At 35.9% G+C, this 122,546-nt stretch overlaps 4 protein-coding genes, 1 long non-coding RNA gene, 1 other non-coding gene and 2 pseudogenes across 7 annotated transcripts; 3 read left to right on the forward strand and 5 right to left on the reverse strand.

Moving 5' to 3' along the window:
* Positions 1-9,187: 9,187 nt before the first annotated feature.
* Positions 9,188-57,061, forward strand: LOC122308514 (annotated as a pseudogene).
* Positions 57,062-57,869: 808 nt separating this feature from the next.
* Positions 57,870-57,943, reverse strand: TRNAI-AAU. The gene has a single exon. It is a non-coding gene; the product is annotated as a tRNA-Ile (tRNA).
* Positions 57,944-58,183: 240 nt separating this feature from the next.
* LOC122308516 (egg cell-secreted protein 1.4-like) lies at positions 58,184-58,817 on the reverse strand. Its single transcript, XM_043121882.1, has one exon. It carries the CDS (start codon positions 58,780-58,782, stop codon positions 58,339-58,341), a length of 444 nt encoding a protein of 147 aa, XP_042977816.1. The 5' UTR covers positions 58,783-58,817; the 3' UTR covers positions 58,184-58,338.
* Positions 58,818-66,455: 7,638 nt separating this feature from the next.
* On the reverse strand, positions 66,456-67,179 carry LOC122306807 (egg cell-secreted protein 1.4-like). Its single transcript, XM_043119324.1, has one exon. The coding sequence runs from the start codon at positions 67,114-67,116 to the stop codon at positions 66,739-66,741; it is 378 nt and encodes a 125-aa protein (XP_042975258.1). The 5' UTR covers positions 67,117-67,179; the 3' UTR covers positions 66,456-66,738.
* Positions 67,180-78,986: 11,807 nt separating this feature from the next.
* On the reverse strand, positions 78,987-80,199 carry LOC122307167. Its single transcript, XR_006241638.1, has 3 exons — positions 80,101-80,199; positions 79,892-79,984; positions 78,987-79,035 (listed from the first exon to the last, which is right to left on the reverse strand). It is a non-coding gene; the product is annotated as an uncharacterized LOC122307167 (long non-coding RNA).
* Positions 80,200-85,264: 5,065 nt separating this feature from the next.
* On the reverse strand, positions 85,265-88,877 carry LOC122306228. Its single transcript, XM_043118663.1, has 5 exons — positions 88,867-88,877; positions 87,975-88,765; positions 86,790-87,782; positions 86,399-86,735; positions 85,265-85,946 (listed from the first exon to the last, which is right to left on the reverse strand). The coding sequence occupies exons 1-5, from the start codon at positions 88,875-88,877 to the stop codon at positions 85,265-85,267; spliced, it is 2,814 nt and encodes a 937-aa protein (XP_042974597.1).
* Positions 88,878-97,418: 8,541 nt separating this feature from the next.
* On the forward strand, positions 97,419-108,544 carry LOC122307168 (cellulose synthase A catalytic subunit 2 [UDP-forming]-like). Of its 2 annotated transcripts, none has more exons than XM_043119851.1 (14): positions 97,419-98,452; positions 99,419-99,614; positions 99,700-99,935; positions 100,065-100,167; positions 100,274-100,463; positions 103,126-103,392; positions 103,472-103,817; positions 104,045-104,182; positions 104,522-104,647; positions 104,777-104,989; positions 105,111-105,381; positions 105,460-105,677; positions 105,780-106,130; positions 107,577-108,544. In XM_043119851.1, the coding sequence occupies exons 1-14, from the start codon at positions 98,372-98,374 to the stop codon at positions 108,159-108,161; spliced, it is 3,321 nt and encodes a 1,106-aa protein (XP_042975785.1). In that variant the 5' UTR covers positions 97,419-98,371; the 3' UTR covers positions 108,162-108,544. The 2 variants fall into 2 exon arrangements, with proteins under 2 accessions (XP_042975785.1, XP_042975786.1); XM_043119852.1 differs by having other exon boundaries at positions 105,475-105,677.
* LOC122307169 lies at positions 100,473-102,385 on the forward strand (annotated as a pseudogene).
* Positions 108,545-122,546: the final 14,002 nt, after the last annotated feature.

Below are 122,546 nucleotides of genomic sequence, written 5' to 3' on the forward strand. Positions count from 1 at the left end.
CTATTGGCTTCATTGCCAAATAGTTGGGAAGCCATGAGAATGGCTGTTAGTAATTCTGCTGGTAAAAATAAACTGAAGTATGATGATATTCGTGATTTGATTTTGGCTGAGGAGGTGCGCAGGAAAGATTCAGGCGAGACCTCGGGTTTGAGTTCAGCCCTGAATGTTGAATCTCGAGGGAGATCACATGACAGGAATTCAAACAGAGGAAGATCAAAATCAAAGTATAGGGGCAAGAGCAAGTCGAGGCCTGGTCAGCAGGCAACTTGCTGGAATTGTGGCAAAGCTGGTCACATAAAGAAAAACTGCAAAAACCCCAAGAAGACGGAGAATGATAGTGCTAATGTGGTAACTGAAGAAGTACAGGATGCACTATTGCTTGCAGTTCATAGTCCAGTTGATGACTGGATACTGGATTCAGGGGCTTCCTTCCATACATCTTCCCACCGGGAACTAATGAGGAATTATGTTGCAGATGATTTTGGGAAGGTATATTTGGCTGATGGTGAGGCTTTGAACGTAGTGGGGATGAGAGACATTGACATTGCACTCCCTGGCAAGAACAAATGGACCTTGCAAAAGGTCAGGCACATTCCTGAGTTGAAGAAGAACCTCATTTCTGTTGGGCAGCTTGATGAGTGTGGTCATTCAGTGGTGTTCTCAGATAGCACCTGGAAGGTCACAAAAGGGGCATTGGTACTAGCTCGGGGTAAGAAAACTGGTACACTTTATATGACTACTGGTTTAATTGACACTATTGCTACTACTGTTGCAGAGAGCACAGCAGATTTGTGGCATTGTAGGCTTGGCCATATGAGTCAGAAGGGCATGACGGAACTTCTGTCTAGAGGCAAGCTACCAGAACTGAAGACAGTTGATCTCGGTATGTGTGAGAGTTGTGTTATGGGGAAGCAAAAGAAGGTCAGCTTCTTGAAAAGTGGCAGGACGCCAAAGACAGGAAGACTTGATCTTGTGCACACAGATGTGTGGGGTCCTTCTCCAGTTGCATCTCTTGGAGGTTCTCGCTACTATGTTACGTTCATTGATGACCATAGTAGAAAGGTATGGATTTATTTTTTGAAACATAAATCTGAAGTATTTAATGTTTTCAAAATTTGGAAAGCCATGGTTGAGACAGAGACAGGCTTGAAACTGAAGTGTTTGAGGTCTGACAATGGTGGTGAGTATGTTGATGGCGGGTTCAAGGAGTACTGTGCAGCTCAGGGTATCAGAATGGAGAAGACCATTCCTGGGACACCACAGCAAAATGGAGTTGCTGAGCGTATGAACAGGACCATTAATGAGCGTGCTAGAAGCATGAGGTTGCACGCTGGACTACCACCCACTTTCTGGGCAGATGCAGCCAGCACTGCCGTTTATTTGATAAACAGAGGGCCATCAGTTCCACTGGATTGTGGATTGCCTGAGGAGGTTTGGAGCGGGAAAGAGGTTAAGTTTTCTCACCTTAAAACCTTTGGTTGTCTTTCTTATGTGCTTGTTGATTCTGATGCTCGCAGTAAGCTTGAGGCTAAGTCAAAGAAATGTTATTTCATTGGCTATGGAGACGAGGCATTTGGCTATCGTTTCTGGGATGATCAGGGTCGGAAAATCATAAGAAGCAGGAATGTGATTTTCAATGAGAAAATGATGTACAAGGATAAGTCGAGTACAGTTCCTGCAGTAGCTCCTCAGGAGTCCGAGTTTGTAGGATTGGATGACCTACCAGAGGTCACAGTGCAGTGTAGAGATGAGAGTGACGGGGAGAGTGGGTCCAGTACACCCATTCCTATTATTCCGCAGGCAGTTTCAGAACCGTCTACTCCTACAGTTGCAATTCGCAGGTCAGTTAGGACTATACGTCCCCCACAGCGTTTCTCACCTACTTTGAATTACATTCTGTTGACAGATGGTGGAGAACCGCAGAGTTATGAAGAAACCTTGCAAGATGAGAATTCTAGCAAGTGGGAGCTAGCCATGAAAGACGAGATGGATTCCTTGCTAGGGAATCAGACATGGGAGTTGACAGAACTTCCATCAGGGAAGAAGGCATTACACAACAAGTGGGTGTACCGGGTGAAAACTGAGCATGATGGCAGTAAGAGGTACAAGGCTAGACTTGTTGTAAAAGGCTTTCAGCAAAAGCAGGGTATTGACTACTCTGAGATCTTTTCTCCTGTGGTAAAGATCACAACTATCAGGATGGTACTGGCTATGGTTGCCACTGAAGATCTATTTCTTGAGCAGTTAGATGTGAAGACAGCCTTTCTTCATGGAGACCTTGAAGAAGACATCTACATGCACCAGCCTGAGGGGTTTGTGGTACAGGGAAAGGAAGGTTCAGTTTGCAGGCTGAAGAAGAGCTTGTATGGCCTGAAGCAAGCTCCTAGACAGTGGTACAAGAAATTTGACAACTTTATGCACAGTGCAGGGTATATTAGATGTCAGGCAGATCACTGTTGTTATGTCAGGCATTTTGACAATTCTTATATTATTTTGCTATTGTATGTGGATGACATGCTTATTGCAGGGGCTAGTATTGATGAGATCAATAATCTGAAGAAGCAGATGTCAGAGCACTTTGCAATGAAGGATTTGGGAGCTGCAAAGCAAATCCTTGGCATGAGAATTGTCAGAGACAGAGTCAGAGGTACGTTGAGACTCTCACAGGCTGAGTATGTGAAAAAGGTACTCAGCAGGTTCAATATGGACAAGGCCAAACCAGTTGGCACACCCTTGGGAAGTCACTTCAGACTCAGCAAGAATCAGTCACCAGAGTCAGAGGAGGAACGAGATTACATGAGTAAGGTTCCTTATGCCTCAGCCATTGGTTCACTTATGTATGCTATGGTTTGTACAAGACCGGATATTGCCCATGCAGTGGGAGTTGTGAGTAGATACATGAGTAACCCAGGAAAGCAACATTGGGAAGCAGTGAAGTGGATTTTGAGGTACCTAAAGGGTTCCTCAGAAACCTGTTTATGTTTCTCTGGAGAGAGCTTGGAGGTGCAGGGCTATGTTGACGCTGATTTAGCTGGAGATATTGACAGTAGAAAGAGTACCACGGGCTTTGTTTATACACTTGGTGGTACTGCAGTGTCATGGGGTTCTAATTTACAGAAAACAGTTTCTTTGTCTACAACAAAAGCTGAGTATATTGCAGTGTCAGAGGCTGCAAAGGAGATGGTATGGCTACAAAGCTTCTTGGAAGAATTGGGTAAGAAGAATCAGAAAGGCACTCTCCACAGTGATAGTCAGAGTGCCATATTCCTTGCCAAGAATCCAGCATTCCATTCCAGGACCAAACACATTCAGATCAGGTATCACTTCATACGGTCATTGTTAGATGACGGACAGTTGTTACTTGAAAAGATATGTGGAAGCAAGAACCCTGCTGATATGTTGACAAAGGGTGTTACGCTTGAGAAACTGAAGTTGTGCGCAACTTCAGTTGGTCTTCTAAAATGAAGACAGGAGCAGTGAGTTGCAGAGGTGGAGGATATCATGTTTGAGGAAGACGGTGATACAGCGAGTGTACCAGTCTCCAAGTGGGAGAATTGTTGAGTAATGTGGAGTCTGGTTCACACCGCTCGAGCGGAGTCATTGGCCGCTCGAGCGAAGTCAGGCAGAATCGAACGCTCGATGTTGGCTCGACAGTGAGCTCGAGCAGGAGGAGTTCGCTCGAGCGGAGGCATTGGCCGCTCGAGCGAAATCAGGCAGAGTCGAACGCTCGACGTCAGCTCGACAGTGGGCTCGAGCGGGATGCGGAAGGGAAGTTCGCTCGACGCGCGCTCGACACGCCGCTCGAGCGAACATGCGTTTTAGGGATTCCGCCGTTTGAACTATATATATGATTTTTGCCTCTTTTGTCTGTAACAGAGCAGCTACGAAAACACTGTGGATGAACAGTGTTGTGACCCATCTTGTAGTGTGATTCCTCAATAATAAAAATCCTCTGCAGCTCCCGTGGACGTAGGCAATTTGCCGAACCACGTACATCTTGTGTCGTGTGTGATTGCGTGTGTGATCGTTTTCTCATTCGGTGTTATTTTTCAATTCATTGTCATCGTTTTTCACAACATAAACCTCAGCTAATTATGTGATAATCTTATGTTCATGTACTTGTATTTTCTAGCTCTGATGAACAACATCTTGTGACTCGGCAAACAACAATACCGTGTTGGTTTTATGTACCGAGAGATAATTTCCAGAGTTTGAATAGATAAATGTAAATATCAGTACGTAGTTGTTAAAGAATATTCTTAAAAAATAATTTAGAAAAGAAATGTTCCTGAAAATATCACGCAAAATAAAGTAAGAATTGTATTAGAAGCTAGGATACATTTAATTGATTAATTCTATACAGAGAAGTTGAATTTGCATATTGATAAGACCAAAAAGGAGAGAAAACAGAACCAAAATGCCCAATAGGAATAGGAAAATCCACATTAAAATCACGAAACTCCAAAAAAGATGGCAGCTTGATTTTATGGGAGGAGACCACATTTATTTTGCATTCGGATGTTGAGACTTGTTGAAATATGTTAAAATAGTAATGAAAAAATAAGTAAAAAGTAATAATAAAATATTAAATAGTAATAAAAAATAATAAATAATAATAAAAAATATGTAAAAAATAATAAAATAATAAATAATAGTTGAATATATTAAAAAATGTTAGACGTATTCTCAACACCCAAATACTCTAACAACTTGAGTGTGCCACCATTACTTTTGAGCAAGCCACCTAAAAGAAGAGGCATGGACATGATGTGGTAGCCTAGGATATGATTAATTCTCAAAGATTTTGGTGTCGTTTGGAAAGATAGAAAACGTTAAAACATATATAAAACTGTTGCATTATTATTGAGATGAGATTAAGGTTACGTTTGTTAATTTAAACTCAATTTCTTTTAATTTATTTTAAAATAATTATTGATAAAATTCACTTTTTTTTTTAATTTTTTATTAAAAAAATTAAATCCATCTTAACTTATTCCATACATTTTAACATAAAAAAGTTAAACTCTTCTCAACTTAAAAATAGTTAAACTTATTTTAATGGAATGAAAAAAATAGTATTACGTACTATTTACATTAACTGAATTGAACTCATTTCAACATTCAAACGTAGTATAAGCGTACTAGTTCATCAAATCCCATTCAAACAAATTAAATAATATTTCAACCTTCATTAAAGTTAGCTAGGAACTTAGGGTTGTATTAATGGCAGTGAGAGCAATATATGCAATTTAGGGTTCCTATGTAGTGATCTGGATTAATTACTCCACCATATAGGCTTGCTTCTGGGCAGAGGAATAAGAAAATAATTAGATATCTCCAAGGAAGAAAAGAAAAAGAAAGGAAAATTATTTAGCTAGCTAGAGTTCAATTGAGAAAATCTTCTCACCGGTGCCTTCTATAAAACCTTAAATTTTAGCGGATAGCCAATAGATGAAAGCTAATCTAGGGCTACATCTCTATTCTTAGTAGCCGCGCTGCAGGGAACTTTGTTGTTCTAAGTTGAGACCCTCTCTCTCTCTCTCTCCAACGTCAAGGCCCACTACGCTGCAAGACCGACGCACCCACAGTCAAAAGCTTGGTATAATTCTCTGGTTGTCTTTTCCTGTTCATTATATTACTTTTTTTTATAGGTGTCAATATATTACACGTACGACTCGTTAATTCAATACAAACACGATATGATAATAGCGAGTTAGGATTTAGTTTTAACGGGTTCGAATCAAAATGGATTGACTCGTTAAGACATTATTTCTTAACGAATTAATAACGGGTCAATTCATTATGACACGTTAAGAAAGTTAAAATTACAATTATACCCTTATACCTAAAAGTAAAATTGTTAGAATTTCAATTTCGATATTTTTATTGTTTAGATTGTAATTTTGGATTTGTAATTAGTTTTATAATTTTTATACATATTGTGATTTTAAAATTTATATAAAATTATGTTAAATTTAAGTATATCAAACTAATTAATTTTGGATCTATTCAACTCATTTACATAAACATTTTGAAACGGGTTATATTATATCGTGTTAACATATTTCATAATAATTACTAATGGTCAAAACAAGTTAACACGACATGATCCGTTATGTTAATGGGTCGTGTTAGGGTTTGAGATTTTGACACGATAAGTTTAACGGGTCGGGTTAGGGTTGAGCTATATAGTATAATATATATGTTTTGACACGATACGAACACGACCCATTAACACAATTTGATACCCTATTATTCTCCAATGATTGTGTTTTTATGTGGCCAGATAAGAAAACTTTGGTCGAAACACTAGCTCCAAGTGGCTAGACAACTTGATGAACTAAATTACCATTCAGCATATATACTTTCAAAATCAAAACCAATCAATTGCAACAAGACAATGAAATCATCAACAAGCTCAACTTTAATAGCACCCTGAACATCCATTTATGACATGCTTCATTTCCCATTAAAAGGGAGAAATGGAAAAAAGAAAAAAAGAACCAAACTTAAAGAAACGAAAGTGACAAACTATATCCTTACAGCGACAAGTGTCATCACATGTTGTAACAAATACATTTTACACTTCATCAATATGAATTCAAGCAATGGTAGGCAGAACCTTTGTCTAAACTTTTTACTGGGAAATGGAGGCATGAAGGTCTAGTTTAGAACTAATTCTGGTCTTGGCACGCAGTTTCGGCCTTGCAGACCTCGACATTGGAGAGGATTTTGCAGTGCAGTCCTTCAACCGAAGGGGGCCTCGATGTTGGAGAGAGAGAGAGATAGGTGGGGCTCAACTCAGACCCTTAATACAAGAAATTCCTCTATAGCGCACCTCATTATCCAAAACCATGTACCCTTACGTGGCACTACTCTATTGGTCTCCGTTATCTTATACTTCATAGGAAAATCCGGTTAGAAGTGTTTCTCGGTTCAATTATTTATCCCACAAATTAATTAGTATCCTAGCTTTTTCCTAACCTGGCCTGGGAATTAATTATTATAAGAATATCATTCTATTTAATTATTCTGGAAGAATCTATTTATAAATTTCTCTTTTTAGAAATAGAGATATATATATTGAGTAGTCGATATAGCTAGTTATGACGATGGTGTGACCTACATGCTGAATGACTGACAACGACTTTGTTATTTTTGTGGGTAATTGAGTACGTATAAGATGCTTAAACCAACTCTCACAACAAGAGTCAAGACGAAGGAAAGTGTGACGGGACAGAACACACATGAAAAAGAAACAAGCAACCTTTTCTTTATATATATAATCCATCGCTCCATGGTTTCATCAGGACCACAAATAAGCATATTCGATAATGTTTCTTTGCATCATTAGTACGCACCATACTAATAAAGTTTTGTTATATATAAATGAATTCGCACACTAATATATGTATTAATATTATTATGTTTATATTTAAAATTTAAATTGATATCATTTTTATTAAAATCTAATTTCTGACCAATCATATTAAATAAATACGCGTATTGATGCACAGAATTGCTTACAACCAAATTTTTCTCTAATACTATAATTACTAGTTCTCAGCAAACAATTTATTGATCATGCGACAGCATTAATTCTAATAACATTAATGTTAATTTTCATGGGGTGGGTCTAACCACCACTAGGGGCTCTTGCTTAGAGCTCCCGCTAGACCATTCCTATTTTTTTTACATCATTTTTTTACACTTATAAATATTTATTTAAAAAATCATAATATTATTAAATAATATTTTCTTAATCACTAAATAAAAAACTAACTGCTTGCCTTGCAGTTACCCAACTTTTCTCTACTTTTCTCTCTGCCAGACATCTTTTAAAGAAAGTTTCAGGATTTTCTTCCTTTCACTGGGTGGAAGTGGTTCGGTGCTTCGGCTCCAACCACCTCCTTCCCTAGCCAGCCCTAGTAGCCTTTTTTATTTTTTTTAATCACTACGTAAACCAAAAAAAAAATATATTTCTAACTTTTTCCATTTTCATGACTGCACAAACCCTTCGTAGCTAGCTATTCTTCTTCGTTCAAAAGGAACACATCTTTTCTTGATCAATCTCTAGCCTATTGATCATCATCATCCATCATGCATGCCCAAACACTGATCTCTTATATTATAAGTCATTTCTTATCAATCTATTTCAAAAGGATAATTAATATTAAATACTTACAACTCTTTTATATATAATATTAATTAATTCACAATGCATTGTAATTACAATCAACCTGCAGCATAATCCAAATCCCAAATGCATTTAAACTGGATTTTAATTGACATATATAATTATTGATCTCCATTTAATTAAAATAAATTAGTACTTATAAAAGAATTGTAAGTCGATATTTTTCATTTTGAAATGTCTCACGTAAGGGAACACACAATGCAATTAGTAGTGCCAGGCTTAACCAATTAATTAATTAGAACAGTACAGCTAGCATATTTAATTAACTTGTATGAATAGTATAGAATATTTGATATATTGACAAATATTTGTGAGCTCTCCTTTGCCCACAATTGAAAATGAAGCGTGCATGTGATCTAGTTAATTAATTTGCTAGCTAATCTCCATGCATGTACTCTACCTAACCCGGCCGAAGATTGCAATATATATATATATATATATATATTTATGTCTATATAGAAGACTTAGTGCCTAGAAAAGGCCAAAGAGGAACAAGATAAAGAGCAGCCAGGCCAATAGGTTTTTGGCAGATTGTATATATATTCTGGCACTAGTCTAGTTATAGCAGGCCAATTATATATATATATATATATATATATATATATATGGGGTTAACTTCAATAGGTTGCAAATACAAGTGATGATGATCTAATATTAATGTTGGTTTTCCGGCCTTCATAACGATACAAATATATGTTAATGCTAGTGACACTAGCTTGATCTAGGTTTTACCCTTAAAGGGTTACAAATGGTAGCGATCTTTTATGTTTTACCCACAAAATGTAACAACTTCTAGTGATCTAATTTGTAGGTTTTGCTTGTCGTTTCCATGGGCGAAATATTTATTCAGCAAGCATCTAATTCAGCTAGCTAGCTAGCTACCAATATTTAATATTCCAACCATCTTCCCAACCAAAATACTATAAAGACTAACCACGTTCCTCCATTATTTTCCATGCACATGATTTTCTCTCCTCCTAATTTCGATCTTATAATTTTCCTGCACAAATGTCCTTGATGGTTCTGTTAGCGCTTTTGCCTTTCGGCTGCCTTTTTCAGTTGATGATCATGAGTTTCCATACTACTACTACTTGTGCCTCGAAACCCATTGATCTCACAAAAGGATTCATCTCCCTCCCGCTTAATCGATCAAATTTAGTCGTACAAAACCCTACGACGTACCTGAAAATAATCGATACAGTTTCACCAATGGAGTTCACAAACTGTGGGTATATTCTACAGACAAGCCTCACTCTCTTGCCAGCGAAACGAATCCCCGCATGACTGAGATCCGCATACAGGTAAGCTAGCACTCCTGCGGGAAGAAAAATATATAACAAGGATCGTTAACAATAAGTATATTAATTTGGAAGCATTTAATTATATATATACATATATATATATATATTTATGTTGCTAATTTATTATAGATAATGAAATCTTAGGACTGCATTATAGATTTCCATTACATTGCACAGCTTGTAGTTTTAACTTAATTTTATGACATTCAGGGATAAGGCCTCAACCGGGAGGCCAACGGATCCAACCCATGGTTTCGTGGAGCTCCCTCTGAACACATCCAATTTTCATATCAAGAAGCCATATGACTTGCCGGTAACAGAGCGGTTCAGCTTTGTGGATGGAGTCCACAAACTATGGGTGTACTCGATCCTCAGACAAACCTCTCTCTAAAAACAATCCCACCAAACCTCGTACAGAGATCCTCATATATAAGCGCAAACATTTTGTATTTTTATAATTTTTTTTTATGAGAATTACTTCGTACACAAACAGATTATACAAAATAAACTCATAAAATGATGTGATTTCATGAAATCTATTAGATCTATTTTATAATAAAAATAATTTAAATTTTAAGATCTGACATATTATATCAAGTCACATCAATTTATAAGTTTATTTTTATGTAATTTCTTTATGTCTATAGTATTTTCCTCTTTTTATTATATATAATTGCTTGGTCGTAATGTTCCTTCCTTTCATGATCTCCCAGCTCAATCACTGCCCCTTATTTTCCGGCATGAAGTTTGTTTTTCCTCGTAAAATCTAATTTTCTTTTATCTTTCTACATTGAAGTACTTAAAATTTAGGCGCACAAACATTCATAACTTAATTTAAGCACGAAATCCATCTTCCATCCATAATTAGTTTCCTCTTATATATATATATATATATATATATTGAAATTTCTAAGGTACCCTTGTAAAACTACGAAATTGTCTACTAATTTCCTTGAACAAATAGGTTATATCTCAATTATCAAGATTATGAAATGAATCAATATTTTAAAATAAATAATCAAACTTGCAAGACACAAAAATTGGTTACGAAGTGAAACCCTTTAAAGAACTCTTTAAAGGTAAAATCCTACAGGGCAGCCAAACCCAGAAAGTCAATCTTATTATTTGAAGAACAATTACAAGTAATAATCAATTACAAAACTTTTGCAATTCGACTCTCTTACTTGCCTAAATAAACAACCCGTTTGTCTTCTACCGTAGTAGCAGCCAGAACATTTGGTGATCTTCAAATATTGACTTCTCTTCTGGAACTCCAGAGACTGAAATCCAATCAATGTTATTTCACCCTCAAAGCACGATCACATTCAAGAAGATATGAAAAATTCCCTTGTGAATTTTCTCTCATAAATGTTCAGAATATCCTCTCTGAAATTCGTGGCTCAAAGTGTTTGAAAAGATACAAAACCGAATCCCTTTAAATAGAAAGTCTGAAAAGAGTTCTAGTCGCAGTAAGACTCTGCTGACGGTTAGCAACAAACGCAAAAACGTGTTTCGACGGAGTGCTAATATTTCGCAATAATATCTTCTGTTATTGACTAAACTCTGTTAAGATTTCTTCTGGATAAGTGCAAAACTATCAGAACTCGATTTTGACTTCAGGGACTTATCTAAACAACTCCTAAAACTTATAGATAGACTCACCATTGTTTAGATACAAATCAATAATTATTTTTACATTCATCCAACAATAATAAATAATATGATAAGATAAGCCTTATCATTACTGATCTAATCCTAACCAATTTTTGCCTTTACAATCTCCCCATTTGGCGGATTTGTGACAAAACTAACTTGATGAATGTCTTGCATATACAATTTTCCATTTGGAGTCACAAAACCAACTTGATGAATGTAGTGTGTACCTAAGACAAAAACAACCAGCAGACCAAGATCTCGTGAAAAATATCTTAATACAGTAATGATAAGAAATGACATAGAACATTCCTTGAAACTAGTCCCAATAATAATTAAAGATTAGATGTAACATAAACCTACAAAAAGAAAGTGTTCTAGTCATCATCAATAACCATGTTCAATATTTAGTTCTCCCCCTCAATATTCTGCTGCTCTCCTTTTTTACTTTCAGCAAATTCATTAAACTCTCACTTACTCAAACTCCCCCTAAATTTCATAATATCAAGATATTTCAATATGTTTATCTCCCCCTTTTTGTCACTAATCTGACAAGACACAAAATAGAGTAAATATCACTTATGTGAGCCAAGATGAAGATACTAAGAAAGACATGATGAGCAACTCACATGTGTCTCAATTTGTCATGGATTAAATGCACATGATGTATGAGCATGAATGTATGTTCAAACAATGAGCAAATGATTGAGACAACTTAGTTGAGACAAACAAAAAAACACTTGATGGGCATTCCATGAAAACTGAATGACAAAGGCTAAGGACCCACTCAAAAACCATCCTCAATACATGCAAACAAAATGCTCAACTGAGCAATCATAGTGATTTCAACGCAACCCAATCACATATAATGAATAGCTCCTTATAAATCGGCTGAAAAACATATCAACCCTAGAAATTTTAGAAGTCCGAAAATCACATAAGCCTAAGTCTTGATTAGGATGCAAAGATGAGTAGAACTGGATGATCTTCATAATTTCAAAAGTCTAACTAGTGATATGAGTGAATGAAGGATTTGGTTGTATCTCAAAAGAGGAGGAAATGTGTGAGTGAGCTGGATGCCGTGCAAAATAAGAGAGAAAGGGGGTGGGAGGTTGGCGCATGTATGAGACACAAGAAAGAAAAAACATAAGGCACATAAGTGCCATGTGCCTAGGCACGTGCCCGAGGAAAAAGAGTCCCACTGAGACTACTGCAACACCAGCATAAGAGACCAAAAACACATATTTAGGCTCATATCTCAAACAAACAAAAAAAAAAACTTTTTTTTTTAATTTTTTTTTTTATATAAAGCAATAGGGCAAGTAACATGCCTAAATACATCTTGGTTCAAACATAGTGTAACTCACAAAACAAATTCAATAAAGTACACCCTTTTATTTGTAACAATCACTATGGATGTTCACTCCTCATAAGATCATCAATGTCAAAGTTCATGTGAGTGTGTGAGTGAGTATACTTATAACATAGCATTTTTATGAACTTATTTTTTCAATATATGTTTTTGATACCTTTATTCATGAAAGATTGCTTCTTATAGATGCTCACAAGAGTTTGTTGCTTCACCTTAAAAGTCAAACTTTATGCTAGGGCCTAGATACATGAGCATCTCCTCCAAACACTAGTTTGCACAATCCCTTTTTTATATCCATTTTTGTTGCTCATCTTTTTCCACAATGATTAGAGTAACGATTCTTTCTATAAGGACTTAAGGAGATAGATTCGTGTAGGGTGTTTGTCTTTTTCTGCAATGAATTAACACTGACTTTTTCTATATGGATCAACTCTTTGTGTTTGGCAAGAGGAGAGCTCTTTATTGATGTACTAGTTTCAACTAGTATTAGTCAATTCAAGGTATGAACTCTCTCTTTGATGAGCATCTCATCAAATGATGTGAATTTTAATTATAAAAGACATACATATAAGTTTCTCACTGTGCATTAAAAATGAACTTTGCCAAGATAATCCATAGAGTTAGTATGCACAAAGTGAATTGCACAAAATAGAAAGATACATAGGTTCAGGAATTTATTAAATGAGAACACAAATACTCAAACTTTGACATATCAAGCATGCACTTTCCTTAAAGAAAAGTTTTGAACCAAACCAGAATTTTTTTTTATATTATATTTTTCTTATTTAAAATAGAAAAATAAAACAAAACAGAAAAATAAAATACATGTCCTAGACTAATGCAATAATGCAATAATATAAAGAACGTAAGAACATGCAAGTAGTCATATTAATTAATGTACAAGGCATCTTTTTTAACCACCTATTTTACTTTAAATTTTGGCCCATTTTTTTCATCAACACCACTTTGTATGATCTTTTCTTTATTTTGAAAGCAAAAATCTACTAGTTCACCAAGTTTGAGACTTAAAAAGTTTATCTATTGATTCATATCACAAACTTGATTCTCTAAACTATTTCCTTTCCTTTTCGGATTTCTTTCACATTCATTTTTCTTCACTTTATTCAAGTTAAAGCAATTTGGCCTTATATGACCAATAACACCACAATAATGATAAGTAGGAATAAACTTACCTTTGGACTTATCTTGGTTGGACTTCTTTGTCGTTGATCTATCATGTGAGGCTCTTGGAACATGAGTTGTAGACACGGCCTTCTTTGGAGTTTCCTCACCTTGACTTCCTTTAACAAAAATGATATTTTTTGATGATGTGGCAGCGGATGATGGGTCTCTAAGTTCCATACCTTGGGAAGTCGTATACCCCAACCTCGTGCGATCACAACTAGATTTTTGAAAACTCAACATCTCTTCTAGTTTCTGTGTTGCTGTTTTTTCTTGAACCTTTTCTAATTCCTTTTCTAATGCAATATTTTGATTCCTTAATCTTGCTATTTCAATATCAGAAATTTGTAATGCCTCATACAAATTATTTTTCTCTCTCCATATTAGTAAATTTCTTGTACAGCTTCTTGTTGAGTTTCTTTAATTTGATCACTTTTTCACACACATCATTGTAAACTTCTTGTAAACTCAACTCATGATCATCCACAACTAGAACAACCTCCGAATCACTATTGTCATCATCACTTTCAGATTTTGTTAGTTCAATATCAAAAAAATAATTAACAATAGTAGAAAAAGTCACAAAAGTATTGTCATAATCAGATGATGAACTTGAAATTTCAGATTCTTAACTATCACTAAATGTGACATTCAATGCTTTTCCTTTACTTTTCTTGAAATTTGGACATTCAATTCTTATATGACCATAACCAGAACATTCATGACACTTTATTTTATCAGATTTTTCTTTATTCTATTTTTCAAAATAATTTTTCTTTGCAGAAAATTCTTTACCTCTTTTTTCTTTCCACTATACTTTTTATTAAATATGAATTTTCTGAACTTTCTTACTATGAGATCTATATCCTCATTGTTAAGATTTTCTTCATCAGAAAAATCATCTTGATTTTCTTCTATAGTTTTTAAGGCAATAAACTTACCTTTTCTTACTTGAGGAAGCGAAGATTCATATGTTTGTAAAGAACCTACCAGTTCTTATACCCTTATTGCATCAAGATCTTTACTTTCTTCAATAACGGTAACTTTGGGTCGAAATCTTTCAGGTAAAGACCTTAGAATTTTCCTCACGATCCTTGAATTCTCCACCTTGTCGCGAGATTAAACCTGGAATTCACAATATCATTCAGTTTAACATAAAAATCATTAAAATTTTCGTCTTCCAATATTTTAATCTCTTCAAATTTTGAGGTTAGCATTTGCAATTTTGAATTTTTTACTATTCTTGTGCCTTCATGTGTAACTTCCAAAATATTCCAAGCTTCTTTAACAATCTCACACATGGAGATTCTTTTAAATTTTTCGGAGGATACTGCCATGAAAATAGCGTTAAGTCCTTTGCTATTCAGATTGCAATTGTTGATTTCATCTTTTGTCCAAGCATCTATAGATGTCTCAGGTTTAGTCCATCCTCGTTCAACCAAATGCCATACACATTCATCCAAAGACTTGAGAAAAGTCCTCATATGAACTTTCCAATAAGCATAGTTTTCCCCATCAAAGTCTGGTGGAACGTATAATGCGTCGACATGATCTACAAGGGCACGGATCACACTCGAATGAGTGAACCATGCTCTGATGCCAATTGAAATTTTCAAGGTACCCCTGTAAAACCACGAAATTGTCTACCAATTTCCTTGAACAAATAGGTTAGATTTCAATTATCAATATTATGAAACGAATCAAATACCTTAAAATAAATAATCAAACTTGCAAGACACAAGGATTGGTTACGAAAGGAAACCCTTTAAAGAACTCTTTAAAGGTAAAACCCTACGGGGCAGCCAAATCTAGAAAAATCAATCTTATTATTTGAAGAACAATTACAAGTAATAATCAATTATAAAACTTTTGCAATTCGACTCTCTTACTTGCCTAGACAAAACGACCCGTTTGTCTTCTACCGCAATAGCAGCCAGAACCTCTGGTGATCTTCAAATATTGACTTCCCTTCTGGAACTCCAGAGGCTGAAATCCAATCGATGTTACTTCACCCTCAAAGCACGATCACACTTAAGAAGATATGAAAAATCCCATGAAAATTCTCAAGTGAATTTTCTCTCATAAATGCTCAGAATATCCTCTCTGAAATTCGTGGCTCAAAGTGCTTGAAAAGATACAAAACCGAATCCCTTTAAATAGAAAGTCTGGAAAGAGTTCTAGTCGCAGTAGGACTCTGTTGACGGTTAGCAACAGACGTGAAAATATGTTCCGACGGACTGCTAACATTTCGCAATAATATCTTCTATTATTGACTAAACTCTGTTCAGATTTCTTCTGGATAAATGCAAAATGATCAGAACTCGATTTTAACTTCAGGAACTTATCTAAACAACTCCTAAAACTTCTAGATAGACTCACTATTGTTTAGATACAAATCAATAATTATTTTTACATTCATCCAACAATAATAAATAATATGATAAGATAAGCCTTATCATTTACTCATCTAATCCTAACCAATTTTTGCCTTTACATATATGAATTATGTCGTCACTAATCATGACACTACAATAAAAGTTGGTTTTTGCCATGGTTGAGAGTTGTCGGAAAAGACTACCATTAAGTGACAATAACATTTATCTCACCAAATTGCATTCGTGGGAGGTTGATGGCATATAATAAGTGGGGAATACTATTTTTTCCAAGGTAAAAATTTTTCGTGGAAAATAATTGATATTTCCCATGAATACAGTTTGTGGGAAAATTATGATGGTGAAGTGGCAAACGCTATTTGGATTTATTTAACTTTGGTAAGTTAAATTATTTTTCCCACACATAAATTGGTCAGGATATATATCTTTCCCACGATATCATTCATGAAAAAATATGGTCACAAAAATTTTTATGTGACTGTATCTTCTGGTTACAGTTACACAATTGTGACCAACTTCGTGGTACCTATTATATCACAACTTGGTTTGTAGTTGTGAAACTCCCACTTTTTCCCACCACATTGTATGATTGGTAATAGATTTTTATTGTCGAAACGAGTAATTGGAAAAATGTATTAGCTATGTTTACAATCGTCTCACATAATATGGCAAACAATTTATCCCCACTAGTTGCTATAATGACAAAAATCTGTTTCGGACAATTAATTTTGGTGGCAATATATTATTACCCATTCTTTGACAATTGCAGCAAAATATTATTGCCTGCCACTTTGAGTTATTGGAAATAACTCAATTCTATATAACGAATTAGTCTGGAAAAAGCTTTTATCCATACACTATGGTCATGGGAATAGATAATTGTGGTGGAAACTAGGCATTTCGACCCCAGTCAAAACTCGTGGCTATTGATTATTATCCACTGGTCTGTTGCACAATTAAATCTTTTCACATCAGGTGTGCTAGTGGGAAAAACATATTTAATCTTTTTTGCCATACCTACAAAATGGTGGCAGAACCTAGTATTTGATCATTTTTAATTTTTTTACATGAAATGGGAATAACCTGTTTTAAGGAAAATATACAAATTTTATAGTTCATAATAACCTATGTCAACCCATTCACAAAATCCTATTATCCCAACTCATAATCTAAGTATTTCCCTTAAGGCCATGAAACCAGTGTTTTTGGTACCGTACCGTACCGTACCGGCCAGTATGGCCGGTACATTCCGTACCGGTCACCAGGCTGGTATAGGTAAGATACCTGTTTCATACCGGCTGAAATACCGGTCGGTACCGGCTTGTATTTCGGCCTGTACCGGCCTGCGTACCGGCCGATATTTCGGTATTTCAGCCTTTATGTTTTTTTTTTCATTTTTTTAAATTATAATCTTAGTTTTTGACCTCAATTCATATCAAACTATTTATAATTTATATATACATATGTATTCATGTATAATTTATTTATATATAGATTATTATTTTGAAATATAATTTATATATATAATTTATTTATATATCCACTATCCTGAAACGGTATACGAAACAGTACCGGTACCAAAATATTTCGTTCCAGTGCCTTGACCGGTACGCCATCCGGTACGGTATTCAAAACATTACATGAAAGACATACATGGGAAACGCTTATCATTGACTTCCATAATAACCTGTCAATATACTATATATTGCCACTGTACAAGATATACAAGAAATGCAAACATCCATAAAGACACAAGGAGGCATGCAATCTCCCAACATTCATTACAGTACCAAATCTGTTCATACCTAAAACCTTAATGTTAATTCATCACAAATGAAATCAAGGCCATGAAACCTACAGTTTTCTTTACAACTGATATTCCAAGTACATGAGGGAATTATATCTACTAGCAATTTAATGACTCTTTGAAGGATGGGATGAAGGACATATACATGGATTACAAAGCATTAATGTGATGCATTTCAATTTGTGTGCTTCCAACATGAGGGTTACTGCCCGTTACTCTGTAACAGCCCGCTAAAAATTTAACGGTGAAATTTCTATTGGCTTTAGGAATCTCGTGAAGACCCGATAAGTTTTCACTAATCTATTAATCGTATAGTTGATGTTATTACTCACTATGGTATCAGAAGTATATTTTTGATTATTGGAGATAGTTAGAAAGTTTTAATAGAACACATGGAAAGATTTTAGCCACCTTACTCTTCCAAGTATAATCTCCACTTTTGGAAAATAGCCTAAGCTGATTTTGTGGATATTATTGGATAAAAATAAAAATAAAAAGAAATATCTTGAAGTAATTTTCATGAATATTATTGGTAAAAATATTTTGAGTTGATTTTTATAGATATTATTAGATAAAAATATCTTAAGTTGATTTTTTGTAGATATTATTGGATAGAATATTATGAGATAATCTTTTATAGATATTTTGGGTAGGAGAAAACTACACTCAACACTCAACTCCAGCCTTATTATCTTCCTTATCTCGTCCATAAGTAGCTCCAACCATCACCTACAAACTTATCTTTATTTACACGTTCTTTTAAAAGAATATCAAATACTTTCTCTCGGACAGCTTTTAGGAGTTTTTTTGCACACCCATTTCAAAGTTTTTGTAAGTGTTTTATCATAAAATCCCCTTCATATAAGTTGTTCTTTTTTGAGTCTAGTTTACATGGATATCTTATTTGCCCCATTTGAAAATCATTTGGTCAGTTAAATATTATATAAACTATAGAAAGGTCATTCTGAGAGATAAACTAGAGAATATGTTATAGTTTGGAGTTTTTGACCAAGCTAATGGATAGATATTGGTCCGAAATTTCTATGGAGTATTGTTAACATGTATATGTGACTATTGGTTGAGGATTTTTTCATGATTAAAGGTTTTGATGAAAGATTTTCTTAGATTTAGAAACTTAGAAACTGGAAGAAGAAAAACAGTTTCTATTTTGAGAAAGTTTAACTCTTTGGTGGTCTAAACCTATTCTAATGACTTTCATAATTTTATTGGAGGATCCTAAGCATCTTATATACATGTTATATTATTATTTTGAAGATATTTGATGTTAGTTTCAAATATATGAAATTTTATGCAAAGAGATATTCAGATAAGCCAAAGTGTGGCTATTCTTAGCTAAATTTATGTTTTGGTTAATTTCTAACCATGTGATCTTGAATTAGAAGCTTATATATGTTTTAGGACATCTTTTTAAACCATGTGATGGTTTGGTTTGAAGGTCATATATTTATAAATCATAGATCAAGAGATTTATCAAAACTAGTTGAGGAAAAAGTTTCTGTTTTTAGACTAAGTGTAAAACCAAAAACTCCAAATGTTATTTTGTGATTTTGGTGACTTTAGTTTGATGATTTAAAGCATGGTTGATGTTAGGATGATATTATGAATATGTTAGAAGTAAGATTTGATTTTTGAAATTCTTGGAGATGTTTTGATTTAAGGTCAAAACTTGTGATTCAAGTGCTTGGATCTTTTTACAAAAAAGTTTGGTGTTAATTATTAGCTTTTTCTAAATGGATGTTTTAAGTATGGTTTTGAACTTAGGATTGGAAGATATTTGTTGAAAAATTTTGGTTTAAGCATGAGTTTTGAAGTTGGAAGGAATTGCAACAAAAATCACGGGAAATGGCCTATGGATGTTTAGGCCATAGTGTGTTTTTCATAGTTGTGTTTTATTTTAAATTTTTTTGAATTGATATTTAAGTTTAGGATAAAATTTACATGAGGAATGTAAATTTTGGAAACTTTTGGAGTTAGTATGCAAAATCCTTAAGTTATGGGTAAAACGGTCATTTTCCCACATGTAGAGAGTAAAATGAAAATTTTACTCTTTAATTTAGTATTTTTCATATTTCAAATTATTAGTAATTTAGTTCTAACTTTTAGAATCACTAATTACAGTTCCTCGTGATCGCACTTGAAGTTTTATAAGAAACGCGGAGATCGAGGTAAGTTAGCTTTTAACTTACTAGCAGTGTACTGTGTATGTGTGTTATAATATATGTCATGCCATGCCAAGTCATCACGTAATTGTTTGTTATATAGAATTTATTCTGTCATCAATTTTTATCTATTACATAATATATTCTGTCATGTATTGATGTACATTACAAGTACATCATGCTAAGTATGCCATCTATTACATGTATGTCAACTCATGTAATATTCACTGTTGCAAGTATGTCATGTCAAATATGTTGTCTATTATATGTTATGTCATGTTACGAAATATTTCTATCTCAAGTTGGTCATGTATTTCAAGTTATGTTCAAGTCACGTTATGTTACGTCAGGGCTTCAGTCCTTTCATATTCCAGTCACGTTTCATCTTGATTACTTATGTATGGGGTCACAGCAATTGTGATACATACACTACGTGAGACACAGCAATTGTGACACGTAGAATACATGGGGTCACAACAACTGTGGAGTATGTATTTACACGTAGAATACATGGGGCCACAACAACTGTGGAGTATGTATTTTTCATGTTAAGTCAAGTTTGCGTAGAATACATGGGGCCACAACAACTATGGAGTATGTATTTTCACGTAGAATACATGGGACCACAACAACTGTGGAGTATGTATTTTTCATGTTAATTCAAGTTTGAGAGCAAGTTCATGCTAAGTCAAGTTTCAGATCAAGTTCATGTTATATCAAGTTCAGTTCATGTTTCAATTTAAGTTATGTCAATTATGCTATGTTGTACGCTAAGTTATACTTTAATTACTTATGAATTTGATTATGCATTTATATTTTTACTGTCATCCATACATCATTAGCCTGTGTGGATGTGATGCCCCCAAATCCTCACGCACGAATACGGGAAAATCGAGACGTCCGGATGATGATATCACGGGTCATCATCCTATCGACGTGTGCCAAGTGTGTGAAAAAGCGACGAATGTGCATGAGAAATACGCAGCGAAAAGCCAGTCAATAACTAAGTACCAGAATTTTTCTTGTTTAATACAAAGCTATTCAAATCATACATAAATAAATATTACAAGATACAAAAATAATTTTAAACTAAATACAAAACATAACATCAGCATCCCGACGGAGCTGCATCCTCGGGCTCAGCCTCCTCCTCCTCATCCTTGATCTCTGCACCAAAATCTACGGAACCAAAAATGGTGCAGCAGATAAGTAAAATCCAAATACCACCAGATAAAAACATATAGAACTCAGATAATATGCATGAAGTGATGCCAATGCGCAAAACGCATAAAATCATATTTTTCCACGCACGCTAAAAACCCATTTGGCCCACAAAAACATATCCTTAAAACTAAGTCTCGCCATTATCCCAGATAATGGCTCAAACCACCATTTTCTCAAAAAATGGATCAAAAGCCTCGAAAACCAACATCGTCATTTTCCCAAAAAATGGCCCACATCCGAAAACCATAAAAACAATCCGGTTATGCATGCACCATGATCTCCCCTAGGGATCACCCGCACACCCTGGCTCTATGCCATACCGTAGATAACGACTTCGCATGTGACACCTAAACGAGCGATGCCCAGACTCGCGCCCCGCGCGTACCTGGCCAGGCCATCCTCTAGTCCCCGCCACTCTAAGGACCACGAAGTCGTCACGACAGCGTTACCGTATCGTGCGATCCGGTTGTCGCCCTGCGACAACTCAGGGGATGTCACTCAGTATTATCCACTCCCGAGTGACCAGAGGAGCTCCACCGAGAAAATAACCCATCCCGGCTTGGGCTCGTGAGACACACGCACCCAAAACCCATTTACGCCAACAAAATGAGATTTTTTCGATTAAAACAATATGCACATAAACACAATATGCAACTCAAGCCTCATAGCTCAAATAAACAAGCAAACACAATCAAGCAAAACCAAGAACTCCGTCCTCAATCCATCCGACCCCCGAACTCCTCGGACTTAGTCCGGAATCAACCAACCAACAACAATTAATTATTGAAAGAGCAAAATATATTTAAATCTAAAAGTAGGGTTTGGAAAATACTTACAGCGCTATATGGTATTTTTAGAAAGCTTGCGGCGTTGCAAACGGCGGAAGGAAAGCAATGTAACAGTGAAATTTCACTGTGGTTGTGGGTTGTAAAATACCTACTTTTGAACGGGGACAAACCAAGGCTCGGGATTGATAGGGAATGGCCTTGAGATATTTATGAAGCTAAAGGAAATGAGTTTTGGCCGTTGGTGGTGGTGGAAATAGCGGTCGAAGGCCAAAAAGGGGCTGAACGGAGTTGAGCTCGTGGGAGCTGCTCCGGCAACGGATCGAGGCTGGAAATGGGTGGTTTAGATCTGTAAGAGGTAGGGGAAGAAGCTGTGAAGAGATGGTGGCCTGAGGTGGTGCGACGGTGCCGAAAACGGTGAAAAACCGTATGGCTTGGAGGAGCTCGTGGTGGCTAACGGTGGCTCGGATGGAGGTGAAACTTGGTGGGGATGTTCACCGGTGAGAGGGGAAGAAAACTGGGTGGGAGGTGCAGGTCACGCCACCGACGAGCGGCGGTTCTGGGCTACGAAAGCAACCGGCGACAGGGGCAAAAATAGAGCAGGTGCAGCGACTTCCGGTGGCTCTCGAAGGCTAAGGGCTGGTCCGATAGCTCTGAAAATTGGTGGAGATGATCTTTGGTGGAAGGGGAAGAGAATGGTGGTGGCGGTGCACTAAACGGTGGCCGGACGGCTGAGAACTGGGCGGTCAAAGTGGCAGCGACGGGAAGGAGAAAAGAGAGGAGCTGCGCACAGGGAGAGGGGGAAAACGGGAAGAAAAAGAAGAAGAAAAAAGAAGAAAAGAAAGAAAAGAAGAAAAGAAAAGGAAAAAGGGAAAAAGAAAAAGAAAAGAAAAGAAATGAGGTCCAATCCTTACCTCTGGAGTCCAACAACTGATCCAACGAAAATAAGTTTAAAAGCAATAAAACTAAGAAAATATTTTAAACACAACGTAAAGTTAAAATATAATAATTAACTAGTAAAAACAAACTATTTAATTTTAAATCCAAAGACAAGCTAAAATAAATTAAACAACAATTTAAATTCAACAACAATTAAAATCCAATTAAAATCCGATAATTTAAAATAAAACAACTATTATATTAATTAAATTAAAATATTCCTTCAGTGAAAATACACATAAAAATGGGGTGTCACATCCTTCCCACCTTAAAATAAATTTCGTCCTCGAAATTTGTGAGATCAATATCAACGCCAAGTAGGATACACTACGCAACTCAGAGTATACTTTAGAAAGTCATACCATCAGCCATTTCCACACAAGTATGATTAAAGATCTCTCCAATTATACTCCTAAAGCAATTCCATCATATTCGTACTAGTCTCCCAACGACGCATCACGTCTAAAACTCCTAAAGCAGCCACGTAAACCGGAATCACCATATCGTCAAGAACTTCAAAACCACACCCAAGAAAATTCTAAAAATTATTACTTCTTAGAATGAATTGTATTAACCTCAATCAACCTTCATGCTATATCATCGAAACTTTCATTGTATACTATATCTTGGTAACCTAATAGTCACTTCCAAAATAAACCATCAATAAACATAATTCGCCCAAACAAAATATTACTCTCCAATTACAAGCACCTTCTCGAAATTTTAAGTCATCACTAATTACTCAAAATCAGCACACCTAATCATGAACTATCACTCCTATTTCCTCAATTATCTCTAGCTACCTTAACTAAATCAAAATTCCGCAACGACACCCATGATCATCAACAAAGAGGACGATATCAATCAATTGCAACCTTCCAAATTAAAAACAAGTATCATTATCTCAAAATACGCCAATCTCATCTAAGATAAAGAACATAGGGCTCGAATCCGTCCCGACCAACTAATAAAGCACCTATAACTCCTACCTAACAACTTACACTTTCAAGATCATCACCTAAATGCTGAATATCGTCTAATATAGAGATAACTAAATTCACTACGAACCACGATTAAATTCACGATAACCTTAATAAACCCTTCTTATAAACTCACTTACCTACTTCTATTTTCATAACCCTAATATTAGCACGACTATTTCCTTCAATTGCATACAAAATTAAATCTCAAGATAGGCCATGCTATTCAAACCTCCAATCCATCAAAACTATGGCACTACCCTCTTGACTTCTACTACTTATTACCTTACGTACTTGTTTAGGCTAATCACCGTTGATTCTCAAACTTCCACTTTCAAGATTTTATTATCCACTACACATGGCGACTCAACAATCTCTCTTCAAGTTAAATAAAATGTATATAATTCTCCCAACTGGACACTCAAACTCCAAAGGAAAGTATAGCCTCAAAATTTAAATTCTTGTGTGACCTCAAGTCACAATTAATTCTTGAAGATAGTCTCAACAATAAATGTCAACCATCACTCCAATTGGTAACCCACTTCAACTGTACACTCCGATCAACTCACTAAGAACTCGAAGTTAAAATCTATTGAATTTAATACTATCACATCTAATCCACTGCAGTACTCACCAAAGCCACTTCTCTCAAGCCAAAAAGAGACTAGGATTTGTACTCTCCGAAATCTATACATCCTCACCACCACTATAAATGGATCTCATGTACCCTTAGCTAAGATCAATAATCATTCTAACGTATAAGTGATCCATTATTTCCATTTCCAACATCCGTACCTATATCCTCAAAATAAACGAAAATCATTTCCCAAAACCTGCATCATCTATTATCCTCAACTCGGTATGAATCAATCCTAAAACTTATCACTATAACCTCGAGCTATAACAATTATTGCCAACCTACATTCCATTGAGTAACACGCTTCGACTGAACACTCCAATCGATTCACCACTATCACGTGTCGATCTCATACGTCCTTAGCCGAAACCAATAGTCATTCCAACGTACAAGTAATCCATTACTACTATTTCCATCATCTGGACTTATATCCACAAATCAACATGAATCATTCCTATATCTGCTTAACTTATACCCTTAACATCAGCAAATAGTTATCGCTTAAAGCTTTGTACTGAAAATGACCTTAAACTTGCTAATAATCCGTTCCCAAAAGTCTCCGAAATATGAGGTCTCAACTTCAATCGAATTCAATACCAACAATTAAACTATTGTTTCCAAAACCTCGATGGATCTATTTCTTCCGAACCGATAAAAATCATTTCCTAAAATCTATTACTACAACCTCGAGTTAACAATAATCATTTTTCTGAACTAAGTCAATATCTACAATCCTCAAAGAAGTATATGAGCTAAATCATTACCTTCCATTCTCAAAGAAATGTACCCCAGAAAAATTTCATATTATTAACTAAACTCTGATCAACCCCATTTTAATGGTTGCAAACTAATCACTCTCTAGAGTGGATCAAGCTAGCAACCCAAGTCTGTAAAACTAAGAACTCAACTCTTATTATAAATTAGTCCTTCAACTCTGCAATTCTAAATCCTTAAATCAAATAAGAATAATTTCTAGAATTTCTAAGATCAATGAGCTTACACCCCATAATAGAACAATTGGCTCCCAAAGCTTTTAAAATCTAATACATTAACGGATAATAAATCATTTTCTGAAATCCTCGAGATTGATGGCTTTAATCCAAAACATTCACCTTAAAACTTGTAAATTTTAAAACCCCAATTGCCACCAAATTGTTCATCCGAATCAGCGAAATTTAAAACTTGAAATTTAATTATTTCCCCCAAAGCTTGTTGAACCTAAAACCTCAATTACCAAAATCTTATTTCCTAAAATCTATAAGGCCTCAAACCTTAGATAAAATTATCTTAAACCAATCCTTAAAGTTCGTTGAACCTACACTCTCCTATTCTATAGCCTCATTACATAAATTCTACAAAACCTAAGACCTCAACCATCTTAAGTGACTTAAATCTAACTCCCCTCCTTAGTTGCAACTTACATTCCTAATCCCAAGAGATCGCCTAACCCATGTCGTTCCCTTCTAGCCACAATATTATAAAAGTAACCCACCTCTATAAAATTCAACCCTACTACACTAAGTATTTATTCCTACCAACGACATTTTCGATAGTACCGTCCTCCTACCATAGCATAATCCTCAACCCCACTTTTTAACTCCGGACAAAACAAAACAAAACAATTTAAAACAAAATAAATAAAATAACATATATTGGAATAACTAAAACAAATAAAACAACATACTTTCAATTCAAATAACATCAAATCAAACCAACCAAATCAAATGAAATTAAATAAAATAAATTCAAATCAAATAAAATCGAATCAAGTTAAAGAAAAACAATTCAAATTAAATAGATAAAATAATTTTAACTCAAGCTTTTAAAACTTTCTGGTACTCCACCTATGGAACATATGGTTTTACCCAGAGTCGAACTGCTCTGATACCACCTGTGACGCCCCCAAATCTCCACGCACGAACACGAGAAAATCGAGACGTCCGGATGATGATATCATGGGTCATCATCCTATCGACGTGTACCAAGTGTGTGAAAAAGCGACGAATGTGCACGAGAAATACGTAGCGAAAAGCCAGTCAATAACTAAGTACCAGAATTTTTCTTGTTTAATACAAAGCTATTCAAATCATACATAAATAAATATTACAAGACACAAATATAATTTTAAACTAAATACAAAACATAACATCAGCACCCCGGCGGAGCCGCGTCCTCGGGCTCAGCCTCCTCCTCCTCATCCTCGATCTCTGCACCAAAATCTACGGAACCAAAAATGGTGCCGCAGGTAAGTAAAATCCAAACACCACTAAATAAAAATATATAGAACTCAGACAATATGCATGAAGTGATGCCAATGCGCAAAACCCATAAAATCATATTTTTTCACACACGCCAAAAACTCATTTGGCCCACAAAAACATATCCTTAAAACCAAGTCTCGCCATTATCCCAGATAATGGCCCAAACCACCATTTTCCCAGAAAATGGATCAAAAGCCTCGAAAACCAACATCGTCATTTTCCCAGAAAATGGCCCACATCCGAAAACCATAAAAACAATCCGGTTATGCATGCACCATGATCTCCCCTAGGGATCACCCGCACACCCTGACTCTGTGCCACACCGTAGGTAACGACTACGCATGTGACATCTAAATGAGCGATGCCCAGACTCGAGCCCCGCGCGTACCTAACCAGGCCATCCTCTAGTCCCCGCCACTCTAGGGATCACGGAGTCGTCATGACAGTATTACCGTATCGTGCGGCGACCCAGGGGATGTCACTCAGTATTATCCACTCCCGAGTGACCAGAGGAGCTCTACCGAGATAATAACCCATCCCGGCTTGGGCTCGTGAGACACACGCACCCAAAAACCATTTACGCCAACAAAACGAGATTTTTTCAATTAAAACAATATGCACATAAACACAATATGCAACTCATGCCTCATGGCTCAAATAAACAAACAAACACAATCAAGCAAAACCAAGCACTCCGTCCTCAATCCATCCGACCCTCGAACTCCTCGGACTTAGTCCGGAATCAGCCAACCAACAACAATTAATTATTGAAAGAGCAAAATATATTTAAATCTAAAAGTAGGGTTTGGAAAATACTTACAGCGCTATATGGTATTTTTAGAAAGCTTGGGGCGTTGCAAACGGCGGAAGTAAAGCAACGTAACAGTGAAATTTCACTGTGGCCGTGGGTTGTAAAATACCTACTTTTGAACGGGGACAAACCAAGGCTCGGGATTGATAGGGAATGGCCTTGAGATATTTATGAAACTAAGGGAAATGAGTTTTGGCCGTGGGTGGTGGTGGAAATGGCGGTCGAAGGCCAAAAAGGGGCTGAAAGGAGTTGAGCTCGTGGGAGCTGCTCTGGCAACGGATCGAGGTCGGAAATGGGTGGTTTAGGTCGGCAAGAGGTAGGGGAAGAAGCTGTGAAGAGATGGTGGCCGGAGGTGGTGCGACGGTGCCGGAAATGGTGAAAAACCGTATGGCTTGGAGGAGCTCGTGGTGGCTAACGGTGGTTCAGATGGAGGTGAAACTTGGTGGGGATGTTCACCGGTGAGAGGAGAAGAAAACTGGGTGGGTGGTGCAGGCCACGCCACCGGGGAGCGGCGGTTCTAGGCTGTGAAAGCAATTGGCGACAGGGGCAAAAACAGAGCAGGTGCAGCGACTTCCGGCGGCTCTCGAAGGCTAACGGCTGGTCCGATGGCTCTGAAAATTGGTGGGGATGATTTCTGGTGGAAGGGGAAGAGAATGGTGGTGGCGATGTACTAAACGGTGGCCGGACGTTGAAGAACTGGGCGGTCAAAGTGGCGGCGACAGGAAGGAGAAAAGAGAGGAGCTGCGCACGGGGAGAGGGGGAAAACGGGAAGAAAAAGAAGAAGAAAAAAGAAGAAAAGAAAGAAAAGAAGAAAAGGAAAGGAAAAAGGGAAAAAGAAAAAGAAAAGAAAAGAAATGAGGTCCAATCCTCACCTCTGGAGTCCAACAACTGATCCAACGAAAATAAGTTTAAAAGCAATAAAACTAAGAAAATATTTTAAACACAACGTAAAGCTAAAATATAATAATTAACTAGTAAAAACAAACTATTTAATTTTAAATCCAAAGACAAGCTAAAATAAATTAAACAGCAATTTAAATTCAACAGCAATTAAAATCCAATTAAAATCCGATAATTTAAAATAAAAGAACTATTATATTAATTAAATTAAAATATTCCTTCAGTGAAAATACACATAAAAATGGAGTGTCACAGTGGAAGTTTTTTTTTTTTGTTAACTTGCTGAGATTTGTAATCAAATCTCACTGTGGTAGTCCGAACTATCATTCCCTCCGAATGATAGATCTTATTACAGGACCTGAATGAGGATCAGGAGCTGACCAACTAGATACAGTCGACTGAACGACGGTGCATCGTTAATGTTAATATAGTAGTTAAATTACTACTTGTACGATGGAGTTGCATCTCCAGTACTTTTGGATCATAACTATTTTGGACTAGTGCTGTGATCTTAGTTATTCAATAGATCTTTATATATGAAGTATATTTTAAGTATTTGGGATATTTTCAGTTTGGTGCATAGTATTGCTAAAAAAATAAAAAAATTATCTACTGCGAATATTACATAATGTTAGATGCATGTTAGGAATATTGCATCTTATATGTCATGAACGGGGGCAGGTAACCTTGTGTTGCATATCTCGACACTTCAAATGTCCGTCCAATCTCAAATGGAATTTGGGGACGTCACATGCTCCATTAAGCTCGGTGTTGTTATTTCCTGAAAATGATATAGATATGCTTTCATCTGTTAAACAGTATTATATATACAACTTTCATATTACATGACATATTTTACACGTTCTACATAAACAAAAGTATCAGTTTCCCATATACATTATGACAGCGTGCATCATTTACTTTTTCCCATATATCATACACAAATTGTTTTTGTGTATCATGTACCTATAATTAATCATGAAGGGTTTGCCAATATTTAGAGTTGATATTCCTATACAACTGCCCACTATATTATTATTAACATTACAATTATGCTAATACTGAATATACTGCAGTTGCATATTCTACAGTATAGAGGTTACTATAGTCGAAACCAATCAGATCTATTTAGCTGTATTTCAGTCATAAGTTTAAACCAATATACAGTGCACAGTTTCTGAATTAGAGTTATGTACTATGTGCAAGAAAACTGGTCTATAATACCAACACATCTATAGATATTCCCATCTACCATATCTCAGATCTTAGGATATAAGAGTATATCCTTCTTTGTTTAGCTGATCAACCAAATTTCAAGGTCATCCCTAGGTTGCACAAATTTCTCTATCCTCTTCATGGAATTGCTGATTACACTATTTCTCCACAACTCAACTCTGAAATGTAGTGATTTCTCCCCACCCACAAGTTTTGTTCTCAATAATTATTGGATACTGAATTTTTTTACATAACTACTGGGAATTATAGAAACAGTAAAACCGTTAAGAATATATAGCCTCACATGTCCTATGAGTACTTCATTAGGGCACAATCGGTAAACTATCCAAGCACCATTTTCTCTTAGGAAAGTGGGTTTCCATTTAGTGTAAATTTAGGAAAATAAACTGGGTTTCCTTATAACCCACTCTGTTTCATGAATTGCAACACCTAAGGCATATTTCATTTCTATTTTCCTTGACATTAAGATGTTGCCCTGGATGGTGTCCCTTCAAGGACTCTTGCTTTTTCTTAAATAATCTCCAAGTATTACTTAAACCATCTAGTAAAATTTTTTTCAAGCCAAGAAATTACCTTTCATCTGAAAATTGGTTAGAGCATGAACCATCCTCCTGCTCTACCATCGACAATCCATGAGGCTAAAATCCCTCTGCCATGCTTAACTGCTATTGAGCCTGTAATTTAGAATGGAAGGGACAGCTAATCAGCATATATATATATATATATATATATATATATATATATACTCTATTATATATATATATTCTATTTTTCCTCCATTTATGCAAAGCAAAGAAAATAGCAGTACCTTTTGTACCATATATGTTTCAGAACTGAACCCTTGAATATAGACAAAATACCAACCAAGTCAAAAAGTTTACCCATCATCTTACATTTCCTGTAACTATGTTATAAGATAGCTAGCCTAACTATTATGTTACTTGACCAAAATGTTATACCTATGGATGTCGCCGGGGATTTAGAATGTTACATTAATGTGTTCTAAACTCTCCACAAAAATGTCCCCCCACAAAATATTCCCTCCACAAAAAACTTATTCATTAAATCCAGCTAATCATCTAGTTGAGTCTCTCTATGAGACTCAGTACCGGAGGGTAAATCAGTGTTCCGATAGCTCATCACTCATGCTCGAAAAATTCCTCCTCAATTCTACAATATCAGCCATCATTCCATCCAGTTTGCTTTTGTACATTTCCGCATCGCTCTTGTTTCTTTGATTCTCCTCTGAGAGACGAATGAAAACTCTACTCTTCTGCATTGAAGGAGAGGGTTCTAGAATCACCATGTGCCCCATACCAGACGTGTATCCAGATTTTTTGCCCAAGACTTCTTTGAAGATGGTCTCAGCCGCTTCTTCAAGATCCTCTTCGAACTCTTTCTCAGCTAACCTCTCCATCATTAAATTCTGTTAATGGCATGGTAAAAAGGAAAATTAGCCATTATTAACACCTATTGTTGCTAACTGTCAATATAAATGAAATTAAGTTAAACCATTAGCTTACGTAATTGAGTTCAATAGCTTCATTTATGAATTTCCCCTTCCGTGTTGACCAGTGGATCTTCTTATAGAAGGCCACCATATTTGGCTGCGTCGGTCACTGAAAACCATCAAGATGACCCTCGATGACCATCTTACTAGAGATATCTTGTCCACTTTCCTCATTCTTTCAAATAGTGTGCCTTTCGCAGGCCCTCTACCTCTTTTCTTCCTAGGTGGATCTACATCAAGACATCAATTGAATATATCAATTCTCTTTCAAATATATATGGATACCATGCAGCAACCAATGTTTCATGTTACTTGTAGTTGTATATGAATTGATAACACATCAATTCAGCTAATCGTTTATTTATTGATGACATATCTATATTAGTTTGCCCCTTTCCAACGACATCTCCACCCATCGCCTCTTGTGCGGCAGCAGCTCCCACATCCTAAGTTTCATCATTTGACTCCGGCTCGTCTCGCAACATGGTTTGAGGAGGCAAGGGCGCTTCTGGTATTGGACTGCGACATATCTCAGCTCTACCTTGTCTGACTCAGCCCCACGAAACTTCATAGATCTCACCATCCTTGCCTTCTCTGATGGGTGGAAATACCAACTGTAAATTGAAAATGCAACCAAGAAAACACGTAAGATTCCATTATTATATAGTGTGACAAAGCTCAACAAGTTGTAACAGCTCATATTTTAGCCTATGATTTTGTATGCTAGAGAGAATTATTGTTTACTACCATATAGCCATCATGATCCTAAATAATTTGCCTAATCCCACGTGTCTAAATAAATTAATTCCTACTAACTAGAGTAGGAATTAAACCACCCTTTGGAATGTGTAACACACTTTTGAAATAACTAAGTGTATAACATTTTTTAAAATGCCATTGAAGATAAGATTATGCCTTCTGACATCATGTGGGGTATCTACATCAACATCCTTCTAGCACTCATCCAGGTAGTACTCGAGCTTTTCATGATAAAGGAAAATAATTTTCCACTCAATTATCTACTATTGTAAGAACATGTCTTCACCACATAGAGTTTAAGTTGGACAGTATAAAACTTCTACAATGTTCTCCCACTTTCAGAACTACAAGATTATAAATAACAACAACACTTAGAAGAAGAAGATGCATTATGGCTTTCCTCCAAAAATTTTGGTTGTAACCCATTTGTAATTCACATCAAAATGCAGTGTTGGCCTTTTAAATGAAATTAGAAGGACAAATTTCAATATTCTAAAATTTAAACTTCTATCCCAACCTTTTGTCAAAATGTACCCCTTGCTTTACAATATATTTTTATTTCTAGGTTGTTCAGTGTGAAAAAATTACAAAACGCACTATTTAAATGGGCTTTTTTAAACTGCTGTAAGAGAAGGAGAATATAGTTTCTCAAATATAGTTGTGGCAACTTCAATGGTATCCACTATACTCACTAGTAGCGACTAGTGGGCCATTTACTATTTCAGAAGCTATTTCATATTTTTATCTACCACCAGAATACGAATTTTGACCATGCCACATGCAAACCTTAAAACATAACCCAAGGATAACATTTTTAACCTTTAGGATCTCTGCCTAACACCAGAATATTTTGGGAAAAACAAATTTAGGTTATTCTAAATGGTTGTTGATGTATGTGTATTGTCATGCATAAAAATCAAACTTGTGTTGGCCACTTTTAAATGCCTTTAGAGGTAATATCGTAGTAATGGACGTTTTATTATTGCTTCTTAAGCCTATGAAAAAATAAAATCAATGCTTTACAATATAAAATAGTATTAATTTTGTGTATTAAAGACTTTGTTATTCTCATATTTTTGGCCTTTTTTTAAAACAGCTATAGAAGGAGGAGTAATCCAATTCTGAACTTTGTGTTAGACATATACAACAACAAACATCTTACAGCCACTAAACTATGTTATGTATATTATATGCATCCAGATTATAGTCTGGATGTGTTTTTTCTGCCCCACCAACAACTTTTACTTTTGACATGCAATCCTAAAAACAAAACCCCATTACTATCACTTACAACCCCAACTCTCTGCCTAACAAATGTATTTATTGGGAAAAATTCTTTCCCAAACCAGTAATAACAAACTTGTTGGATATTGTAAACCAACAATATGCATGAATAACCTTCTAAAAGTTTTTGCAGATTGATGGTAAGTGCCTTTAAGCATTGATCTGAAATTGCCTTTGCTATACATAACATGGCTAAAAAAAAGTCATCCCTACTTTACAATGTAATATTAATGTTGGAAAGTGTAAAACACTTTGGAAAATACTATGTTTTTCTCCTTTGTTAAACTGTTGTACAAGGAGAAAAACTAATACTAAATGGCTGGTTGTCTGGCATCTACAACCACATCCATATAAACACTCAAGATGCCATTTGCGTTTGAAGAATATTAAATATTAGACACTATTTTTCCCTGCCGTACTAAACAGTATATTTTCACACTTTTGACATTCTAGCCTTAAAACAAAACCCACTCTAACATTTTACCAATACAAACTCTCTCAGCCTAATATGGACAGTATATTTTCACACTCTTGACAAGCTAGCCTTAGACCCAAACCCACTCTAACACCACCATATTTTTGAAAAAAGTGGAATGGTAACCAATCAATAGGTTGTAAGAGTATCTAAAACAACCTTTACAAGAAGTAAGTGTTGGCCTTTGTTAAAAGCCTTTAGAAGTAGTAGAAGCAGTAATCTGAAACATAAAATACCTGGTTGCAGCTCCAACTTGTTGCATGGGAGAGAATGCTTTTGTGCTTAAAGCACTCTCTTTTATAGTGTGCTAGAAGATATCTAAAGTTATCAGAGTTATCTCTATTGTAAGAACCTAGTTAGCAGCTCCAGTGGAAAATATATCGCCCAACCTCAGTTTGAGTTCTCTTCTGGAAATCAGTTTGTTCTCTGCTAGATGTGTTAAGATATGGGAGGGAAGGCGTACACTGTTTGTTTTTAGTGTCTCTGTTGAGTCCTTCTGCTAATACACATCTACCAACTTTACCATGTGTAAACCCCATATTTTGTATTCTGCACACAGAGCCTTTCTGTGGACCCCAGCTTTGTTCTCTAGCGCCATTTCCCACTCAAACTACTCCCCCCACACAATTTTATCCCGTCCAAATATTTCAATGGATAATGTTAAGCCCACACTGCATCCAACTTTCCTTTTCTTACCATATATCGTGTGGGGTACCACCTACTTGATCAAATACCAAGTACGCTAAATATATATATATATATATATATATATGTTGCCCAGATGACTAATACAAGAGGGGGGTGAATTTAGTTATATTAAAAAAAATAACAATTATAAATCAAATATACAATATAAAATATAAGCAAAATACGAAACAGTAATAAATATAAAGAGTAAGGGTAAGAGAGAAGCAAACTCAGTATGTTAACGAGGTTCGGCCCCACTGCCTACGTCCTCGCCTCAAGCTACCCCTTGAGGATCCCCAAATTCACTATTCAACTTCTTTCAGGTGGAGATAGAAACCTATTACACCTTTGAACAACACTGCTACAAAGGATCCGTGTAAAACACCCTCTACACTTGCAATCACCTTACACGTGGTGATTCAATTATTCCCCGTGTAGAACACTTTCTACACGCACAAGGGTTATATACACCCTTTTCTGATACAAGAGTTGATAGTGGGTAGGTTATCAGAAAACACTCCTCAATAAGTGAAATAAGAACAATACAGCACAAACTATATCTCTCAAAATGAACAAGGATTAAGGCTCAATGCTTAGAGAAGAGAATGAAAGTTTTGAATGAATATTATATGCTCTGGATGTTGTGAATGTGAAGCTCTCAAATGATCTATTTATAGGCATATGAGACTTCATATTCAAATTTAAAAAGATTCACATGTCAAAGACAACATCATTCACTTTTTCAAAAAATTCAAATAAAAGGTTCTTCTTTTTCAATTGTCAAAGACAACATCATTCATTTTTCAAAAACTTCAAACCTAATATTTTAATTTTGGCATATGACAAAAGGAGCACACTTTACTTTTCAAATATTTCAAACCTAGTCTTTTACTTTTTGCATATGATAAAAGGAGCACATTTTACTTTTCAAAAAATTCAAACCTAATCTTTTACTTTTTGTATATGACAAAAGGAGCACACTTTACTTTTCAAATATTTCAAACAAAATCATCTACCTTTTGCATAAGTCAAAAAAAACATTAATCACTTTTGAAAATATTCAAATAAAACATGCACATGTAAAAGATGATAATCAATCATCTTTCAAAAATTTCAAATTTAATTTTCAAAAATATTTATGCACATGTAGAAAATGTATTTTAATGTTTTATGATAAAATATTAATTTTGAGCATTAGTCCTAATTTTGAATTTGGAAGAGATTTACAACATTACTCTATAACTTTAATGTGAACTTGTTTCCTTCTTGCTCATGCTTGTTTCCTTGATGTGCTTAACTCCATTGTGTAGACAACTTGAGTTTGAAACTTCTTTATTCTTTGAATTCATTTGTTATCATCAAAATTCATGTGTAGATATATAATTACACAAATTTTAAAATCTTGGGTTCAACAATCTCCTCCTTTTTTATGATGACAAATACTTGATAGAACCTGAAGCCTTATTGATACTTAAGCTCCCCCTGAGAATGTGCGTTAGTTTTTCAAGCAAAAGTATAAATATAATTCTAAGCATATATAATAAGTTTAGCAATTCAAATAATGTTAATGTTCTAATCTAACACTTCTCCCCTTTTTGGCAACATTAAAAAGGATCCGCAACAAGTAAATGGATTGAAAAAAATGGTGCGTTAGTAGACACTGTAGATAATTGAAAAGAAAATTAGATCCATCCGTGACTCGACAAGTATGGCCGGAGATTTGAAAAAAATCTCCTGATGTTGTTGACAAACGAGATTGAAGGCTCCAAATTTCTAAAAATGTCATTTTCACCGATCGGGAAAAAAAATCACATTGCTCTTTGACTAAGATGATAGCTCGTCTGGTTCTTTATGCTATCTGTATAAAATCAGTTTTAAAGTTCATTCAATCCGCATTAATTTTTCTTTTTATCTCTATAACTCATCTGCATTCTTTCAACATTCTCGTTTTAAACCTTCTATTCTATTCTCAATAGCTCATTCTTCTAACATTTCTCTAGATCCATCCATGAGGCATTCTGCACCTCAACCTCCTGTCCTTTCTGCGGCTGCCATTGGTGCCATGTTGCAACAAGAAAATAATAATATGATTAATAAGTCGGATTCTGATATTATCTATGATTTGGTGAGTCTTGGGACTCGCTACTCTTCCTCTATTGTTACTTTTTTCCAACGGCTACAAGCCAAAAATCATGAAGTTAAAAAGCTCAAAGAACAAATTGTTGTACTTCAACGAATTGTTCAAGAGTCTCACACAAGGGAAGGAATCATTCGCCAGAAGAATAAACAGTTGAAATCTTTATTAGATTCTTCATTCCGCTTGCCGGTTCCCATGAATAAGAATGACATGATATTGTATGAAAAGAATGAGCGTCCCAAACATGAGGATAAGAATCTCAAGTTTATGTAAAAGTATTTAAAAAATTTATCTTTATTTTTATTGACTTTGGTCTATCTTTTAAGAGATATCCATAACATGCATCATACCTATTTCTCTTCTGATCATACATAATCTATCTTCTGGTAAAGGTTTTGTAAAAATATCTAATAACGGATCGTGTGTGTTTGTGAATTCTAGTACTATATCGCCTTTTTGCACATGATCTCGAAGAAAATGATATCTTATTTCAATATGCTTAGTTCTAGAATGTTGTATTGGGTTTTTTGAAAGATTTATAACACTTGTATTATCACATTTGATTGGAATGTGATTATAAATGAGTTTAAAATCTTCAAGTTGTTGCTTCATGTAAAGAACTTGAGCACAACAACTACCCGCAGCAACATATTCTGCCTATGCAGTAGATAGTGCAACAGAATTTTGTGTTTTACTAAACCAAGAAACTAGTGCATGACCTAAAAAATGGCATGCTCCACTAGTGCTTTTTCGATCTATTTTACAGCCAGCATAATCTACATCTGTGTAGCTAATTAGATCGAAAGATGTGTGCTTAGGGTACCATAACCCTAGGTTAATTGTACCACTAAGATATCTAAGAATGCGCTTAACTGCAATTAAATGTGATTCTTTTGGAGATGATTGAAAGCGTGCACATAAGCACACACTAAACATAATATCTGGTCTACTGGCTGTTAAATATAATAAGCTACCAATCATATCTCGATATATTTTTGAGTCAACTGGCTTACCGAATTCATCTTTATCAAGTTTAGTTTATGGGCTCATTAGTGTTCCAATTTTCTTAGCATTTTCCATCCCAAATTTCTTCAGTAATTCCTTAATATATTTTGACTGATTGATGAATGTCCCAGTTTTTGCTGGCTTAATTTGCAATCCGAGAAAGAATGTAAGTTCTCACATCATGCTCATCTCAAATTCTTCCTGCATAGTTTTAGCAAAAACTTGACACATATTTTCATTAATAGCACCGAATATTATATCATCAACATAAATCTGAATCAAAATAATATCATCATTTTCATATTTAATGAAAAGAGTTGTATCGATTTTTCCTCTTGAAAAACCTTTTTCAATCAAGAAACCACTGAGTCTCTCATACCAAGCTCTAGGAGCTTGTTTAAATCCATATAGTGCTTTTGTGAGTTTGAAAACATGATTTGGGGAAATATGATTTTCAAAACCTGGAGGTTGCTCAACATATACCTCTTCATTTATAAAACTATTTAAGAAAATACTTTTAACATCCATTTGAAAAAGTTTGAAATCTTTATAACAAGCATATGCAAGTAGCATTCGAATAGCTTCTAATCTTGCGACTGGTACATATGTCTTATCATAATCGATTCCTTCTTCTTGATTAAAACATTGGGCTACAAGTCGAGATTTATTTCTAGTAATGACTCCGGACTCATCTTTCTTGTTTCTAAAAATCCATTTTGTTCCAATAATAGTATAATTTTTGGGTCTAGGAACAAGTGTCCAAACATCATTTCTTTCAAATTGATTCAACTCTTCTTGCATAACTAGAATCCAAGATTTATCAAGAAGTGCGTCATCAATATTTTTGGGTTCAATTTGAGATAGAAAAGCAGTATGATTGCAAATATTTCTAAGAGATGATCGAGTACTTACACCTCGTGAAGGTCCTCCCAAAATTTGTTCCACTAGATGATCTTTCACAAATTTCCACTGTTTGGTTGCATCTTCCATTAAATTTTGATGATCTTTCCTGATGGCTCCATGTTGAACTTCCTCTCTTGTTTTCTCGTTGTTGAGATTGAGACTTTCCGTGTTATTTATACCTCCTGTTTCTTCATCAATAAATTTCTTGGAGAGTAGAGAATTAGATTCATCAAATACTACATGCATAGATTCTTGTACAGTCAAAGTCTTTTTATTGAATACTCTATAAACTTTACTATTAATAGAATACCCGAGAAAGATACCTTAATCAGATTTTGCATCAAACTTGCCTAAATTATCCCTATTATTCAAAATAAAACATTTACATCCAAATACATGAAAGTAATCAATGTTGGGCTTTTTCTCATTCCAAATCTCATAGGGGGTTTTATCTAACTTAGACCTTAGCATAACTTTATTTATAACATAACATGTAGTACTTACTGCTTCAGCCCAAAAATAACTAGGTAAGTTGTTCTCATTGAGCATTGTTCTTGCCATCTCTTGAAGAGATCTATTTTTTCTCTCTACTACTCCATTTTGTTGAGGAGTTCGAGGATCTGAAAAATTATATACAAAACCATTTTTATCACAAAATGTTTCAATATTTTTATTAACAAACTCTTTCTCCCTATCACTTCGGATACTTGAAATAGTATAACCATTTTCATTTTGAATTCTTTTGCATAACTTGGTAAAAGCATTATATGCCTCATCTTTATGAGTAAGAAAGATGACCCAAGTATATCTAGAGAAATCATTAACAATAACAAATGCATAATATTTTCCTCCTAGACTTGCAACTCTATTTGGTCCAAAAAGATCCATGTGTATTGGTTGCAATGGTCTAGTAGTAGAAATATATTTCTTGGTTTTAAAAGAAGTTTTTGTTTATTTACCAAATTGGCATGCATCACAAATTTTATCTTTAAGAAAATTTGCTTTTGGTAAACCTCTCACAAGATCATTTTTTGAAAGTTTGGAAATAAGTTCTATGTTGACATGACCTAATCTTCTATACCATATGTTGAATCCAAGGTTTCAAGTTTCATGTAATTATAAATCTACACATGGATTTTGATGATAACAAATGAATTCAAAGAATAAAGGAGTTTCAAGCTCAAGTTGTTCACACAATGGAATCAAGCACATCAAAGAACCAAGCATGAGCAAGAAGGAAACAAGTTCACATTAAAGTCATAGAGTAATGTTGTAAATCTCTTAAAATTCGAAATTAGGATTAATGCTCAAAATTAATATTTTATCATAAAGCATTAAAATACATTTTCCACATGTGCATGAATATTTTTGAAAATTTTGAAAGATGATTGATTGTCATCTTTTGCATGTGCATGCCTTGATTAAAGGGTTGAACTTTGAAAATATTAAAGATGATTGATTGTCATCTTTCACATGTGCATGTTTTATTTGAATATTTTCAAAAGTGATTGATGCTTTTTTAGACTTATACAAAAGGTAGATAATTTTGTTTGAAAATTTTGAAAAGTAAAGTGTGCTCATTTTGTCATATGCAAAAAGTAAAAGATTAGGTTTGAATTTTTTGAAAAGGAAAATGCGTTCATTTTGTCATATGCCAAAAGTAAAAGATTAGGTTTGATTTTTTTGAAAAGGTGAATGGTGTTATCTTTGACAATTGAAAAAGAAGAATCTTTTATTTGAATTTTTTGAAAAAAAATGAATGATGTTGTCTTTGACATGTGAATCTTTTTAAATTTGAATATGAAGTCTCATATGCCTATAAATAGATCATTTGAGAGCTTCACATTTACAACACCAAGAGCATACAACATTCCTTCAAAGCTTTCATTCTCTCTTCTTTAAGCATTGAGCATTAATCCTTGTTCATTTTGAGAGATATAGTTTGCACTGTATTGTTCTTATTTCACTCATTGAGGAGTGTTTTCTAATAACCTACCCACTATCAGCTTTTGTATCAGAAAAATGGTGTGTATAACCCTTGTGCGTGTAGAAAGTATTCTACACGAGGAATAGTTGAATCACCACGTGTAAGGTGATTGCAAGTGTAGAGGGTGTTCTACACGGATCCTTTGTAGCGGTGTAATTCAAAGGTGTAATAGGTTTCTATCTCCACCTGAAAGAGGTTGAATAGTAAATTTGGGAATCCTCAAGGGGTAGCTTGAGGCGAGGACGTAGGCAGTGGGGCCGAACCTCGTTAACATACTGAGTTTGCTTCTCTCTTACCCTTACTCTTTGTATTTATTGTTATTTCATATTTTGTTTATATTTTATATTATATATTTGATTTATAATTGTTATTTTTTTAATACAACTCAATTCACCCCCTCTTGTGTTAGTCATCTGGGCAATACCATAGTCAATTAATTTCATTTTGATCTGAAAAGCAAATAGCATCTTGTGAGATAATTTCTTCAAAATCGATTGTATAAACATTATTGCTTTTAAAAGCAATAAAACAAATATTACAATCATGATCATTCAAAATAATGCACTTATCCATTTTGAAAGTAACTGTAAATCCTTTATCACATAATTTACTTATACTCAAAAGATTATGTTTTAGACCTTCAACAAGTAAAACATCTTTAATTATGAGAGAAGATTCATTACCAATTTTACCTATTCCCATGATTTTCCCTTTCGAGTTGTCTCCAAATGTCACGTGTTCTTCTTCTTTAGATCTAAGATCAAAAAACTTAGTCTTGTCTCCCGTCATGTGTCTTGAACATCCACTATCTAAAAACTACTTGTTTTTACTTGTGGATGACTTCATGCATACCTATAAAAACAATTAAAATGATTTTTCTTAGTACCCAAGTTCTTTGGGTCCTTTATTTATTAGTATTAGAATAAACAAGATTTTTAGGTACCCATATGACCCTAATAGTCATTGTATGATTTCTTCTAATAGGACAAGTATGATAATTATGAACATTTCTATTACAAAAATTGCAAATAACATGTGACATATATGAAGAACTTGAATGATTATAATAGTATCCTTTTTTGACAAAATTATTTTTATAAAAAGAATTTTGAATATTGGACTTTGATGTAGAAGGATTATCAAAGAAGTTTTTATAAGGCTTGTATTTTTGTTTTGGCATATATCCCAAACCTGCCTTGTCAAAAACACATCTTTGACTACCAAGAAGTTTTTCAAAATTTCTTTTTCCATTTGTAAATTTTCAGCAATATTTTCTAAATCAGTTTTCTTCTTCTTCAATTCAAGATTTTCATCTTTCAAAACGATATTTTCTTTTCTTAAAATTTTAATTTCGTTTGTTAAAGAAGAATTTTTCTTTTTCAAAGAGTATACTTGATATCCAATTTTTCAAATTCCTCATATACCTCTTCTAAAATATTTTACAATTCTTCATATGAAGGATCTTCAATATTATCAAGATTTGTTACCTCAATGTCATCTTTAGCCATAAGACAAAAATTTGCTGATTCTTCATTGCTTGCTTCACTATCTGAACTACTTGAATCATCATCCCATGTAGCTTTCATTGCTTTCTTGCCCTTGTTTCGATCTTTCTTTAGCAGAGGACAATCTGATTTGATATGATCAGGTTTATTGCATTTATAACAAATTAAAGTATCATTTTTACTTGAATCTTTTTTGGAAAAATTTTTGAAAGATTTCCTTGGAGAAGTTCTATTTTTCTTCAAGAACCTCTGAATTCTTCTTGTTATCATCGCAACTTCTTCATCTTTATCTTCATTTTCCTCATATTCATCACTTTCACTTTCATGAGGAACAACTTTAAGTGCTAAGCTCTTCTTTGGTTTTCCTTCTTCTTCTTCTTTTTTCAATGTGTACTCATGGGTGATAAGTGACCCGATGAGTTCATTGACTTCGAGCTTCTTGAGGTCTCTAGCTTCAAGAATCGCTGTAATTTTTGATTCTCAACGTTTTGGTAAAGAGTTGAGAATTTTTCTTACTATCTCCACCTTGGAATAAATTTTCCAAGAGCTATTAAGCTGTTTATGATGTTAGTAAAACGAGTGTGCATATTAGAAATAGATTCATCATCATTCATTTTAAACATTTCATATTCATGAGTAAGAATATAAATTTTTGATTCCTTGACTTGCGAAATTCTTTCATAAGTTACTTCTAAGTTATCCCAAATTTTCTTTACTGTAGCGCAATTTATTATTCTATTAAACTTATTTCTATTAAAAGCATTATATAATAAATTCATAGCAGTTAAATTTAAAGTATAAAGTCTATCGTCTTCACGATCAACCACTTTTGTTGGAATATAAAGTCCATTTACAATACATTTCCAGATTTCTCTACCTTGAATCTGAAGAAATATTCTCATTCTAACTTTCCAAAATGAGTAATTATCTCTACAAAAGAGTAGAGGCCGACTGCTAGATTGACTTTCACTAAATGAAACTGCAATGTTAACCATACGATCTTAACTCAAAAGATAGTTAATCTTATAATAGAGCTCTTAGCTCTGATACCAATTGTTGCCCAGATGACTAACACAAGAGGGGAGTGAATTGAGTTATATTAAAAAAAAAATAACAATTATAAATCAAATATACAATATAAACTATAAACAAAATACGAAACAGTAATAAATATAAAGAGTAAGGGTAAGAGAGAAGCAAACTCAGTATGTTAACGAGATTCGGCCCCACTGCCTACGTCCTCGCCTCAAGCTACCCCTTGAGGATCCTCAAATTCACTATTTAACCTCATTCAGGTGGAGATATAAACCTATTACACCTTTGAACAACACCGCTACAAAGGATCCGTGTAGAACACCCTCTACACTTGCAATCACCTTACACGTGGTGATTCAAATATTCCCCGTATAGAACACTTTCTACACCACAAGGGTTATACACACCCTTTTTCTGATACAAGAGCTGATAGTGGGTAGGTTATCAGAAAACACTCCTCAATGAGTGAAATAAGAACAATACAGCGCAAACTATATCTCTCAAAATAAATAAGGATTAAGGCTCAATGCTTAGAGAAGAGAGAATGAAAGTTTTGAATGAATGTTGTATGCTCTGGATGTTGTGAATGTGAAGCTCTCAAATGATCTATTTATAGGCATATGAGACTTCATATTTAAATTTAAAAAGATTCACATGCCAAAGACAACATCATTCACTTTTTCAAAAAATTCAAATAAAAGGTTCTTCTTTTTCAATTGTCAAAGACAACATCATTCATTTTTCAAAAACTTCAAACCTAATCTTTTAATTTTGGCATATGACAAAAGAAGCACACTTTACTTTTCAAATATTTCAAACCTAGTCTTTTACTTTTTGCATATGATAAAAGGAGCACACTTTACTTTTCAAAAAATTCAAACCTATTCTTTTACTTTTTGCATATGACAAAAGGAGCACACTTTACTTTTCAAATATTTCAAATAAAATCATCTACTTTTTGCATAAGTCAAAACAAGCATCAATCACTTTTAAAAATATTCAAATAAAACATGCACATGTGAAAGATGACAATCAATCATCTTTAATATTTTCAAAGTTCAACCCTTTAATCAAGGCATGCACATGTAAAAGATGATAATCAATCATCTTTTAAAATTTTCAAATTTAATTTTCAAAAATATTCATGCACGTGTGGAAAATGTATTTTAATGCTTTATGATAAAATATTAATTTTGAGCATTAATCCTAATTTTGAATTTTGAAGAGATTTACAATATTACTCTATAACTTTAATGTGAACTTGTTCCCTTCTTGCTCATGCTTGTTTCCTTGATGTGCTTGACTCCATTGTGTAGACAACTTGAGTTTGAGACTTCTTTATTCTTTGAATTCATTTGTTATCATCAAAATTTATGTGTAGATATATAATTACACAAATCTTGAAACCTTGGGTTCAACAAGATATATCATATATATATATATATATATATAACATATGGTATATACATGACTTTTTACCATAAACAGGCATGCATGCCACCTATTATTTAAAAAGTACGCATCTTCTTGTGCATTTGGATGAAGCTCGATATATGATATGAAGTTGTCATATATCATATATATATATATATATATATAATATTTCAGAAACCTTATTTTCCATAAAACATAATATATCATAGTAAATTAAAATCCATGGCTGGTTGGTAGGCTACCATCCCACTCAATTATATATTACACAATGTGAGAAACGGATACTTCCAGAGATTGCATTTTCTAACTTTCCATATATATATATATATATATATATATACAATCTCAAATATTTGGTATATTGCATGTATCCATATTTACATGACAAGCTGTGAGTGGCAGACTTGGATTCCTTCTAGTGGAAGGTCATGCTATGGTGGGAATGGTGATATGGAGCATTAAAAATGAAAATTTTCCTGATTCAATCGACATGCAGCATAACTAAAGGTGGGAAACACGTAGCTTGTGTTAGTGCCTTCTGTAACTTTATCAATAACTCAACATTGTCCTAAGCATTTTATCAACAAATTAGTTTACATCCCAAAGCTCTGCATACAGTTATATATATCCTGGTATATATATATAACTGTATGCATATTGTTTAATGCATGAAAATTACAAGCCCTACTATATGTATGCACCAGTAGGTCAAATGTTCATGTTTTTATCCTGCCCACTACTCATTATACAGCAACAGATTTCTGCCTATACCCTTGAAGCCTACTTTACACAAAATTGAAACTCATCAATTTACCTCTTGATGACAAAATCTAGATTGTAAAGTGTTGCAGTGAACTTAAATTTTTTTAAGTGAAGTTGTTGTATTCCTAATTTATAAAGTATTCATCCCCATCAATCTTCCAACATGGTTATACCCTACATGAGCATACCAACCAAGTTGAATTTCCAGCTTTGCACCATATTTGGCCAATTGTTATAACCCCACAGGTGATATTTTTAGCTTTCCCTTATACTACCCCATGCTAATGCATATATACCATATATTATCCATCCACAATGCCTTGCATCAACTCTGTCAAGTCATTCATATGAAGTTTGTGCATGCAATTTTGCCAACGTGTTCATGCCATGGAAGTACAAGCCATGTACAAAATATTGTCAATAAGTCAGTTACACAAATTACACATTAAAGCCAATATTTAGATTGACCTGAATTACATAATTTTTCTACAACTACATCTCCTCATTCACACCCTTGCTGGTACTTCAAAGAAGATCCAACCTCATATCACAGCATCAACCTCCTTCCATCCACAGTCGAGCACTGGTGTACAAATCTGAAATGTTATGCTTGAAGGTGCAACCACCTAATCTACACACAATGTTAAATTCCACTATGAGTATCTCTTTACTTCCATAGGAAAGCTAACAAATATACTTAAACTTATTAAGTATAAACCTCCACCCAAAATAGTAAGTCACTGCATACCTTAAGTGACTAAGTAAGTTATACCCACATGTATAATGTTCTAAATGTAATCTTCACCTGTATCTATTGCCTTTTATGCACATTATTTACCAGCTGCACCAGCTTGTAACCTCAAGTCTAGGCTAACAAACTTTTTGCTTCTATTTAGTGCATTATAATGATAATGCCATAGACTTGATAATTATACTACGTTTTATTCTTATACCTATTTTACATACAAATCTTCAACTACGATCACGCCCAATTGAGTTCCAATTGGGATACTCACATAGACCTGTGTACAAAAAGCCAACTTTTACATTCGGTTCATTTGTAAACCTCTTTTCTCCACCAAGGGTCTAAGCTTCTATGTATAATTACCAAATTCTGGACTCATACTTTGAATGCTTAGTGTCTTGGGACACTAGCAATGGAGGGGAAAATCGACCTCCAAGTATGAACAAACAGGCTTTGGTTTTGAACATAAGCTGAACATGTAATACATTTTGGATTAATACCTGCTGCATTGCCATGCTTGTTTCCCACCATGTACTTACATCGACTTCAACATCGACAATTGGACCTCATGCATTGTCTGCACATAACCCACATATGTATAGTCAGCTACAATAAGCGTTTAACTTTATTGTAATTAGTTGATGTCAACAACTTTATCTTATCATTTTGACTAATAAAGTTAAACCATCGGATTGTGAAATGCATAGCATATAGTTCATTATTTATGCAATACTAACAAACTCACTACAATATGGATTACTGTTGTCATCATCTGTCTCTCCATTCAGATGATACACAGTCTCGCTATCAGCGTTATCGTTGGCACTTATATCCTCTATTTCCATGTCTTCACGAATTGGGTTATGGTCAATGAAGACATCATCGTCAACTGGTTGGGACGGTTGAAGACACGAGAGGTGTTCTATGTCTACGGGCAAACACTCTTCATCGACTCAGTTCAAGGGATCAAAGATGGCTTCATCAACATCAAGGATAGGGGGATAGTTGGAGTGAATATTTTTCTCCTCATCTTCAAAATCACCCCTGATGAATCATCGTCATCTAGGGCCACAACTACAGTAGGAATGTCGTAAACATTCCTACTTGTAACCTTTTAGACTACCTGCCAACTTCCACCCAAAATCGGATCAGGCAAATAAAAGACTTGCTTTGCTTGGCTCGCAAGGGTGAAGGGATCATCTTTATACCATTGCCTAGCAGTATTCACTAATGTTAGATGGTCCCTTACACGTATCCCCCTTCTCGGGTCCCCAACATCATACCGAGTGCATTGAAATAGATAAACCTTACGCCAACCCATGTAGCGTATTTTTATAATATCATGCAACAAACCGTAGAATTCAACTGGGGATCCCTAATGCCCGCCATGAACAACAACCCCACAGTTTTGAGTGCGCCGATGCCTTTCACGCTCTTGAGTATGAAATTGAACACTATTCCTTATGCATCTGGCATAAGACGCTACACACGAATCTGAACCACATGCTAATGCATATATCTCATCGGTTACCTCAGTTGGGCTAACTACACGCAGCTCTCGAATCTACCACAGAAAAGAGTCGAATACGATCAGATTATTATTGTAATAGACAATAATTTTTCATTTAGTGTAACGAAATGTATTAGGAAGGTATGCATTATCTTACGCGTGACGATGGAAACTGACTCTGGTGCCTACGGTTGATGTTATCAGTGTCCTCTTCTTTCATCTTATTATAGTGCTCCTTGCTAATACAAGGTAATGGTTACAAGGCATGGGCAGATTATATCTAAATAAACGGTGAACTTAACAATTTGAGCATGATGTACTTACTCAATGTATTGATCAACCTCTGGGCAATTATTAACTACATACTATCGGGCCTTGACCATTAGTAAGTCGGCTAATATGTGAGAGTGCGATGTCCTTAATGGTCTAACTTTTGTGAGAAAACAGATACACTTTTCGCATTTCCCCTCTCAATCGAACTAATAAGTATATCATTATTGCGTTCCTCCCAATTATATTTTGTTTCTATATCATGGACGTACATTGAGCAAAATGTTAAGCACTCAAGATGCACATATGCCTCAGCAATTGAGCCTTCAAGACGGGCTCTGTTATAGACGTAATGCTTGAACTTCCCTAGATACCACTCAAAGGGATACATCCATTTGTATTGCACGGGTCCTACTACTAAAACCTCCTCTGGCAAGTGAATAGAAAGGTGCAGCATGACATCAAAAAAAGCTAGAGGGAATATCATTTCTAGTTTGCATAGAATGATGGGAATATTAGCTTTAAGACAATCCAATACTGATATGTTCAAAGTCCGAGAACATAACTCTTTGAAGAACCCACTCAACTCTATCAATGCTTGACGCACATCGGCCCGTAAGAATCCACCAATCACAACAAGCAGCAGTACTTGCAAAAAGCCATAACAGTCATGGCTCTTCATTCCACAAATCTTTCCATCACTAACATTTACACGCCGGCCAATATTCGAGGCAAACCCATCAAGGAATTTAACTTTTGACAACCATGCACAAAAAGCTTTTCACTCATTTCCATTTAACATGTAGCAACCAAGGCCCATAGTTACACAATCGCCATCGTGTTGTAAGTGCAACTCTTTCCTTGTTCCAAGTTTTGCCAAATCCCTACGCGCATTGACAGAGTCCTTAGGCTTTTCTTCAATATTCAATAATGTTCCCAAGACGTTATTGCATATGTTTTTCTCAATATGCATAACATCCACTCAAATCCAAGGATAACCAATAGGGAAGTTCAAAAAATATTGATTGTTTTGTCCAATCTAGCTGATTGGGCGTTCGTTTCCTCTTCAAAGTAGATTTACCAAACTCAACATGTGACAAAAGACTTAGTTGTTCAAGCAATTCCTCTCCATCAACTCTTAATGGTTAGAGTCTGTGCTCTTCAAACCCATTAAAAGAATTTTTTTTGCATCTCCATGTGTGCCCTACGAGCAACCATCGTTGATGACCCATGTAGCAATGTTTGCAGCCATATACCAACTATTGTGAATTTGTGTCAACTGTACAATATGGGCATGCCATCTTGCCTTTTGTGCTCCACCCGGAAAGATTGGCGTATGCAGGGAAGTCATTGATAGTCCAAAGTAGCGCTGCATACAATGTAAAGTTTTGCCCACTGTACGCATCATATGTACGAACACCCTCCTCTCATAACTCCTTCAACTCATCGATAAGAGGAGGCAAGAACACATCAATATCATTACTTGGTGACTTAGGCCCAAGGATTAGTAACGACAACATAATGTATGGATCTTTCATGCATGACCATAGGGGCAAGTTGTAAGCTACAAGAATTACGGGCCAAATGCTGTATGGTCTACTCATGTTATTGAAAGGATTAAACCCATCACTAGCCAAACCAAGTCTAACATTTCGAGAATCTTGAGAAAACATATGATGTTTGATATCAAAGTCCTTCCAAACCCTAGAATCTGATGGATGTCGCTTGCATGTCGGATCGTCAACACGTCCTTCTACATGCCATCTCATGGCTTGGGCTGTCTTCTTTGACATATATAGCCTTTGCAACTGCGGTTTCAGTGAAAAATATCATAGAACTTTTTTCGGTATCCTTCAAGCGAGACGTGTGCTTTGCTTCTACCTAGATGCTTTACATTTAAGGCATTCATTGTAGGTGGCATTTTCCTTCCAAAACAAAGCACAATCATTTGGGTACACGTGTATCTTTTAACTAAACCCCAAGCCACGCACCAAGCGACGGGCATCGGCATATGAATCAGGGAATAGAGCTTCCGGAAATGCCTCTTGCAAAAGCTTTATGACCATATCAAAGGACTTCACAGTCCAACTACCAATGCTCTTGATGTGAAGCAGTTTGACGATGAATGACAACCTCGAGAACTGCTTACATGAAGGATAAAGTGGACGTCTTGCATCAGCAACCAACTCCTTGAGTATTAGAGGTGGATGGTTGATCATCCAAGTTTACATCTCCGTCCCTTTGCCAATGACTTCCCATATATGAGCCATGACGAATGTCAGCTAACATCTCGTCCAAATCATCTGGATAATCACTGAAATCGAAGGTGTCATCTTCTTCTTCATCAGAAAAAGGAGTCGAAAGGAAATGATCATCTTCTCCATGGAATATCTAGCATTGATAAGTTGGATCAAACCCTCTAAAGAACAAATGATCTTCGACAATACGAATGGAGTGGAAAGCTCTATTCCAACATCTTCTACATGGACACCTAATCTGATCAGTGGTTGGAGTGTGTGCTACGGCCATAGCGAGGAATTGTCTAACACCTTCTTCATAATCACGAGAATGCAATCTATCATCAATATGTATCCAAGCCTTATCCATCTTATGCAACTGACCAGGTAGTAGAAAAGAGTTTGTTAGGTGTATTGAAAATGGTAGTGCAATAACAAGGTTACGAAACTTATTATAGTTACACCAAAGTACTCTCAGACATGTAACCTTTTTGGCACGCAACAAGTTGGAGCTAAATATCCAACATTAACCACGATACTAGACATCATCAATTTTCAGTATAAGGTCACAGAGCAAAGAGCCTAATCATGCCATAGATTAGGCTGGTATTGCATGGAGGGAAGGGAACATGGGAAGAAGAAGATACCGTAGAACAATAGTCAGGTTTAACATTGCATGAACTAAATTTTAACTAAGTGTAATGCCAGGTGCTGGAATTTTGAGGATAAAAGATGGCCAAGTAGATAAATTTTTGGGTTGGTAGGTCAAAGTGCAAGATATAGTTTTATGGGTTACGAAGCTGAAATTTTATCCATCATTTACATGTTAGAAAGTCCCTTGGTGTAAATGTTAACTTCCATGCAATTTGACTGGGTTACAAAGCTGTAACCTCTAGGTGGATTTTTACAAGGACAATGGTTGATCCTCTGATATATTATATTTAGCAAAGGAACAAGATCAGCACAAATGCATGAAGATGAATATATTTTGACGTGATAACTACTCGGTAAGACAGAAGATTCATCAACCAGAATCTGGTGTTGTACTCACAGTCCTCCACTAATATATACAATTGACTGCTTTTTGTGTGTTCAGTAAAAATCAAACTACATTATCAGTGTATACTTAAGTTTACCCTTATGGCCAATTGTCTAGTGGACCAGATTTTGTTAATAAGTACATATTTCTTTGCTCAAGCTGAACCATCCAACATTTTATACTAAATACATAATGGTCTATAATAGATGAATGTTCCATATTGTATGCATAGAAAAATGGTTCAAGTAAAGACAAGGAGAAAACCTCCTGATATAGTATGTGACACATACTATTATATGCATTCAATTAGTAAGGAATTAAAGTATGAATTTGTATAGGTTGGGATCATCAATGAAGAAGTATGGTCAATAAGCTGTGTATCAGTTTCATAATAATTCGAAGGGGATAAATCAATGCTAGGACACACGTAGCTTCAATACATAAAACTATCAACAAACAAAGTTGATAAGCTCAATTGACTCTCTATGACCGAGCCTATTAGTGGAGAGGACAATTAACAGTACTGAACAGCTACGTCAATTTTGTTTATTGTTTCTTCTGGGTTATAAATGTAAGTAGAGTATAGGAATTACAACAGCTAATTGTGCAATTCCTAAACCACGTCTCTAATATGTGTATGATAATGAGAAAACCATACACATAGGCCTTTCTATAAATGAATAAGATGTAGGAAGAAATCCTAAATGGCTAATCCGGTTAAACCATCTAGTTTAACCAATATTCTAAATACAGGAGGGTAGGAAATGATAGTAAACATATGTTCTCCAACTAGATGTTTTCAAATCCACCCAATAAAAAAATTAAACGATGGATATGCAAATCAAGTCAAGCCAAGAAAAGCACAACAAAGAAACAGAATACATAATATAACATATGTAACACAAATAAGTTTCTGCAAAAAATGCAATGCCAAAGAAGCCCCTCACCCAAAACCTCAAAAGAAAACACAAAAAACATCTTGTTGCAGTTACAACAAGATGTTTAAACTTCTATTTAATTGCTTAATAATAAGTAGATTATTATGATTTAAAATAGATAAACATGGAACAAGGAACAAAACAGTTAAACAATTAGGCTGAATTAACAAAACTGATGGGTAGAAAATCACCCACACTGAGATACAAGTATGTAAGCGCAAAATAGATATGAGCAAAGAACCTTCAGTTTTGTGTGGCGGTTATATTATATAACATTCATGGGGATGAATGTTTATGATGCTACCTAATAACAACGACCCACTAACAACAGGACAAAAGTGAAGAATGCTCAAATGGTACCATATATTATATGCATCCAGTAGTCGCATATGTACTATGAACCTACAAAGTTAATATATTATAAATATTAACGGGACAAAGGAAACACTTAGAAAATAGCATGCAATAGCCTCATGGCATTAATTTACGACATATATAAATCCAAAATTCTAATAATTGTAGTGTATTTTTATACACTACAATTAGTTGATTGGGATACTTTCAAAACGTACAAATAATAGTAAAACTATACCATAGCACATGCCTAGATATATGATATGGTTTAGTAATCTTGTTTAAGTTATATTTTGGGCATTGGTGTGAAACACACAAGTTGTTGCAGTAGGAGGAGGAGAAAATTGTCCCTCAAAATGATAACATAAAACAGATTACTAAAGATACAGATGATTACCTTTTTCCCAATAGTAAATTGAATACCTCTCCACAGTAGAAAGATGAATACAATCTGAAACCAATATACGGAGGAATTATTTCTTTTGGGATTTTCAAGATAAGATAAACATACAGCATATATATCAAGGCCATGGACAGGTAAGAATGCTGCTTAACCCAGCTCAATATGTTCAACAAGAGTAAAAACCTAGAAGCTTCCAATGGCACAAAGATTAATACAACTACAAAGGGCCTAAACGAGGGGATTAAATTATTAGAATGTAATCCACCATTGGGTAACTAGAGTAGAGCATTTTTTTAATATGTAACTAGCAATTGGAGAACAAAGAAGAATATTTAACCAAATAGAGAATATTAAAAGCATCTAAATATTTGAATTGAGATATACATTGTACTCAATGGCAACCCTTGAATATTTGGTAGGTGAGCATGGTGGAAATGGACGTGTGACAACTAGCCTCAGCACGGCAGGTTACTATTCTGAATGGGAATAGTGGTCAAATTCGTATCCTCCATCATTTACACTAATGTATTGCCATTTACTTATCAAACAATACATTAACAAATTCTATTTATGGTACAAAGTAAACACTTTTTTATGACTTTAGTCTTTCATATATATCCACATGTTTGAAGATGCATTATGGCTTTCCTTTTTGTAATGGAGTTCTAAATCTGATATTTCTTAATGAGCTATGATCATTCCAAAACAATTGATTGTATGCTTTTGTTGGTCTTTGTTGTTGGGTTGATTCTCCTCTTTTTGTCTTGCAGGTAACTTAACGGTTACACATAGTTCCAGCTGCTACCTTAGGGGCATTGGGTTATGGCAACATGTGGTGAACGTATGTGCTCGTTAATGCTGTAGTTTATTCACCTTTTTAAGTGTACAGTTGTGTTCCTTATTTTATTTTTCCTTGACATTCTTTTGGTGAATTTTTGGGATGTGCATACTCTTATTATAGGGATACAAATTTTTCCTTTCACCCATTTCTGTTTATAAATAGGGCCTTCAATTCTCAAATCTTATGTATGTCACAAAGCAAAAAATGGCCAATTTTGTTTCATTCTTGACAAAGCATTTTAAGGAGATTCAGAGGATCTTGCTGTAAGTTCATGTTTGCTAATTGCAACATCTTTGACTGATATGGTCTGAACACAAAATCTCTAGGTATAGATATGCTTTTGAAAAGAGACTGGTAACTTAGGTAATTTGAAAAAATTAGCATTGATTAGGCTTGGTTATGAGTATTTTATTTTCAACTGAGTTTATAGCTTTGAAGTTTTGGTCAGTATATGCCATCATCAGATTTCTCTGTTTGTGATCTTCCTAGGCTTTGAAGTATACACTATGCTTAGGATATTGAGTTCACCTCTTTTATTGTTCAATTATGAGCACATTGGATGCAGCAATGTTTAGCTGAGAGCAAATAGCTTGTGCATGCCCCTGCACAATAACTTGAATGTTGGGGATTTTTTCTACCTTGTTTTGCTGTAAATATCATGTACCAGCATATTTCTGAAGGGAATTAATCTTAGCACGCGTACTAGTTAATTCTCAAACGACTTGTTAACTGGTTTCTGGAAAAATAAAGTCACTTTCTAACATTGGCTATGACTTGAATGAGCTACAGATTATGGTGGAAGGTTTGGTGAGTTACTTGAAATAGTATATCACTATTATTTTGGCAGTGTCTTGTATGGTTGAGGAAACAAGCAGCGATCTTTATGAGATTTTTATTCCCCCTCTATCCCAAAGCTCACACTGTGAAGTAACGGGGCTTTTTGTCAGGGAACAATCTTTGTTTTAGCTGTTTGTCAGTGTCATGCACGCCCGGTGCTTGCTTTTTTTAATTGATTCTAATGTTAATTCATGTTTCAGGATGGGAAGATAGGCACAATGGAAGATAAGCATACAGACTTTCATAATATCTGTAAAAAAAGCTATATAACACAAATTCCAGGGCGTGCTATAACACCACCTTTAATTGAAAATTTGCAACTCTTATGTTAGCTGGAGACACTAAAAACCCCAAGTTGAAAAAGGAAAAAATGGGAATAATTAGTAATGGCTTTTTTAAAAAAGTTGTATGTACTGGTGGAAAGAAGATATCTGCCATAATGGTAATCCAGTTAACAATCATTTTTTCCTTGCAAATCATATATATAGATTTGTTACTCAAGGTTGGATGGTCAAACCCGCCAAGGGGGTGCCCCCAAGGGTAGTGGGTGGGGCGGAGGGGTGTTATAGGTAGAGACCTGGTAATCCAGTTGCAGTTTCTGAAATGTTAATAATATTTGTTTAAAATTAATGACAGCTGCAATATTGATGCATTTTGGGGAATTTGAATTCTTGCAAAATGTTCCATGGATAGGTTGGATGTGTTTCACAATACACGTTCAATAATAATAATATCGATAATAAGAGCTAACTTGAGTGATGTCTTAGCTTACAAGTTTCAACTGGAAGTGTATTTCATTGTTTCTTGAGATGCAGATAATGGTGACTTTGTGCTTTCTTGTGAGGATGAATCACCACCCATATAAGAGTTACATTGGCATTGGCTGGTAATGATTCTAAATGTATCTGCTCGAGGGGATGCTGACATTATTTTATGGTGTCAGGATATTGCAAATCTAGGTGTTCTGTATCTGTGCAACTTTGTTGATGGAAAGAAATGAGTAATGCTTGAAGTTTTCAAGGTATGAACCAGTAGTTGTTTAAATATTATTTGTAGTTAACTCTTAAGCTCAAAGCTAATGGGTTTTTTTTTTTTCCAGTTTATCTCAAATAGCTAATTATTTGCAATATATCCATCCTAGTAATTGACCATGTTGTGTTCAGAGTTAACTATCATTCTTGATTCACAGGACAAATTACATTACACAGATTTGTCAGCAAAATATACAAATTGCAAAATGCAAAATGCATATCAAAGTCTAATTTATTTTACACAATCATACCACCAATAGAGAAAGAAAACGAAGAGAGAATAGAGAGAGGCTTACCGTGGCAAACGAGAGAGAGAGCGGACGCACACACTGCGGCCTGCAGACGTGGTTGTGGAGGCTAGGGCAAATCATAGGAGAATGCCCACCAAATGGCTGAGTCAGTGAGCTTCAGGGTGGTTGGGGCTTCCGTGTAAACTATGAGCGGCGAAAATGGGGAGATACGGCGTTCACGAAAGGATAGGGAATGGTGACATTTGCTTGTCGCGAGTTTGTTGGGGGGGGGGGGGGGGCTGGGGAAGGAAGTAAACGGCTGGGGAAGAAACGAAAGAAGAAAGGCAAGAGAGAGAGAGAGAGAGAGAGAGAGAGAGAGAGAGAGAGAGAGAGAGAGAGAGAGAGAGAGAGAGAGAGAGAGAGAGAGAGAGAGAGAGGATGAGTATAGCGCGTAAATCTGTTTTATATGTTACTTTTTGCAGCACCAGCTAGTCGTGGCAAAAGCTCAACACAACTCGTGGCAAATATTATGTACTCATGGGTTCATTTGCCTATCATCACGTGTAAAATAGCGATGATGTTTATCTGGTGGAAAAAATACTAATTTCTAACGTCAAAAGTTTTAAGCCACAAAGACCAATAACTATGGGATTCTTTTTCCCGTTAACACAAAATGGTGGCATGAAATAAAAAAAATTCGTGGCAAAAAATGTTATTGCCTGTAAACGTCTATGTGTCACCACTATGATCTCATGGTAAAAGCTATGTTTCGCTCCCACGGATCAGTCTGGTGATAATACTAGACTAATTGCCACAATATTTTGTTGTGGAACAAGAACTCGTGGCAAAAATCAGCTTTTGTTGTAGTGTGAAAGCTTTTAGGGATATGATTATTCTTCTGGTGTTTGGCAATTCGAAGCATATGGGTATGTGCCATGTGGTACATCCGGCGTGTGTGTCATGCAAGTGTTTGGATCAAGCCCGCGGCCTCATGCCACAACCCTAATGGTTAGAGTATATAATGATTCGCCCTCTTACTATAGGGCTCCGGTCCTCGTCCCCAACATTTACGACACATGGTTTCGGCTGACCGTAATCCACGACGTTGAAGCCTCGAATGTAAAGGTATATATAGATGGATTTCTCAAGTACGAGCTAGGCACCTGGCCGTGGGGGAAAATCTCATTACTTCAAATGTACGTGGAGTCTATGCACAGAACATGATGGTTCTAATTCCTATTATATGGAGTCCCGTTGTAAGGAAATCAAAGTTCTTAAAAAATGACATGCATGATTGATCCTTTTAATAATATATAATTCTCGATCGACGTTTGTAAGGGTATGTTTAATTATTACGGGGCTTAGCGTGGAAGATCATGATCATTGTTATATTCCCAGCTGTAATAAATAAAATTAACCTCTTGCTTTTCCTGCGCGCATGCATGTATTTGTACGTACGTACCCTTTGTCTCATTCTCTTCTTCTTTAAACTGGCTTTATATATGATTCTCTTGTTCTTTGGTCGATCGTGATCAATATCCCCAAGTGGTTGTGAGGGTTCTTAATAGATCAATGAAGCAAATGGGCATTCGGGGGTTCCTCAATGCTTAAACCGTGTGGAGTACTACGTACTCGATCTATATATGCAACATGAGAACTATGATGCATGGATCTAATTGGCCGTAGTTGCATGCATCCAGAAAGAACATGGGATTGATTTGGGAGCTAGTTCTAAAGAAAATGTAATTAATTAATGCTGGATTCTTGTTTCGGGCATATATATATATAATATATGCAACATGGGATTTGTAGATTTAAAGACTATATATTTATAGATTAAGTCATGACAAAGGACAAAACTTCGTGACCTTATATGATCCAAGAAACTACATTTGAAAAATAAGGGGTGTGTGACCAAGCGAATGAAAGGTAAAAATAGCTAGCGAGTGGCCGTTAGATACTGATATATTATAGTGAGATGCTTAATTAATTAGTACTGTGTTACATTAAGAAATAGGCCGTGAAAATGTAAATGTCTGCTCCCTCGAACACGTCTGGCCCATTTTAGAGTGTAAGAAAAAACAAAAATTAATTGGCCCATGCAGGTCTCGAACCTGCGACCTTCGCGTTATTAGCACGACGCTCTAACCAGCTGAGCTAATAAGCCTGTGAACAAAATCCCCGATGTAGTACAATTTATAACAATAGTTTTAGAAATGACGTCATCTTCAAAACTAACGTAACATAATAATTAACAAGGGCTTTGCTACATACAGTCGGGAAATGCAATCGGCTGTACGGAATGAATAAAAAAAAATTACAAAAAAATTATTTTATATTCAGGGAGACCTACATGAATTATAAAAAGTTATAAAAATAATTTTTTTTTTTTCATATAGGTCCCGTATTAATTTTTTTTTACAGTCGACTGCACGCCGACTGCATTTCTCGGCTGCACAAATCATTTCTGAATTAACAATGATGCCCAAACCTTGTACGTAGCTCGTTATTTCTTTTATTTTATCGAGCGTATCAAGCTAATTACTAATTAAGGTAATGGAACTAGGGAACTAATTTCCTAGAAATGGTCGCCGCCGCCGTGGCACCCTGATCGCTTGATATTGGTGGCTGTAGCTGTGGGGGTGTTGCGGCACCAGAAGAATCACAGTAGCCACGGAGAATATCGCCTTCTTGTTCAGTGAAGCCGAGGGAGGCAAGCATGGCAGGCCAGCACTCGTGCTCTACGACCCTGATGGCACGGCAGCAGCTGGGGCCCAGATAGATCTCCCCGTTGAGGAAGAACAGGACGACCTCGCCCATGCACGATTGGAGCTCGAACAAGGAGCCCCAGCAGTTGGACTGGCTGTAGTCGTTGTCCAACTGCAAGCGAGCTGCCCGTGTCGAACCGGAGTTCAAGGGCGGTACTCCTGCTGTCGCCGTCGTGGTCACTGTCCATGCTATGATCAGTACTGTTACGAGAACGAGCGTTGAAGAGTAGGCCGCCATGATCAGGGTGAGAATTGAGGGGCGGATAAGATGGATAGACGGTATGAGGCAATGATGGCTTTCAGATATATATATATATATATATATATATATATATATATATACTATAAAAGCTAGGGCAATTGAAATGTCCGAAACCATTAATATTGGAGTAGAAGTGAGGCCGGGGAGGCCAAGAGATCCTTAGAGATCAATTGGAATTAATATTTTATAGCTAAGCCGTTAAGTGAGAAGATCATGTAAAGGCCATCTGTGCCTATAAATGAATGAATGAAATTAATTAATTACGAGTGAGTTCGTGCATGTGGTTCGTCTTCATCATATGGAATAGGGCTTGTTGATGGGATGTCATAACAATCACGCGAGTTTATGATCAGTAAGTAGGGAGTACTTAATTAGTCTAAATAAATTAGGGGATCATTCATCATTGCCTCATGCAGAACTTGATCAACCAATTACATACGTACGTTACAATAATCTTTCAGTCATGACTATATCTGATGTGGCACTTGTTCCCTCAAAACATCAGATATGTGGTCTTAAATACTTGATTAAATCCTAATTATTATGATCTTGACTAATAAATTAAGTTTACGGTGAAACTTTCTCTTTATCTCTGTAATTTCCCGGCCGCCGTTATATATAATTTTGAACTTCTAAACCAATGCATGATGCATCATATATATACAACCGGAAATTCTCAAGGATATTACTAACGGCCGAAATTTAAAACCAACTTTGATGCGTAAGGGTTCTGGCATAGATCCAGACTTGCGATATGAAGGGATCGACAGGACTAAAATCTTTTTTTTTTTTTTTTTTTTTTTTTTTTATAGAAACATAACAATATCATTGAATAGAACTAATTATAGACAATTATCAAACCATAAGGCTTGAGAAAGACAATATGGAATACTATCTCACCACGTACATCTTCATATTCTCCACTCTCCAAGCATATCTAGCCAGTGAATGTGTTACTATGTTACCTTCTCTATACACATAAGTAAAAGAAACATTATAAAAAGGATAGAGAGACGCTGCACTTCTGAGAACAGGTTTCCAAGCATAGAATTAAGCATAGCATTTTGTTGTAAAACTTCTACTAAATGCAAACAGTCACTCTCCACGACAAGATGTGAGATGCTCATTGTAGAACACAACTGTAACCCACGGAATATAGTTAACAATTCCATAACTTCCGGGTTAATCACATCTAATTCCAGTTTAGAAACAACTATGAGTAGCCTACCAGTAGAATCACGAGGAAGGACCCCAATACTAGCCTTGTGAATATCTGAAAACAGGGCACCATCAATGTTGAGTTTAAGAACCCCAGAAGGGGGAGGCTGCCAACAGAAATGATGTCGGAGTTGGGGCTGAGATTTAAGAGCAACCGATTTATAACTCTGCGACAGACCCAAAGAATGAGAAATAACATGACTGGGACTCAAACAAACATGGTCAAACTCCCATTTATTGCGCCTAAACCAGAACGCCCAGGCAATGCAGAAAAAAAAAAAAACAACTAGAGAATTAATATTTTGAGCTTCAGCAATAGACAAAGCCAAATCTGTAAAACTAGTTGGTGAAAAATTTGCCATAGAAGGAAAGAACTGGGTCCATGAAGACCGAATCTGGGCACAACCAAATAAAGCATGCAATAAATCCTCATTAGAGTGGAGACAGAAAATACAAGATGCAGTAGGGAGCACATGTTTTTTCAGCAAATTAGTCTTTGAAGGTAAACTGTCATTACAAGCCCTCCATACAAAGATTTTAATTTTATTAGGAATAGGAAGTCTCCACAAAACTTTCCATAAATGCGTATAACGCCCCATTGAGGAGCATTCAGCTGTATTATCACTAGACTTGTTCATAATCAATTTATAGCAACTTTTAACAGAGAAAAGACCACTTCTCTCTGGACCCCAAATCATCTTATTAGTAGTACCCGGAGGGAAAATCATGACCTTCAGAATATCAGCCACAACCATTGGATTGAAGAGAGATCTAAGTTTGGACAAGTCCCACCCCCTAGCATTTCCAAGAAACAGAGAAGCCACAACATCAGAAGTCAAATGCATAGCAGAATCCAGCTCACCACTCAATGACCTATGTCCCGGGACCCAAGGATCCTGCCACACCTTGATAGTCTGCCCATCACCAAGCTGCCAAAAGTAGCCCTCCAGTAACCACCGCTTCGCCTCCCAAATGCCCCGCCATGTATAAGAAGGATAATGCCCCAAACTAGAGTCCAAAAAAGTTGATTGAGAAAAATATCAAGCTTTAAGAAGCTTGTACAGTACCGAGTTCTCATTTTGTATCAGCCGCCACCCTTGCTTAGCAAGAAGAGCAAGATTAAAACTTCTAAGATCCTTAAAGCCCAACCCTCCTCTACTTTTTCCTCCACACATATGTTGCCAACTAATCCAATGAATACGACGCTCCTCCCGTTTTTGCCCCCACCAAAATCTGACCATTAAAGCCTCTAAATCTGAACAAAAATTAGCAGGCAATAGGAAACAGCTCATGGAATAAGTTGGGATCGAAAGAGCAATAGCTTTCAAGAAGATCTCCTTACCCCCTTGGGACAACAATTTTTCCTTCCAACTTTGTAACTTTTGCCACACACGCTGCTTGATAGATTGAAATGCCCAAGTTTTGGATCGACCAACAATAGGGAGTAAGCCAAGGTACTTCTCATACTGCTGAATTTCACCATTTCCCCATAATAGACGGATCTCTTGTTGAAGTTCCAGCCCCACATTACAACTAAAGACCATAGATGTTTTCTCCTTGTTAATCTTCTGTCCTGAACAGCTTTCGTAGATTGCTAACACATCTTGCACCCTTCTATTTTCAGCCACCGAAGCCTTACAAAAAATAACATTATCATCCGCGAAAAGCAAATGATTAATAATTAGGGCATTTCTACAAATTTTCAGACAAGAAATTTCCTGTCATAGACCAGCCTAATTTAACAAACAAGAGAGCCTCTCCGTACAAAACAAAAAGAGATAGGGGGACAAAGGGTCACCTTGTCTCAACTCCCGAGTGGGGAAAATTGGCCCTTTAGGTTCACCATTAACCAACACTGAAAATGATACAGTTTGAACACAAAACATCACTAAGGAAATAAAACCAGACTCAACGCCCAACATTTCCATCACCTTTTGAAGAAAACACCATTCCACCCAGTCGTAAGCCTTACTCATATCCAGTTTCAAAGACATATATCATTGATTCCCACTCTTCTTGTGTTTTAGGAAATGTATTAACTCATAGGCAATTAATACATTATCCGTAATCAAATGACCCGGAACAAAAGCATTTTGAGACTCCCCAATAAGACTAGAAAGCACTTTCTTCAAACGGTTTGCAATAACTTTAGAAATAAGCTTATAGACCACATTACACAAACTAATTGGTTGATAATCAGCAACCACAGCAGGACATTTAGTCTTAGGAATTAGAGTGAGATACGTATGGTTAAGAGAATAAGGAAATGAACCTGAATTTTAGAGCCTGAAGTACCGCAGCCTGGATTGAGGACCCACCACATGCCAATATTTCTGATAAAAAGCCAGAGACATGCCATCCAGGCCAGGAGCCGTAGAAGGGTTCATTTTAAATAACGCACCCACAATTTCAGTTTCAGTAAAACGCTAACTAAGATCCGTATTCATAGCGGAAGTGACATGGCCCCGAAGACCTTCAAGAAAAACAGTAAAGCTGCTAGGATGTGAACTAGCAAATAGAGACTAAAAATAGTCTATCAACGGCTTATCCCTCAAAATGCCCGAGCGCCAGATGCTATCACCATCCTTTAAACGATCCAGATTGTTCTTCTGCCGTCGCTGTGAAGCCTTCATATGAAAGTACTTAGAATTCTTGTCACCATGCTTAAGCCATAACACTTTTGATTGTTGCCTTCACATCACTTCATCCCGTTCTAACCATTTGTGAAACTCCTCTCGAGCCTGATTATGTTTCGGAATAAATTCCCCAATATGATCAGAATTAGAGAGTAGTTCCAAATGTTTGTGAGCCCAGGTTAGTTGCTGCTGCACATTGCCAAAACAGGACTTATTCCAAGCATCCAAACGAGTACCACAGTCCTTGATATGAGATATAACCGCATCCATATTATGGCTGCTTGCTCCACATAGCCAAGTCGACTTAATAATATCCTCACATGCCTTCTCACCAACCCACATCTCCTCAAAACGAAATTGTCTTTTAACCCGAGATGGAACCCCCTCCCCTGTAGTATTGACCCAGATTGGAACATGATCAGAATAGGCCACCACACCATGTACAACCACAGCATTTGGGAATAAACCCAACCATGACTGGTTTACCACAGCACGATCTAAACATTCATTAGTACAAAGAGACTCTCCCCGCCGATTGGACCATGTAAAACGATTACCTCTGAAGCCCAAATCCCGTAAACAACACTCATTAAGAGCCTCCCTAAAAGCTGAGATTTGTCATTCCATCCTAGGCCGGCCTCCACACTTCTCATGAGGGTGCAAAATTTCGTTAAAATCACCAAAGACAAACCAGGCCTCACCCCGATTGCGACTTAAATGCCGTAGCATATCCCATGTTCAATAACATTGACCCACTTCCAGACAACCATACACACCCGTAAGAAACCACACTCCATTAACAGAAATATCCTCAACATATGCATCAATATGACACTGTGAGTAGCTAAGAATCGAAAGAGACAAGTCCCGACCCCACAACATAGCTAGACCCCCTTCTCAACCAACACAATCAATGACTAGGCAATTAACAAAATCAAGTTTGAATTTACATACCTCGAATTCATGAGCTTTGAGCTTGTTTCCTGTAAAAATAGGACATCGGGAGCTTCCCTCCGCACCAAGTCACAGAGGGTTCGAATGCCCCATGGGTTCCCAAGTCCACGGGCATTCCAGCTTAAAAGTTTCATGGGGGGTGGTGGTGCTGGTCCACAGCCACCGCCAATACAGATGGAACCATGGGAAGCTCTGCTGTCGAGGAAACACCAGTAGAGTGCCCACGCTTCTGGGGAGAATCATCACTGCCTCCATCAAAATAGAGGGCTTTTCGCTTGTTGGAACTTGGAAAAGCCTTTGCATCCAGAAAAGCCAAAGAAATATAGCCTGTAATGGACGAGATACCCTTCAATTTCTTGCTAGAATACCCATCTGGACCTGCTGCCTTTACAGAAACAGGACGATCAGAAGCAGAAGGGGACAGACGAAATACATCTGGGTTGTTCCCCTTCTCATTTCCCGATTGAGGACTCTGCTCCTTAAAAGAATCTCCAGAACCCCAATTCAGCCCAGCAGAAAGTGGTATAGGAACATTATGCTGAATAGAAAGGCCCGAGAGGGGAGCTTGTGAGTGCAGGCCCCGAGAAGGCCCATTCACTGAACCAAGCTGAGCAAGCCCAACCACCTTAGCTGGCCCATTCAATGACAAAGAAATACTTAGAAGAACTACCTCCGTATGAACAGCTACAGCAACTGTCTCTAATTGCTTGCCTTTATCCATAACCGTACCAATCAGAGCCGCCAAGCTACCTGAAACTGTCACGGCAACGTTGCCTGTCTTCCCACCACCCGCTGAACCTAAGCCATCCCGAGGAGGAGAGCGAAGCCCTGGACGGGAATTGTCCCTTTTCTCCCAAGAACGGAAGTCACGAAAGGGGTCACCATAGCTTGAAGCCCGCAGCCATGTCCCATACGGCAATGTGATATCATGACCGGCCTGAACAGCAGCCTTCCAAGAAGTACACTCTTTGTCACCATGGCCCAAACGGCCACAAAAATAGCAGAAATTTCCTAAGCATTCATAACTGAAACAAACCCAACAGGAGGTGGCAATCCCCAGTGCAAGTCGCATCCCACATAAAAGGGGCTTCGACACATCCAACGTAACACGAACACGAAGGAGCTCACCCCAAGCCAACTCCCCTGCCTCCAAATCAACCTCCTCAACCCGGCCAAGTTTCTGACCAATTAGAGTTCCAACCCAAACATTACGAGCCCGTAGAGGAAGATCATGAAACCGTACCCAAAATGAGGAGTCCCGAAACTAAATTTGATGCACCTGTTTACTGCCATCAACTTCCTGCACTAATACTAAGTGCTTATCAAAAGACCACAGGCCCTCACGCAACACTCGCTCCTTGTCACGCAGATCATCGAATTCAGCAAAGAAAAGATTGACATTAAGATCCTGAAAGTACACACCACGCATCGCTCGCCACGCTCGCTTCATAGTTAACTTGAAAGCCTCCCGGTTAAAATGTTTCTCAGTAAAAAGAGTAAGAAGCAACCCCTTACCCTAAACCAGAGAAATGTCTTCCAAGTCTTCAGTGTCCACCAAAATCGCTTCCTCCTCCTATTCAGTCAGAGATAATCTCTGATATAACCCATCCAGATCATCCGTCATAGCAGCAATCGAATCAAAACAACGAAAATCAACAAAGAAAACACAACCAGGATTACACAACGGTAGAGAGAAAAAACCTCTACTCCAACCGAGAGAGGGACCAACTTTTTGACAGGACTAAAATCTAAATTATAACTTGATACCAAGCATATATATGAAGTTTTGGACTAGCACTCTTGATGTGCAGTAGACATCAAATCACATATATGAACTTGATTCATATATGGTCTTAAAGATCAGATGATGTTAAAGCAGGACAGATCAAGATGTTGAAGCCGATCTCCAACTTACTTTTACTATATATAGGTCCCCAATTTTATTATAACCCTCGCTTTTGGGAGAGAAGTACGATTTTATTTCACATGTATCAAGTGTTTTGGGGGTCAAAAAACTATATATATTGTGTTGGACCAGCAGGTCAGCAGGAGGCGCTGCAACTAGCATAACGGCCGGATGTTGCACCACGTCATGATCAGTTGCCTCACAAGAGGCCAGGCACCTTGCAGGGGCTGGGGGCGAGTTCAAGAGAAGTGACCAGGATAGTTGGCCATGCACGCATATGTGGGCAGTGCATGGTGGCAACCACAAGCGCGGCAGCTAAGAGAGAAAGGAAAAGGGTTTGGTTTGAATGTTCTATAATGATGATCTATGCTTGTTTTGTAATGCGAGAGCTAGTGATCAAGTTTGGTTTGAATGTTCTATATAAAAGTGAAATGATATATATGCAGCATTTAGATGTAAATATTGTTATCGTTTATTATAAGTATTATTGGTTCGAGCCAAAATCACTCGTACGTAATTAAGAGATCATCATGATCATGTGTCTCTCTAAAGTGATTTGTCCAAAAAAATATTTTTATTATATATGCATACCAATACAGACATATGAATGTACAATCCCAAAATCGCAATTTAATTATTGGATCAATGCATCCATTTATATTTGCTTATCGATCAGAACAAACTAAGTATTGGCAGAGAGAAATAATGAGGTATGCACACTGCTCTTTGAAATTAAATGAAATTCATTCCACAATTAGATATTACTAACTAATGTGTCCAGGGGTTTTGGAGCTTGGGATAAACCATTTTATTTATTTATTTTTAAATCAAACTTTAGTACTCTCAAATTATATTTTTTTAGACAGAATTTTACTACGTACTAAACTATATATCAGAATTATCATGAGATCATGTAGATCAACTGACACAAAAAAAAAAAAAAAATGGACAAAGTACTTTTTATTTGTAAGGGTCATGATCATTACATAGCCAACTACAAATCAAAACCGTGCATGACACCCATATTGGAAGTAGAACGTACCAGACATGCAAACACTCTATTTCCCCGAGGTAGCAAATGATTCCATGGAAAACAAACCAATACAAAGCAAGACACTCTTAGAAATACCAGACATAACTGCAAACTGAAAACGGACAAATATATATATAGCTGGAGGAGTACTAAGCCCGACGACGCAGTAGTACTGGTGTCCCAGATTAGGAAGGAGCGGCAGCAGGAGCTGAGGCTGCATCACAATAGCCTCGTAGAATATTGCCTTCCTCGGCTGTAAAACCGATGGAAGTAAGCATGGCAGGCCAGCAATTATGGGTTATGATAGAAATGGCACGGCAACAGTCTGGATCGATATCGGTCTGGCCGTTGAGGAAGAAGAGGACGATCTCGTTTGAGCAGGATTTGAGCTCCATGAGCGCGTTCCAGCAAGGGACTAGGCCTTCGCTTGTTTCAAGCCTCGCTGCGAGCATGTGTCCAGGCTTAATGGGGAGTTCCCTTGCTGCAGTTGCGAGGGTCATCGCCAATAGGCATAATATTCCAAGGCCAAGGGGTGGCAACACAAACACACTTCGGCCAGCCATGGAAATTATCTTGATCTGCTTAGATATGGGAAAGATCTGGTATGTGGGGATATGGGAAATTATCTGGGTCTCTACTTATAGAGCAGGTGAGGAGATGAGGGAGAGGAGGAGAATCTGAAAGCAAATTCCAACCGCTGCATATTGTGATTTATGAGGTTTAAACTTTAAACCAAAAGGGTTAATTGCAGAAGATCATGGGTTTCTGTAACTACAAGAATTTGGGAAGTCGAGCATGGAGACTGCTCAGACACTGTTTAGATCAACCGATTAGACATCTGTAGCTGAATGGATCGAAACATCCTTTGGACTGCTTAACTTCAAAGTTTTGATATTGAACTCATTTCAATTCTAATTTATAGTTTTTTAACTTATCCCAATCTATTTTATACATTAAATACATATCTAAATCTATTTAATTTTATTTTAATAAAATTTATAAAACATTATTATTTATAAGTCAACATTCAAAAAGCTATGTAAAAAATAGATGAGTTTTAGTACCCGCTAGACAAACCCTATTATGCATAATTATTCCCCACCCGCCCCAGAGAACTAGAGCATTGGCAATGGGCTAAATATTGCCAAATCTAAAATAAAAGTTTAACGTAATCTTTTAACTATAATATAGATTTTTAAATAAATTAGTCCATATTGGACTAGCTATCTTAATTCTAAATAATAATATAATATTATTTATTTTAATAATATTTGATAAGTTTTTTTTATATATTATAGATACACTTCATATATTAATTATTAAAAAATAAAATTATTATTTTTTAATTATTTTTTTCCTCAATTTAATTATTCAATAAAAAATAATTTTAGGTTGATGAGAAAGGGGAAGAACCTAGAAGTGATAGAAGGATGGGGAAAACATCACCATGAGATGAAGAAATAGGAAAGAGAAAAAGAAGTTTATATTCCAGTGGAGACAAATGGAGGGAAAGAGCAAGTGTGAGGTAACGAAATGATAAAATACCCTTTTGGTACTTGTACATAAGCTCTCCAAACATGAAGAGGAGCTAACATTTACTGTAGCATAAATCTCAAACTTGATAAGTTTAGTTAGGCCAATGTGGATGTTTTTTGAAGTGTTTCTCTTTAATTTGGACTTGCAATGGACAATAGTTAAGCCATTGCCAATGCTCTAAGAAGTAAGAAAGATGCATAATACAATTAGGGGTCATTCGAATCGATCGTCCGTCTCTCTCTCTTCCTTCACCTTTATCTCTTGATCACTTCTCTGAGTAATCACATTTATTATCTTTTTCAGCAATAATTTGCTATATAAATACAAATCCTTTTAAACACAACCTTTTTTTTAAAGTCAACAAGATGCATGTATTACATAGAAAACATCTTCAAAGGTTTTTCCCAATCTTTTCTCATCTGATTTCCCTCACGAATGAACTAGCTATATCTAGCTAGATGATTATTATATATTGTCTACGTACTTACTGATCTAGTACTCATAATTCTCAAAAAATTTTGTAAAGTAATTAAAAGTAATCACCTTAAACAAGTAATCGATTAGTGAATGATCGTGAATATTATGACTTTAAAAATTCTATCAAGATTTTATTTTCGTGTGTGCGCTGAAGGCGTGCACGGTTACCAGATTGGTCTTCATTAGAAACACGTGAAAAGTTTGGATTCAGTAGATCGAAACGATTGAATTGCTATTATATGTTATATATACTATAAAAGCTAGCTAGGGCAATTGAAAAGTCCGAAACCATCAATATTGGAGAACTAGAAGTGGGGCCGGGGAGGCCAAGAGATGATCCTTAGATATCAATTGGAATTATGGTATGGCTAAGCCGTTACATGAGTAGATCATGGAAAAGCCAGGCCATCTGTGCCTATAAATGAATGAATGAAATTAATTACGAGTAAGTTCGTGCATGGTCACGGGGTTCGTCTTCATCGTATGGAATAGGGCTTGTTGATGGGATGTCATAATAATCACGCGAGTTTGTTGATGGGATGTCATAATAATCACGCGAGTTTATGAACAGTAAGTAGGGAGTACTTAAATAGTCTAAATAAATTAGGGGATCATTCATCATTGCCTCATGCAGAACCCAAAAGCCTACATGCAGAACTTGATCAACCTATTACGTACGTACGTTAATACAATAATCTTTCAGTGACTATATCTGATGTGCATGGCACTTGTTCCATCAAAACATCAACTACGTGGGCTTAAATACATGATTAAATCCTAATTATTATGATCTTCATGACTAATAAGTTTACGGTGAAACTCTCTCTTTATCTCTGTTTGTTTTCTGAGGCTGGGTTAATTTTCCGGCCACCGTTAATATATAATTTTGAAACTTCCGAACCCGGGTTATGCCCAAAAACGTACTCGTACAAAGTTTTTGACAAGTACATTTTGTTAGAAATAGTCCTTTTAATCATAAAATTTTCATCACAAAAATCAATTTATCTGGTAGTGGCATCATATATATATATATATACACACACACGCAAACGGAAATTCCCAAACATACAAACGGCCGAAATTTAAAACCAACTTAGATGCGTACGGCTGCTAGCTGGCACGGAGCCTGGATCTGACTTGCGATATGAAGAGATCGACGGGACTAGAGTTTTAATTGCTTGATTACAAGTATATATATGAAGTTTTGGACTAGGACTCTTGATGTGCAGCAGACATCAAATCACATATATGAACCTAATTCATGGTCTTAAAGATCAGATGATGTTAAAGCAGGACAGATCAAAATGTTGAAGCCAATCTCCAACTTGTTTTTTTACCATCTATAGGTCCCAAGTTTTATTCTAACCCTCGCTTTTGGGAGAGAAGTACGATTTTATTTCACATGAATTAAGTGTTTTGGGGGTTAAAAAACTATATATATATTGTGTTGGACTAGCGGGCCAGTAGGAGGCGCCGCAGCTAGCACAACCAGATGCTGCACCACGTGATCATCAGTTGCCTCACAAGAGGGCACCTACTTGCAGGGGCCGAGGGCTAGTCCAAGAGAAGTGATCAGGATGGTTGGCCGTGCAGGCATATGTGGGCAGTGCATGGTGGCAACCACACGTGCGGCAGCTGAGAGAGAAAGGAAAAGGGTTTGGTTTGAATGTTCTATCTATATAGAAGTGAAATGAGATCATTATCGATGATGATGATCTGTCGGTGTGTTGTAATGCGAGAGCTAGGGATCGAGTTTGGTTAATTTGAATGTTCTATATAGAAGTCATGAAATGATATGCAGGGGAGGGGGAAATATTACTAATTTAGATGTAAATATTGCAATCGTTTATTGCTAGTATTATTGGTCCGAGCCAAAATCACTTGTACGTAATTAAGAGATCATCATGATCATGATGTGTTTCTCTAACGTGATTTGTCCCAAAAGAGTTTTTTTTAATATATAAATACCAATATAGACATATTGCATGTACAATCCCAAAATCGCAATTTAATTATTGGATCAATGCATCCATTTATATTTGCTTATCAGAACAAATTAATTAAGTATTGGCAGAGCGAAATAAGAATAAAACTACGTACAATTGTGAAATATATAAATGATGTATAGTCATTTTGAAAAAAAAGTAAAATTTATTATTAAAAATTAATTTTCTTTTCATATAGATCCCGTATTTATTCACTTTTTTAAAAATAATTACGTGACGCTTGTATACTCACGATTGCAAGTATCATTTCTTAAGAAATAATGAGGCATGCACAATGCTATTTGAAATTAAATGAAATCCATTCCACAATTATATGTTACTAACTAATGTGTCCAGGGGTTTTGGAGCTTGGGATAAACCATTTTATTTATTTATTTTTAAATCAAACTTTAGTACTCTCAAATTATATTTTTTTAGATATAGAATTTTACTACGTACTAAACTATATATCAAAGTTATAATGAGATCATGCATGTAGATCAACTGACACCAAAAAAAAAAAAAAAAAAAACATGGACAAAGTCTTTTTATTTGTAAGGGTCGTCATTACATAGTCAACTAGATATCAAAACCGTGCATGACACCCATATTGGAAGTAGAACGTACCAAACATGCAAACACTCTATTTCCCCAAGGTAGCAAATGATTCCATGGAAAACAAACCAATACAAAGCGAGACACACTTAGAAATAGCAGACATAACTGTAAACTGAAAATGGATAAATATATATTTAGCTGGAGGAGTGCTAAGCCCGACGACGCAGTAGTACTGGTGTCCCAGATCAGGAAGGAGCGGCAGCAGGAGCTGAGGCTGCATCACAATAGCCTCGTAGAATATTGCCTTCCTCGGCTGTAAAACCGATGGAAGTAAGCATGGCAGGCCAGCAATTATGGGTTATGATAGAAATGGCACGGCAACAGTCTGGACCGATATCGGTCTGGCCGCTGAGGAAGAAGAGGACGATCTCGTTTGAGCAGGATTTGAGCTCCATGAGCGCGTTCCAGCAAGGGATTAGGCCTTCGCTTGTTTCAAGCCTCGCTGCGAGCATGTGTCCAGGCTTAATGGGGAGTTCCCTTGCTGCAGTTGCGAGGGTCATCGCCAATAGGCATAATAGTCCAAGGCCAAGGGGTAGCAACACAAACACACTTCGGCCAGCCATCGAAATTATCTGGGTCTGCGGAGATATGGGAAAGATCGGGTCTGTGGGGATATGGGAAATTATCTGGGTCTCTACTTATAGAGCAGGTGAGGTGATCGGGAAGAGGAGAAGACTCTGAAAGCAAATTCCAACCGCTGCATATTGATTATTGTGATTTATGAGGTTTAAGTACTGAGTAAACCAAAAGGGTTAATGTTTGCAGAAGATCGTGGGTTTCTGTAACTGCAAGAATTTGGTAAGTCAAGCATGGAGACTGCTCAGAGACTGTTTAGATGATCAACCGATTAGACATCTCTAGCTGAATGGAAACATCCTTTGGACTGCTTAACTTCAAAGTTTAGATATTGAACTCATTTCAATTCACCATGATCTAATCGTTAAGAGGATTTATAAATTTTTAACTTACCTCAATCTATTTTATACATTTAAATACATATCTCAATCTATTTAATTACATTTTAATAAAATTTATAAAACATAATTATTTATAAATCAACATCCAAAAAGCTGTGTAGAAAATAGATGAGTTTCAGTACCTGCTAGACAAACCCTATTATGCATAATTATTCCCCGCCCAGCCCCAGAGAACTTAGAAGTAAGAAAGATGCAGAAGGTCATTCGAATCGATATATCGTACGTCTCTCCCTCTTCCTAATTCACCTTGATCTCTTGATCCCTTCTCTGAGTAATCACATTTATTATCTTTTTCATCAATATTTTGCTATATAAATACAAATCCTTTTAAACACAACTTTTTTTTAAAAGTCAACAAGATGCATGTATTACGAAGAAAACATCTTCAAAGGTTTTTTCCCACTCTTTTCTCATCCGATTTCCCTCACAAATATTGAACTAGCTATAGCTAGCTAGATGATTATTATATATTGTCTGCGTACGTACTGATCCACTCAAAATTCTAAAAAAATTTTGTAAAGTAATTAAAAGTAATCACCTTAAACAAGTAATCGATTAATGAATCATGAATATTATGACTTTAAAAATTCTATCAAGATTTTATTTTCGTGTGTGTGCTGAGAAGGTGTGTGCGTTACCAGATTGGTCTTCATTATAGAAACACATAAAAAGTTTGGATTCAATAGAAACACTAGGATAAAGTCTCTCCAAAGTACTTCAAAAGCCATGCATGCATGGCGTATGCATGTTAAATCATCCACTGAAAAAAAAAACTATAAACAATTAATTTCCATGATGAGTTAAATGATATAGATCAATCCGCGCGCTGATCATATGATATATTATATTATGCAGAAAACCTCCCAAAAACCTAGATCGATTGCAACTCGTATCAAATACACGTACATTAATTATTTATATCATGTCTCACAATGCCGACATCCTAGTAATTAATTGTTAATTAAGAACACTGATTGCGCATTATATGTCATGTGCCATATTAAATTTATTTGTGTCCACTGATTTTTGCGGGAGTGGCCGATTTTGTTCGGACCCTAGCCAAAAAAGTACTCATGTTCTAGATAATTCTAGTCAGCTGAAACGAGTACTGTTTACTCAAATATATATATATATAGGAAAATACTAGCATGAACCTTAGGCTCCGTATGGATACACAGTTTAACTGAGATAAGATTAAATATATTTTAAATAGTAATAAAATTTTTGAGTTAAGATAAGATAGAATAGTTTGTTAAAAAAATATATATGTATTTGAATAGTAAGATGAGATGAGATAGTTTTTAATTTTTAGTATTCGAAAAAGGAATAGGTCCTACTATTTAATAAGGATAACTAAATTGTCTACTGTTCACACATTATTTATATACTGTTCACTCAATGTTCGTGTCAGATTTTCACTGTTTATGTATAATTTATTTAAATAGATATTTTTAAAATCTAGAAATAAAATATAGTATGTTTAGATAAGAAAAACTAGTGTAAGGTATAAATGAGACATCTCATCTGTGTTGGCCATGCAAATCGGGCCTAAATATTGCGCCCATTAAATATGCTAATTAATATATTTTAATTTTTTTTTAATAGTTAAGAAAATGAATTTTAGTAATTTTATATTTTTTCTTAATACTTAATGATGTTTAAAAAATTCTTCAAAGAAAATAATCATTTGCACTGTGTGTATATTTGAGGTGGGTCCCGTCTAGATCATATTTTGTCACAGTTCACCGATTAATCAATCATGTTATAATTTGAGACCAAAGATTTTTCTGCACTAAATTTTTTTTAAAAATAACAGAGAAAGTTTAGCCAAGTCATGCAACGAGGGATTCATCATTTAGGAGTTGTAAATCGTGTTTTCGAATTATGTCAAATCATGAACACTCGAGTATAAAAGTTAATACGAATCTAATTTATTAAGTTAAATGTGTCAAACTTCTAAAACTTAATCTAACTCATTTAGATAATAAATCGAGTCGTGTCATCAATTTAACTCGTTTAATAATTAATTAAAAATAAGTTTACACGACATGTTTTGTTTAAACTTGTTAATTTGTTTCATATAAATAAGTTAAACTAAAATGCAAAATTCATTTAAACTGATTAATATAATTTTATATAAAAGTTAAAATATATATTTATTAATAAGGAGTGGCTGGCAGTAGAATTTGGTATATTTTCACCATTTACACCATATAATCAAAAGATGACACATAAGATTTTTTCTAAAAGTAAAATAAAATTGGTTCTAGTGAATCTTTAGGGTCATTCGATCTATCCTCCCCCTCTTCCATTTTCTCTCTCTCTGGATTCTTGGTATGGGATATGTAGGAGATTATGGTGAATTTTCCGGAGAAGGTAATTGGGTCCTTGGAAATCCAACTGATCGAGTTGTTTTTTGCACAAAGATTACGTCTTTTAGGTAAGTGCTGCCAGTAGGATGTGTTTCATTGGTGTGCAAAGTAAGAAACGAGAGCTGCGTTTCTTCTGAAAAATTGCATTAGAATTATGATTCTGGGTGTCGAGAAAATTGAGGAAGACTTGCATAGCGAAGTGATTTTAATAGCTCAATTTCTAAACATTGCAAACTCCTCCAAGATTTTAATTTTACCAGCTAGTTTTTCTTTACAAATGTTTTCTCAGCTACCAAACAGATGATGTAAATTTGAATTGTTTACAAATTTCACTACAACAAAACTGCTCTGTTTCAGCAATAGCTTCCTTCGGAATAAATCCTATAAAACGCAGCAGTTGGACTGTACCAACTATTCTGGGTTGGTCGCACGTTGGACGCCTTAGTTTCGTTGCAACTAAGGGAACTCAGCTATGGACGTTCTTCGTTGGGAAAACACCTTGTTTTCCATCGTTTTCTACTGATGCGAAAAACAAAGCATGTCCGCTGCAATTGCCGTAAGGTATAGAACTTGTAATCGCTGCAGCAACTTTATCGGGTCGATTTATATCGTTGCTGAAACTGCAAATAGGCCGCTGCAATTTTTCTGGTGCATCCTCGACTGATATTTAAATCGCTGGAACTTCTACCTTTACGTCGGCAGCCCATCCACCACAAATACGTTTGCACTTCGCTGATGCTATCGATTCTCAACGACAACTAAAACTAATGGGTTTATTGTGTAATTTCGGCATAATGTTTGGTTTGCAGCTTTGGAAAATCGCTGCCATGCCTTCCTTCTCAACGGAGATACTGTTGGACACATCAAGGTCCATTTCTAGATTATCCAGTATTTAACCTGCTACCGTCCATTTATTGCCGCTGCATGTAGCGATACTGTCCCAGCGAATAGTTTACAAAGTGAAATAACATCCTACTTAAAGACCTTTTTAAAACCCAGATGCTGCATCGATAAATATTAGAAGATATTAATGCTTTTCCAGCATTAATTCTTTTTGTTGCATCGATTTATTTTACAATCATCGTCAATATATAGTTGGGCATTTTCTGCCATCGATCTCATCACTATTGGAAGTTTGATTGCTATACCTTTCTCCCCACAAACTATACAATATTACTGGAACATAATTTGGCTACACTTTTTTGTGCTGCTACTTTAATTAATAAGTAGATCATAATATTACCAGTAGATCATATTACAAGATAATATGTCAATAACTGTTTGTGGAAAAATTACATGGAAAATGAACACAACAATGTTCCCTATTTTATAAATATATATATAAAATTTCTAAACAGTTTTTTTCATTAATAAACAAGCACATATATAGATTCCTAGGTAATTGCATATATAGACCACCTAAACACCCCTGTTAATGCATTAACTATGAAACTGCTATGTGGGTCTCATCCTCATCAAATTAATAGACTAAAAACTGGAATTGATAGAATGAGCAATTGCATTGTCATATCAACCATCTCAATTCATAACTCTTGCAACCCAAACATCATAAAAATACAAAATCACAACTTCATTGATCATCAAGTGTGCTAAAACCAGTTCCAGCAGTACAAACAAAAATATATATGTTTCCAGTACATTTTTCAATCTTCCTTACAACTACCCAGCCCCTACTAACTAGTCCAATCCCCATAGCATGCCACATGTATTACAGCTTTAACAATTCCATATATATACACTGGTGCATTCATGTAATTCACACATAGAAAGAGAAGAGAGACTGATTTCTTACACATTATATATCCCCTAACTGATATATATGTAATTGCATGGTACTCAATGAACCTTCTGTGAGATGCCCTCTGAACTGTCATCTTACATTGTAGCATAGCCCTACACATTTCTGGATGGAGTGGGTGGAACTTCTTAACTTTAAACATATATAGCCCTCCAACAAAGTAGTTCCTAGCATGCCGCCCAATAATATATGCCCAACATGAAGAACTCAACTCCAACCACCTGTATTCCAATAACCCTTTTGAACATCAATTGAGGTATACATGATTATTGCAATATATCGTTAAGGTAAATTATTAATGGTATGCAAAAATCTTCTATCACTTTGACTTTGGACTTTAACATGAATTCTTACATATTCATGTACGTGCCTAGTTGCAATTGCAATTGTCACTCACTATCCAAGGAGCAAACTATTGCCCTTATTCGTCTCCCATTACGAACAACTTACGTATTAAATAAATTCCTCAGTTCAAAGTGTGCTAGATTTCATACTCTAGCAATGTCAATTAATAGCTATGTAAGTTCCCTCTATATCAAATATAGAGGTCATCATCAAATCTGTTTAACACATATTAACACAATTAATTGTACAGTTTACATGTTACTTTGGTTAGTCCTAGTTTCTATATAAATATTCTGGTGATTTTCTGAATATATTCCCAGCAATTCGATCACTGAACTAGTTAATATAAAAAATAAACCCCAACGTTTTGGCAGTCATTCCAATATGTCACTAAGCTAAGGTATGATACAAATGTGCCTTTATTGGCATCTTGCCAATATTTTATGTGCTATCTTAACTTAACACCTTTCCGAATAGAAAATACTCACACATGTATTACGTATACTTGAACAGTTGCGAGAAATCTGGCGTCTTTATTATCTTTAGTACCCTTAAAATAATCCAACTTTAATGTTTTATCATATACATGCCAAACAGTCAGTTTAATGCTACAGGACATCAATCATGCCCTCACACAAGAGTTCAACCATTTTCTCTTCACTTCTTTTTAACTATTCTGTTTACTACCTCCAACCTCTATCTCTAATCTGTGCAGCGCACCTCGTATATTCATAAGTTTTTACAATTTGTCCTAAATTCAAGTGCTGCCCCATATATATAGAAGCCAACATGCATTAGCCTTGGCACTCTTGACTTAATTGCATATATTCCTACGGGGGATTGATAAACGGGAAATGCATGGTTATGACTAAGTTTTGTAACTTAGTTATCTTTGGCATTTTCAACTTTTTTTTAAACTACAATGCATATAATTAGTCAGCACCAGTTTTTTCAAATTAAACAAATATTCTGTACACATTTATAGTTTTGCACATCTAAAAGCACCTAGAAATAATTATCATAATCTTAGAAAGCAACCATTTCAAAAAGCATGAATCAACAAACCACAAATATGGCTTCTAAAGCATCACTACAACACAGAAAAATCCCACAACACATGTACTTTTGTAATTTTGTCCTGCCTTGTCAAGTAAATGTAACTGCTTACCAGACATCTCCATTGAATTTTCATTACACTATCACATTTTGTTTTGGGATATTGCTGGACATATCCTCCATGTTTCTGCTGTCCAGTTGCGATTCACCAAAGGCAACCCATTACTGCAGTCTTGGTTGTACCTGCATATGAACAAGTTAAAAAATTTGAGGGTAATAATTGACTCGTGTGAGCTAGTATTGACCTCATACAAGGATTAAAATCTCAGACTTACATATGTAATTTTAGGAAATTCTGCTTCAAATATGTAACCCACTGAACTTATCCCCTAATATGCTAACTTACTAGCTTAAATGAAGCTACTTTGTTGGAGTGACCAAGAAATATATCAAAAAGGTAGAAAAGGCTTCCTCCCCCAACCATCCCACACCTGCCCTTTTGGCTTCCACAAAAAATGACCAGGAAGTACCCCGTACACAAGGCATAGATAGACAGCAGATTGCTACATATATATATACTTATATTACTATATGTTTTCCCCCAAACACCCTCTCCTCCTTTCCCAAAAATTATGCAGTAAGCATTCACTTCAATAACCCACAAAATCTGCCCCCAAAATATATCAAAATATTGCAGTAATATATGTGCATGCAGCAAGGGGGTCACTGCCTCCCCTGACAAATATCTGCCTCACGCGACTGAAATGAAGCCATGAAACTCCTCAACAGAGCGTCAGTTTCAATTTGACGCTCCACAACCACCCGCATTTCTTCCCTTACATGGTCTAGTTGACTCTTGTAGTCCTCCGCATCTTTCTTATGTCTTTCCACTAACATTGCATACTCTTTAGCTTGCAATACTTCCTTTTCTCTTGTAGACTCTGGTATCACCATCTCTCCGAGGCCTCATGCATATATTGGCCTCGTCCCAAGTACCTCCCTAAAGACAGCCTTAGCTGCCTCATCAATGCGATTCTCAGGGGCTAATTCATCCATCTTTCCAGTCATCTCCTTCTGCACATAGTGTAATATCAGTTATTTTATCTTCCCACAAAAGATATTGCTGGTTTCTGCTAATGTTACTCTTTTTTTCATGTGTGCCTTTTTGTCTATCTGGGCTGAAAGATTGGAGAAAACTTACATAAATATCTTCAGTGGCATCTGTGACAAATATGTCATTCTTCTTTGACCAACGGACTGCTTTGTAGAAGTCCACTAAGTTTGCTCCTTCGGATCGCTACAAATTATTAAATATGACAATTTAGTTATATGGTTCAACAACCATAAATCTCTCGTACTGACGATGGATTTGAGACAACAAAATCTGCAATGAAGTCTAAAGTGTACAGCCACAGTTAATGAATCCCTTTCCCTAGGTAGGATGTCCCTTTGGATTTTTTTAAGTAACCCAATGGGGTGCTTTCTCTAATGATACATCATATATGCAAAATCTTAGGCAATTTAATATTCTAACAGCAAGTCTAACAGTTTCATGTTTTTATCCATCTACTGCAACCATTTAAGTTAATAATTCTATCTTACCATAAGTGGTTGCACAACTAATAGAGACATCCAACAACACATTTTGTGGAGAAGGGTTGTCTTCAAGACATAACATGCAAGTTACTTAAATACATGTTTCCTCTCTCTCTCTCTCTCTCTCTCTCTCTCTCTCTCTCTCTCTCTCTCTCTCTCTCTCTCTCTCTCTCTCTCTCTCTCTCTCTCTCTCCCCCCCCCCTCTTCCAACTTTCTGTGGCTTAACCCCTAACCTAACTTGTTTATGGCCTGCTATTTTTTCACAAAACCCCAACACACAAATATGCTAATCTCACTTATGCCTCTGTCTCTGCTTGATAAAAAATTCTGGTTCAGCAACCACATAAGTCCAGTTATATTTTAAAACATAATATTGAAGCTAAATATGGTGGTAGAGAGTTAATGCATAATCATACAATTACTACCTCCAATCATATGTTTCTTAACACAAGGTTGTGTCTTTAAAAATAATTCATGGAGAAATTGCTAAATAGAGCTTAAGATAATACCATAATCGGCTTGAAATGAATTGAAGGAAATTTGCCCAAGCCCTATACCTTTTCCTCTAGGATCCTCACAAACGATTTCCGCCCTGCAGTGTGATTAATCTTCAGCTTCTTACGATTCTCCTTATTTATGTTTGAGATTTTCTGCCATCATGCAAATAAACAGGTTATTCCAACTGCCAACTTTATGGACCTTTGTCAAGACTTGTCTATTTTGTATATACCATATGGTAGCCCAAAATATGAAAGCTTTAACATACCTTGAAGTGGTCACTTCCCCATCGGCCACATAGCTTAACCCATACCAAGGGCTCGACCAAGCTTGTCCCACCAGCCAATGCCTCCTCATGGCTCGCATATGCCAAATACTTCTTGTGAAGCTCATGGTGGAATGCGTTAAATCTCTTACGCAACTGCTTCCAAACTGCCAACCAATGGTTCTTAAGTTCCCAATCTAATTCAAAATCACCCTACACATTTAAAAAATATATGGTCATCAAACCCATTGTTAAGTGGCCTTCCTTACAATTGCATTACAGTTATGTATAGGAACTTACCCTGACCCTGTCAATCAACTCATCTTTAACAGACTTGGGTACATCCGTCCATCTTGCGAAGCTCATGTCCGCATGATGTTTTAAAATCCACGTTACTCGTGTTGTAAATAATGTGGCATTCTCACAGCAAGGTGATGTTTCCCCATCATTTATTTTCAAAGGTACTTTCCCGTGCCTCCTCAATTTATCAAACTCGGTAGACTTAGCGGGCCCACGTCCACGTTTTTGCTGTGCAACGTTTGTTATGGGAACCAACGCTTCGTCCTCTATGGCATTAAGATGTGAAAAGTATGCAGCAATTATTTAGTGAGGACAAACTAAATTTACTACAAACATATCAATAACTGAAACTGCAAGTCAAAGGAAAATTCAATGTCATGAATAACACAAAGTGCCTGCTTACCAATATTGTCTCTAGTATAAATGGCTTGTTGTATCGGATTGGGAATGGGAGTATTTATTTCAACTATTGGTGGCTGTGTTGATTCATCAAAGCCCTCACCTTGACCCTCTCGTTGACTCCATCGCCAAATATTGGCTCTATTAGTGTCTGCTGTTGGTATCGGATTGGCGTTGACAGAATATCTTTCAGTCGATGGTGGCTGTGTTGTCGTATCGTGCATTTGCCCATTAACCTCTCGCATTATCCATCGCCAAATAGGATCTCTATTTGTGTCCACTATTGGTATTGGATTGGTGTTGACATTATTTTTGAAATATATGGGTGGCTGTGTTGACTCATCATAGCTCTCGCCTTGACCCTCTCGATGACTCCATCGCCAAATATTGTCCCTATTAGTGTACGTTGTTGGGTTTGGATCGGCATTGACAGCATTTCTTTCTATGGAGGGTGGTTGTGTTGAATCATGAGATCTCTCGTGTTGATCCTCTCGCTGACTCCATCTCAAAATATTGTCTCTATTAGTGTCCGCAATTGGTATTGGATTGGCGTTGACGTGAATTCTTTCTATGGCGGGTGGCTGTGTTGACTCATTAGAGCTCTCGTGTTGAGCCTCTTGCTGACTCCATCTCGAAATACCGACTCTATTAGTGTCCGCAATTGGTATTGGATTGGCGTTGACATGAATTCTTTCTATGGCGGGTGGTCTAGTTGACTCATCAGAGCTCTCGCCTTGACCCTCTTGTTGACTCCATCGGCAAATAAGTGGAGGTCGTGGTCTGCCTCTTGAATAAGGTCCACGTCGTCTTTTAAATTGTCGACCTCCTCTACTCCTGACTCTCCCACTTTGTTCCATCTAGTTATCCAAGTTTATCTTCATATTAGGTGACAACCAAATCAGTAAATTAATTACAGTCTAAAGGGTTTGGGAAACATTACCTCCCTTGTGATGACTGAGTCAATTCATGTATCAAAATATAAAACTTTTACTGAAAATTAATACTGTGCAAATTCTGTCAACTTTCTCCCTCATACAGAAAGTTTACTTTTCTGTATTATACAATCGTACATAAAATTGATGCTTTCTATTCTATATTTATATTATGTGGGAAGAAAAGCAAAACCCAACACCAAAATAATGCAAGATCTGTCTAACTTTGCTACTCATTTCATTTAAATTGTTGTACACAGAACATGTACCACTAGTCCATATAGATGTCACCCCTTGAATATCCTTCCACCTATATTTGTACAGCAAATGTCCCAAATCTTTATGGCATGAAAATTTTTAATGGAGTAGAACACTGCCAAACCATCACCATGCAGCTTAATATCAACCTATGCAAATAATAGGTGACTTACAATATCAATTCCCTTTAGCTTCGAATAAAATTGGAAACAAGTCCTAACCATTCACAACCCTATCATTAACATAATTAGTTTTTGACAACTCAAGACTCAAGTTTTGTACCAACAGCTTCTAATGTTACATCTTTTGTATTCCGTAATTTTCCTTAACCGATGCAGCAGAATATGTGACTATCTTCAAAAAACTAAATGTCTTAACAGCTTCCCTCTATATTAATTTACAGCATGTTATTTCAAAGTTTGAAGTTAGGCATGCAATATATGGACCTACATCTGCACTTCCTCACTTACCATAGCAGTTGGTGTGTCAAACCTAACTTATGGAAAGTAGTTTACCTCCTACTTTCTTTTTTACCTGCACTAATGTTGCTGTTGGTAACACCCCACCTTACGAATGTTGGTAATCCAAGGGATAGAGAATATTATGCGTCTTCTATGACTGAATCTCCAATTACTGGGAATAGTTTGACCTGCGAAATATGAGCCAGTCATTAATTAACCAACGGGATAATGCATAGATATTATAATACCTTAATTACCATAATTTCAACTCAATAGTCAGCATACTTTATTCTGTAATATTGCACAACCCTGGTCTCTAGCATGGAGTTCAAAGGCTATTTTTTATCTAAGCACATGTTTGTAAGAAGAGGAACAAAAGTGTTGTGTCCTGGAGTGCATTGCAGTCTTGAAAACAAAGCCTAACCTAGAATGTAACAGGTTTGGTTAAGTCATGCCTTTATGTCATTCTTTTTTTCTTTTCTTGGACTCTATACTCAAGCATTTCATTCTCCATGTAATGGAGAACTCTCTATTTCCTTATCCCACAGATTTTTGTAGCCTATATTATTTCCACATTATATATTATTCCCGAATACTTCCTAGCTAACACAAAATCATTACTAACGTTGCAATCTCCTACTTCCCACCCATTAGAAAATCTCAGCATGCATCTCAAAAAACAAGAAAAATAAGATTGCCAACGGGAAACTAGTAAGTCTCATTCTCAACAACAATATAAAAACTCTATCTCAGAAAATAATTGGATAGAAACGGCTCTAGGAGCACCAACCAACCTTAGCATTGTCATTTATAGCGTTCATGAATAAACAGAAGAAGAAAGATTTTCCTCACTTACCTGGAACCTTTTAACTTCAAAGTAGAAATCTGGTTACCTCTTACCAAGTGGCTGTTGGGAGGTTTGCTGCAAAAAGTTGGAAACTTTCCTCAGAAACAGGGAAGGCAAGAGCAGGTGCTGAATTGAAGTGCAAAACCAGAGTGGCAAGTTCTTCAGCTTCGGGAATATGTACTGAGCACAATCCGTGTACTTGATCAGCTGAGATACAACAGTTTAAATGTGTTAACTTCCAAATTTACCCCTGTTATTCCAACTTTCAGTAGCTAAATTCCCGCCCACTAAAATCTAGCACCAAAAGTTTCCCCCCATCCCATTGATATTGAACTGTACGTTTGCACATCAAACACATAATCCAGTTTCACTACTTTTTAAGTTACCAGTTAACTTAAAATAAGATTTTAAGTAAATCTACCTTTCACATAAAAACGACGCCTGATCCTGCTCTATAGTGGTATAATACATCATGTATTATTTGCAGTCAGTATTAAATAATTCTATAATTTGCAGTAGCATTAAAATCTTTGTCCCATCAGAATACCTATTTATAGTTTTATAATACTGCCCACAACTGACACCATGATATAATATGCAAATCTAATAGTATTGGGTCCACAAGCTTGTAATTTGGAAATATTACAGAAACATAACCTTAAGTGCAGTGTTGTCCATCTGGGGGCCACGTTGACAGTTATCTTTGAGAAACAACTATTTACTTATAACAGCCTTTCGTCAGTGGAAGCACATGTTGTAATTATTTAAAAACTCACTTATATTGGCATAAATGACTCCAATATTTAAAAACTATGCTTTTCTCCCCTTGCAGTGAATTTAGTAATTATGACAAATAATTTATATATTTGTCAATTGTCTAGTGTCACTGCCAATTGGAAAGTGCAATGCATAATCAACTGGATAATTATAACATGCATTTTGTCCCTAAGCTTTATTGCCCAGGTGTTCACCCTTGGACTCTGTCAACTCGAATCTGGTCCTTATATGGAGCTAAAACTCTCAAGTACTTCCACAATAGCCATACCATGCATTAAAAATGGATTTCATTTATGGTTATTTTATCTAGTGATTCTTCCAATACAAGTTGATTACCTAGGCCAGCTTTGTTGGGATAACTCAATTGGAATGCACAAATGGACTGCAAAATTGTTAATGAAGTTCAGTTATGTGTACGGCACGTGCAGTATCATTAATATGTTCTATTAAGATTGTTCAAGTTGTCTATATGGACTGCATTTGTAGAATATTAATACACCAAATATCCTGATATAAGGGGGGTTGATGATTGAATTTTGTCCATGCTCAAATAGGATTTCATGTACATTACTAACGGTCTCTACACACTGTCCACATTTTCTCTCTACTTATAACTTCATGCATGCCCAAATTTTGTTAACATTATGGTAACATCAGTAAGTCGTATTGTTACTCTGCAGACGCAGCTCATTCAAGTTGCACATGGTTGGTTTAATATAGTACATCACATGCACTATAGCATAAATATTATAAATCAACTTCTTCAGCTAACATTTAGCTACAACAGCACGGTGTCATGTTACAGTTGACAGTCACAGTATATCACCTGCAGTAACAGCACACACATCCATAACCATGGTTAGTACATGCGTTAGGATGTTTGGCTAGAATCAACACAAAGAATCCACTAACAACAAGCAAGCATTAACTTTAAGACAAAGATTTCACTTACAACCCAAGGGACCCCAAGTTCCACTTACTACGCCCTGCACAAGAATATTTACATTACACTCTAGCCATCGCCAAATCGCACAGATACAAGATATTGCTGACATTATTGAATACCTATCACTAATTAGTAGAGCATTTACATCTTAATTGGTAGGAAATATAGATGAAGGTTATGGCCATTCAAGTCCAGTAGTAAAATAATATGGGTGTTTACCTTTTATCCAAAGTTAACATTAGGTGGTCTAATTCGACATTGAATCTTCATCTGTGGAGAAATATTCTTCATCTGAATATTCCCCATCGCCATAACTATCTTCAAAACCGTTAGCAACCACCTCATCGTTGATGTTGTCTATGGTATTCTCATCGTGCCGCCCCAAATGCATAACTTCTGCTGCATCAATACTTATAGGTTCTATATCAGTCCTACTTAGTGGAGTTGAGACTGGATCATCATCACAATGCATAGGAGCATACTCATATGATGGAACCTCTTCTTGATAGGCATCATCATCACTTGATTCGACATCAATATCATCTGAAGGACTCGGTCTTGGTGGAATGTCGTAAACATTCCTATTTGTGAACTTCTGAACAACATACCAATTCCCTTTCAACCGTAAATATTTTACATAATAACATTGGGAAGTTTGGCATGCCAATACAAATGGCTCATCCTTATACCAAGTGCGTGACATGTTGACACTAGTCATATGGACGTCCACTCGGACCCCTCGTCTTTGATCACCGACGTCAAACCAATCACAACTGAACAAGTAAACATGACGCCCTCCCATGTAGCGTAACTCTAGGATTTCATTTATAACACCATAGAAGTCCAGATTATTAGGCAAATTTTCACCTGTTACAACAACACCAGAATTTTGTGTCCGTCGCCATGGTTCACGTTGTTTTGAATTGAACCTTTTCCCATTTATAATGCAAGCAGAATATGTTGCAACCCAATGGTCGGGACCGCAAGCTAATGCATATAGATCTGCGGAAACATCTTGCGGGTTGACTATACGTTGGTCTTGAACTTGGCAGAATACGGTGAACCGCCTCAGCGTGTTAAGAGTTCAGTATTAGTGGGGGAACTATCTAATTAGACTAAGAATTTTGGACTTAACACGTTTCTTGAACCAAGTTGGGAACTCATTTTTGTGCATGCGATCAATTGAATTTGGCGTATGCAACTTACACTTCTCGTAGTGCTCACTGCACACAAAAGCCAAGGTCATGTATGTAAAAACCATGGGAACATAACACATAATAGGTACAGTTTGATTGCTAAAACATAAGTAAATAGTTATAATATATTTGTGGATGCATACTCTATGTAGGGTTGAATCTCTACGCAGTTGTTAAGAATGTACCATCGAGCTGAGATAAGGAGTTTATCATCTAATTTCACATTAGATGGTATACCCAAGGGACGAACATGTTGATTGAAAATTGAGAAACCATCTATGGTGTCCTCTCCTCTGCCATCAATGTTGCGATCAACTCGATTGAACTTTGTCTCAACATCTTGGAGGTACATTGAGCAAAATGTCAAGCATTCGTAATGAATATATGCTTCTGCTATTGAACCTTCTGGTCGTGCTTTATTTTTGACATACCGCTTGAATTTGCCGAGATATCTCTCAAATGGATACATCCATCTATATTGTACTGGACCCCCAAGTATCGCCTCACGGGGTAAATGAATAGCTAGGTGGACCATGACATCAAAAAATGATGGAGGGAATATCATCTCCAATTTACATAGGATGATGACAACATCACTTTGAAGCTGGGATAGGTGAGTTATATCAACTGTTCGTGAACACAACTTTTTGAAGAAACTGCTGAGTTCTATCAATGCCAAGGCAATGTCAGATCGTAAGAACCCCCCAACTGCGATAGGAAGTAGGCGTTGCAAGAAAACATGACAATCATGGCTTTTAAACCCTGATATTTTGCAATCACGTACGGAGACACAACGGGCAATATTGGAAGCAAACCCATCAGGGAACTTAACATCCGCCAACCATTCACAAAATTTATTCCTTTCTTGTCCGTGTAATGTGTACATTGCAGGTGGCAGCGTAAACCATTCACCTGCACGCCTCAAATGTAATTCCTTTTGCATACCCAAAATCTCCAAGTCACGTCGTGCATTGATGTTATCTTTGGTTTTGCCCGGAATGTTCATGAAAGTACCGAAGATGTTATCACAAATGTTCTTTTCAGTATGTATAACATCCAAATTATGCCGAATCGAAAGGGTTGACCAATAAGGTAACTTGAAGAATATGCTAATTTTGGTCCAATTCAACTCTTCCGAAGTGCGTTTTCTCTTCCTACGGGATTTACCAAATTGCACATCCCCAAGCATATGTAGTTGACTGACAATGTCTGATCCAGATAACACCCTTGGTGGAATACAGTGATCTTCTTTACCATTGAACAACCCTTTCCTCGATCTCCATATGTGGTATGGCGGTAAGAATCGACGGTGTCCCATATAACATTGTTTCCTCCCAAACTTCAACCAATTTGACTCTGTATTGGCATTACAAGAAGGACATGCCATTTTTCCTTTAGTTGACCAGCCAGAGAGATTACCGTAGGTAGGGAAATCATTTATTGTCCACATCAAGGCAGCATGCAACGTAAATGTTTCCTTAGTGGAGGCATCATATGTACGCACCCCATTCTCCCAAAGTTCAACCAATTCATCAACCAATGGCTGCAAGTAAACGTCAATGTCATTACCTGGTGATTTAGGACCAGGAATAATTAGGGATGTCATGAAGAATTGGTCTTTCATGCATGACCAAGGAGGCAAGTTATACAGCACGAGAATAACTGGCCAAATGCTATAAGGTTTAGCCAAATTGTTGAAGGGATTGAAACCATCACTGGCCAAACCAAGCCTGATATTGCGAGCGTCACTAGCAAACTAACTATGGTCTTTATCAAATGTCTTCCAAGACTCAAAGTCAGCAGGATGCCTCATAATGGTATCAGTTGTGGCTCGTTGGTCTTTATGCCATCGCATATCAGTAGATATCTTTGTAGACATATATAACCGTTGCAGTCTTGGCACCAACGGGAAATGACGCAACACCTTTTGAGGTATAACTCGTGTCCCATGTGTATTTGACATCCACCTTGAAGCCTTACAAACAGGACATTCATTCTTATCAGCATTTTCCTTCCAGAATAATATACAGTCGTTTGGACATGCATGAATTTTGTGGTACTTGAACCCCAACCCTCTCTCCAATGACCGTGCCTCTTCATATGACGATGGCCATGCAACATCAGGAAAGGCAGCCCGCAACAACTTAAGCAACATATCAAATGACTTAATTGACCAACCACCAAGAGTTTTAATGTGTAGCAGCTTGACAACGAATGAGAGTTTGCTAAATTTTGTACACCCTGTAAAAAGTGGACGTCGGGCATCCTCTAGTAACTGATCAAAAGAAGGTTTACATGAAGTTGACTCTGGTACGGAGGGGCATGAAGGCATCGGAATAGTGTCGCCTTGGCTACCTTGAGGGACATTATGGAATGTCCCTGCCCATATGTCATCTAACATATGGTCTATGTCATCGATATATTCATCCTCATCACTGAGATCGAAATCGGAATCGACGTCAATCAAAGGGCGAGTTTCCTCCTCCCCATGAAATATCCATTGAGTGTAAGTAGGATTGAAACCTTTGATGAACAGGTGAGTCTCCACCTCTCTGAAAGGCAAGAATAAATTATTACAACATAGTCGACAAGGACACCGGATTCGGTCACTTCCCCTAGCATGGCTTCGTGCAAGTGTGAGGAAGTGGTTAACCCCTTCGGCATATGCAGGTGCTCAAAGTCTATCATGCAAGTTCATCCAACTCTTATCCATCTAAAAGGGGTTTATCTCCAATTAGTTTATCAAAAGATTTGAACGTACTAAATAGAAAGAGGAATCAGACCATGAATTGAGTACCAAATGACTGAAAAATGAAAGGCGAATAATATTCTGTACAAGTGTGCTAGGTAGTTACAAATCATCTCATAACGAAGCATGCATGCAGTAACATGAACTGTGTTTAGAAGCATTTATCAATAAACACATATGGCTTATATAATTTAAACATTGTGGCAAAAACAAGTAGTACTATTGGAAACATGCCATATTTATAAATAACTATCACAAATTATGGTAAGATGTAAACATTAAGTGAACAATTCACAACAGACTTACCACAATACTGACAGCTTGATCATGCTAGGGACGTCATAAAATAAGGTAAGGATTGATAATGATTGATGAATCTGAAATTGTAAAAATAAACAATTAGATCATAATTGCCATACGTGACGATCATATCGGGATCATGCACGTATTATAGATGGAAGAATGGGAAAAGAATAAAATAACAAAACAGAAAATAATAATGGTTGAACTGAAATATCGACAATAAGGAGTGACCTCATTCCAATTATTAGAAATATTTTCACAAAGAATCTATCTTCCAGGATGTAGTATATATTCACGATGAGTCTCCCATTTCATTTTAAACTGGAGTAAGTGATAAAGTTTCAATAAGGTAACTAGATTACACATCAAACGACTTTCATATTATGAAATATAATTAAAGTTCCCGAAAATGATAATACTAAAATTGCATAGAACCATCATTTCATGTATTGAACACTTCATTGACATTAAGATGTGATACACGTAGAACTAGAAATACATGTTTTCTCGGGATGATGGATGAAGAATCGCAAAGCTAAATAGTTCGCTATGACAATGCTATACATTAAAAACCCCAAGACAATATGTGAGTCTTGTCTATTGTAATTCAAAATTATATTACAAATGAATAGATGCTCAGAAACTGGTATTCTGCAAACGGGTATTCAGTTTTTTATGACACAGTTAACTTTAAGCACATAAAGATATATATATGTGCCCTCAAACTGAAGTTTTACAATGGTAAGCCAAGGAAGAGAATGTTGGAGACATGAAATGAACACGAATATTGGTCATTAAAAAATCAAGTGTGCTAAAAAGGAATGAACAAAGTAGGGTTCCAATTGATAGGGCATTTTCATACGGATTTTGCTATAAGCTTCTAAAGCAAAAGGTATAAAAAGTAACTTTGCACTCAACTTTAAGGTATGAATCATGCCATTCATTAATTTGCATTCCCAACCTAATTAACTTCAAATAATTATAAGGGGTAATATGGAAGCCCACAAGCTGCAATAAAGTGGGTTTGGACTTGGATTTAATGAATAAACCAGTTGCATATTATATACAAATGTTTTCCATCCCAGGGTGAAAATATAGCATGTGAAGCTCATGGTTTGGGAAAGTTCTACATATAATTGGCACTTAAACTTTTGAGGAGAGAATTAATGTTCATTGATCAAATAATTCTCCCAGGTAGGATGCCTTGAAGCATATGTTTCAATGTATCTTATTATTTGCCACAGATTTTGTCAATAAAATCTGTGTTCTGCACCACTAGGTGACTTACAGATGTAAGTTGCCTACTGTCATTAATGCTGGGTCCACTGAAACAGAGTGTATGCCAAAAATGATAGTATGGCATTGCTAGTGTTTCAAAAAACAGATTTTTTATATACTTAAGTACATGCTATATATATACAGTGGAATATATAGCACGCCTATTGGTCAAGACTCAATACATTGGTAGATTTTTTAGGCCAATCCTGTGAACTTATATCATGAAGACATGATACACTTCTTTTAGCATGTATTTGAGACAAGGAATATGCCAATAAATCTTTGGTCTTTAGAATCTTAACAAAAGCAAAGCAAGAATCATATGAGTAAATATTTTTAAATGATTTCGGCAAGGAGATAGAATACTTTAACAATAAGAATATGTGGATTAAAGAGATTTAATTTGACACATGCATATATAGATGCATTATCATACTAACCGAATATTTATATGACTGTATAAGCACTAGTTATGAGAAGCTTGGTCAAATGGGCATGCACTAATGAGGATGTGGCTAGGAATATATACTAAGCAACAAAAATAATAAAATTGGATTATTTATGACAATTGGTTTGAACAGTCATTATTTTTGTATCAAAATCTCACTTTGGGAATATCCTGGGACATAAAAACCAAATATTTGGATAATTATAGCTACAATATACTCATGTGACAATTTATTCTTATCTTACATTTAACGATGGAAATTTACTTTCCATCGTACTATTTAACCTGAAAATGGTAGACAATAGTTTTATGGTATTTTGTAGCATATGCACGATGGATTAAGAATTTCACAAAAAAGATGCAAAAAATGTCAATTATCAACTATTACGGTACACAGCAGATTGGTCACCATTTTTGGTTCTCATTATGGCCATATGGGCTTTCCGAGGAAACATATATACATGTTTAAATGTTCAATTAAATGGAGTTTTACATATCAAAAAGTCTTATTTATAACACTTTCTATCCCATATCTGGAGGTACAGAAAAGTGGCTCCAGTTTTGCTAATACTTGAGGTGTGATACTCAATCCCTCTATCATTATATAAGGTGAGCTGTGGACCTTTAGACTCTAGCCTCAATAACATGGGTTTTTTTTTCCTTTTCATTAGAAACTTATATAAGTAGACCTGTATAAGGCACAAATAATTCATGAGGACACCCAGTAGACATTCGTACAAGGCAAAGTTTTCATTAATACTAGAAACGGCTTCCATCACTGAACTTTGTGGAAAATCCACAACTCAACACATAGTGTTTAGGAAGATTTATTTTGAGCAGCATCATAGAACCTAGAAAACATCAGCAAGGTGGGTATTAAAAATCAAATATTGGAGGGCCCCATAAACTCAGAATTCCAGATAATTGTGCAAGGACTTCACAAATTCATATACTCATCTCAAAATAGCATAACTAAATTCAAGTGAATTAACGGAATATGACAATTTACTTATGGTAAAGAAACAGGGTCGTAAGTACTAGAATTAGGGGCTTCTCAATTCAGCATATATATATATATTAAAATTATCTAATACACTCTGATTAGAAAAAAAAAAAAGCAAAATAGATGTAATACACTCTGATTGAGCAGCTCAAACACAAGAGACAGAACAATAACATTAAACTGCAAAACAAATTACCAAACTGTAAGTTTTAATTTCTGGAAATCAACAAAGTACTAGCCTATTGGTATACAAGAATTTGCTATATAATCATTGTCTTTAGGGACTATTCTTGTCATTAATATTTGAATTTTCTAATAGTTTATAATTGTTTGGTATATATATATATATATTTTTCCATGACAAATCCAGATGCGGAGGTAATCGCACTATCTCCCAAGACCCTAATGGCAACAAACATGTTCATATGTGAGGTATGCAACAAAGGGTTCCAAAGGGAGCAAAATCTACAGCTCCACAGAAGAGGACACAACCTGCCGGCCTACAAAAAGGCACCAAAAATATTGTGTAATGCAACGAACTCATGAAGGGGGGGAAGATAAAAGAATCCACTAACAAGATTTACCTCAACAGAGCCTCGGTTTGCCATACTATTCTGGGGAAAATCTTTACAATTTTTCGAAATGGAGGGATAGAGCTTCAATTTGTAAGAGAAGCTGGAAATGGAGGGTCCCGATTGTGGAGATTTCAAGCGGAGAGAAGGCCGTGTGAAAGTGGCCGGAGTTTGTTGGTGAAATGGGTTTACCTGCAGATGGGTCCTCGCGCGTCCAACATTGTGGAAAATAACAATCAGTGTACTTGTTTGCGCCCTTAAGCTAGATCCCGACGGAAATCACGTGCGTAGCAAAATATTTTTGTTATCTTGCGTCTTACAAAGTCGTCATAAAAATGACAATATTGCAACGCAACACATTTCCTTAACAAGTTGGTTGGTATGGGATTTAGAGGGCCGCAACGAGTTCTAAATCGATGTAATAAATGTCATATTGCGTCAATTTCTTTTGTATCGATTTTATGGTAGCTGGTAAAGGGCAGTTTTGTTGTAGTGTTTTCTTTTAAAGGAGCTATTGATCACTGTTGAAGGAAATAAACTGATTCTTTTAATAATTAAAAGGGATGAAGGCTTCAAAATGAGAAAGAAAGAATCCTCTCAGCCTCGTCCATAGTTTCTTTTAAGTGAGTCTCCTACGTGTCTCCTGTTTATTGGCTGGTGTAATTCTAGAGTGTATATTGGTTTTGGCGTGAAGCTTTTCTCTTATTAATAATTTCAGTATCTTAAAAAATATATATATTAATATTTTTAAAATTTTAACATATAATAAAATTAATATTACAAAACATATAATAATAAATATGAATATAGATCTATAATTACAATTTTAACGATAAAAATAATTAAAATATAAGCATATTAAAAAATATCAATATTATAATTTAATAATAATAAAATTTTAATTTTTAAATAAATTTTAAAGATATCAAAATAGATTAATTTTGTATGAAACAAATTGACTCATTTATAAATTATATCTTAGTAAGCCAATTTATTCTAATCTCAACTTGTTAACATCAAATTCAAACATACTAATTTTATATTACATTCGTCTTAAATTTACGTATTGTGTCATTTGTTACCTCTGCTATTCAGAAAGCAAAAACCGTTTGCAATTGGCATAAAATATATATATATATATATATATATATATATTTTTCACGTAAAATATGTAATTGAATAGGCTCTGTATCAATATTAAAGAATTATTGTTTTAAAAAAAAATGGTGTTACAGCCACTGTTAGGTAAATTTTTTTTTTTAAATAATTTTTTAATACTTTTAAATATTTTTAAAAAATCAAAAATTTATAATAATATTAAACTATTTTCTTAAATATTAAAATATAAATAAAATACCAGCGGTGGCCAAAGTATTTTCTAAAAAATAAACACAACGATAGACTCCAGCGGCAGAACCAACGGTACACATAGATTTTCCTTATTGCCAAATGTAGGACCTAATTATTGCTCAGAAAGCCTCCCTAGTGAAAAACAGGCCACGTGGTGAATCTTGTGATGTGGGGTCCGAAGACAACATTCGAGAGGGAATTCCCATCTGTGTGGGGCCCTTTTGAAGGTAAACCCATTGACAGAGACTTTGGGAAACAGGGGCACATCTGGCGCCCCTGTTTGCTTGGCTGGAAAGTGAAGTGTGAGAATTTGAAAAATGCTATGTTTACCGTTGGTTCTGTCGCTTGGATTCTATTTTTTTTTTATTATTAATTTACTTAATAATTAAATAATTATTTTTTAATAATATTGTAAATTAAAAAAATTTAAATCTATGAAAAAATACTTATAAAAAATATAAAATAAAAATTTTCAAATACACAAAGACAAGACCTAACGAGAACTGCCAACTGTAAGAGTAGCACCGTCATGACAATAATCATCATCGTTAAATAATTATTAGAATATTTCTATTAAACTCTTTTTTTTTTTACGTTAATATTCAATCATTTTTCTAAAAAATACATTTTAAGAATATCAAACAATTCATTAATTTCAATACATATATATATTCATTTATTAGTTTTTATTATAGATTTATATATATCTATATATATATATATTAGTTTTTATTAAATCAAAAGTGTTCTTTTAATATGCAAAATGTAGCTTGAGAATTTGTAAAATGTATCGACAATAATTTATCTGTTCTCTATTATAGTAAAAAATCCAATGTGTACCATCTTTCTATTAATTTAGTAAAAGAATAGAATAAAATAAAAATTGATTGGTGCTTTCACGTCTAAAAGTGACCTGCTAACATGACAAACCATGCGGAATAATAACTTGCTATTTATATATAATTATTTATATATATTTTTTATACATTTCACTAATGTAGTTAACCCATCTCACCATAATTCACAAAATTTTTAAAAACAAATCTCTCTTTAGAAATTTTTCAAATATAAATATATATATTTATATAATGTTTTATCCAAACAAGTCTTTAAAACCTGTGGTAGGTCTAGCATGAAGTATTGGGTTCTGCTTTCTAGGATACGTTTCACATCAAGTGGGTTCTGATTAGATTAATAATACACGTTGTGGAAAACAGAGAGAGAGAGAGAGAGAGAGAGAGAGAGAGAGCAAATGAATATATCAATGAAGGAATGGTCGAGTATGAGATCCTCACGTGACACGTACATTAATATGGTAAAGAGCTATTAATCGATTTACGGCAATGTGTATTCTCATCGTAATCATGGAAGTCAACAACCCCAAAAGCAAAAAATTATAAAACAGACAACTTCTTTTGATAGGAAAAGGGTTAATCAAATAATCATATTAGTTAAGGAAAAGAAACTTCTATGTTATATCCACCGACAAGCTGGCAGAATGATGGCCCTGTGGCAATGGACTAGGGCGGACCCTACATATAAAATAAATAACCTTGGCACAGCTTGGCAGTATTCAAAGGACCAAATATAATAATGAAAATTCACGTGACTTTGTAGGGCATGAGATCATGGATAAGGCTGTCGATTGTGAATAACTTTGTCGTCCCCACCAAAGACCTTAATACCTTATCGCATGTCGGGATTCCATGTTTTATGCATGGTTAGACCTTTTTCATAAAACTCCTAGTACTCTTGGAGTGAGACGATTATATATGTATGACACAAAAATATCAACCCAATTGGCATGTCATCAGACTGCATGAGTGTAAGTTGGACACAAGAGCTTTTGGATCTTGGATTGTAAATTGTTAGTTTTCGAGTAAATTGATCATGAATGCTAAATCAGTACTAGATATCATACATGCATGCTGCACGCTGGTAATGAGTAGGGTTTTTAATGGAGATTTTTGGTGATTGTATATTTTTTTATTAGCAATTACGTACGACACTAGGATGGACAATGGAGCCTTCAGATTTTTAATTAGAATATAAAAAGGAAAGATGATGTTGATGAAAATGCTCCTTTGTTTATCTTGTTCTTTGTTTTTGTTTTATTTTTAGATTTGTGAAGTTATGATCAGAGGTATAAGCCGGTCGGTCCAGACTAAAAAACCAATTGAACCAACTCATTAGGACCAGACCAAACTCTAGACTGGTCAATCTCGATCTCATAAATTGTGGATCGAATTCATTCGGTCTGGTCTCGGAATCTATCAATTTTGGATCGGACCGAACTTCTATATATATATATATATTTTAAATATTTTAAATAATTTATTATATTATTTTTATATAGTAATTATATAAGTTAATGATATAATATTTATCTAATTTATTATCATTGACCATATAAAATATTTTTTAATAAATTAGTTACATAATCTATATTAATAATTTACTTAATTTTAATTCAGTAATTTAATTAATTTTTTTATTAATTTATTTAAAAAAATAATAATTAGACCGGACCGGACTACTCGGTCCAGTTCCTATAGATATTCAATTCGATCCAGTCTAAAAAAAATTATGGATTGAAAATTTCAATCCACCATTCAAACCAGACCAATTTACATCCCTACTTATGATCAAAACAATTCAAACTCAACCAATAGTCCATTAATTATGCAGCCAAACTGTTAGCTAGCTAGCTAGGCATGTGGCCACACGCCTGCACCCGCCGTCATGCATGAATGGTCCTCACAATTGACAACTTGTTGCATATCCATATTTTTTTCACACATTTTTTGATGTTCGTCAACAACCAACAATCTAAATGTTTAGTAATGTTGGATTGCAATTCAGCACACATGTAATTCTTACTCTCCATACTAACATTGTAACTGCAATTATTATTCTCATTCAATCAGGAGTTTTTATTTTGCCTCTTGGCTCATACCAAATAGCTTAAATTACAACAATTTAGATAACAAAATGTATCATCAATGGTTGATTGCATCTGGTTTTCATTCTCATCCCCATTAATAATATTTTAAGAGAAAAATGCTAAGTGCACTCATGATGTATACCGATTAATGTGTATTTTGTGTTTTTTTAAATAGTAAAAAAAATATAAAATACAAAATCGATGTATACAGTTGATCCTCGTAGAGGAATCCTTGTTATTAATATGACAATTTGTCGAGAAAACATATCCTAAGAGGAGTTGTCTTTGGAAGTAATCATACGAGAAGTTGATACATGAGCTACGTACACTACTTTTTGTTCAACCAGTGAATGAAAATGTATAGATATGAGTTGGTCGATGGCACAGGCTTACCGGTCATTACAAACCGGAAAGAGGGCACAAGAGTCATTACACCAAATACTTACTGGTCAACACTCTTAATAGTCAACAACGTACGTAAAGAAAACGCTCCGCTTACGATCATATTTTCTTGCGAGAAAATAAAATAGAAAAATGCCCATCCCACAGAGAGAGAGGGACAAGAGGAAGGGGGAGAGAGAGAGAGAGAGTCCAGTTCAGGAAAACGCGTTAGCAACTTAGCAGAGACAAAAGTAAAGACACGAACTACGCCGCGTGAGCAGATCCTACTTCTTAATTTTCTCTGTGTCTCTGTCCCTCTGTCCCTGCTGCCTAAACTCTCTCGTGAGTTTTTATAGCTTGCACAACAAAACCGTGAGTTAAGAGAGACAGGAAATTTGCCAACAGGAACACCAAATCCAACTCTCTGCCAAAAAAAAAAAAAACCCGTAAAGACACAGATCACGATTGCAAAAAACAAATCCTACGCAAGAAAAATTATTCGTTTAAATTCTCTCCCTCTCTCCCACTTTCGTTTTCCAATTTTCTCCATACACCAAATCCTCCGGTGGGAGACAACTCAGAGCCGCCGCCAATACCACCAACGGACGCCACCCACGTTTCTCTCTCTCTCTCTCTCTCTCTCTCTCTCTCTCTTCCTTTGTTTTCTATATTCCCTTTACATCACATTTTCGTGATCTCTCTCGTCTGTCTTTCCCTCTTACATCTCCTTCACTTTTACGCGCCTGCATTCCCCACCACATACACCATACTCTATTTCTCTCTCTACGACCTGCATTGAGTTTCAAGATTAAGGCCAGCCAGGTTACGGAGCAGACTTGGCTTGCTAAGGAATCAACATCAAATAATTCTTCGTTTTCATTTTTTCCCCCACTCTTTTTATAATAAAAATCACCTATATACAATTTCGTTTCTCTCTCTCTCTCTCTCTGCATGCGGGATCTCGGTTTGTTCCGATGGGTGCTCACCTGAAAGGTGTGGAGCGCAAAGTCAGATCTTTTGGGCGAGATACACGGTGCCAGATCGGTTTCCCGGTTGAGGATTTCATTTCAAGAAGCCGGGTTTTGTGGGTTTGAAGTGTCTCAGATTTGATTGGCTTTGTGTTGAGTTTGATGGACACGAGAGGTCGGCTCGTTGCTGGGTCTCACAATAGGAATGAGTTCATACTCATCAATGCAGATGAGAGTGGAAGGGTAAGATTCTAAGAGTATCCCTTATCTTGTTTTATTTTATTTTTAATTTACGGAATCCGAATACCCACTGGTACATTTTGTTAGTTCTCCGTATGGGGGGGATTACTGGAAATATGAAAAAATATTGGTTCTTTCGATAGTGTTTTGATGCAACTTGGGTACCGTTTCTTCCGATTTGCGTAACGTGCTAGGAAATTGGTTATTGCTTTTGTGGCTTTTAGTTATGCTTATTTCAGTGTATGTTTGTGTCTGATAGAAACATTTCTTAAAATACTATTTAGTTTAGATGGCTTTCTTGGGCTATGATGTTGATTTCCTGTTTACATTCCGAAGGGAATCCTTAATTTGAAGTTTTAACGGCTTTCTGTTGTTAAATCGGTAGGTTTTCTGGACCTGGGCTAGAAAGAATCTGTGCATTCAAAGCTTTCTATCCTTTGAATTTGGTGGGGTTTTGTAAACAAGACTTACCCTGTCTAAGTTTCTTGGCATCTCCAAAATATTTGGAACTGTTAGATAAATTATGACTATGGATTGTGAAAAAATTGGAAAAGCTGCTTTGGAAATTCTGGTTGGCATATGTAATAAATTTGCATATAAAAGACTGACCTTTTTCGGTTTTTTGATTAGTACTTACAGTTTTTGTTACTCTGTATTACGACATTACTATAATCAAAGTCAAGTAGAAAAAAATGATAACCTTATGAAAATTTGGAAAGGAGATTAGTGTTCTTAGTTTAATTGGACTTATGAATCTTATTTGGGGAATTTCTAATTTATTTCAGGAACAGATTAATTAAATTAAATTCAGCAAATTGAATATTTTTAGTTTTAGTTTGTTGTTTGATTTGGTTGGCAGCAAGTTGAACTTTCAATACATTGACTAATCATCAGCTTTATGCTGCCGAGTCTGTAACCTCTGATTCTGGTGCTCGTAGCACTTATTTTATGGTTGCTGGATCCTTGCAGATCAATTCTGTGAAGGAATTGAGTGGACAAATATGTCAGATTTGTGGGGATGAGGTGGAACTTACTGTGGATGGAGAGCTCTTTGTTGCCTGCAACGAATGTGCTTTCCCTGTGTGCAGGCCTTGCTATGAATATGAGAGAAGAGAGGGCAATCAGGCTTGCCCTCAGTGTAAAACCAGATACAAACGCATTAAAGGTGAGTTTGTTTCTGTATTCTTTTGCTTACAAATCTATTGAACACTTAATTCTTGAATTTCTCTTACTAGTGATGTGAATTGCAGGTAGCCCTAGGGTTGAAGGTGATGAGGAAGAAGATGATATTGATGATCTGGACAATGAGTTTGATTATGGAAACTTCAACGGTCTAGGTTCACAAGAAGTTGCAGAGGCAATGCTCTCTGCGCGCCTTAACACTGGCCATGGTTACCACTCCGGTGCATCTGGAATCCCTTCTCTCTCAGAATGTGAGACCTCTGCCCTTAGTTCTGAGATGCCTCTATTGACCTATGGCAATGAGGTAAATGATTTTGACATTTTAATCTTATTCCTATATCTTGTATTTGTGTATTCGTTTCTTTGCATGTGCATATGGGTTGAAGTAAGTGTAATGTGTTGAACACCTTACAATGATGCTTTGCTGTTTTAGGATTCTGAGATTTCTCCTGATCAACATGCTCTTATTGTACCCCAATTTACCAGTCATGGAAACAGAATCCGTCCGGTGCCTTTTTCTAATCCATCTGTACCTTGTAAGTTTTTTTCCTTAAGTAGTTGCATATTTCTTGTCCAGTGGCTGTTTAGATTTATTTTTTGCATAGTCAGTGAACTTATAATTTTTTAATGTCTGTGTCATAGTGCAACCCCGACCAATGGTTCCTAAGAAAGATCTTGCAGTATATGGGTATGGGAGTGTGGCTTGGAAGGATCGGATGGAAGACTGGAAGAAAAGGCAGAATGATAAGCTTCAGGTGGTAAAGCACCAAGGAGACAACAATGGGGGATTCTCTGGTGGAAATGAACTAGATGATTATCCTGAATTACCCATGTAAGCAATTCTTCACTATTTTCCCACCTTTGATGCCGGTTCCACCTTTGATGCCGGTTTTGCCATCCTTAACCAAAAACCAAAAACGTTTTATTAAATAATAATCATTTTTCCTCTGGGACAAAGTTGATCGAAATTGGTGAGAAGAAACATCCTCTTTTCTGAAATGCCTATAAACATGTTGCTTGATAAGGTGGAAAGGATCTTGCTAAAACTTCCTTCACATACCAAAGCCCTTGATATGAATTGGTCAATGTACTGCAGATTCCCATGCATGAAATATTAAGGTGTATTCAAACCCTCTTGAGACCCTTCATTCATTGCAAAACAGAGAAAGTAACAAAAGGGAGATACAAAATATTTCTGTGAACTAAGTTGCGTACATTTAGTCATTCCTGGTCAAGATTTAGGATGCCTTAGTAGCAGCTGATTGTATTTAAAGCTAGGTACATTCTTTACATTGTCCTTACAAAATTGCTACCATTAAACATTGATATATTTACCTCAGTGCCTGGGTAGGTGTGGGCCTTTGGACTACCTCAATGCTTATGTGCGGTTGCGTATGGTCTTGAAACTTTGGTTCTCTATGTTCCTTGGCTTTGGGGCTGGATCTGTGGTTCTGATTGAGACATAATTATTACATTTATTTTAGAATCCTAGGTAATTTTATGAGCTGTGATCATGTTTAATCCACACTCTTGTGATATCAAAGTCCCTAGGTTTATATAAACAACAATTTGGGGTGTTATCCTGTTTCTTTGGCAACTATTAGTATGTGAATTAACGTGAATTAAATTCAAAACTTGATATGCGGTATTCAGTGAAATACCTTTCTTGATATTCTTAATATTCTAAAGAGGGCTACTACAAACACAAAGGGATCTCACAAAAGGGATCCCACAAACTGACATGGCACTGACATATGTCATCAAGTAAAACCAAATCACACCCGCTTGACCCTCGACCCCCTCCATTTGTTCCCAAAACCCCTTCCCCAAAACCCCTTCCCCAAATCCCCCAACCCCCTGTCCAAACCTCCCCAGCCTCATCTGTGTAGCCCTCTCCCTCTTTGCTGCCAAATCCCATTGACACCTCTCTCTCTCTCTCTCTCTCTCTCTCTCTCTCTCTCTCTCTCTCTCGATTTGAGCCCTAAACGTTGGAATTTTTTCATCTGGCCAGCCGTGGACGACATTGTGAGATTGTAGGGGTTCATTCATATGCGGGTTAATGGGTGATAGCAGAGAAGGCACCTCGCTCCTTGCCACAGTGGCGTTCGATGCCACAAAGCGGCAAGTGAGCTACTTCTACAAGCCCTGTATTAACGACTACTACTACGGTCAAGGCCACCCAATGAAGCCCCATACCTCATCGTTCGCTATGCCCTCCACTGTCTGATGGAGATCAACCACCCTTTCCCCATTGGTCCTGTCAACATATGCTGCCTTCACTCCAAAGAGTATGTGGACTTCCTTGCCTCAATCTTCCCAATACCCTCTCAAACAATGTCTTCTCTTGCCACACTAAGCGCTTCGATGTCGGCAAGGATTTTCCTATCTTCGACGGTCTGTTTGGCTTCTACCAATCCTCCACCTATGGCTCCATTGGCGCTGCTGTCAAGCTCAACCGTGGCGATGCCAATATCGCTCTTAATTGGGTCGGTGGCCTTCGCCACACCAAGAAGTCCAAGGCCTCTAGCTTTTGCTACGTCACTGATATTTTGCTTGGTACTCTTGAGCTTAATTGGTGTTTGGTTATTATAGCTGAATGTTTATGTGCTCACATGTTGATACATTTTTTTGTACACTTTATTTGTTGTCTCTAGGTAGCATGTACTTTATGTTGGTTTTGATGTCCACCATGGAGATGGAGTTGAGGAGTCATTTTATGCCACTAACAGAGTCATGATCGTGTCGTTCCATTAATTTGTAGATTTTTTTCAGGATACTAGGCACATCAAGGATAAAGGGTGGCGGCCTGGGAAGATAAATGATGGATTGGATGATGAGAGTTTCCAGGGTTTGTTTAGGCCACCGTCCAAAGGCTGGGCAAACGAAAAAATTTCAACATTTAGGGCTAAAATTGATAGTGTAGAGAGAGAGAGAGAGAGAGAGAGAGAGAGAGAGGTACCTGGTAGCGAGGATGTTCAACGACATTGGCATCGACGGGAGTTGGCGGCGTTCACAGATGGGCTGTCTTTGGGAACAAATGCTGGGGGTGGGGGCAGGTTTTGGGGTTTGGGGATAGAGGTAAAAAAATAATTTTTTTTTAATTGATGATGTGGCACATCAGCTTGTGGGATCCATTTGTATGTAGTAGTTTTCTATACTAAAACATATTAAAACCTTTTTCTTAAATACTCTGTTTGCTGCTATATATTATAATGGGCTGAGGTTTCATGATTTCCTTGTATTCTCTTTTGTTCCTAATTAGGTGTTTCCATTGTATACTCCTGTGTCCTTGGGCTAACCCTTTTGTTCTTCATAAAGTTTTCGATTACTTTAAAAAAAAATACACTACAATATGGTTGCCTGAAACCATGCATAAAAAATATGGCTGTCTGAATTTAATTTGGAAGTATCACTTGTATGCTTCCTAACTTCTGTAGTATGCTTTTCTTCATTTCTGTTTACTTACAAGATTTATTGATTTATATAAATGATAGGATGGATGAAGGCAGGCAGCCGCTTTCGAGGAAGTTGCCCATCCCTTCAAGCAAGATAAATCCATACAGAATGATTATCATACTCCGTCTTGTAATCCTTGGCTTATTTTTTCATTATAGACTTCTCCATCCAGTTAATGATGCATATGGCTTGTGGTTAACATCGGTCATATGCGAAATTTGGTTTGCTGTATCATGGATTCTGGATCAGTTCCCAAAATGGTACCCAATAGAACGAGAAACATACCTTGATAGGCTATCGTTGAGGTAAATGGGACTAGCATGTTTTTGGGTTTCAACCTTTCATATTGACTTGTTGACTAACGTTTGCTTCTTATGCACTTAGGTATGAAAAAGAAGGGAAGCCATCTGAGCTGGCCAGTGTAGACGTCTTTGTGAGTACGGTTGATCCTATGAAAGAGCCTCCTTTAATTACCGCAAATACAGTTCTTTCCATTCTTGCGGTTGATTATCCAGTAGATAAGGTTGCTTGCTATGTATCGGATGATGGTGCTGCCATGCTTACTTTTGAAGCTCTTTCTGAGACATCAGAATTTGCAAGGAAATGGGTTCCTTTCTGTAAAAAATTTAATATTGAGCCAAGGGCCCCGGAGTGGTATTTTTCACAGAAGATTGACTATCTGAAGAATAAAGTTCACCCAACAATTGTCAGAGAAAGACGGGCAATGAAGGTACTAACTTCCCTGACTGCAGTTGCGAATATGGAAGTATTTGTAATTTCACAATATTGCCGAGCATACCAAATTATTCTAAAATCTTAGTCTAATACTTTGATAAATTGCTTGTCTTTATTTATCAAAAAAAAATTAAAAAAAAAATTGCTTGTCTTAATTTTCTGGTTTAAATATAAGATTCAGTTGTCATGAATGATGGCATTTGATTTTTCCTGTTGGTGCAGAGAGAGTATGAAGAATTTAAAGTTAAAATAAATGCGTTGGTAGCCACAGCACAAAAGGTTCCCGAGGATGGCTGGACAATGCAGGATGGAACTCCATGGCCTGGAAACAATGTACGGGACCATCCTGGCATGATTCAGGTAATCATTCTACAAATATTGAAGATACTCTTGCACCACATTGTCTGTGTTTCTTATTTTTGTTAGTTAACGTTGCTTAATCAGACGGGGTATTTTCCCTTGAATTATCTGAGGAGCACTTATGGGAAACTCCTTGCTGAGGGCCTGTGCACCCCCAGAATTAGTTAGGCCTTTGTCCCAGATAGCCGGTGCCAATAAAGTTTGTTTTTTTTTGGGGGGGGGGGGGGGGGGGGGACTTCAAGCAATTCCCAAGTTGCCTTGGTAAAGGGAGAGGACAAGGCATTGTATAGGGTTCCGATGTGTATATATTCCACTTAAACCAAATTCTGATGTTTGCAGGTTTTCCTTGGCCATAGTGGTGTTTGTGACGTGGAAGGAAACGAGTTGCCTCGATTGATTTATGTTTCTCGAGAAAAGAGACCAGGGTTTGAACACCATAAGAAGGCTGGGGCCATGAATGCTCTGGTAAGGCTAAAGCCTGGCTCTATGATAATGCTTCTAGATCACTCTTCTGGTTTTTCCTCCATGCACTTTTTAATAATTAACGCATGGTCCACAATTTTGATGTTAGTTTATGCACAATAATTTTTGAAGGTACGGGTCTCAGCAATTATCTCAAACGCTCCTTATCTTCTGAACGTTGACTGTGATCATTATATTAACAATAGCAAGGCACTTAGAGAAGCCATGTGTTTCATGATGGACCCCACACTGGGGAAGAAGGTTTGCTACGTGCAGTTTCCTCAAAGATTTGATGGGATTGATCGTCATGATAGATATTCGAACCGAAATGTCGTATTCTTTGATGTATGTAGTCTTCTTGTTGCCATATTTTATCTATCAATCTGTCTGTCTGTCTTTCTGTTTGGTAACATATTATATGTACTTATTATCTTATTGCAAAGTCTAATTTCCCAATTGAAAACAGATCAACATGAAAGGCTTAGATGGTTTACAAGGACCCATATATGTTGGAACTGGATGTGTTTTCAGAAGGCACGCACTTTATGGATATGATGCACCTGCCAAGAAGAAGCCCCCTAGCAAAACCTGCAACTGTTGGCCAAAATGGTGCTGCCTGTGCTTTGGCTCTAGAAAGAACAAGAATGGGAAGACAAAGGAGAAGAGGAAGAAACCCAAGCACAGAGAAGCATCAAAGCAGATACATGCACTTGAAAATATTGAAGAGGGAATTAATGGTAAGGATTCATTAATTGACCCAGTTGCCAACTTAAGTGACATTTGTTTTGTAATATTAAAAATCTTTGAAAATTAAGACAACCCTGTGGCAGATTCAGAATCAAACATCGAGAAATCATCCAATATGTTACAAGTGAAATTGGAGAAGAAGTTCGGGCAATCTCCAGTGTTTATAGCCTCCACGCTTCTGGAAAATGGTGGAGTTCCTCAGAATATCAGTCCTGCATCACTGTTGAAAGAAGCCATCCAAGTCATAAGCTGTGGATTTGAGGATAAATCAGAATGGGGAAAGGAGGTAAGCAAAATTTTCAAAACTCCAGAAGTTTTTCAGAACTCATCTTCTCTGGATTCTTCCTTGTCACAATATTGCCCTCTAAATTTTTGAACGTTTAACCAGGTTGGCTGGATATATGGTTCTGTAACTGAGGATATATTGACTGGATTTAAGATGCACTGCCATGGCTGGCGGTCTGTGTACTGCATACCTAAGAGGCCAGCATTCAAGGGATCAGCTCCTATTAACCTCTCAGATCGTTTACACCAGGTTCTTCGGTGGGCCCTTGGATCTGTTGAAATTTTCTTGAGCAGGCATTGTCCTATCTGGTATGGCTATGGCGGTGGCTTGAATTGGTTGGAACGATTTTCCTATATTAACTCTGTTGTGTATCCTTTGACATCGGTTCCCTTGATCGTTTACTGTACTCTACCAGCAATCTGTCTTCTCACTGGAAAATTCATTGTTCCTGAGGTAACACCCCTCTGCATGAAGTTATTATCTTCACTTTTCTTAGCCCATTTTTTTAACCGAACTGTTGAAAGCATGTTTAAAAAGTGTGCAAATATGGAATATGTGGCTTGGAGTTTCGGTGACATCATAGCTCCGCCCATTGCAGTGTTCTATTTATTTTCTTTTTTTGGAAAATATTTTTCATTTTTTTCCAATGTTTGGTGCTACCGAAAAATACTGATCAATGGAAAATCATTTATTGATTAACTGAAAAATGCACCCAAAGTGGCCAAGCGGCAGTTATTTTTCCAAAACATGGCCTTCTACTCTCTCTCTCTCTCTCTCTCTCTCTCTCTCTCTCTCTCTAAGATATCTACCTCTTTCCTCTACACTGGTACTACCATCTCAGCCCCTCCCCATTCTCATTCCTTTGCTCCACCATCACCTCTCTTCCCCACTCCTTATTGCTGCCACCACCTCCACTCCTTCCAAGCCTTCCGGCTCTGCAATGCCACCACCTTCTCCATCCCCTTCACTTCTCTGTACCTTCACCATCACCTCCCTCCATTCCCTCTCCTCAGTCGTTGCCATCTTCCCCATTGCTACCACCATTTTCTGCTCCCTTCTTCCCCAGTCTTCCATCCTTGGCCCCAGACCTGCCATATTTTCAGCTTTTGGGCTTTGGTGTCATTGGCTTTTGCATCTTTTTGTTGGGGGCAAATAAGCCTAGGAAATCATCTTTGGGGTCTCAAACCAAACAGTAGACAGCAAATAATTGATTCAGAGAATATTTTCTATTGAGAAAATTCCTGAAAAGATGGGAAACAAATGGAGCCTAAGTCTTAAGCCAAAACTTAAGGTTTTTCAAGCAGCATACATGAACCTATAGCAATGGATTTTTTATTTTATAGGCAGCATCTATGCCTGGTGATTTTCAGAGCCAGGTGGTGTAACTGTCAAATGTTGGTACTTAAATCTGGTGTATTAAGAATTCATCCTCAGTTTAGACTGACTCGTGAACTTTTCAAAATTTTCTAATCTTACACTTTTTTTGTCTGCAAAAACTAAGCTGCTTAGATAATAATCAACTTTTGCCTGGCAGAAATAAGCACACCATGCACATGGCTCTAGAAGATCAATGTGCTTGCAATAATTTTGCAGTGTATCAGTTTGTCATTACAATTGCTTGTGAGCATCGCTGTGATTTTAAAATTTAGTTCCCATGGTTGTTTCTCATTATACATGAGTAACATGATTGGTTGTTTCCCATGGTTGTTTATCTATCAAAAAAACATGATTGGAAAGTGCCTCAATGGTTTGAATAAGGTGACTACATTTGTCTGCCATGTCATTTGGGCCCCTTAAGCATATACTTCAATCGAACATCAAGTCTTTCACACTGCCGATTTAAATACTTGTTTACTACTTACTTTTTGCTAACCCAGGACCCTTGACTTATTTGTACAGATAAGCAATTATGCAAGTCTAGTATTCATGGCTCTCTTCGTATCTATAGCTGCAACCGGTATCCTTGAGATGCAGTGGGGTGGTGTTGGGATAGATGACTGGTGGAGAAATGAGCAGTTCTGGGTGATTGGGGGTGTTTCATCACATCTTTTTGCCCTCATTCAGGGTCTACTCAAGGTGTTGGCCGGTGTCAGCACAAACTTCACAGTTACCTCCAAAGCAGCAGATGATGGAGAATTTTCAGAGCTCTACATCTTCAAGTGGACATCATTGCTTATCCCTCCCACAACGTTGTTGATTATGAATATAGTTGGTGTGGTGGTTGGGGTTTCGGATGCTATCAATAACGGGTATGATTCGTGGGGTCCACTTTTTGGTAGGCTATTTTTTGCCTTCTGGGTCATTGTACACCTCTACCCCTTCCTAAAGGGATTACTGGGCAAACAAGACAGGATGCCAACCATTGTTTTGGTCTGGTCTATTCTCCTTGCCTCAATCCTAACGCTCATGTGGGTTCGAATCAACCCATTTCTGTCAAGAGATGGTCCTGTGTTAGAAGTTTGCGGGTTGAATTGTGACGATTAGGACACGTGAATAAAAGCTTTAGTTGCTTCTCAGTTGCTACGATTTTCCAGGATGGTTAGGGTGTTGCACAAGAGAGATTTGTTCTTTAGTATGGTTATGGTGTTGCACAAATATGTAGGAAGAAAGTTTTGGTTTTGTGGTATGGGATGTAGATACAAAAGTCATCAAATTTTTTTATTGCATTCCCTTAGGTTCCTTTAGGGTAAATGTTTCAGTATCTGTTTTGCAAAGTGTCTGTATTATAATTCATCCCCTTGAAGTTGGGGGATGTCTCTTATAGGTCTCGCAAGATTAGTTCAATTGTCTGTATTGGTTGTCGTCTCCCTGGACAAGATAATTGTATGCTCTTAATTTCGAGTTTCAAGTACTGTGGATTTTATTCACTTTCTGTCTTTCATTTCATATATATATAAAGCTAGACTTCCACTCGCTAATTTCCTCTCATTGGAGAGCCACTCCTTGCCCTATCAAATCAACGGACAATGGACACATCGGGCAATTGAACAAATTACGGCCTTGAGCTTAGCATGTTGTCTCAGATTGGTGACATATCTGGCAGAGTTTGGCTGGAGCAGGCATGAAGAATTTGAGCATCTGCTTATTAGGGCAGCTTAGTTTAGAGTCAGGAGGATGATGTTAGCCGTATGAAAATTGTTTCAATATGTTGATAAAGAGGTCTGTTATTTATAAGCCGGTATGTAAATATATGATAGGGCATCTGCTATAGAAAAATTATATTTTCAAGCCTGTGTAGAGCACACTTAGCAAAGTGTTTACATGGAAAGATAAATTTTAAAATTTGAATATTACAAGTCAAATCTTGTCACTTAAGTGATCATATAGATGGTAGGCTCTACACACTAAGGAAAATAACTCTTATAGGTAGGGATGATTTGGGCGCCAAATGGTTAAGACTCTTATTTAGAAAGAGGGAGAGAATTCAAAGCAATGGAGAGAAAACTAGGAATGGAATTCATGCATACAGTAAAGTTTGATTAATCAGTTCCCTAATTCCTTTTCTTCTTCAAAAGTTTTTTTCTTATATTTTCGAACACTATGGTTCTGTAACATGATATACGTTGAACTCCAAGTGTTGACGGGTTAACCCAAGTAAATTCTATTTCTTTTCGACTGCCCACGGAGTGCCGGGGAGGAGAACAAAGCAAGAATAATCTGTTGACTGGTCAACAAATAAGGTCCTTCGAGCTTGTGGGAATTCCATTAGGTATGCATGGTTTGAAAACGCAATGCATCTATGATTTTATACCGACGATATACATACATATTATACATATATATATTATTGTTTGAATAATCATCTTCTTCAATCTAATCTTTTATCATCCTCAATTACATTTAGTGGTGTTATACATTTAAAGTACATGTCATTTAAGTGATTGATAAAATAATATTGTAACGTATGATTGAGAATGATAAAATTTCAATGTGCGACAACTTTTCTCATTACTGTTCTTAAAAGATAGATGTCGACCAATATCATTATCTATTATGAATAATGATAAGTAGTAGGAGGTAGTTATAAGCCTATCATTATCCTTTCATAATTTTGCTCTCTCAACTTGAATTTCCTGATCCGCTTGGGAAACTAATTAAATCGAGCAAAATAAGTTTTTTTTATGGTTGAGGAATAATATAGTTGAAAAAAAAAACAATTACATAAATAATTACAACTCAAAACCAAGCATAAAATTAAAATGCTAAAATATATCCTACACAAATATGAAGCAAATTATGAGCAAAAGTCAAAGCCAGCCAAAAACAAGCAATAATCTATCATCATGTATTTAAATATTCTTACTATGAGTTCCAACTTTTTTATATTTTTTGATCCGAGTAGTGCTATTTAAAGGTGTTCACATTATACACTATCGACATGATATAATTTGATTTATAAGATTTAAATTTTAAAATTTATCTTCTATATCAAATATTTATGCATGCCACTTACGGGATGATGCGTAATATAAAAAATTTCAAATAAAATTATTCTTTTTTACCAGTATCATATACTCATGCATAATATTTTAAATAACAATATCCAAAATTCACGCACAATTAATATTTTAAATGACAATATCCAAAATTCATGCATAATATTTTAAATGACAATATAATCCAAAATGTTTTTGCCATTAATTGTACATGACGCCAAATGCATGGATTTGATGATCACTAATTAATGACTATAATTTCTTAGATCTTCTCCATTTTTATTATTAAAAAATGGAGTTATGGTGTTGAACTGATCGATTTCTTTCGTATGCCATATGTATATCAATGTCATAAGAAGGGCTTGACTGACAAATTTTCATGCTTTCCCATTAATTAGTTAAATAAATTAAAGGGGTAATTAATCTCGAATATGGCACTATTAATTTATTTTCTTGCTTCCTTCTCGTGCTATGTATAAAGGCACCAATAAATGCATTATCCCATACTTTGCAATGAAAGAAAACGAAACCAAGAAAAAATAAAATGACGAATGCATGCGGCCAAAGACCAAAACAAATCATGATCAAGCAAGACTCGTTGAAATTGAGTAGAATTTATATATATATAAATATATATATGAAAAATATTTTAACTACAAAAAAATTTGCACAAAAATAATCTCATAAACTGACGTGATTTAATGTGGTTCGTCAGATTCTAAAATTATTTTTATTGTAAAGTAAATATAATAAATTAGATGAAATCATATCAATTTATAAGATTATTTTTATACGATTCTTTTATGAATATAACAGTTTTGAAACTTGTTGAGCTGGGTCAAACCTAATTTTTGTTGACCTTCTTCTAAACTTGGTCAATTAATTTGATCGATCCGGCGATCATGTGACCTCCTAAAAATGGTCAATTAATTTGATCGATTTGGCGATCATGATTTCAGAATTTAATAAATCCATGTCACGGCAACCTTGAAACTTGTAAATCGTGCAGACCGTACAGATTCGTCCCATGATCGAGAACAAATGCATTTATATGCATATTAAATATATCCAACGGCTCAAAATCCATTGTATGAATTTGTGGGGCCCTAGTTGTAAGATTTAAGGATCATTGTCAATCAGGTGGGTCCCCTCTCTAAGGCGTGTTATGACTGAAATTATATCGCCATCATGGAACCCTAAGATCATATTATTCTGATATAGCAATTCCTTAAAAAAATAGTCCCAACTCTCAAGCCGTTGGAGTTTTTTAAAGATTAATGAATCCAACGGACCATAATACTTGTGAACTGTGACCTAAACTATAGGATAATTTAATGAGATAAAATAATAAAGTATATAAGACATCTTCCAGCCGTCTTCATAGAACCAACGTTGCAGTTTCTGATCTCTCTCTCTCTCTCTCTCTCTCTCTCTCTAAACTCAAACAACACGTACCCAGCTCAAAACGCGCTCTACGCAAAAGGAAGGATATAAGCTGTCCAGAACCTTATAAGAGATAGAAGCAACGTCAGAGAAGAGTTGATCGATTCAATCCTCTTTCCCCTTTCTTGTGTCCAAACCGTTAGCACTTTCAATGGCAGAAGTGTTATCTTCTGCACGTAAAAGAAATCCCAAGAAGTTCCTAACTAAGTCGGACATGGCCGCGGCTCAGCAGCTCATGCAGCTTAGCGACGAAGATAGCAACAATATTACTAACAACAAGAAGAAGGACGCAGATGATGACAATGAAGAGGTTGATCAGAGTCGACGAAGCGAAATAACTTCGGCAGTGATTGAAGAGATTTTCGGGAAAGAAGACCAGGTGTACAGGCCGAAGAAGAGGAGGTATCGGACTCTTGATAGTATTTACACGGCGACAAAACCGATGATGATACGGGAAGAAGGTGAGATCTTACAGAGACCTTAATGGGATATTTGCTTAGGAGATCAGTTCGATTAATTTAGTTATGAAATTGTGTATAGAGGGTTTTCCTGATTTACTTTTTCTAGGAAAACTGGAAATGGAGACTGTATTTCTAGGTTTTCCTTGTTAATAATAGTTGAGGTATTATAGTCTTATGTTGCATTGTGTGGGATATTATTGATGATAAACTAAAAGCTTCAGCTCTCTTTCTCTTCAGTATAGACAAGACTTTATAGAATTTTTCCTGACATGATTAGTTTGATGAATGATGATTTAATATCATGATGCAGGAATGGATTTAGAATTCTAAGCTTTATATGGAATTAATGAGATCGGGGTGTGAGCACTTTAACTTACACTAGAGAATGGGATAATTTCCCCCTCCTTAATTTAGGGATATTGTTTTTTTCTTTCTTTTAGTTTACTGCCTGGACGTTAACCATAACAAAGCTTTCAATTCAGTAGATTTTCCATAGTTTAATATGCATGGTAACATCGATCAATAATGTAATACCATTTAAGACTTCAGACAGAAAACTGGGAATTTGCTTAGAGAGAGAGAGAGAGAGAGAGAGAGAGAGATAGAGCTAGCCATACTCATGACATGACGCAATCTTTATAATTCCCAAGAGGATCATTAAGAATGTAAGCAAACAACTGTGTTTTGTATTGCTTATAAAAATGCATACGTATATATAATGTTTTTCCTTGTTTTCAAAATGGGTGGAGTATCATACTCAAGCAAGACTAGCAGCAATAAGTTGGGAGTATTCCTACGCATCTCTCCACCTAAATGGAAAGGTCAGGGTTTTTAAAGCAAATTAGCAAAAGTTTTTAACTTTTGTTACAGGCCAATCATGTATATATTTTAACATTCATATCTATATCGACGAAGTCTCATGCATGCTTTCATGCGTGGATGCGTATGATCAGCATTAAGTGATGAAAATTTTCAAAATAAAGATTTTAATTTCAAAGTTAATTTGTTTTACCATTAATTACGTACACAACATGTCAAAATATCCATCAAAATAAAGGGTCTATTCTTAAGAAAAATGGTAAGAGTCGACACAACTTTCATATACTAATTACCAGTACTACTGTACATTAACGCGTCCAGGCACGTAATATAATTTTATTTTTTTTTTAAAAAATTCTGTTACTTTAAAAAGTAATATTTTATTGTGAAATTGCTTTACAATGTCGGCTTTTGGAAAAGTTTTGATTTTTGGAGACGTGAAGATCACTAATATTGTGAGTTACGAATTAACTACTGATTCTTGGCAAAAGCTCATGATCCTTCTTTGACAAGGGTCATGAAAACACGTAGCGTTTTAGTTTCATAAGAGATATCATGCAATTGGGATGTAAATCTTGGTCATCAATGCAATTAATTATGTCTCCATGATACCTAATATCATACCATACACCACCACATGACTACTTTTCATGTCAACCTTAGAATACAGGATCCTCATTTTTATCCCTTTCATGTGTCAGATCATCATGTAGAACGTACGTACCATTCATATTATATTATAGCCACACTTCTTTGTTCCTATATTTTAATTTGTAAGATTCCACTGGACAGATAATTAAGAGATATTGCAGAATTATATCGCAGTATCAATCATTTATTCGAAGAAGAAACAGCTAGCTAGCTCCCCACGCTCCACAGCAAATTACACTAAAAATCTGAACCTTTCGTCCTTTTTGGAGTACCCTAAAAATCCCATGAGGCGCCGACTCGCTCATATTGGCATATAATCAATTTAATTTAGGTCAAATGGCCGCTGGCCTCCTCGATCGCTGGCTGAAAGTGGAAAAGCAATTCCCTTTCTCGATCCACAGTCCACAGCTGACAGCTCTCTGATCATGACTTTGTATGGACCAACAGTAAACATATATACGCAACCCATGACCTAGCTACTTTGTACTCTTTCTTTCATAATTAACAATGCTTTATTTCTTTTAATTATAATAATAAGATATAGGAATTAGAAGAAAACAGCTCCACAGTTTGAATATTAATGAATACCGATCTTTTGTTTTTTCTTCTCTCTTTTTCGGGTCAGCAACGGGTTTCATTTGAACAGTGAAATTGGTGGTTAATTTCTCAGAAGCACTCCAAACTTTGACAAGTTGTGCTTTTGAATTTGGAGTCAAATCTCTTTCTTTCTTACTGCTGATATAAGGGTAATTGGTCCTTGACTGGTCAAAGAATACCATCTTTAATTATTTGGATGACTAATTTTATGCTTTATGGATGGCCGTGTGAATTGGATAACCTTGCCGTCTGGACATGTAAAGCGTAATCATTACTGTTTATTACAGTTTCCCCCACAATTATCTCTGAAATGACCATGTTAAGTACTGGAAATGTTAGGTGTGATAGGTAAGTTCTTCGTTCAATTTTTGGATCAAGATCTTCTCTGGAGGGACATACATAATCATCTCTCGCCAGGTTGGGCTCGGTCCGATTACCAGAGTTAAGAGACCAGTGTTAAAAGGCTTGAGGCTCGCCAAATGGCAAGGAGAGGGCTCAAGCCAACACGGGAAAGGATGAGACAGCCTAGCACATCTCCATCTAAGTCGAGATCTCATCAGATCTAAGTCGAGATCTCATCTCTCATAGGGGGTGTCGCGCACATTAAATGCGACACGATGCCGTCCACAACCACAAAGGCCCGAAATTGGTCGAGAGGGCCAAATAGGGAGTGCCACATTAAATGCAACAAGATGCTGCCCCCAGACACAAAGATTCAGCGTGGGTCAAGACAGTACTCAGACAGAGGCCGCCACATTAAATGCAACGGCATGCTGTTCAAAACAAAGGCAGACCCTCCAGGCACAGGAAGAACAGTGCCCCACCAGACAAGGGAAGCATAAAAGCCCCAGTATGTACATGTACAATTCTAGGGTGATTCTAACTACTCATTCTCCATTCTCCTTTCTCACTCTGAAGCATAAACTGACTTAAGTATCAAAGGTACATGTTTTCTAGCACTCTGGGCCATCAGTCTCTCTTGTCTTAGGTGAGCGACGGGGAATGGTGGGATGCAAAACACGTCCTTAACGTTCACAAATTGTTATTCGGATCAAGTGAGTGAGATAGATCACATATAAATCGAGTAACCTTAAATTAGTAATAAATACTACAAAATACACTTAATACTGCTCGATTTATGTGCTTATGTTTCGTTCATTCGAATATCTTAAATTTGGAGAAGAATCAAATTTTTTTCACAACTGTTAACCTACGGCTACCTCATGCGACTATTGTTTGGTCTGAAAGAAGTGAACATGATATTCTTCGTAAACTGTAGGTTACTATTTCAAGCCGGAAAAGTTGCTTAGAAATATGATAAAGCTATCTGATCTTGTGTTTTGTTAAAAATATAATATGTAAGAGGCAGTTAGCTAGTTTGTCTAATTAGCATCTTGTAGATGAGTTTTGCTACTGATCGTCATCTCCACACATCACATATCATATTTATTTTTATCTAATTATTTTTATTTATTTTAATTTTTTAAATTTTATTCTTCTTAAACTAATTGAATTTTTCTACTCATCATCTATATACCACATATTTGATAAGAGAAAATAAATAAACAAATAAAAAATTATGTATAATGTGATAAAAATGATAGAATAGAATTTTTAACGATAAACCTACATTAATTACTTTATAACCAATTTATAATTCATTTTAAATCAATCAATATTTTTGTGTCATTTTAGTACTACTTAATTACCCTTTATTTTAAGTAGAGTGATAAACTAATTATAAGTTTATCATTTTCTATACATTATATAAGCATATATATATATATACTAGGTGAGAGTAACGTGCAAAGCACGTTTGTCTAATTTTATGAAATGATTATTTGTAAAAAATAATATATATTTTATAAAAATTATTGATGTCACTTAATAATTTAAGGCATATTGGAGAAAATAAAAAAATTAGTTCAAAATATCATATAATCCAATATATGTTTATAACATCTATAATTTTAGCAAAGATGTATACGAAAAATTTCATAAAAGTCTAACACAAACGGTAGTTCAAAATATGTGTCGTTTGATGTTTGTATTATATTTCATCAATTTATGTCATCCTGTAGACAATCAATAGAGACAACATTGAAATTCTTATTTTGTTGTTGGTTGAGTCAATCAGAGACAACATAAAGTTAAAACATAATCTTTTTATAAATTTGTGGTATAATATTTTCTATATATAGCATATATATAAATCATAAAATATATTTTGAAATTGTTGGCCGAATTTACTCTTTCTTGATTAGCTCAAGAATCACGGCCTTTGTCACGTGCCTATCATAGCAAGTCCACGTATGGAATATGACTTAGCGGAAGCTATGCCCTACTACCATGGGAAAAAAAAAACACTTTGATTAAACACACTTATATTATATATTATATGAGATTTTTAAATTTGAAATACTCAATAATTTGAGTTAATGAAACGTATAATACACGTATATTATACTTAGGGATTCACGTCTTATGCACCTAATACACGTGTATATGTTAAGGAGAAAGAGAAAAATATAATAACTAATCTTTAATTACTTATTATTATATAAACTATTAATATTATAATTATTGAGATTAATAAATCATATAACAACATTGAATGCTATCTCTCTTAACATTTATGTCTTCATTTTATGTGCCAAACCGTTAAAACAAACGGTGTTAACTTTAACGGAAAAACAAGATTTTCCGTTTCATACACACTTTTTATATATAGAAGATATATTATATGAGATTTTTAAATTTGAAATACTCAATAATTTGAGTTAATGAAACGTATATTATACTTAGGGATTCACGTCTTATGCACCTAATACACGTGTATATGTTAAGGAGAAAGAGAAAAATATAATAACTAATCTTTAATTACTTATTATTATATAAACTATTAATATTATAATTATTGAGATTAATAAATCATATAACAACATTGAATGATATCTCTCTTAACATTTATGTCTTCATTTTATGTGCCAAACCGTTAAAACAAACGGTGTTAACTTTAACGGAAAAACAAGATTTTCCGTTTCATACACACTTTTTATATATAGAAGATATAGTTGAACTTTTTTCATCCATTTCTTTTATTGAGTATATACATATGAAAAATGTTATGTCGCTCTCCCAAAGTGATCGCTCAGTACTTTGACCCTTAGTGCAAAAGCGTGTTTTTTTTTTTTTAATATTTAAAAAATTACACTAGCGGTCAAAATGAACGGTTACTCTGAGAGCACAGAATAGGAGCTCCCAACACATATGTTCATAAAAAAAAAGGCTAAATATAACCGTCCTCATGTAATCGTCACGCAATTAGCTCCACGCCAGTAAATGAAATGACTGAGTTTCATTTAAGTAGCAAGCATGATACAACGTTTAATCAAAACATACCGTTTTGATTCTTCTCCTCTTTCTCCTTCTACCTCTTTCTCTCCATTGCTCCCAGGCCTTCTCCTTCACGAAAACCTTCAAAATTTGCAGAACATAAACTACTCTGCTTCACCACATTTCTCTCCACGTTGAGACGAGATCATGGACTTTTGGCCTCGGGCTTGGGAAAGCATGGATCCACGAAGCTTGTGCTCATCTGCGTGGGGTTATTAGGATTTGCACTCGTCGCCAATTTTCTTTGGGCTATTAGCATTATTTCTAGAATACGTTATTGTAGTCTGTAAGAGTTATTCTTGGTTGCAATTTTGCAAGTGGTCAAGTACCAATATTGAATTAGCCAATGAGCTCTAGCTCAAATGGCACGGCTTGTTTCTATTATAACTATGTGGAAAGCAGTTCTTCTACACTCAGTCGGCAAATGTAAACGGGGTGCAAATGGGATCGCCTCGGTCACGACTGACACTTCTCAGTCCGCCGAACTCGAGCTATCCTTCGGAGATCACGATGGACTCGAGAATCCGAAGGGACTGAATCGACAGAGGAGCGAAACGGAATGAGAGAGAGAGAGAGAGAGAGAGAGAGAGAGAGAGAGAGAGAGAGAGAGAGAGAGAGAGAGAGAAGCAGAGGGAAACGAGAGAATGGAAACGATTGAAGGCAAACGAGAGAAGGAGAGAGAGAGAGCGAGAGGGAAAGGAGAGAAGGGACAGAATAGAGAAGGCAAACTGGAGAAGGAGAGAGAGAGAGCGAGAGGGAAATGAGAGGAGGGACTCAATCGAGACGGCGAACTGGAGAAGGAGAGAGAGAGAGAGCGAGAGGGAAATGAGAGAAATGGGTGAATCGAGAGGGAAAACAGCTTCGTGGGGTCAAAACGGTGCGTCTTCGATTTAATCCACGTGGCCGATGGGGTCAAAACGGTGCGTCTTCGATTTAATCCACGTGGCCGAGTCGCTTACAAGCCGTTTACTCAAAACGACTGCATCCAGAGTTTTTGATGTGGAAAGTATCCTATCTAAAAAAAACAAAAAAAAACTATGTGGAAAGTAAGTTTATGCATGGGATGGAAGAGGGGGGGTGGTGGGGATTGGACGTGCGAGTAACTTTCTGGACAAAATATTTAGAAAATATAAACTAGGCAGCCATAGAGCCAACCTAATTCGAAATGGAGTAAAATCAGACTAAAACGATGATGAGCAGTCACTTAATCGAAAGAAAATAATGCAAAAGAACTACGTACAATTTCCAGCAAAGTTGGATTCTCATGGAACTTTCCTTGGTGGAGAAATGCTTCAAAGTCCTACAAAATTTGCGTTGTGGCCTTGCGTGAAATGATTCATCGGAATCTGCTTTGCTTTACATTCAAAATGTTATCTTTTTCGCATCTGGTTTGCTAGCTACTCACCTGAAGAACAAGAAAAATCTTGCTCTTGCTCTCTTGCTTCTAGCATTTCTCTATTTTTTTTGGGTGGGCGAGGGTTCGACTATAGAAAATGGGGTTTTATATCAAAATTAGATCGAACCAATCTATGAATTGAAAAAGAAGATCAAAGTTTCTGGATTATGGAATCGAATCTACCGCCCTACAACCTGTGGATTGTTTCGAGAAGAAATTTCTTTGCTTTTTGTTTTTTAATTCCACATAAGCTCCATGTACAGCTGGTTGCCCCCTGATTCCTCATTTCGATTATTCCTAGCAGCATTAGGGATGTAAAAAATAATAATTTTGATAAACCGGTAAACTGGATCGGACTGGATCAAACCAGTGAGATCAGTCCGGTCTCGAGTTTGGTTTGGTCTAATATCGGTTTTATTTTTTTAAAAACCGGTTAAAATCAGTCTGATTCTAATTTTGCTTTTTCTAAAACCGGACTGGACCGGACCGGTTTATATATATTTTTTAATTTTTTATATTCTATATAATATTTATATATAATATATAACTACATATAAAATAGTTTTGTATTATATAATAAATTACTAATTAATATAATATTAAATTTTAAAATCTTATATCATTTTGTTTATTGTATTAATAGTTGTAATAATATTATATAGTGCATATTAATACTTATACTAATACTATATCACTATATATTATATATTATATGATATATACATATATAATATAATGCATGAAAAGAGGTAAAATTAATAAAACTAGATCGGAAACCGATAAAACTGAAATATCAGTTTAGGAGGGTAACTGGTACGTAATCAGTTTTAAAAAATGTAAAATCAGTACATACCAGTTTAATCTTAAATTTTGTTCAAAACTGAACCGAACCGAACCTGTTACACTCATAAACAGAATTGATATATTGCATTGACGTGACATTACAATATATAAACTTCATGTAATGCCACATATATCAATGCAATAATAAAAGTGGGAAATGAAGCCAAGTTAATGGTTGGGTCTTAAGTTTTATAATTTTCAGATCAAGTGCTAAAAAAAAGTCACCGTTAAATGATTGATATGATGGTCTAGAATATTATAGAAGTATTTAAAAAAAAAAAAAGAATATTATAGAAGTCTTTATTTTGTTTGTTGCAGAAAATACGTACCACAATAGGAAGAAGCGCACTAGATATTTTAGATTGTTTTGTGGGAAAGTAGTGGAAAAATTTTCCTTATCTCGACCATAAGAGCATGAGAATTCCAAATTTTAGATAAGCAATAGCTAGCACATGCAATGCAATAGGCTAGGATGATGACGTAGACAGAGTGGAACGTGAAAGCTCCAAGAGTGATTACACGGGTTTACAGGCACGTGTGCATGGAACGTCCCACGTGTTGGGAGGAATGAAATAGTGATAGTCTGAAATTGATAATAGCTTGAGTGGTGTTTGGATGTTGAAATGAAATGGGTTAAAATTATTTACATTCAAATGACCCTCAACGACTACAGATCATATATATATCAACATCCAAAAAATTAGATAAAACTTAAAAGAAAATGGCACAAAGACCTTGAAAAAATCGGGAGAATGGAAGAAAGGAAATAGAGGAGTTTGGGAGCTAGAGCATAAGCTCCTAGCCTCGTAGTGGGAGAGAGATTATATTACAAAAAAATTTTACACCACACACTTCTTCTTAACTAATATGTGATTTAGAAAAATTTTATACATCACACTAGCTACCAATATCTCACTCTCATCTTACTATGTACGATGTGACATATTTATTACCATTAAATGATTCTTTAATTTATTATCTAATAATGATAAATGTGTCACATTTTATATGGTGAAATGAAAATAAAATGAGAGTATGGAGTATAGCATTACTTTTTTCAAAATAATGGACCATTTGTAATGACTTGAGAAGACGAAACTTTGATGATCGAAATCTCGACTCAATAAATTAAATTGTTTTTTTAATTTTAAGCTACATGGACCATTAACAGAATTACGTGCCTTTGTGTAGTGTCCTTTGAATAGTGACTACTATTTCTCGCAATGAATAAATAAGAGTAAAATAATAGTGTGATATATAGAATTTTTTTTTTAAAATTTTCTATGAAACTAAATAATCTCCCAACAACAACAAGCGATATACATCGGGAAAAACAGCAACTTATAAATTAGTGGAGGTCTACCATCAGGTATATGCACTTGAATGCAGGAGATTCGTTCGATTCAAGGAGTGCTGGACTCTTAAGAAATTTATTATATAAGGAAATAATTAATACTTTTTCATGGAACGAAACATCGGTTACAGATTTTTGGATTAAAAATAAAAATCTCCTCTCATCTATAAGACAGACACACGGAAAATAATAAATGTTACATGATATTCCACTTTATATATATTATATTTCTATTCCGATCCTCACATTTTAGACAAGAATTTAGCCAATCTTATTCTCAGTTTCTATTCAAATATGTACGTATTTGAAGAAAAAGAAATGATTTCTAAAGTTTTAATGAGTGCAAATCCCGTCACAAATCTAAAATCTACAAAAATAAAAAAAAATAAAAACTCACTTTTTTCATAGTGGCCATCATTTTTTTCAAAAAGAATGCAGATGTTTAATTTTGCACGTATAATTACTTTTTGAGAAACAATGTGACATATATTATAAAGAAAAAAATTAATTCATCATTACTTTTCTTATCATCCTCTCATTATCTCATAATCTGATATTAAATGATAGGTTCATAAATGAAATATAATAAATAATCTGTAATCATCTAATACGCGCCACATGAGAAGATGTTGAGAATTAAGACGATGAATAGAATTACTTTATTACAAATGGGCGCCAGATCATTAATTATAATACAATGTAACAAAGTCAATGATATTGTACGTGATAATTACAAAATAATTATGTGCATTGTATATGTAAATATAGGATTCGAACCATAGTATTGCAGTTAATTTCTTGTCCCCTCTCTCTCAGAACTCAAAACAACACGCAAGAACCGGCCTCAAACCACTCTACGCCAAACCTTTTAAAGCAAAACCCGTCCAAAAGAACATGATCAGACAGAAACCAGTGAGAAGGAAAGAAATTAAGAGAGTTTGATCCAATCAAGTCAGTCTCCTTTTTCTTGTCTGATTTCTTCAGCATTTCCATGGCAGAATCACCGTCTTCTACAAGTAAAAGTAATCCCCAGAAGGTGCTGATCATCATGGAGAAAGAGAATACCGTGCCTCAGCATATCTTGCAGATCAATGATCATGAAGATGACAACGGCAACAACAACAACGAGAACAAGGACACTGATGAAGAGGTGGATCAAAACCCAGGAGTAATAACTCGGGCAAATATTGGAGAGATTTCCAAGGAAGAAGAGGCGAATCGGCCGCTAAAGAAGCAGAAGCATCGGTCTCTTGTCAGTATTTACACGGCGACGAAACCGATGAATATTAATTGCTAGAAATGGGAAGGAGGTGAGGTACACTTGATCAACAGCCCTAAATTTCCTACATGAGCCATAGGTTTTATATTAGTAGGCTGATCTAATAAATAGTCCGAGTGTTTTCTATTTTGTACAAAAAAGAATTTGGAGATTTGTCTTTATGTATTTTATTAATCTGATTGTTGTGATCATTG

Source organism: Carya illinoinensis, chromosome 4 (genome assembly GCF_018687715.1).
Source record: "Carya illinoinensis cultivar Pawnee chromosome 4, C.illinoinensisPawnee_v1, whole genome shotgun sequence".
Lineage (NCBI taxonomy): Eukaryota > Viridiplantae > Streptophyta > Magnoliopsida > Fagales > Juglandaceae > Carya > Carya illinoinensis.

What these genes read in the sequence shown, in the direction of transcription:
- LOC122306807 (XM_043119324.1), bottom strand. Translation starts at nt 67,116, where the DNA reads ATGGCTGGCCGAAGTGTGTTTGTGTTGCCACCCCTTGGCCTTGGAATA.
- LOC122307168 (XM_043119851.1), top strand. Translation starts at nt 98,372, where the DNA reads ATGGACACGAGAGGTCGGCTCGTTGCTGGGTCTCACAATAGGAATGAG. An exon ending in CAGATACAAACGCATTAAAG is followed by an intron (nt 99,615 to 99,699) that starts GTGAGTTTGTTT and finishes TGTGAATTGCAG; the next exon opens with GTAGCCCTAGGGTTGAAGGT. An exon ending in CTGGGGCCATGAATGCTCTG is followed by an intron (nt 104,648 to 104,776) that starts GTAAGGCTAAAG and finishes TAATTTTTGAAG; the next exon opens with GTACGGGTCTCAGCAATTAT.
- LOC122306228 (XM_043118663.1), bottom strand. An exon ending in TGATGTTGTCATCATCCTAT is followed by an intron (nt 86,736 to 86,789) that starts GTAAATTGGAGA and finishes TGGTCCACCTAG; the next exon opens with CTATTCATTTACCCCGTGAG. An exon ending in CTCCTTATCTCAGCTCGATG is followed by an intron (nt 85,947 to 86,398) that starts GTACATTCTTAA and finishes AAATGGGAAAAG; the next exon opens with GTTCAATTCAAAACAACGTG.
- LOC122308516 (XM_043121882.1), bottom strand. Translation starts at nt 58,782, where the DNA reads ATGGCGGCCTACTCTTCAACGCTCGTTCTCGTAACAGTACTGATCATA.